The following is a 139,613-nucleotide window of genomic DNA, read 5'->3' on the forward strand; positions in this document are numbered from 1 at the left end:
TTAAAAAATTAATATAAAAAAAGAGGTTATTTTATGGCTTATTTTGAAAGTTAAAAAGGTAGGGCGGTTGAGGGGAGGTGTTAAAAAAAAAATTTTAGGATGGTAGATGTGATTTAAATACACTGATTTATAGTTAGTGGTTAAAAATATACCCAATGTCCGCCGGGACAAAAAGGAGAAAGAAGGAAAAAAAACGGAAGAAGCGGGTCGGGTAAAGTTACACACCAATAAAATTTTTTTTCATATGACCGCGGGAGAGGGCCCGAGCGACATCTCTGGGGAGAGGAAGGAGTCCGAACCAATTATCATTGTTACCGCTATAGTAAAAAGAGAGCATAATAGGACGGTTTTCGTGGAACGAGACGCCCAGGTGGGGGAGGAGGTAGGGGGAGGGCTAAGAGTATATAAGAGGTGGGGGGGGGAGAAGAGAAGGTGGGACAGTAGTTGTCAGAGGTTGGCGCGGAAGCGCGCGAGCGCGAAGTGCGAGGGCGAGGCGCGGCTGCTCGATCAGTTCGATTTCATAAAGCCTTCATCAATTGCTATTAAGTAATGTATGAAACAAATGTTCAATCATTCATCAACAAGTTGTGATCATTTTCTTGACAATAGTAGTTCCCCGGTAAACAGTTGTAGTACTGTCCCATCAAAGTGCAATGGCTGGAAAATACCGAAAAGCACACGACCTTCAGGTGAAACCGCACCTTACAGTATTACCAATACACTGCACTTTGCTAAGTCTTAAAACTTTACATTTTCTAGTCGTCTACTTCAATCGTTTATTTGTATTGTGTGAAATACATTTATAAATTGAAACCATCATGTCATTAAGTAATAATGCAATCTCGACAACGTTCTAGATATTATATTATGCACACTAATACAGCTCATGCAAGCCCTGTGACTTACACAAACACAGTCGGACTGAGTGCTACTTAAGTAACTGCTTCGTGGTTTCTGCTGTACTGAACCCTTCCTTTCAAGGCAAAGCGCCCGATTTTAAGCTTCTCAAGCTTCTCAATGTTCTTGTTTATTATAAACAAAAGCCCAGTTAGGCATTTGCAATGTCAAGTGGTTGATCTTTTCATAAAAGTACTCAAGCAAAATTAATTTTTCAGTAGTAAAAGTAAAACTGCTTTTTTTCCTGAATATGTTAAGATTTCATTAACTCTACGACAAAGAAAAGCACATAATTAAAAAGTGTTCGTGGGGTTTTTAATAAACTAATAATGTTGGATTCTAGAATAAAATGTAGCAGTCATGGTGTTAGAACTTGGTTTAATCAGGCGTGTTAGCGTTGACTCGAGCAGGAGAAGACACCAAGACAGCGACAGTGATTGCACAGCTTAACTGACCAGGATGATGAAGTTTTTGCACTATTTATAGAGAAACAGAAATGACTTCTGCTAAGCACCTATCTTTTGGATGGGTTCTTGTTTGTGTTGGAGTTGTCTTTAAGTTTTTAAACCAAACTTCAGGATCACCGCTCTTGGCAGATTATTATCGAGGTAAGTTCATGAAGAAGCTCGTGTTCTGAAAGCAACTGAATTCTCCTCTTACAACTCGAGGATCAAGTCATGCGGATGGTGAAAGAGAGTTGTCTAAGGCAATTTTTAAGATCAAGTTATCGTTAGATTCTGAAACAAAGTTAAGTGTAGAACGACTTAAAATATACGGAAGCGACTTTTTTCTAGAACCACGCAAATTTTCCATCCTCGTCATTGTCGAAAAGGTGTAATGGACAGCCTAAACGTGATCACGAAAACAGGTTTTCCATATATTTAGGTTACAGTCAGAAAAAGTGCAAATAAAGCAAGTGTGAGTAAACTTTAACATAAATATTTATTTCAAGGGAAATGGTCAAAGAAATCTCCATTTGGAATATTTTATCAAGTAAAACAAGAAATTCATCATAACATCATGCATGAAATTCATTCCTCGGCTTAGGAACTATTTTTTAAAGGGGCTATGTTACCCGCATGAAATAAGTTTCCTTTCTGTATGAAATTGCCTTAAAATCGAGGGAAACCTCAAAATATTAGTTTACAAAGGAAGAAAAACACCTAAGAGGTTATAATAAACTGAGAAGAAACATGGATTTTTACGAATGAGGAAGATTGAGATGGATTGTAACTGACAAACCTAAAAACTTTAGCGGCTAAATTTTGTGTCCTGGCTTCTTTAATGTTTTCTCACTTAATTATGTTTCTTAACGATTTTGTTTCGCTTGTCCCCTTATCTGTCCTGTGCATTTTGATTTTGGGGAAAGTTTTAGCAAAAATTCATTATTCATACCACACCCAACTTTAGCTGACAGGTGCAACTTACACATATTCAAATGGTTGGAAGCTATTCAAAAACATGCTTTAAAGATATAATTCAGTTGCTAATTTTAATTGAAACGGTGATTGATTGATGGTTTGTATTGTAATGCAACGTTATCGGGTTTTCCATCGTTTTTCTTAATAACGTAAACTAACTTGCCAGATATAGTGTACGCTCTGAAAACCACTAGAAACAATTTTAACCGAAATACATCATCCGTTTTCCCATTACACTGCCAATTTAAAGAGAAAATTATATTAAGGCAGGTTACTGGATTAACATAAAATAAAAGAGCCGTACAGATATGGTACAGCTATTCATCCTCAGAATAAGATGTCACAGGAACATCTTAACTAGGTGAAATATTAATTAAGTATCTGATAATCTTCACGAAAATTATAAACACCTTTTTTAGCTTAGGAATAATTTAGCATACATCTTTCATCTGCAACATCAGACGAAAAGCACACTTCTGAACGCAACGGCGCTGACATTATTATAGGTTCGAAAAGGTTGGTGCAAAAATTACAAGGTTAATGTCAATTGAAAATGAAAGCCAGTTGCACAGTTGTACCGAGATAAACTTATCCTTAAAATGATGGATTGGATGTGCTGTTAAACAATACAATTCCCGGAACATGGGCCCAAAATGGTTAATTGGAATCGATCGCACAGCTGAGTGATTCACTGTTAGAAAAAAAAAAAACCCTGGGACATTGGGAGCTTTTGTCCGAGAGCATTTTTTAGATTGGCTGTGAGTAAGTTTTGTTTACATCTCCGCAATCTCAGCAGTTAGTCAAATGGTTTATCTTTGTAATCAAAGTTTGAAGAAAATGTGTCCATAACATTACACACATTACAGAATACGAAACAAAATTCGGGTTTTCATTGGAAGCATTCCAAACACATATGATCGGGCTTAAAATAAATAACCACATACAATAATTTCAAGACCCATAATCTTGGAAAAAGCTAGAAAAGAAATAATAACAATAATAAAACTGTTGTACTAAATCCAAGCTAATTATGAGCTTTATTATGAAAATTAGTGACTGTAAAATAGGTACAAATTCCTTCTTACTAGATCCTTAACCTTGGGATTCGAATCTTTTGTTGTTGGAAGTTTTTGGCCTTTTTTCACGAAACAGAATCAAGTAAACCGGCGATTTATCATTCGCTAATATGCTAAATTTCCTGTTTTTCATAACTTAGGTCTGACTCAGTGAGAGTTATTCACTCCCTGTACAGATATTTTGACGTTTGGCGAATAAGAGCTAACGACTTATCAGTAAGCGGTCTTGTTTAAAGAATGAAATACAGCTTGCCTTTATGCTAAACAACTTCATCCGTGTAAAAAATATCTCTTTCGAAGCTAAACTTGTTAATAACTTGGTGGAAAATTAACGGTGGAAGTCGATCAGCAATCGATGAAAGGGTACAGTTCATCGAAATCCATTTGTGAAATGCGGAAGCTATTGTAGTACACTGAAAACAAAATGATGATGGACCGTGAATATTTCCAATCTATTTTTGTCGCGTATTTAGTTTTTGTGGTGAGCAACTTTTTACAGTTAACAGGTGGGTTGATTTTGAATTGTTTTCTTAATGTAATTTCTTGATTCAATACCTCGTAAAACTGATTTTGCTTCTTTTTAAAGCTAGAAATGCCTGCATCCATTTAGTCTCAGCGATAACTGATTTCAATGTTGTATATTTCTACAACTGTGGTGAATGCACGAGAGTCCGAAGTATTTGAAAGCAGTTCTTCTCAAAACAATCGGCTGACTGCGATTGTACTTCCAGTAATGACAGCCGAATTTCTAATGGCGTTCTTAGTTTTACTGATTTCGCATGACAAAAGTATATGTCAACAAAATTTGAAAGATGTTGTAATAATCACTCCAGTTAATTTTTTTATTTAACCCTTGAAAATAAGTCCATATGATGACTCGCTGCTTATTTGTTATGTTTAGCCGCAGAACTTGTTTACTTTGATTAATGATTACTTTGCTAATAAGTAAACAATTATTGGACAAGGTAGAGCATGATAGCAAGAATTATCATGGTCGAGGTTTTGGTTCTTTATAGTTCCCGGTAGTTAAGTCGCTGTTATGCGGAAAACGAATGCAGTAAATGCTTGGTTATACGAAATACAATGTCTTGATTTCGCTAGAATTTGGCAACAGTTTGTGAATTCGTGGATTGTGAAATCGCGTAATTTCTTTACTTAACTGTTGAATGAGCCACTGTATCAACTTTTTCAACCCTTTTTCTATCAGTTTCAGCATTTTATTCATCAAGAGTTTCCGTTTTCCGTTTTGGCAGCCATTTTGAACCGAATTGGTGTCCGTCAAATGACGTCATATTAGACATATAAAACTTATAGACTACTCTGGTCAACAGGAGGTATTGCACTGCACATCTTTACTGCGTATAAGCGCGGGTATGGTGACCTAATCAATTTTTTTCTTGGGTTGAATTGAGCAATAACTTTCTTTTTGTAATATAAATATATACCGATTACAAGTGTAGAATAAGAAACAATCAACAATCAATTAAGGAAGCAGTCGTGAATATAATCAAGATGATGTTAGTATCTGGACCGGGATTATTGCGTATATACAAGGTGTTGCTTATCCAATAAACGAGTATATAGGGACCCCCCATTTTTATTTTAAAATTTAGGTTCATATAAGATAAACAACTTACAGGAAAAGTTTGAGAAAATTCTCAGTGGAGATTCTATTTCAAGGCCGGAATGCCCCTTAAACTTGTTAATGCTGAAAATATTTCTTCCTTTCTCTACAGCCTTTCCTGAGATTGGCCTTAGCTTGGACCTGCGAGCACGACTGCCTCAATCAACAAGTGGGTGGTCACAAGTGAGTGGGTGGACAGACACTCAGCTTTCGGACACTGGTCGTTTTCTGTTCGGAGCACCACTGGTATCTAAGGCGTCACGATTTGAGATTCCTAAATCTGGAATCTATTTTCTTTCGTTTAGCGTGCATTTATCTCAAGCAGATATTGGAATGTTTCAAGCGGCTTTGATTATAAATGGTCAAATAGACAAGAGCAACAAGGCAATGACTGCAGTCAAACATGGCCGACAGGGAGGCGACTTCAGTTTAGTGGTCAGTGGATTTATGGACTTGAGATCAAGTGATTACATCTCCGTGTATGCCTACTCGGAAAAGGACACAGATTGGGTCATAGAAGACGACAGTCAATTCTCGTTACGATATTCTGGGTCTGTCGGATCTTTCCCGGCGTTTTCTGCCATAAAACATAATGCGGTGACGTTTAGCTCCTTTTCCTCTTCTAATATTATACGTAATTGGAAAACAAGTGGCTCCCTCGGGTTATTTGCAAGCCTGGCTGGATTCTCGTCATCCACCGGTGAATTTGTACCGATTTGTGACGGCATTTATTTCGTGTCAGCAAATATTCGTGTGGAAGCCAGACCTGGTTTGTACCAGTTGTATATATCTGTCAACGGCAAAGTGATAGGTCCTTCTTTCGATGAAAGGGTAGTTAGCTCTGATAACATTTTCACTATGAACCTTCACGGCTCGCTTTACTTCAAAACAGGAGACACTGTAGCGCTTTATGTCAACTCCTCAAGCTTGAATGCAAGGCTTACTATACACGCACACAGCGGTTTTTCTGTAAGTTACATCGATACCTTTAATCAAAGCTCGCTTCAAGGTGTGTCAGCTGTCACTCAAACTACCAATGAAATTCCAGGAATTGGTTGGATGGAAATAACCACCTGGTCCACAACTTCTATTGCGCATGTCCATTTCTACAACCCGGAAGTGTTTCAAAACGGAAGGTTCAAGTGTAGTCAGGGAGGAATATATTATATTTCAGTAAGTTATTCAATTTTCTATGGATCATAATCTTGTGAATGACTACGACTTCATTTAGCTTTCCACGAAAATGAGTTTGTTAACCTTTTTTCTTTAATTTATTCTTTAATTTATTTTAATCCCAACAACTTGTGGCGGAAATAAGCGCCGTAAAAAGGTGTTATAAGATTTTATTAATTTTCTTTGCGAGGATACAGTAGATTTGTTATCTTTGCATGTGCAGGGAAACTTTTCCGAAAATGACTGTTCGAGATTGAAAAAGCAGGATTTCATTTTAAGAAAATCGTTCGCTAAAAAGCATTTTAATTAATATAGCCTTACTTACAAAGCATCAACTATGCGCCAAGCTTAGTTGGAAGTTTTTGTTTTTCTAGGTGTCATTACGAGTACGAGGCAGAAGAGGAAACTTTGACTTGTTAGTCAAATCAAGCGGTACTTCACAACTGAATGGTAACGCGGGCCTGTACACGACACGTTACAATTCTGATCCAGCTGGGTACTTTTCCTTGTCAGTGTCAGGCCTCTTGGAACTCAGCAAGGGTCAACATGTCTCGGTTTTTGTTCATTCAAGTGTTCCTGACAAATGGTTTATAGAGCCAGGCAGCGAACTCTCCGTTATGAAAACACGGCATCACTGGCCAGCGGCAAATAGCTATCTTGACAGCGAAAATAAGCTCTTGGGTGGCAAATGGGAGGAGATTGGAAACTGGAGACAAACAGGCGAAGGTGCTTTCTCGTTTGGAACAAATTTCCGCTCAAGCAGCTCCCGTTTTGTTATCACATCTCCTGGCGTTTATTTCGTTTCTACAAATTTGATCCTGTGCACAAACGGCACTCAAATTTCAGCGGTAATCGCCATTAACGGAGAAGCTAAGGAAGAGAACGGTTTATTCGCAACTCACGCATACTCGCCAACCACCCTGACCCTTAATATTGCAGGCTCACTTAATCTTGAGCAGGGTCAAAACGTATCGGTTTACGTCCGCTCAGAAAGCAATGATACCTGGGAAGTCCTTGAAAAAAGCGGATTTTCTGCAGTTTTTATTGGCAAATCTTTTGCAGTCCCAAGTGTTCTTGCTTTTAAAGGCAGCCAAACTGCAATTAGAACAACAAACTGGGTTGAAATCGATGAGTGGCAAAATCCTGGTGTAAAAGAAAAAATTACATTTCAAAATGGTGGTGGTTTTGATAGCGGCCGCGGTATTTTTGTAGCTCCGGTCAGTGGTATCTACTTTGCTTCATGCATGCTTGTCACCAGAGATGTCGATGTTGACAATTCTGGTTCTTACTTTGAAGCGTATATTGGTGTTAACGGTCAAGCATCTCTTACTAATGGCCTGCAAAATACTCGTTACATTCATGGCACAAACCCACCAAGCGGAAATGACGTCATGACCATTACAATTTCCGGGATGGTGCAACTAAGGCGCGGAGACTACGCTGTGATTCGCGCACGCACGAGTATGGATTTTGATTGGAAAGTGGAGAGTACCAGTAGTTTTTCGATGTTTTTAGTGAGTCCATCTGATATTCCATACGGGAATGTGGGATTTTTGTCCAGGAAAAGTGACACGAGGATAAAAAGTTTAGGTCCAGGAAGTTGGTCCAAGATTGGTGGCTGGGCAACGCAGTCTGATCTAACAAACGGACTTTTCCTTAAAAACGATGGCAGTTTTACATACGAAGCACTCAGTGGAGACTTGAACATTAATCACGCTGGAATTTATTTCTTATCGGCTAACATAATTGTATCGAATACTCCGGAATCTTGTGAAGTGACCATTCGAGTGTCTGATAGCAATGGACAAAATACTCAAGAACTTGTAACTGGCTTCTCGGTCACTGAACAGAAACCAAAGTCAATTGGCAAATACACCTTGTTGTTTACTGGTGCTCTTTTCCTTGACAGGAATCGAAGGATTTATGTGGCTGTGCGGTCTGGCAGTGCTAATCCATTCACTGTATGGGAAGGCAGCGGTTTCTCACTTGCACGGCTTATCTACCCAATCGAAGAACCAGGATTTTATGGCCGAATAAGTGATCTTCAAATAAATACACAACCTTCGACCTGGGAGAAAATAACTGCATGGGAAACATCCGGGGGTAGCGTCCTTCATATTGATGGTCATGGATTCAGGTCACTTGCAGGTAACTTTATTGTTCCTTTATCAGGAATTTATTTGGCTTCAACAAGCGTGGAGATCGAAAATATCCAAACTTCAGCGATTGTCCGTGTGAAGATATCTGTTAACGGGGACACGTCCGCAAACAATGGATTGGAGTCGAGTCATTTCGCTAGAAAAGGCGCAAATGCTGCTGTTGTGGTCAGCGGTAGTATGAAACTGTCGCAAGGTATGATGGTTAATGTGATAGTGAGATCCGAAAACTCTTCTTCTCTCCAAATAACTCAAGGCAGTTATTTTACTATGCGTTACATGTCTGAGAGCGGCAAAACAGAAGGGAATATGGCTGACCGATACAGTGACATTACTTTCACCACAAGTGGATGGAAAGAACTTGTTAGTTGGAAAACCGCTGGAATGAATGGGCAGTTTCAAGTTGGCTCGATTCATCAGACCACAGATCGCTTTGGAGTATCTAAAAGTGGAATTTACTTTGTCACAGCGAAAATCCAGCTGTTGGAGACTAATGGGTTGGTTATAATTGGCATTGTGACTAACAGCGGAAATGATACAGCGGTTGTAGCCAAGAAAACATGCGTTGCTAGTGAAGTTTGCCCGTTAAATCTCGCCTCATCTTTAGAACTCAAGGCGGGAACGTTTGTATCAGTGCACGTGTATTCAGATGACGAAGACCGCTGGACGGTCTCAAGCCAATCCAGCAAGTCAAATTTATACTTAAACCCAGTCCCACCATCCACTGTGGTTCAAGGATTTCTTGCTCGTGTTTCATGGAACGTTTCCGTGAATGGCCGACAACTTTCCGATTGGTTCCGAGTTAGAAACTGGAATATAACCGACCGTCCTGGTTATTTTAAGACAATAAATGGATTTTCCAATAATGGAGCCTTTGTTGTGTCTAGAACAGGTGTCTACATTGTAACTGTGAATTTGATTTTACAATGTACAGATATTATTGCATGGTAAGTGCTTTATAGTTTTACTTTATATTGTGGCATACATTAATCAAGAAACAAGGACAGAAGGGAGGAGGAAAATATCGAAAAGGAGCAAACGTTTTAGCATGAAAACATTTAATACCCATTTATTTTGCAAGGCTCTACTGCCACGAAATACGAATTACATTTTTACTTCGATCTATACAAAGGAAACTCCCGTTTGGATACGCCATAAGAGAACATTCGATACTAAGATGCTAAGATTTTGCGCACTGTCTCTTACTGTCATTTGGTGGTTATCGTATGATCTGCTTTTAACGACGTATTTACTCTCCATTCAACCACTCCTTTTCTCAGAAAGCTGCTTTTATTTTGTTCTCAAACCTTAAGTTATAGCAAACGACACATCAGTTTAGAAAGTATGGTTTTCATGCTTGTCAGTTAACGATTCTTTTTTTTACAGTGACTTTGAACTTCTTGTGGCATTTAACGGCAGACTGTCGTCCAGTTCTGGATTATATGCAAGGCAAACGGTCCGCTCTCTGAGTGTTGATACGCTGAACATAATGACTGTAGTTCAGTTGTTTAAGTGGGATACACTAACAGTAGCTTTGCGCTCAAATACATCCTATGAAATTCTCGAGGACAGCACATTCTCGGTTGTAATGCATGGTAAGTCTATTGTATTACGTGCGGGAACTCCTGAATATATAGCTCGGACTCTGCGTTTGAAACGAGAACAAAAGCAACTTGTTTTTGCTAGACGATGCTCTATTCTTTGCGCGAGACATTTTAGAAAAATGTAAAATATACGACAGTGCTAGTGTGAGAATTTGCTAAGCGATAGATCGTTTTGTGTTGTCATTATTAACTCTGTCGATCTCTTTCTCGTAGCTTCTACAGGTGGTCCATTCTTGTGCTCCAACAGAGGTCCTACTCTTATCCAGGAGCTGTCACCTTCTTATCTCCGTACAAGGGTCGGTAGCTCAGTCACGTGGTCATGTGAGGCAGTTGGGGAAACTTTACCGCAATACCGCTGGTCAAAAGACTTTGAGGTGACTTTAAGATTCATTGCAAACATGGATAACCACTTATTAACGACACTATAATATAAACAATATCGCTGTCTTAGTTCTCTTTTAAAATTGTTTAACCCTTTCTCGGTCGAAAAAAAAAATGGAACAGAAATAGAGCAAATGAGACTGCATTACGTATCAGTTAATATTATTATGCCCAGCTAAAATATGGAAGTCAAGATTTCAAAGAACCATTGATCAAGCAAAATAATCTGCCGTTGATCTCGTCAGGTTTTGCCCAATGTGTCTTCCAACTCCTTAGCAGTCACCAATGGAACAGTGCAGGACAGCGGAGATTATGCATGCGTTGCCGAGGTGTCTCCTGTTTCCGTGAGCTCCAATATGGCGCGACTGATTGTGTATGGTACGTTCAAAGGGATTAAGAAGTTTGATCTCATTATTCCGCAGTCGTAACCAAATTGATTGTAGTGACCTGGCCTGACCACCTCATAAAAACATCTTGTTAAAGACAAATTCTTCCAAAGAAAATTATAGAACATTTTCCAAGCTAGGAGGTGGGGAACTTTAGAGAGCTAAAATAGGTACATAAGCAAAGCCATGCATGTTAGTACAACTGCAATCAACACTAAAATGCACGTGCAATGTTAACTTAAAACGAATTTTATTAAGAGTCTTTTTATGGCACAAATTGCAATATGTACAGAACAGTGGTGTCCCTGTCGGGTTTGTTGCACTATACATCTACCGAAGTTTAAGTTTCCGGCCATACTTTCAGGAGGCTCTTACTTACAGAACTGTACTGAAAGTCAGATAATCAGTAAAACACACTGACTAGTATCTGATATGATGCCTACTTTGTTCAATATAGTTAAAGAAACAGAATTTTAATATATTTGTATTAAGGTTTTTTTAAATTTATTTAAATTTTTTTTTTTTTTTATATTTTTTTTTTTTTTTTTTTTTTGGGGGGTTTTGTGTCCAAATATTGGGGGGGGGTTTCCTCCCCCCCCATCACTTATCTCTCATTTTTTTAATTTTTTTTTTTTTTTTTTTTTTTTTTTTTTTTTTTTTTTTTTTTTTTTTTTTTTTTTTTTTTTTTATTTCAGATCCTCGACCATCTTTTCGATCGTTCAACTACACGGTGTCTGTAAATGAGAACGGGCCGGCACTACAACTGATCCTCAACATACCAGTAAGGGCAGAGAGCAAAGACAAAACTCACGCAGATATGACTTTCAAGATTATTTCAGGTTTGCCTATTGTTATTTTCACTGAGTACCAACTTGGAGCACCCCATATGCCTGGAACAGTTTTGATGCGAATTTCGTTGTTTGTATCTCTACTTTAATTTACTGCGTGTAAAATAAAGAAACTGTAAAACGTGATTGGCAACAGTGTAGGATCTAAATAACTGAAATTTCTTTGAGAAGATTTCGGTTTTGAGCTCACTCTGAAATTTGTTTCACTTCAGGAAATGTAAATGACTCCTTTCTTCTTCTCCCAAATACCTCATCGAGCCATTTTGGAATTTACACTGCCCGTCCGTTAGACCGAGAACAAATATCTAAATATCAGCTGCTAGTTAAAGTTACAAATTTAGATGAGCATGCGCCTGACTCCACTACCGCTGTACGGATCGTCGTAGTTGATCTAAACGACAATGCTCCACGTTTCAACAAGAAAATCTATGACGTCAGCATCCTGGAGAATGCTACTATCGGTCACGTGGTGTTAGTACTTCATGCCCAGGATGTAGACATCGGCCTTAATGCAAATGTGAGCTACACAATACTAGCTGGGTCTGGCATGAATACTTTCAACTTGAACAAGACATCGGGTTAGTGATAGTGTAATTCTATTACTTTATTAGAGCGCTCAAATTAATTATGTGCCTGCGTTGGTTTTGAGTTTCGTATGTTCTCTAATTGGTTAAAAAAAGTCACGTGCTTGCTGTTACCAATCACACAGACATTTTCTTACAACCAGTCGGGAACAAAACCAAAGCCATCATAACAAGCACGTATTCCCGCGTTTAACAGGCACCGGGTTGCATGTTTTTGCCTGGAGTTCTGATTAGTTATTTTGCCAAACGTGATTAGTTTGTTTGGCGACGCAGCGCAACAGTTCGGAAACATTACAAGTAATCAGGCATACAATATCCGAGCGTTAGTTCGGAGTGTCACTGTTTTTGTTTATCTTCCAAGGTTATCACAAATTTCTTTATTTCTTATTTTTAGGTAAAATAACTGTGATGAAGTTACTAGATCGTGAAACTCAACCCACATACTCACTTTTCATAGCAGCCCGAGATCCTCACTTTACAGCGTTCACCGAAGTTGTTATAACAGTACTTGATGTAAATGAGCACAAACCAGTTTTTAACCCATTGAAATACAACGTGACAATTTCTGAGGCGGCTGGAATAGGAAGTTCAGTGCTGAAGCTGAGTGCTACAGATAAAGATACCGGAACTAACAGTCAGCTTGTGTATTCGATTGTGAATGGAGATCCCCGTGGATTGTTTGCTGTTGACAATGGTGGCGTTATAACTGTTGCAAAGGATCTAGACCATGAAAATAACTTAACTCATAACATAACAATAGCTGTTCACGATAAAGGAGAAATACAACTTTTTGCTGATACACCGGCTCGTGTTTTCATTTCCGTTCGAGATCTGAACGACAACTCACCAATTTTCGAAGTCTCGTTATACGAGGAGACCATATCAGAGAGAACTCCCACCGGGACACCTGTTCTGCGCGTGCGTGCTATGGATGCCGATCGATCACGTGATAACAGTAAAATGGTTTTCATGATGGTCACTGAAGAACCGTTAGAACATGACTTTATGGTGAACTCTTCGTCAGGTATTATTTATGTCTATAAATCCCTTGACTTTGAGAGAACGCAGGTTTATCGATTTCAAGTTGCGGTACGAGACTTCAGCATGGATTCTCGTCTGGATGTCACTACCGTTGTCATTAAAATTTCTGATGAAAATGACAACTCGCCGGTGTTCAACCCCACAGACTACAACATATCCATATCAGAGGCAACAGCTGTTGGAAGCGTGCTGCTTAGGATCCATGCTAAGGATCGTGACAGTACATCGAATGGAGCTCTTAACTACTGCATTGAATCGGGAAATGACAACTCCACTTTCTTCTTGGATGAGTCCACGGGGTTTCTTTATTTGTCCAGCGAACTTGACCATGAGAATGTGTCACGCTATCGTCTGATAATCAGCGTGACCGATAAGGGTGTCCCTCCTCGTAAAGCTGAGGTATCTGCTACAGTCGTTATTGCCATCGCCGATGAAAACGACAATCTGCCTCAGTTTGATTCCGAGACTTATACCGTAGCAGTCTACGAGAACATTACAGCCGGGACTTACGTGTGTTCGGTTCATGCCGAAGACAGAGATTCTCATTTAAACCAAGAGTTAATGTATGTTATGGCGGCTTACAGTGACACAAAGGCTCAGGACAAATTTCACGTGAATAGTACCACTGGGGCGATCTTTACGAAAGACGAGCTCGACAGAGAAGAACAGAAGGTACTAAGCCGCAGTTGTATCAAATTTGGAGTTTTTCATTGAAAGTCATTAGAAAAGGATTTATGTTATTTGCCGGCCGGGAGGTCCGTATAGGGAAAAACTGTGCCCGAGGTCTTGAGTACGGCAACAGATAGCGGGCCGGATGGGAGAATACCACCCGCTCCCGGAACCAATCAGATCGCAGGATTTGTAGAATACCGCCCGCTCACGAACAAAGAAAAAATGAGGAGATTTATTTGAATAACCGAACCTTTTAAAATTACTGTTAACTCCAGATCATGTTTCTCCGTTCCTGACTAGTTCAGTGATGTTACATCTACTTTAAACCTTATGCCGAAACTGAAACACAAAGTGTTTTCTCGTTTAAACCTACTCTAGGAATTCGGATTTAACAGGAAATATATTTATTTTTGTTTTCAATAAGCAACCTTTGAAACAAGGACAAACTCGATAAACAATCTCAAATGTAGTGTGCTCTTATAACTTTAAATGGAATAAATTTCGCAAATAACGCCTAATTGTTGGAATATTTATTTTCCCCGCAGTTCTATGAGTTCACGGTCATTGCAAGGGATGGTGGGAAGGTTCCTCATGAAGGCTTCGCAAAAGTGATTGTTACTTTGATTGATGTCAACGACAACCATCCTGTGTTTGAGCCCGCAAAATATCAGGTAACAGTCAGTGAACATACGCCGGTGTTGACAACTCTAACAATCGTGCATGCAATGGACAACGACAAATCAACCAACAGATGACTGACAGTATTACATTATGGTAACGTGAGTGATACTTTTGCTAGATACACAGGACCGGCGGAGAAGTTTATAACACTGAGAAAAGTGACGGATCGTACACAATTACAGTGATGACCGCCGACTTAGGATTGCTGTCGCATAGCGCATTGATGCCTGTGATTTTGAGCATCAGTATTAACGACTCAAGCGACAACGGATCTCTTTTTGAAAAAGGATGCACATAACTGTTTTCTGTGGAAATGCAGGTGTTGGCGAAACGGGCTTTGCGGGCCTTGGCTCGAAACGTGGGCAGTGACTAATTAACAATACTGTCCTAAAAGTCATGCAAACGAATTATCTTTATTTCTTCCTTTCTCGCTGTTTTTGTTTAATATTAAGTTTTATAACTGTAATATACTACAAACTGTTTTTTCCTTCCCAGTCTTCACTCCAGCTTACGGCGGACGCCTCTATCACCTCTGCTGTCATAACTTTAACCGCTGATGACCCAGACACTGGGCTCGGAGGAAAGGTCTCTTACACTGTCCTGAATATCACCGGCTTCATTTCGCCCGAGGATAGTGAAGCATTTCATTGTATTAACGAGTCATACGGGACTTTTAAAATAGATGAGCATACGGGAACCTTAAGAGTTGCAAGGTCGTTGGCAGCACGCTGTGTTTATACGGTGACAATTCGTGCAATGGATCACGGGAGCCCTCCGCAGTTTAGCATCATTTCCGTAGAAATTAAGACCGGAAGTAGAAATGCAACCGTTTTAGGAACACCTACTACCATTGCGATCGTTTCGCAGGAAGGTTTGTCCACATTACTTTTTTATTTATTCGTTTATTAATTTATTTTTTAACTTAAAAGTGTAAGATATATTCGGAAGAATTGTAATGCACTTACAGCTTAAAACTGTTTTTTTGTACCTGAGTGTTCGTGGTAAGGTCAAGTACTGTTATGTTGTGTTCGTGGTAAGGTCAAGAGGGAGTTAACAGCCGTGTTTTCAAAAAAAGAAATAATCAGAATCCAATTCATGACAACTCGTCCACTTCTTGTTTTAAGGATCAGTCTATTTAATTTTTTGAGTTACCAAAAAACTCACCATATGCTTTGTTGACCCCCCCCCCCCCTCCACCATGGCCAATCGGAGAAATACCTTTACCGTCTTGATCTACTGATATTATCTTCCCGAAAATAATTTAAAAAAACAAAAAGTATAAGGTTCAGCTTTTAAAGTCCTTCATGGAGAGTTTCATTCAATATAAACATTGTCAGTTAACATCCGAGTTTACAATAATAATCATTGTTTATTTATTTTTCCACCACGTTTATCATTAACCAAAAGAAACATTCTTGCTCACTTTTGCTTGTTATCTGATTCTCCGACTTTTCTAGATATCACCAAAGTCATCGTGATCATTTGTGTATTCGTTTTGATCATTGCCGTCATTATTGCATTGGTTATATGGAGAGAGGCCAGGTAAAACGCGTCGAGTTTCTTGCATAGGAAGCCGTATGCTATACATAATAGAGCGAGGATCTCAAGGGACTGGGGAAGCGCTTATTGTTTTTTTATTAATCTTTAAAGAGTGGAAATAACGCTTCCTTCCAATGCAAAGACCCTCTTGATACACATGAATGATATCAATGCATAACTGTAGATTTCAATGATAATGAAAATTGTAAGTTGAACGTCCCGCATCATGCTTACACTAACGTTGGTTTGCTGTTCTTTCCTTACAGGCGGTATATGCGCAAGCGAAGAGCTAAGTTAGCTCGGTAAGTCATGGGAAACCCATTCCAAAGTTTGTCATAGCGCTTTGTGGCTCTTTAAGGGACCGGTCATTATTTATGTAGAGGGGGGGGGGAAAAATTTTTTGAAAAGGAAAAATTTTTTGCCCCCCCCCCACTTCTTTTTTTTTTTTTTTTTCCCCCCCCCCCCCCCTCTCTTTTTTTTTTTTTTTTTTCCCCCCCCCCCCCCCCCTCCCCCCCTCCCTCCCCCCCCCCCCCTAAAGTGGCTTAGACAGTGACTTGTGTCTTCAGACATCAGAGTTCAATTGGAGTTTAATCATGAGTAGTTTCGACCCCTTTTTAAAAAAGTCCTAATGTCTAACAGGCAATTTGATTTATCAGCTGGTCACTCCAATCAAGTCTTTTTTACTGTCAGATATTCTATATCTGTCAGGTATTCTGTAAGGAAAGATGACGACATGTTCTCTTCAGACGAGTACGCACGCTTCAGAAGATACTCCATTGAACATCCGGGCACTTATCTTGATCACTGCTCCACGACCACTGAGATGCCGAGCTCGCTCCAGACCCCGCGCTCAGATGTGGAGACAGACATCCTGGAGAGCTTTACACTGCCGTATGATGGGAAAGAAGGTTACACTGTTTTAGACCGAGATACCGAGAGCTTCTGTGTGAGCATTGACTTTGGTACGGAGTCTGAAGAGCCATTTGTGTTTCCTGTTACCATGGCAGCAGCGAATAACATCGATAGAAAAGTAGCCAGGAAAAAGAAGACGCATGCGCGGAGGAAAGAGCCCCGGGTATTTCGTTCTTCGTCAGAATCTAAACGTTCTCAGGTGTCCCTTCCCGCGAAATTTGGATCCCGTAACCACTCGAAAGGAGGCAGTGTCCGTGAAGTGATATCAGATACCCGGCTGTAAAACTTGCTCTGGAAATTTTAATGATTTAAATCTAAAACAACAGCAAGGACGTATTCCGCCATGAAAAAGGGAAGATGTTGTCGGTCTCTGTTCATACTTGTCAATTAGTAAAACACAATGTTAATAGTTAAAATCATGTTTCATTTACCAAACAGTGTGTTTATGCTTTTAGTGAAACTAGTATTCTTGATCATTAGTCAGACAACAATAAAGGACAAAAAGGGATTTTATTAACGTTGCTAAGATTTTAAAGACAAACTGATAAAACTCTCTAACAAAAGTCTTAAAGTTTTTTTTAATTCTTTTTCGCTATACAATGGACTATCAATTACAAGTAAAAGTGAAAACACATTCGTTCCTTCTTTCCCAAAAAGTTCCCCAGAAATTCAGTGAAAAATAATAACAGGAATGGAAACAGTTTTTGTTTACTTTTATGCGTGCGCCGAATTTTATTATCACCAAATAAACTAAAGGACAACAATAACAAAAAAAACCCCCAAGATTTAGGGGGCTAGAGGAAAGCTGTTTTCTCCTTGTAACTAATTATAAATGTTTGCTTAGGGACGGACCATTATTGTTTTGGAGGGAAGGGGTAGGAAAAATATTGAAAAAAAAGTTTGCAGGGCCTAGAAGGACAAGATAAATTGTTTGCTGTCACGACATGTATAACAAAACATAGGTTGAATTTCGAACAAAAATGTTTGCATGAGGTGCATACACTAAAAAGAAGTTTGCAGAGGAACATTTTTCATATCCCCCCTCCAAGAAAATAATGGTCCGTCCCTTACAACACTTTGTTCTTTCATCTAATCACCGCCGGCCACTAATAATAGAGTAAAGATGTATTGTTTGCTTTTTTTCATTAATTGGAATATCAGTGTTTGGCCACCTTGGTTTGCTTGAGCTTTTGAAGCTTATCAATTGACACAGTTCAATAACACATGATGAAAATTTCTCATAAACTTACTTTTTAGTGGTTTATTGCAGTTTATCGCGATTCTAGCGCAAATCATAATGTAAAAACAGCCATCACAAAAGATACATTTTCAAGGTAGCATCAATACAACAGGTATTTAAACCTAACAATCTTGCCCCTTTAAAATGGAATCCCAAACAATGAACTTTTTCAAGTAAAGTCGTAAATTGCTCAGTTATAATCAATTGTATTGTAAATTCACTTTAAAGCTTCCACTTTAAACTCGATACACGGATAGCAAAATGGTCCAACATTCTCTACCGGTACACTGTCATCATCTCCCGTCACTTTTGTCTCCAAGGCAACCGTACAATTTCTCAGCAACACTACCAGTAAAACCTTCATGAAGGTGTCAGCCACGCGGTATCCCATGCACCTTCGCGGGCCAATACCAAAGCGACACAAACTTTTACGCATGCTCGGTGTTTCTTCGTCGAATCGTCGAGGATTGAAAGTTTCGGTATCGCCCCAGACTCCTGTGTTACTGTTCACTGCACTGTTGTCAACTGATACTTCAACCTGAAGGGAAGAAAGTTAGAACATACAACTTGTAAGTCTAATGCAAGGGAAAACACCATAGTTTTATCTTACCAGCAAAAGCAACCGTGTTTACCGTATCTACTGGAATAAGCGCCGCGGCGCTTATTAAATTTTTCGCTCCTCAAGTGCGGCGCTTATTTGAGGGCGGCGCTTATTTAAAATTTGGACGCCACAAAGAATTTAACAGAAGTTAAAAATAGCGTCTTTTGATTGTCAGTATTTGTCTCTTGCTAAAGAGGGAAGTGGCGCTAGCTGTCCTGGCAAAGTTCGCGGCCTTCGCAACATTTACAGAACTACGTATTATAAGAACGTTGGATAGAAAAACTAATGGGCGAGCGGTAAAACTTATCACATTTAACTGCAAGACATCGCTTTTGGTGGAAAAAAATGTCCAATTTTGTTTTAGAGTTGCCCTGTTGTGCTGTTTTTTCGACTATTTTGCTTGTTTACAAGCAAAAGTAGGAGATTAGGAGTGGTGTGGGCAAAATTTGGAACTCTCAAGGGACTTTTTTAATTTCTCAAGGGACTGTTTTAATTTCTCAAGGGATTTCTTTCCGCTCAGTGGGCGATGAAAGGGTCTCTTATTATTACTGCGTCAACACTTGCAAGCTCGTGTTAAAGACGTGACTTGTCACATATTCCGGTGTAGGTGATGAAAGGGTCTCTCATTAGTATTGCGTCAACACTTGCGGGTTCAAATTGCGGCCTCGTGAAAAAGCATTAAAAACGCTAACAAAATTACAGAATTCAGACTACTACAGAGAACCTTGAAAGAAACTTTGTTTAGAATTTATTTTTAGTTTGGATGAAGTCAAGAAATGTGTTGACAAGCGGCAGAGTATCGAAATTTTTCGCACCGTGCTGTACTGCACGGCAGAAATAATTATCCACATGTTCATGTTGAAAGCGAAGTTTTAATTTGAGCAGCCGGCTTTTGAAGTCAATTGTACACTAAATGGATTTACCGATCGTTCAAAAAATTACATCCAAGTTCATAGCAATAACAGTACATTACCATTTCGTTCTCAAAAGACTTGAGAAGCCGCAATTGGTCCTTGTTTAACTCCGTGATTTGAATTCAAAACGCATTTGTAAGCACCATTACACCATATCTTCGCGGCGGTGGAAGGAAAGATAAATCCTTCATCAACAAGGTTTCAGCACTCTGTACTCCATGGTTTTCCGTTTTAAGGCCACTTTAAAATTCTATAGTGTTTCTCCTTTCCGTTTTAAGTCCCAAATATGGTTTTTTTTCTTGTTCAGAATCAAAACAAGGCCTTGGAAGTTTGTAAATACAACCCGCGCGGCTCTACGATTTCCTTGTACGATTTCAATGCACGGAATAATACGAAAAACCTTCTTCTAGGACCCCAAGAGTTCTCTAAAAATATGCGCAGAAAACAGATTTTGATTGGTTTATTTGCCGTTATTATCTATAGAACAATACAAGAACCAAAAAAACTCCAGGGAGGGTGGGAAAGGGCATATTCCGCTGTAGGTGATGAAAGGGTCTCTCATTAGTATTGCGTAAACACTTGCGGGTTCAAATTGCGGCGGCGTGGATTGAAGATTACTGTAATTTTTGCATACGCAAGCCAAATCGGTCATAAACTGTTTAAAAACGTTTTGTTCTTTGTATTAAAAGGAAAGTTCTTGGAGAGTGCGTTTTATCCAGTAGTACCAAGTTATCAGTACAAAGATACGCACGTTAATGCTTTAGTTTGGCAAGAGTGAAGTTAATGAAATAACATAAACGGATACAAATTCCAGTGGTTTTTAACTGTTGCGGAGTGGAGTGGTTTTCAACGGTTTACGAAGTTTAAAGGAGCAATAGAGCTCTATCTACTGCTCAATAAATTTGTTTTCAATAGCACTGAACTTGACAGTTGTCATAAACTTTTCTTCACCGTTGGAAGAATTCACTCTGGAAAAGAGACAGATGTTCAGTGGAGCAAGAGAGTTACCTTGAGTGCTAAGTGAGTACAATCTTGCGTTGATGTTGTTTGTATGAATGTGTCATGTGGTACAGATGTTTTATCGATAAAGTTATCGCTACATGGTTTCGCTTTTAGTCTTGGAATTTGAAGTATTTCCGCACTGCGGATGGTAAGCGAGTGGGGAAACGTCAACGCAGTTGCAGTATCTGGCAATTCTCATTTATGCTCGTGATTTTTGCCATCAGTAACTGGTTAACTCATTTGCCATCGTTTGCCAAAACGTACAATTTTTAAAGTGCTACGCTTTTCGTTCTTTTTTTTCTCTCACTTCTGTTATGTTCAATTTTTTTTAACACGTGTTTTCTTTTGTTCTGCCGTGTTTATTTATAGCCGTTTACGCTATTCCGTTGTCTTAGTTGTTATCAATGCTGACACACCCCTTGACACACCAGTTGAGATAAAATTCTCCCGTTATATGCTAAGCTGCGCTAAAGAAGTTTTTTTTCTTTTTAGAGAGATAAGCTACCACTTCCCTTATTCCATTTCTACGGTATGATACATTCTATGAATTTTTGGTATGGCAGTTTTAGTATTTAATCCTGAATTTCCTACTGTGCGATTAAGTAAGTCGCTAACAGGCTCGTTAGTATGTTTTCGTGAGCGATGCTTTTGAATTTACACAATGGACGCACAGCAAGATAAAACGAATTTCCGGTAATTGTTTGAGTACATAGGTGGTGGAAAACACGGATCCTGCTTCCCAAAATCCGTAACCGGGTTTACATTACGTTTTTGACGTAGGGTATAAGCAAGCCCGACAGTTTATAAATTTCAGTTAGAAACTAAACAGATGAAGTCTTCTTTTTAAGTTATCACCCAAGATTTTATTCTTTCTTATAATTTGAAACAGATTTTTGGTCTAATTAATTAGACCGTAAATCGCCAAAATTATTTTAATTCGCGTTACTTGCGTTCTCCTCCAAATTTGGTATACAGGAAGTGAATTTTATCCGCCAATTACCTAGTGATTCCGGCCAAGAAACTTTAATGTGCCTTACATGACGATTTTTGCAGAAGTTATTCCTTCAGCAATATGGCGGTTTCGGCCCCCCCAAATAATCATTACCTTAAATTGACGTATTTTTAATTGAAATGGTTCTTTGTTTTGGTAGCTGTTGTTGCCACTTTTTAAAATGTTTCACACTTCTGCGTTTTACAAAATTCACACATACTGCGTTTTAAGAAAATACGTCAATGCGCATTTTACAATGTTCCTCCCATCAACCGTACCGTTCCACCGTTCCTACATTCCTCATAATAAACTAACCAGAATATCCAGGACAACACAAATTTACATATTTCAACACTTGCACTCCTAAACAAAGTGAAAAGCCTAATTCACCCTTTAAAAAGAACTACTCCATACCACAATTGACTGCCAACAGATAAACCATAGCAAAATAGTCGTAGTCTCACAGAGACCTTTGATTAGTTGAACGCAATTCCTCGAATAAACGCCGCATCGGGACTGCGGCGCTTATTCGGGGGCGGCGCTTATTAACTTTTTTGTCCCAAATGCGGCGCTTATTTGAGGGCGGCGCTTATTCGAGTAAATACGGTATGTTGGATACTCAAATAAATCAACTGAATTTGGTACAAAGGAAAGGAACTTAAACAAAACTTGAATTATTCTCTAGATTCTTTGAGCACTCATTACCAGTCCTGGTTAGAACTACTAATTTACACAACAAGCCAAAGGTTCTTACCCCTGGGGGACTGTGAAAATTCCCGATTACCATTGGACAAGTAACATATTCCGGGGTACTGATCACCATCACGGGTCGTTTTCTGGCCGATTCCTTTACCACCTTACCCAGGAAATCCATTCTGTTGAGAGCGTCTAAACTCAAAGGTCCTGAAAGCTAAAGGAAAGTGGCATGCATTATTAGATTTTAAACGCAGTTTTATCGTACAGGGATAAAATAAATCAATGCGTCAGCTGGGCTAAAAACGATAATACTTACAGCCTAAATACCGTACTAGATCTAAACAGAGAACGTACTTGATTCAGTTGATTGCCGCGTGCTGAAAGTTGAAACTATTTCTAATAAACTTGCATAATACGGTCACCCTTTTAACTAATGTGGCCACTTTCTGTTACTCTTTTGGCAGCCGTATTGCTTTAAACTAGCATCTGTTGGTTGTTCGTGTGGAATAAAGCAGATACAAAACAATATTGTGTTTTCAGGAACTAGGTTTAGGAAAGCTCAGATTTCAACGACAAACCCTATTTCATAGGCTCGATTTACAGTCGCTTTTCGGGAGGAAAAGGCGGCGGAAATCAGTGATTACATCTAGTCCGCCTTATATGCGGGGGGCCGAGGTTCAATACCTCGCCGGGTAACCTCACATAGTATATCTCGATATTAGACAATTACTCACTTTATACAACAGTTCTTTGTAGTTACCCTATGTCAGATCACCTGGGTTACCAACAATTACAATAATCCCAGTAGAATCTCCTTGGATTTTTAGCTATAATAGCGAACTACTTACTGGTGAAGTCGAGTCCTTGATCTCAGCTGTTAGTTCCTTCTGAACGTCTTGATGAAGAGCCACGTGAAACAGAAGCCAGGCTGTGGCACCGCACGTGATATCTACATTAGCAAGTGACGCTTCTTCCAGGGTTTCTTGAAACTAGAAATGAACAAAATGCCTCTTAGATGCCATTAAACTAAACTAGAAACAGGGTGAGATTCATACTAGCAATACAACAATGTTGGACTTAGCTAGGAAGGTGGGTGGAGTTAGTAAAAAGATTTGGCCTGGCTTGGATTGAAATTGATGAAATGCTGAGATGAAAGTCTCCTACGACCTAAAATAGCTGACATTCACACGTAACTACCTCTTCTTGTGATACAACTCCAGGATTTTTAACAAGAGTTTGTTGGATCTTGTAAAAAGCACAGCTCGTGTCTTGCATCTTCCCCGCTGTAAACCGCTCTTCAAAACTAAGGATAATAAGAGACTGGGTTAGAGCGGTGGAGATCATAACAATATTAGAAACCAAAGCAAATACAAACTTAATCGTTTTATACCAAAATGTTGTATGAGATCGATGATAAGTGAAGGAATAGTGAAGTAGAGGTAGAACAAGGCGGAATATTATTGGTCTTGTATTTCATTCCGTTGGCTGAAAACACGATATCAATACCCTGGGTGATGTTTAGAGGCAAAAACGTATATCCGTCATTACTTATCTTCAAAAATTATATAAAAAACTGCCTTTGAGCCTTTGAGGTTATAGCGAGGTGATCACGGCTGTTTGCTCGTGATCAACTACGTTATTGCATTATTCAACATGCAGCAACAAACTTCAGAATAAAGATAGAAATACAAGAAAAAAGATACAAAGGATTTGCTTACCATTTATTGAACTGCAGCCACCTTCTTTCAAACTCCGCCAATCTCTTGTTTGTGTTGGTAGGTAAGTATTTGTAAAATGGGAATTTAACAAGAGGGTTTGTGAAGGTATCGGCGATAAGAGTTCCTACCAGCGCTCTTAGATCAATCAACTCTTGTAGCTCCTCTTCAGTAACATCTCTGCCGTATGTGAACTTCATTAGCATTCTAAACGTCAGGAGAATCAGATCATCCATGGTAATGACACCCTGAAATGAAAGAGTATTAAAGCAATGTCTAAGCGAACGATCGGTCGCCTTTGGATTACATGAGAGATCAAGTTATTTTGCTAGAGCACTATGTTCCAACATTAAATCAGCCAACCAGCCAACCCTTCTGTCTGCCCGTCCATCAATCATTCATTCAGTCAGTCAGCCCACCGGCCAGGCAGCTAGCCAGCCAGTCAGTCAGCCAGCCAGCTAGTCAGTCAAGTCAGTCAGTCAGTCAGTCAGTCAGTCAGTCAGTCAGTCAGTCAGTCAGTCAGTCAGTCAGTCAGTCAGTCAGTCAGTCAGTCAGTCAGTCAGTCAGTCAACCATAAGACATGAATTATGTTCTCACATTTCTAAGGTTGATGTAAGGTACATATATTTAAGTGAGAACGAGAGGATTAAGTACCTACTTAGAGCTGACAATGAACATACATCAAAAGTAGTAGGTAAATATATACATTCAATGTTTCAAAAAAGGAAAGAGCTTCTTAACTTACAAGCACAATGAACATTATAATTTTTTAATTTTTACATATATTGACATTATGAATTGTATAAGAATCAAATATTTGTTATTTCTTAAATGTATTAGTAAATGCTAAAACCTTTGTTGTAAACAGACCAATACCTCCCTTTGGAGAGTAAGGCGCAATAAAGATATACTATTACTATTACTATTAATCAGTCAGTCAGTCAGTCAGTCAGACAGACAGTCAGTCAGTCAGTCAGTCAGTCAGTCATCGATCAGTCAAAATACTATAAAGCATTTGCATGTAGCTTGTATACAAGTTCCTGATCAGTTACTGATACCTTTTTCTCTTCCACGATTAGTCGTAAGTACTGTTTACATTCCTGTTCCATCATATCCACAGTCCGTGTCACGCTCTCTGTACTGTAACACCCATCAAAGGTACTGCGTATGCGCTTGTGTGCGTCACCGCTGGCCGTGCCAGCTGCCTTACCAAACAGCTGACGAAACACACTGCCGAGTCGGAAGTCCTTCAGTCTCTCATACTTGTGTTGTTTGGACATAAACTTGACAGCGATTTGTGGATCGGAGATTATGCTGTTGAAAACAATAATAATAAAAAAACACACATAAATGCTACTCAATTTCTTTGCTGAATGAACTGTTACTGACACCGATGTCATCTTTCATCGCTCGATTTTCTTCAACCTCAACAACTACAGAAACAACAACAACAACAGCAATAAGACCAATTACAGACTTTCAGCGGGCATGCAAAACATCACAAAGTCACTTTTTTGTCATTAGGTGATACAATATATATTCGCAGCGTTCCCTGACATTACACAAAACACAGTGGCAAATTCCGGCAAAAATTGTCGTAAAACTCATGATGTAGCATTTCGTTTGGCATAACACGTTGTAACTATTTTTTAGCTTCGTCGTAAAAAGAAAGGCTCTTTCCTCCTCTACCTTTTCATATTAGCTGAGGTTGCCGAAGAAGGTCACAGAAAAAATTGGCAAAATTCAAAATGCTCTTAGACTGCGGGGTACGTGGAGAAATTGCAGAATTCGCGAGCACATTCCCTGCGGCTACGTGATTCCCACGCCTCGCGAGCACATTCCCTGCGGCTACGTGATTCCCACGCCTCGCGAGCACATTCCCTGCGGCTACGTGATTCCCACGCCTCGCGAGCACATTCCCTGCGGCTGCGTGATTCCCACGCCTCGCGAGCACATTCCCTGCGGCTACGTGATTCCCACGCCTCGCGAGCACATTCCCTGCGGCTGCGTGATTCCCATGCCTCGCGAGCACATTCCCTGCGGCTACGTGATTCCCACGCCTCGCGAGCACATTCCCTGCGGCTACGTGATTCCCACGCCTCGCGATTTCTCTGCTTGCGATTTTCTGGCACGATTTTTTTCGTGGGAACACAAATCACGCCCGACCAATGGAAAAAAAAAACGAAAAAAAAAAAGCCTTCGTGTACATTACGTATAAATTCTAACTGAAAATAGGAAAATTAACAAAGCAAACATTACCAAGCCAAGTAAACATTACTTTGTACTTACAGTTTTGGAGGACCGGGTAAAAATCGGAGCAAGTACATTCCGAATTTCTTCAAGCTGTCATCTTTCATTGCGATTAATGTTGGTGAAAACGTTTTAAATCCAGTTCCTTTAATTACTTCACCAGAATCATTTTTCCAGAAGTAAACCTGAAAGTAAGAATTACAAAACGTAATATAAAACCATCTTCGTTTCTTTTTCGGTGCATAAATCGGGGAAGTCCTTAGATTTCTTAGACTATAACCGACCCGATTTTTGTAAAATAGATAAATAAATAACCTTTATTTAGACACGGTGAGGATTAGAGCTAAAAGCTTGTGGGGTCGTGTCTACCCGATCGAATTGGAATTTGGAAGTCTAATATTTAATTAAAATATATTTAAATATTTCTCACGAAATATTCAGCACACTTGCCCCGGGGTGGGATAAAAACAGAAGGCAAATGCCCCACTTTCGGGCTCATCGTGCAAAGAAAACTGCTCAAGACTCACAAGGGGGTCAAATGTCCCCGTGGGTAGGCAAATGCCCAGCCCCATAATCTCCTTCGCAGTCGTTGTTTCGGAAGCGTTGCGTGACATCCCCCCAACACACAAAAAGCCTGCGAGCAATACCCCAGGGCAGCAATAAAATGAGACACTCCCCCGGGATTAATCGGAGAGCAAATTCCCGGCTTATGCCAGTGGGGGTGGGGGGGGGGAGTTGATAGGCAGCGCCATAAGTTATAATTTTTAAATATTTCTATGTCGTATCGCTCTTGAAGAGCACGGTACCGAATAATTAATGCGGTATCCAGGTTAGTTCACTCTTTTCTGCCCAGATAACGGAGATCTTTATACTAATTGGGTCGTGAATCAAATTATCCATTCGCACGAATCGAACTTGCACCTGGGTCACTGTTGTCACTAAAGAGATCCAGGGAAGAGATGCAGAACTTTTCGGATAGACAACACTGCCTTTCGACTCGAGCTCGTTATTAACATTATCCATTTGACGAATCGATCGAATTGGCAGGCACTGCTTTCACGGTAGTCGGAAATGAGATGCAATTTTCCGATCGACAACGAATAGAAATTTCTCTTTTCGGGTCGAATCCAGTGGACAGAATGCCATGGTGAATGACGCCAAGTTCAAACTCTCTAAGCGAAATACAGTTACACCTACCTCTGATATTTGTTTGTAAATCCACAATAATGAAACTAACAAGATAGTTAGGACAGCGAGGACAAGGCTAACAATCATCGTGAAGACGGTTGATCAATTGCAACACTGAAGCCTGAGCGCTTATCGAAACTGAAGTTGAGAAATGTCACGCGAAGCCGGGTTTTGTTAGTTACTGCCGGGTTTTCCCCGAAATCACGTGGATACGAGAATGGGTCAACACTATATATATTTTGATATTCACTGGTTTGGTAATTTTCCCTCGATCTAAAATTCTCCTGTTAACGCACTAGGGTGCATTTCATGTGACTTTGTTGACGTCAATACAAGTACAAGGACTCAAGATCAACTGACCTTTGAGAGTATTTCAAACCGGAAGTTCACATCCATATGTCGAAACCTCTGGTCACCCCTACTTTGCGGCGCTCTATTGCGCTAGTACGCCAAACATTATTACACATGGCTTGACAGATTTAGTAGACATTGCAGCTGCGATGAAAATAATAAGCCATATGAGTGTAATCGCTGGATATATAGCTCTGTCTCTTGGTTCATGTATTTGCATGCTTGATAAATTTTCTCAGTTGAAAACCAACTCTCCTCCAGAGGTTTCATGTGACTTGTTGACGTCAAAACATGCAAAATTTCCCGGATTCCCCGAAATCATAGATTGACGTAAATCACAACAGTTTCGTAAAACATTTTTTTTCCTTTTTTATGCGTTGTTGTAAATGCCCCCCCCCCCGGGGGGGTACTCCCCCAAAATACCTATACGGGTATGTGCTGCCCAACGGGGTCGTGATTTTGGGTTCCTGATCCGTTTTAGAGACGATGCCTAGAACGGGGTATGATATTTCGAACGCACGAAAGTTTCAAATTATCAGCAGCAAAATTGACCTATTTCTTGGACGGGGTACATTTCGAATGCAAGTTCTCAAGTTGTTAACTTTGGAGACCCGGGCGGCACATACCTACCCAAAACATACCTGAGTACCCCCCACCGGGGGTGTAAATGCTTACAAAAGATTGATTCAATTGCGGTGGTTCAACCCGGTTTAGCAAAGAACCAAGCGTCGTGTAAAGAGGAACTTTAATTTAAAATTTTAAAAATCGTTTGGCACATAATTTCATTGCAGTTCAATTGGGAATTTCAACTAAGCGGAAAAATGAAAATGAAATTTAAGTTGCAGATAATTGGTTCTACCGGTGGTTCTTGGAATAAACTAATGCATGTGATCGATTTTGTAAAATTGATGCTAAATGTGTCGACACGTCACCTGATAAGATTAGTTCCGGGAGATTGTAACCTACTTCGTTCCGCTTCGTTCCAGCGGAGCCGTAGCTGTTGATTGGCCAATTCTCGCGTGGTAGGCGACATAAAAGCGGTCCCCAGTAGAACATTTGCATTTCAGCTGTACAGCGCTATCTCGAAACCCTTTGCACGCAAGTGTGTTACGCCAGGAGCTGAGCTTTTGCAGTCACAATGGTTCTCAATCTTGCTCAAGTCGAAGACAGCCTCGTTTTCCAAACAGGTCAAGATGTGATGGCAAACAACGGTGTTGTACTGTTTGGAATGAGCCCTGGAAATCCGTACTTTAAATCCCGCGTCATCGAGGACTATGTAGAGTACTTGGGAAAGGAACAGAGAAGAATCATTGTGGTGGTACCTCAGCAGCCTGCAGAACACACATACAGAGCTTTGGGAAGCAAGGATGCTGTCAAACGAGCCAAGAAAAATTCCAGTCAGCTCAAGTCGCATTGCAGGAGAGCAATTGAAAAGGTAACAGACGATAAGTTTAAGCACTGTTTATTATAGAAAATGGGAAAGTATCGGATTTTTCCCCTTCTTTTGCAAAACTATATGAGCAACGTCGCAGTACAGTTATATACCTCCTTGTGCAATTCTCCGTTTGGTTATTTACGTTATATTTTTTAATGAAACATCCAATCGGGTTAATATTTTGCACAGATAAGTTGATAACAACATAATTTTATTAGCTAGCTTTCTTCAGCCCCGAAGAAGGCATTTTGACATTTTATTGGGCCCGGCCCGAAAAAAAAAATAAAAAATAGTTATCATAACTTTGGGTGAAGATGACATCTCATCTGAATTCATCGTCCAAAATGTCCTGACTTACCAGCTTAGTATTACATGAAATTTTATCCGTGGAGTACATTCTGTTTTACGTCACGTCACTATATTTTTGCCTCACTTTACAACAATAGGGCCAACTTGGCTCAATCGTATAGCTGTGCGACTGTATTAGTTAAAATACCCCGGTTTAATAATAACGTTCTTACCCGGGTGATATTTTTTCCCCTGTGTAGGTGGGTAAGTCTGAGGCAATGGCCGGAGATTTTTACATGTTGGACTGGACTCGAGAAGTTGATACACACAAAGCATATATAGAAGCATTGGACTTCGTTATTAAGTTTTATAAGAACAATTCCAACTTCCGTTTAGATGTGGTAAAATCTACTGCTAAGGTTTTGGGAAAAGACGCCACTTCCTCAGATGAGAGTGAATCAGGTAGGCAAGTGGTTTTCCACTAAAAAAAGGCGATTAGTTTCTCAAGAATTGTTGTGTCCTTACAATCGTTCTTTAAACTTAGTTTGTGCTTCTCCCTGCTAACATTAGTAACATATCCGTCCGTTTGATGCCATGTTTTAATTTCCAACTCAGTTGTACAGTAGAATCCTGATTTCTCGAAACCTTTGGGGGAACGTTGCCAAAATCGGCAGTTTCAAGGGTTCGAGCGAAATCGGGATATTACTGTCCGTGACAGCTTTCATCTATTTCTTGTCTTCAGTAAAGCATCTGATAGGTCTATCATAACTGTTGAAACATTTCACAATAACGTTTTTCTTGCTTAGTTGCTGTACGGCTTTCCTCAGCCCACAGGTCAATTCATTTCGATGACGTAGCCGAGACGAAAGCTTCGCAAGCATCACGTGACCAATCCGAAACGACCGCGCGACGAATTTACCGAACGGCGTAATTTTCGAAGCTTAAAAACTAGGCAAAAAGCTGGCGAATACAGCCGCCTCTCATTCGAATGAGAGGCGGCTGTATTCGCAGCCTACTAGGCAAACGTTTCCTCGCAACAAAGGGCAGGAGAGGGAGGGTGTGTATGGCAGGGTGTTTGCATATAATTAGGAGAGACTCTACCTCAGTCTACTGATTCAGCACATTTTGTTGATACTGATGTGGTTTAACTTATTGGTAAATCTTTCTTTTTAAGAAACCTCTGACTCTGAGCTCGAGGTAGACGAAAACATCCAGGAAGGAGTGTACTACTTGCTAAAAGAACTTGCTTTTATAATCTCCAGCAAAGAGATCTTTAGGACAGACAGCGTGGCTGTCATTTACCATCGCAGCTGGCCTGTGTATGAGAAGTTTGTAAACGGAGATTATGACGGGGAGCCCAAGAAAGGACTGGGACTGGCCATTATAAAATACAATTAAATACTTGCCGAAATGTCGCTCTCGGTGAAGAGTTTCGAGTGGTGCGTGAATCGGGACAATAGCTTTACTAGTAAGAGTTTTTTTAAACAGAGGCCTTTTGTAAGGTTTCAGTTACGAGGTAAAGCTCGGAATTTGAAGAAGAGACTTCTTTTTCTACCAGTTTCTAGAAAACTGTTTGATATGACACAACGAGTTTAAACTTATTCGTTTCCAGTTAATTGTACCTTCATATTTATTTATATTTATAACCACTAAAAATATAAGTCAGAAAACTGATCAATAAAACAGATAAGAATCACAAATGCTGTTTAGTTTTAACTGACTCTACTCCCCAAGAATAATGTTTATTTGAAGTAAGCGCAACCACAAACAAGTGCTCTTGTTCTTTTATACAGCTGGGACTTAGTGTCTCTAAATGTAAAAGTTTTAAATTACAAGAAAAGAAATTATGAGTATACATAATGTGATTACGCCGGTTGTATGTGCTGCGCGAGCATATTGTTTGTCCAGAGTTCCTTTAGCTGCTTTCAGAGATCTCCTCTTTTGCTCATAGCCTCGAGTCAGTCATTACATATATTGAACAAGTGGACCACATTTTTCCATGGTATCGTGACGTCATATAATGTTCAAAACTCAAGTGGAACCACGAGCCGCAGGCGGATGGTTTCAATGCAAAGTTTTGGAAATTTTATGTCGTCAATACTGTGATCTATAAGAGTGTAGAACATGGAAAAATATGGTCGATTTATAAGTTTATTTTTTTTACAGCAAAAATTCACCTGTTTATTAGAAGAGAAATCACGCGCACATGACAGCCGTAAGAGCAGTCACTTTTTTGGCTTGAAGCGCACGAGTTCTTTGGAAATTTTGCCCCAAACGCTTCATTTCGTAACTCTTAGGTTTCGAATAATTGGAAAAGTCGCGACAATTTCTCAAGTCGCTAAAAGGTGCCTTGCTTTGCGTTACAGGTTATGTTACTTTCATCAACCATAGCTCTCGATCGCGACCAATGAGCGCGCGGGAATTCTCTCAGTTATTGTAAAAAACAACAAACAAACAAAAAACCTACGAAACTAAATAAAAACGAAAAATAAAGCTCTATAAAAATTACAAGTTTTTCAGATGCAGGACAGATACTTTCAAATATCTAAATAGGATTGAGATTTCTGTCAAACATTTTCACTATGCGCAAAAATAGTTTCGGATCTTGGAACAAAATTTCACTCATATAGATATGAACACACAGAGAGTAAAGACTTCGTTGCTTTATTTAGAAATACAATGTTCATTATTGTTTGGGGCAAATAACAAATTCATCATTCTAAGCGTAGTGTATGTACACTGATAACGATATCATTCTTTGACATCTTAGAGTTCAGTGGCTATCATCACTGAGTACACGGTATTAAAAGAGAACTATATATGAAGTTTATTACCCTCGTTATCTAACAAATGTTCGTGTTAGGCAAGTTAATTTAAGAGAAAGTGTATGAGCGTAAGTGATAGGGCCCCAACTCTTCTTTGAGTTAAGATCCTTGGAGCTAGCGTACTGCAATGAAGCCCTGAAGCTTTTAAAAATTGCCACTTTGGTCACCATGGGTCGAAAATAAGTTAATTACCCAAAGAGATCGTCCTCAAAAATTCCCTTATTTTTCTTATCATTATTTTTTTCAGTTGTAGCCAATTTGTTCCATTTGTAAGTAAATTAATTTAATTTTAATATTACAAATGAATTAATGTTGTATAATCATTTCTATAGACAATACTTTTTTAAATAGAATGACGCTCGTTAAAAGAGTCTTACATCATTATTTTAAATAGCACCCAGGACTGGAAACATATTACCATAGTGCTCATGGCTGAAAATGTACTGTAGGCAAGGGGTGAGCTCCCTTACAGCCGATATTTTAACTATGCTCATCATGATCCTCATGGCTTCTCTGTACATATCCGGAAACATGTTTAAGTCTCTTGTCATGAGGAGTCATTAGCCCTTGTTCTACAGAGCCAGCTAATGTGTCTTCCAGTGAGGATGTCCGTCTATTCTCGGGTAAAAGCGGGATTTCCTCTGGCTCAGGTGGACGGTACAGGTACAAAAACAGGATGATCCCCAGCAGGGTTAGTCCAGCGGAGCCCATGAACAGAAGCTCCCATCCCTGAATTGATAACTCGGCTTTGCTGAGGAGTGGAGCGATCACTTTGCCGGCCGACATTGCAGCAATACAGTAAGGCATTATGACCGGCTGGAGGAGAAAAACAAATGACACAAAATTATAAATACTTTTAAAAACATGCAAAGAGATCAGTCGTTTGATGAGCTACCCCGTTTGTTGCACGTTAAGAGAGGGGTGGTGGTGGTGGGGGGAGTAATGCCTAACATATCCCAATACTTTCGTTTCCTCATCAAAAGCAATGCCTTTTCAAACAAGCAAGTAACAAGAATAGAAAATTTATCACACGTTCCTAAGATGCTTTGTTTTTTGAATATATATGCGCTGCACGCGAAAGGGAGAGATGTCGGAGTCAGGTCGTTAGCAAAGCTACTGAATAGAGAAGATGCCGAGTTTTTCTCATTCTGGGAAGCTGTCACAAGCAAATCAACTAATATGGGTGTGATTGCCTACAGCAGGCTCTTTATGAACGGTTTGTTCTTACCATCATTGACTTGGCCACATATTTAGTCGTCAGTGAAGGTAATATTACTCCAGCAACGGAATACGTTAAAAACACCATGATTGCCCCACCAATGAAAAGAGCTTCCTTAACTGGAACTCGCAATGTATTTAGAACCTGAAAAAATGAATGAAAGGTAGAAATAACATTGATTTTGTGAACGATAACCACAAATCAGAGATCAAGCATGTTGAACCCGGCCACTGTTCTCTTGTCCTAATAGAAGTAGGGGTGGGACTCCGTTTTTGAGAGCAGATGCTGATATAATGGGACATTACATTAAAACAACCAGAAGAGGAAAAGAAGTAACTCCCAAAAAGGTACGAGAAAGAGCGTCATTTAAAACGCTTCAAATTTGAGGTATTACAGACACCCAGGATTACAGAGCTTAGGTATGGGATAAATCATGCTTTCCTCTGAAAATATGATAAAGAGAGCAGTACAATCCCATCAAAACGTTTGAGTAATTTTATCCCTTACTCGGATAGATAACAAGGATAAGTGTTAATGTCCTACATTGTGGAGACAGAACGGTATACATTTTCCATCACGACAGGCAAACATTGAATTAAGGAATTTTGACTCAAGAAATAAAACATTTCGCACTCACTGAAGGTCCACCGAGATATGAAATCCCTATTGCGATGATCATGAACATGTAACAGACTGTAAGGACTCTTCTGTCGCCATGTTTATTGTTAGTCATACACTTGGCTTTAGACATGAACGCCATGGTAAGCGCGGCTACTGTAGCTGTTCCTGAGACGCCCACCATCAACCAACCGTACTGCCAGACTTTAAAGTGGAAATGGTTGTAAGCGACCAATGGCAGCACAAAGCCAACCCATGTGGTTATGAAGCCATTCAAAAGGTACAGCATCAAGCCCAAGAGAACACCACGTGACTTGAGTGAGCGTGCCACTGACACGCCATCGTCAGTGTCCCCTTAAAGAGAGTTCATGGAGTCACCATTTTTAGGGTCATTGTGCCTCTTAGAGAGGGTGAAAAGTTAAAAATTTCATTTAACTGCGAAATAAACCTACAGTAAACACCACAGTGTTCCGACTGACTGCGTTTCAAGGGGAGGGGCTTAACAGGCACGGCCAGGGGAAGAGGGGAGGGGGGAGGGGGAAGGGAGGAGTGGGATACCAATATATCTCATTTCTTTCCCCTGGGATACCAATATACCTTAAAAATGCAACAACGTCGTTAAAAGATACCTCAAATTGTTGAAATATAGAATACCCTATACCTGAAAATTTTTACAAAAAATACTGAATACCTTGGTAAAACACCCTAGATACTGTATACCCCAAACCCCTGGCCGGGCCAGGCTTATGGTGCGTGTTTCTAAGGTAAGACCCTAAATCCGTAGGAGAAGCTAACAGAGGGAATGCGGTATTTCCTAAATCATTTATAGCACCATCTTCTACCTTGCGAAAACGTGGAGTGTTTTTCTTTTATAACAACATATCCTTGTATGAAAATATTACTTAATGTTACTATATTTACACGCAACTGTAATCAGAGTTGCACTATTTCTGGTTCCTCTGCGTTGTAGGATTATTTTTCTCTTTTCTCTTCTTATTACAGAATTTTTCAGTTTTCACAATTCCAATCGTGTGTCCCCTAGCATGACGTTTGTCAATCAAAGTCATGCCATAGTCGTGCAACAAGACCAGCTAAGTCTCTGTCACCGAGCCAATCAACTAACAACTCAATCAACTTACCAATTGGAGAACAGTCCTTTTCATCCAGAACAAACGTGACTAAGATTAAACAGATGCATAAGAACAGGATGGTGAGAGCAGCTGGAGCGGAGAACTCGTCGAGTCCTGTTGCTTTACCGAGAGCATTCTTACTAAAGTTGGGTAAAAACGTCGCTGATGCTGTGAGAAAAAAAAGCCAGGAATAAAGATTAGATTTTACCCAAGCCTTGATGACGATCCGGGGAGGGGGGAGGGGTTGCTAAGGCATTGATGCTGCTGCTAATTGCAATGTCAAAAGAAGACAAAAATACTAAAACTCGCAACGAAGACGTCATTTTAATGATGGTATTAGTAATGTTTTCATCAACAGACAGGTCAATATTTGTTGTGGATGGACTTACCAATCGTAGATGACATCACTCCAACCATGCACGTCACTCTGTAGTAAGACATGAATTTTGTGCGGGATTCTCGACTGGTGTTGGCGCCGATAAAACCATAAGCAACTCCTCCGCTACCTGGAAACAAAACAGGACAATCAGGAAATGAAGGTTTTATGTTGGCCACAAAGCTGGTCACATGGTTTTTAAAAGAGAACAATTCTTTCGGTATTGTTGGATACAGGGGTAATCTTAATTATCCTTGTTATATGCTTATTGCTTTAAAATTACACAAGATCCTTTAACATCAATACTTTCGAGACTCTTAGACTTTAATCTCAACGAATCATTCCCTTTTGCTCATTGGGGGCTGCCAGGAAAAATCTTGTTTCTTTTTTTCGCGGGAAATGACAGTTGACCATCACAAAACAAATAATTAGTCGATTCTCTCACCTGCGCCGAAGCCAGCCAAAGCTCTTCCCAGAATAATCAGCACAACTGAGTTAGCTTTGTGTGCAGCCATGTATGTCACGTTTCCACCAATAGCGATTATAAGAGAAGCTATAAGAACAATCTTGATCTGACACAGTTTCTTAACAAGCAGGCTGGCTACTGGCTGAGAAATTCCCTGTCCCAAGGGAAATAGACTCTGCGCCAAGGAGAGGTAAACTGCGGCAGAAGACGTTGTCTTAGATAGCTGAAGAGAGTCAAGAAAAGCTCGTTAGCCTACTTTCGAACCCCACCCAGGGGCTTTATAGGCTCGATTTCTGCTGCTCTTTCGGGCTCGCTTTTCCCGAACAGGGGCTGATATATGAGCCTAGGGGTTTTACCAATCTAGAGGAGGGATCCCCCTTTGTAGATTCATGCAGTTGACGTTTCGAGCGGGGGTCAGCGAAGGATTTGACAAATGGAGAACGCATGAAACACTGTAAACACCACCATCCTATCGGAAGAAGCGTTTGTAAGATTGTGATGGTTTGTGAGCAGTTTAAAATATCAAGCTTGTCTTGAAATATATGTTTTCTAAAAGACTATGTAACAGCTGTTATGCATTTAAACGTTAACAGTGTTATGTTCAAAACGCGAGCGGAAACAGAGCAAGAAATATTCATGTTTCGGTTCCAAAGACTTCATCGTCAACTGGCTGACATATCGTTTCAAGATCGATTTTGTTTGCCTAGCTAGAGATGCCTGTTTTCAATAAATTTAATTACAGTTTCTAACTCGGAGAACTCATTAAGCAACTGGCCAGCAGATTTTTAAAGGATAGATTATTATTTAAACGTGGAAAATCATTTCCGGTTTCATTATATTTGATTTCACGGTGATTTCGATACTCGTGTTTGTGAAATAAATAAATAATAAAAGAAATAAAATTCATACCTTGAATGAAAGATATACTTACAGAAAGGATGTATGGGTATATTGAAGTCATAACTACGGCCCATTCCAGATAATTAACAAAGCCAACCAGTAGAACCACGGCAATGTTCGTTTTGCTCAATGCCATATCGAAGGCTGCGAATGTTGCTTTCAGTAATGGAATAAATATTTGCTGTCGATAACAAGCTTTGACAAGGAAACTTGTTCAAAGATAAACAGCGAAATGTTCCTTTCACGGCTTGAGCTTGTTTTATGTGCCTCTTGCAAAATGAAGGAACTCTTCAAAATAGATTTTGAAATACATTACTCTTACAAGCGCGTGACGTGACGTCATTGGCGCTGTATCTGAAAGGGAATACCCGCTTCGTCTTGTGACTTTCGGGGAATACTTCCGGTTTCAAGGCCAGTGTGACTTCAACGTTGCACAATCGTTTTTCTCCGAATTTAGGGGTGTGAAATCCATGTCAGTTCTCTTTATAGATTAATTAGTACGGACTTTCCCTTTTCTATGCTTATAGCCCAGTGAAAACGAAACTTTGAAACAATGAAGTTCAAACCCTGCTAGAGATCGGTCAGGCACAATGCACCGATTATCGAGTCCTCGCTCTGTCTTCACAAGAGTGTTTTATTATCGGAACAGTTTCCCTTCCTCGCTGCTATGTGCAGCAACAAAACCCGCAGAGCATCTCATAGAGGAAGAGGCTAACCGCATCACAAAGGATATCAAGGCAAGCCTTTCATTTTTTTGAGCATTGAGACCACAGTGTGGCTGTGGCTTGAGACCATAGTTGATCGAGGATAGAAATCAACATTAATTTCATATTGACCAGGAAAAATAATTTTAATTAATAATTCTTTAAAAAGGTTCAAGGTAAAGCCAACCTACAGTACCTTTGCTTCCGAATGCAAGCAGACTTCCGCTTCGTGTAAATCGGTACTCGAATACGGTACTCGATGACTCTCTTCCGAATGGGGATGATTTTATTGTTTCATAATTGTTGTGCGTGGCAAACACAAATCACCACGTGCAAGTTCTGTAACGCTGTTGAATTGGGTGGTGTTTCTGTTAAAAAGAACTTGGTTTCTGCCTTCAAAATTTATTTGGAAAGTAGTGCTTTAAAAGATTCTCGATTCATCGATAGGAAAAGAAGAAATAGCAAAGAGGGCCTCTCAAGAGGGGGGGGGGGGGGGGAAACCATGTTCCTTTGTTCCCAACAAAATTTTCCTTGTGTTCCCGTGTTCCCTAAGAGTTTTTTTTTTCGATGAAGTCTTTACAAATGAGAATGTGACAATGCGCGTATGAAATAAATCAGCAATTGTGTGAACTGTGGATAATCAACCCAAGTGACGCAGTGGTGACGTCGTAAACTCAACATTAACCCTGTTCTCATAAGCTCTTGACGTCCTGAACAGCTGTTACTGACGCACAAATGATATCAGGTGGCCAAATTCTGCTAAACTGAACTACACACGGAAAACCTATTAATTTCACGGGGCAAAACAGGATTTTCTGGCGTAATAAATTTAAGTATGACCTTCGCGGCACTGAGCTATCTTTCAAAAAATTTAGCCCTAATAAGGCCAATAGCTATAAAAACCCTCTCCCCCCAACCTGCAAAATCAATGTCCGAAAAAGAAAAGTTACGTTGTAATAAAAACTTCAAATATTCTACTAGTCACAGGAAGCGTTGGGAAAACCAGACTTGCAGAAGAGAGTACTGAAGTGGGATGAAAAGTTGCCAATTCCTGACCCTCCCCCACTGAAGAGTCTCTTGGACTTTTTAGTCCGAAGGCGAACACTGTCTTGTTCAAGTGGTTTGCAGCTTGGTTTGAACAAGCTTCTTGTTCGATCTGCTATCCGTGTCTTGGGACTTCAACGTGCACATGAAAGGTGAACGAGAAAAAAACTTGTAATATCTAGACTGGTGACACAGTAAATAGTTCTTTTATATTTAAAACTGGTCCCTTGAGAAACAAATATATTTTTTTCGGGGGATGGAGCTAGGGGAAACGTCGAGATTCGAGGGAAAAAATTGATTGGTTTCCCGACTTTAGAAGAACGGAGCTCGAGGCCGTCGGTCAACATTCGCGGATCGCGGTGTACTGTTACCCTCTGACGTCATAGATTTTGCAATGTAACCCGCTCAGAGACTTTTGGCGGGAAAAAGTTTTGTTGTTGGAGGAAAAAACTCATGCTTTTCTATTCCAATGCCATTTATCTCCTAGATTTTCTTAAAAGGGCGTAGGACAAGTGAGGTTATAGGCCGCAACCTTGAAATGTGCAAGTTTACGCAATTATTATGCATTGTAAATTTATGTGACTGCATGTGTGAAATAAATGTTATCTTTTATAGAAAACAATTATCTTATTATCCCCAAAGTCCTCTCAGGCTTTCAGTCTCACTTCTTTTTCCTCGTTCACCAAAGGTTAAACACATTATTTTCTCTTGGTTTTAACGCATACTAATATATTGTTTTCTTCTGGCCTTAGAATGTGTGAACAGCACTCAAGCGACACTGTACACAACTGTTGGTATGCGCCAGCCAATCACGGCGACACATTTGGTATCCGCCATGATGAAATATACTTCCACGAAGACATTATTCCTTCACAGCCTGTGACGTCATATGCTGTGCTGATCCGGGGGAGCCCAGGTAATCCTGGGACATCAGTTGATGGCGGCATTGGAGAAAACGAGAGTTCACTAAATGTTGCTTCGATAAACAACCCAGATGTCATGGTTGACCGTGCCGCCTCTCTTGTAGATGGACTCATCATGAAAGCCAGGGATTTTTACATGAGCAGTGAATTTAACCAAGATGTGATCAAGAAGACACCACTCTCTATGCAGTGGTATAATTACATCTTTTCGTGCTCTATGCAGTTTCTCCCAGGTTCCATTGAGCGCTACAAGGCCCCTGCAGGTCACTCAAGGCACATCATTGTGATGATGCGTGGTAACATGTACAAAATGGATCTTATATACAGCAATGAAGACGGACAAGAGAAGAGAATCACAGGCAATGAACTAAAAGTAAGTAAAGTAAAACTTAAAGGAGAAGTTCACTCCAGAATGGTCATTTATTTTTTATTTTAAGATATGTTATTCACCAAAATTTTAGCCTCCAACGTTCGCTATAACCCTATGAAATCTTTTGCAAAACGCGACAACTGAACGCCGCCATCTTGGAGCTGGTAATGTATGCGTGACGTCAAAGAGCTCAGCCTGAAGTTCGGAGGGAAAATTTTAATAGTCGAAACTCCTTGTTTTTTGTATTTCATGGAGCTCTGTTTGAGCAAAATGAAGCTGCACAAACAGGCATTTTGTCAAACAAAAGCCACTACGAAGAAACAAATAGTTCCGAGTATTTATATTTTAAAGTAAGCACTTGTAGATACACATACATACATGTATATAGTATGTAGTGAGTCCAGTTCACTAATAAACATAATTATATTTATATTTTCCCGCCAAACTTCAGGCTGAGCTCTTTGACGTCATGCATACATTACCAGCTCCAAGATGGCGGCGTTCAGTTGTCGAGTTTTGGGAAAGATTTCGTATAACCTGCGTAGCAGAGCGTCGAAAGGGGAGGGAGGGGGAGTTGGGAAGAGGGAGAGAAAGAGAAAAAAAAACGGAGGGGGAGTGGGGACGTTCCCTCTTCCCCCCTTCCCCTTCTTCCCCCCTCTCCCTTTCCCTCCCCTTTTTACGCCTGCCACGCAGGCTAGATTTCGTAGGGTTATAGCGCACATTGGAGGCTAAAATTTTGGTGAATAACATATCTTTGTATAAACTTTTTATTGGCGTAAAGAAAATAAATGGCCATTCTGGAGTGAACTTCTCCTTTAAGCCACCAGAAAGATCATTACAGTATCTTTTACAAGGACACGGAGGTTCAGCTTATTTTATCTAGTTTTATCAATTTCAATTTGGAACGTCGGCATTTACACACGCAGTTTGAGTGGTTTTCGCGCGAATACTTTCAGTTTACTGTACTTAAATGACACCTGGTACGCATGGACATGTTGGCCAGTAAGAGTTTGGCAATCACGTGCAATGGACCAGTTATAACTTGCAACTCATCTTTTATGCCCAGAATTGAACATTTTTAAAAAGGTTTTATTATTTGGCAGTGAAATAAACACCGACGCTTTCTCCAAGGAAATATTTTAGTTACATAAACCCTATGGAAGATTCTTTGGGATATTCCACAACCACCACTTATGGTCCACTTCTTTTTCTATGTTTACAGAGTCAAATGAAAGATATTTTACAAATGGACGCCTCGAGAGAACAGTCGACTCCGATAGCTGTTCTAACAAGTATGACTCCAACTGAGAGATGCCAGGAAGAACAACGCCTAAAGTGCCTCAGCGAACGAAACATCACTAATCTCTCGCTTGTCCGCGATGCCCTCTTTGTCGTCGCGCTGGACCCTGACGAATATCCACAAACAGCAAACGAAGCCATGTTCGCGCTTCATTCGGGAAACTTCGTAAACCGCTGGTATGACAAGAGCGTGCAGCTGGTTGTGTTCGGCAACGGTGTGGCGGGATTCGTTAATAACTATTTAGCAGGAATGACAGGAACAGTCGGGACAAACTTTGTGCGGATTGCTGTGAGAAATGAAAGGCTATACCAAGAGAAGACGGTTAGCGGTAAGTAGTTGTGTAGAGAAAACAGAAACGAGACAAAAAAGAAAAAGAAAAATGGATCAGAAACTGTTACTTATGAGTGATCGAAAGAAAGAAAGGAAGAACTGATGAATTAATGAAAAATGAATGAATTTATTAATGAGTGAATGAGTGAATGAACAAGTGGTGGAATAAATGAATAAACAACACTGAGAACATGGCAAAAACTGATATAAAAGAGCGATCGTTGAAAAAAGTTTAAAATTGGTTTAAAACTGATTTTTCTTGTGTAAGTACATCCATCTTAGATCAAATGATCATTTGCGAACTACTTAGTTGTAAAATGTCAAATGTTATTTTCACTTTCAAATATTTGATTAGATGATGAAGACAAGATCTGGCCAGAACCCTTTGCTATCAGCTGGGATGACAGTGCAGACGGATATTTCAAACAGAAGATTAACAGTGTAATCAATACCAGTCGAACATCTGGGCCCTTTAAGCCGCTGTCTCAAGACGTGTTTAAAATCTGGTCTGGCTCCAGTTTTGAGGAGATGTGTAAGGCGCATCAGGTTACCCCAGGTGGTGCCTTCCAAGCTGGACTGCAGCTGGCGCTCGCCAAGATTGCTGGGAGATGTATGAGTGTAAATGAAGTGGTCAGCATAAGGTGAGACTTAATATAAGAAGTGGAAACTATGTTTGGAAAGGTTTTATAATAATGAAAAACGTAGTCCTAGTTTATCAAAGCCCGTTAGCTAAATGACTTAAAGTTTTCTTCCTTGTTTGCTTACAGCGGGCCTTGCTGTAAAATAACTGATTTTCATCAACTCATTTCTTTAGTTACACAAGTTTTCAGAGCTTTATTTTCCAGCCGCGTGCGATGTACGATCATTCTTTTCTAGTTCTTTTTTAAAATATTCCTCGACGTTTTTATTTTAGGATAGGTACTCAGTTTTCTTTATCTACAACATTTGATTCAACGTTTTTCTCTTCCAGGCACCTTCGGTTTGGCGGAATGACATTAATGGATAGCAGCATGGCGGACATGACGAAATTCGTCGAAGAAGCCAGCAAACCAGCACAACACAGCATTCAAGACATAAGTGAGCAGGAACGTTCGGTACTGAAAGCTCTGTTGAAGAAAGCAATTCACAGCTACAAAGACGAGGTCCTGCGTTATAAGAACGGTGAAATCAATCTGTGGCATCTAGACTCTCTTTATAGAAATCTTGGTCTGGCTAATCGTCTTCCGTTCCGAAAAACTCCACAATTTGAACTGAAGAGGAGTTTAAAAGAAGTTGTACTGGGATATCTTAGAGCACCTAAATTCAATATACTGCCGCCCCAGGTCGCCGAAAACGTGACATCCAATCCCTGCTGGTATCCTGAAATCGAAGCTATCGGGAGGCCTGGGGTCAAGTGCATACTGCCACCAACCTCAATGGCGCTGCATTACATGTTTGGGAGAAATGCGATTTCCATCACAGTGAATGCAAATCCTGATCATCCTTGTTATAAAAACGAGGAGGAATTTGTCAAGGTACTCGAGAAGTGTTTGCAGTTCGTCACAGCTTTGCTTGATTCAAAATAATAATAATGGTGACGAAAACAGTGACACTTACAACAGTAAACTGCCACCTATTGCTTTGAAAAAAGTTTGAGCAGTTGTTTAGTTGAGTGTCAAAATTAATTTGCATTTGCTTTGATTTTGCATTACTACGCTTAGTGATCAGTTTGACCCCCGACACTTTCTCATCCAATCAGAAGTACAGCCAATCGTGACGTGTACGCTGCATGTAGTACATGCTGCATGCATGTATCGATTCTGGTATTTACATATTAACATGTAAGGTGTTATTTGAAGCTATTTTTCGCTATTTTTTTTTCTGAGGGAGTAAACTATTGGGAAGTACAGTCTTTCTTTTTAAAATTAATAATGACACTTCCATAATATGTTCATGCGCGCGCAAATAAAATCGTTGCTACTTCGCTTTTTTCGGTATCTACGTCTTTGATAAAAGTCATGGTACGTTCTTTCAAATGTCTAGTGACTTATAGAACCCTCGCCTGCGGCTTAGGTATCCCCCTAACTGGGTTTTCTCTATTTCATCACGAGAAAGAAGTGACCTGAAGATTATGCAGAGGCTGTCAGAGGTAATACAAAGACATGGAAACGCAAGCTCTACTCATGTCTACTTCTTACGTACTTGATCTAGTGAGGACAAATAAAACTGAAAACAGGCTACCGATCAATTTTACTGATTAAATTGGAAAAAGCCAGTACGTAGCTCAAAAATCGAGAGTCGCGATTTTTTGCATTTGATGCCCCAAATGTAAGTGTGATAATGTCAATAAATTTTATTTTGAATACTCGGTGCTTAACATCTGCTGTGATGGCCGAGTGGTTAAGGCGTTGGACTTGAAATCCAATGGGGTTTCCCCGCGCAGGTTCGAATCCTGCTCGCAGCGTCAGCTTTGGTTCGTTTTTGTAACAAACCATGGATTATTGGTATCTATGAACAAACTTATACGTAGCAATATATAAATAAAGAACCATGCACGAGGGGAATTCTGTGTAAAGCCTGGTTGGGACTTCGTCTTCTTATCCGGCCTTCACTTGGCGTAAATATAAGCACTTTTCTAGGAGCCGTATCGGAGATGACAAAACTTTTGTTCCACAGTGGATTAGTTCTTTCAGAAGTACATGATCTAGTTCTTTCCCCAACAACTTTCGTTACACTGTGCGTTGCTTTGAAGCTTTCAAATAGAATAGACTTTCCGGAATACAGAAAAAAAAAAGAAAAAAAAAGATAATTATAATGTTTAACTTAATTAATAAACAAAAAATGTACGAGGCGAAGTTTAATTCGCGCGACACGAAACAGAAAGGTTCAGAACAGGCACTAAATCCACGAAAAACAATTATTAAGTTCCTGTTCCTTTTATTTTTTAAGCAAAACAAGAGATTCCAAAGGTATAAAACAAAAAAACGGAAATTCCGAAGGAGACAGGGCAGTGCCTTTGTAGACCGGTCCTCTGTTCCCCTTTCCGGTCTCGTTTCCCGATTCCTCCTCTTCCTTGTCAGCAGCTGTGTCTGTCACGCAACGTGACGCTGGGGGAACAGTGGAGACGACCCGCTTGGACCGTATTTTAAAATCCAAGTTTGGACAATGAAGATCATTTGTAATGGCGTTGGAAAAACTGGTAGCAAATCAATCACCAAAGCTCTTCGCAATCTTGGATTTACGGTGTTTGACTGGGAAGAACAAACCTTTGACTTTCTGGATCACTGGGTCGATGTTTTCCAAAATGGCGTCAAGCCAGATGTCAAGCGAGTTTATCAGAATGCTGATGCAGCCGTGGGTCACCCTGCAAACTTCTTTTTCGAGGAAATTCTTGAAGCTTTTCCTGACTGTAAAGTTATTCTGAGTGTAAGAGAAGAAGATTCGTGGGTAAAAAGTGCTGCGAATCAAATAGAAACGACATATGCTCAACGATATCATAAGATGTCCTTGTTATCTCCAACAGCAAGAAAGATGTATTATGTCTTGGATAGTTGTATTGACGCTGTTTTTGGTTCTCGTAATCCCAAATCCACTTATGTTTTCAGAAAGAGATATCGTATCCACAATCACCACGTAAAGTCCACCGTTCCTGCTGACAAACTGTTAGTGTATAACGTAAAACAAGGATGGAAACCATTGTGTGATTTCTTGGGCTGTGAGGTTCCGACAATACCCTTCCCACATGAAAATATCAAAGCCGAACTAACTTACAAAGCTTTGGAATTAAGTAGAACAGGCCGGCAGGTTAAACGGGAAATGCAGAGAGGGGTATTGGTGATCATCATGATCATTGCAGCTACATTTATGGCCATTTATTGTCATCATTAATTAATTATACTTGGTACAATCTCAGGGTGCAATATGTATTTTCGTTTGTTTTATATTCACTGTCATATACACCAGAAAAAAAGAGAAGTAGCTGCTTTTTTTGCGCTAACAGCTTAAAAAATAATAATATACCGGTAGTATATTTTTCAATCCCATAATCACCTTTCTAGTTTTGATGCATTTCCATTTAGTTTTGGGAGAATCTGGCTCCGTCATTCTCATCACATGTTAACATGTAGAAAACAGGGGCGGATCCAGGGGGGGGGGGTGGATTGGGTGGCTAGCCACCCCCCTTGATCCACCAGAAAAATGAAAATAAACATATTAAAATAGAAAATAAGGACAATGCCTATCCACTTTTCATAGTCAGGCGGCCGTTCAAAGTTAAGGACGGCCATTTTCCAAAATACACTGAGGGGATTTTCGACAGCCTGTTTTACGAACGAAAAAAATTAGATTCCTTTTAGCTTTCAAGAGTTGTTTTAGCCTTGCTGGAATGATTTTCCTCCGCCATTTACTCATTTACATCTTTTTTAGTGAGTTTTCCTGCCGTTTTTTTGGATGGAAGCGATTTCACAAGCAAGCAATGTCGCCAAAGTTGTCCCCAGGCCACTTTGCCAAGGGTTAAAAATTTCCACGAACGTGGGTGAACAAAAAAAAAACGTATATCTGTTCTTTCCTGTAAAATCGTGGCCTGTCAACTTTAAATTTCAATCACTGTTCATTTCATAATTGAGAACTAGACTTTTTCTATGAAATATAACTCAAGGTAAGTTGGGGAAAGAATATTTGGCCAAATTATCAAGGAAGAACAGTGGTTTATAAAACTTAATTGACAGCTGTATAGAGCTGCTCAGAATCGCGGAAATCACGTCTAAGAGGCTTCCACTTTTCAAATTTTCTGAGGGGGCATGCCCCCAGACCCCCCTAGGGGGATGGAGCCTATGGCTCCATGAAATATGGGCCTCAGACCCAAAATAATTTGCACTTCCACTTTCAAAAAACTACCTTTAAAGCCTGAAACCCCCTCCCCCCATAAAAACAACTGGGGCTTGAAAAATATAGTAAACAAAAATATTGGTAAACAGCCACCCCCCTTTGAAAAATCCTGGATCCGCCCCTGGAAAATGTGACAGAAATCAATCAATCAATCGATAGATCGATCGATCAATCAAATCAATCAGTCAGTCAGTCATTCACTCAGTCAATCAATCCAGTTTACAACCTCTCCTTATGGACATTTTTGGGAGATTTTCATAATGCAGACACCTCTACGTCACAGTTACAAGTCCCAGAGAAACGAGATTTCATAGACACGTAAACAAAACTAGAAATTAATAATCAAATGGCAAATTGTAGCCTGCGTCGCAGACGTAACCTAACCCCGGCCAGTAACTAAATCAGGATTTAGTTTCGTCTACGGCGCAGGCTAGGCAAATTGCTGTGTGTGAACTGTGAAGTTTGTAAACTGTGACCAATCCACCTTCAAGACCAGTGGCGGATCTAGGGGAGGGGCCCTGGAGGCGGGGGGGGGGACCTTATTTTCAGGGCAATCCAAATTGAACTATTGCTTTGATGAGTTCTATTAGATTCAGGAACAGACATCTTTACTTTGTAAATAATTATGAGACAGTGTTTGACCATGCATGCTTGCTCCCGAGAAGTATTGTATATTGGATGTTGCGCTACTAGATAATGCAACTTTTGCTGAACATTCATTCAACACAGAAATTGTCAGCTACTTTTATTTGTGTTAATTTTTTGACAAATTTCCTGAAAATTTTTAAGACACTCTTGGGAAACGTCATCGCTTCTGCATGCATTTATTTAAAAGCATGTAGATGACAAGAGAAAAGATGGCTTTATCTGGAAGAACAACTGGTGCTGTTCCAGAATGGAAATTTTATTGATTGAGCTCAACCTTTAGTCAAGGGGCAAGTATTAAAGTTATTACTTTTGTAACTTTTATATTGCTTAACCTTTTCACTATCCCTGAAAACACTTTCACTCACAAATGAAGTATGCACAGAGGCCAAGTGGCCTGAACCACTTAGTCCTTAAGTTCCCCTCCCTTCTGCCTCCAGCATTTATCAGGTTTTCCATAACAACTTTTCTGATACCCATTTATACTCCTGGGTGGAATGAGGCACTGTGAAAGTTAAGTGTCTTGCTGAATAAAACAATGGCATTGATCAACACATTAACCACAAGGCCACCATACCTCTCAAGGAACATTAACCAGTGGATTTTTTTTTTAAGTGCAAGACAGAAGTGGCATTTTGTCAGATGTGACAGCCTGTGGCTAGTGTTACTGTCAGCATCAAGAGAAATGTGTGTGTGGCAGCCATAGAGGGTGGCATGATCACAATTCTTTCTGTTCACAGTTTCTAATGTTCCATGGTACTGTTAGACATACTGTACATGTATTTATGCCAGTGCTTTCAAAAATTATTATAAGAACATGTTCGACAGAAAATAAAAACAATGCAGACAACTACCTGAAAAATTATTCATGATACATACTTTAGAATCTCTCGCACTACCTGCCCTTTTCTTTATAGCATAATATTATTTATTCTGCGTCATGAAGAATACAGCCAATCATGTACCGTATTTGATTTTGGTTTCCTGGTAATTGTTGCAAGTTTTCATAGATTAGTTTGGTAAATCAAATTATATAATCTAAACTCTGTATCTGTGCCCCCCCCCCCAAAAAAAAAAAAAAAAAAAGAAAATTCCACAACTTTGGAAATGTTCAGAAAATGATAGTAAAAGATATCCTGATTTCTAACTTCAGAAAGCAGTTGGAAACCTTCAGCCAATTTCCATAAAGTACACTATAGCAAAGTTATTTCAAAATGAAGCATGGAATAAAAATAGGTACTGGGCTTCAATCAGAGCTGGCACCTGACAGAGCTCTGGCAGGAATTTCGTCATGATTTGCCAGTTAAAATTCATGCAGCTTTCTATATAGGATAAAGTCACCTGCTTGAAAATCTCATCAAAAGCGCTGAGGTACATAATGCTTTTACCTGTCACTAGCTTAATTGTTTTTTTGTAATGCCCAATGGCTCATGAAAATAATTGAAAAAATCAAGTCAGTCCTGGCATATTTCATGCTTTACCAAATGAAAGCATTGCACAATCACAATAAGAATAATATTCATTTTACCAAAAATATACCGGTAGTAAAATAAGTACAACAGCAACAAGTCAAGTATCTCTGCACTACCTAGGTACCACATTAAATAATGAAAGAAAACTAAACTAGTAAAATTATAACAGAAACTATGTTTTCAATAGTTCTTAGATACGTGGCAGCTTTCTAAAGTACTCTAAGGCATCAGCTGCATGTTTGACGCCGATGTTTAGTACTGGATGTACAGGACATAGTTTATTCTTCTGTCCACCAACTAATGTTAGCTTGGTTTGATGCTTGTTGACAAAGTGCTGAGCCACAGATAACCCACTAAGACAATAACAGGTGTGATAAAAGTCGCGGGATTTCCCAGGTTTGTCTACGAGTCCTCCGTGATGAAGTTGACAATTTATTAACAGATAATCTTGAAGGGCTACTTGATCAAACATCCATTTCTCATTACTCAGTAGATTTCCATCACCATTGGCGTCAAAGACAGTATGAAGCAAAGGGAACACTCCTCCTTGCCAAAACGAGTAGCAGCCATCAACCAGTTTGTTTGTTCTTCCTTGGAATCCTCCCTCCAAACGCATCTGGCGACTAGCCACCCACCTAAGAAGACGCTTGTTGTCAATCATGTTGTGTTTCCCTAGCAACACCAGTGCAGCATAGCCACAGAATGTATAACCCCCATGGGCTTCCAATCCAGGTTCACCTGAAAATCCACCCTCATAGGTCTGGCATTTAGCAATCCACTCTGCTGTACCCTCAAACAACTCTGGCGTCATGACATTTGTCAGATGCGCTGCAACAACTGCACAATAAGCACCTCGGATGTCCACCTCGCCATCACGATGCATTGTGAATGCACCTTCTGAAGTGCGACAACTTGCTAAGAATGACTTGAGCTTGGCCCTGTCGATGACGTCATATGCTTCATTAGTTCCCAGGATGCACAGCGCGCAAACTGCAGCATAAGTGGGGGCAAGGTGTGGAATTTGTTGGGGACCCCCTGCAAAGCCGCCTAAAGGATCTTGACAGCGTTTCAAAAAGTCAGCAGTTTGCGAGTATTCTTCTGGAGCTATTTGTGCATTTAGTATTTCTAGTCCATGCAAAATCCAGTAACACAGCCAAGGCCTACTAGCGTCCAGACATTCGTACGCTTCTGACAAGTGATGCAAGCCTCGCTTGAGGTACTGTACATGCATCTGGCGGAACAAAGGCACTTCTGGATCTAGACTGGAGACCCGCAAGTACGCAGAATAATTTCTCGCCACTGAATTCTCAACTTTTTCTTGCTCTTCAGAAGTCAATGTTGAAAGACCGTCATCTTTAAAGCGTAGATCGTCCATCTGCTTCACGGAATGGTACGCCATTTTTCTGTAAGGCGAGCGCGAGCCAGGTGCTAGATACCAGACTTCTCACGGTAGGAATGAGTCGTCTTTGTGACATCATATGCATAGCCATATTTGGACTGTAAGACAACACTCACTTCCAGACGCGCGCAGTTTGCATCACCTGAAAAAATCGACTGTCCTTCTTCGACCGACCTTGTATTTCAGGCTAGGTGTATTTAACTCACAGAGAATGGCAGCCTTAAAGACATCTTTCCGGCAAAGGAGTTTTGAGTCTCTTAGCTCTCCTTTTACCGCCGTTTTTACTTCGGTTGGTGTACAGCAAAACGAAAAGGCCTTGAAACTTGCATTCTACAACACAGCAGCTCTCGTTTTCGTGGCGTTGAGCGGTTGTACTGCAGTCGCGGTTTACTATGTTTTGGAACCTTTTCTTCGTCCTCTTTTGTGGGCCACCTTGTGTGGAGCTTTCCTATATCCTTTCAAGTGGAAACTAACTAAAGTTGTCCGAGGATTTCTTCGTTCTTTGCGAGAATCTAAAACTCCTTTGGTGCTAGGAGCGATGGTGATGCCATTTCAGTTGGCCAATAAATCTTCAGACTTTGTCGGGTCTTTTGTCGTACGGAAGATCCGTATTTTTATCATATTTGGCCTCATTGCGGCTGGGGTTTACGTTCTGTACATTATTCAGCCATTTCATGAGATTGTCTGGCTTTTAAAAGGATCAGGACTGATTGTACACTTGCTGTTGGATTTCTTCTACAATCCCTATTTGGTGAGGTGTTGGTATTTATTTCTTCTAGTACTTAACTTCTTTCAGTTGCAATTTCTGTTGACTGGATAAAAGTGGGTGCAGCGAGAGAATTATTGGTGGAGGGTGAATATGAAGGGATTAAAGATGATTGTGTCTGGTTGGTGTTTTTTTTTTTTTTAAAAATCAAACATAATATTTCTTGTGGGGCATTCCATGAATGGTGGGGGGGGGGGTGGGAGGGTCACTCCCCTATAAAGATGACGGGGATGCTTGTTGGAAAGTTTCAAAAACATCCCTTAAAGGTACCAGTATCTTATATTGTGGGTGTGGCCCAAATTAGTTTTCACCCCAATAAGGTACCAATAATTATTATAAAAGAACAATTTCTGGCACTGGTAATTAGATGACTGGATGGCTGTTTTCCAGTAAATAATTCAGAAACAAAAGTTTAGTGCATAACAAATCCAGTTACCATTCCCATTTCACATTCATTTGATAAGCCCCTGAAAGATACTGTGACAACTCTAGTGGCGATTATTTTAGATTTTATCACCCTAAGCAGTGCTAATCCACTAATAAATTCTACCACCCTAAAAGGTATGGCAAGCACTCCCGTCATTTTTATATGGTCGTCCTTCCCCCCAGGGGATGAACCAAATGCAACCCTGTGATTGCCTACCCAAGGGGGCAAGATGGGGTCGGGATTGTCAGCTGTCTCAGGACTACAAGGAAAAAAAATTGCTCTTGGACACTGATCTGAACCTCAACTGTGTCTCCAAACCTAAACGTAACGAAATTGGTGACCTTTAGATCGGAGTATGAGTATGAGATTGAGTACCAGTATGAAATTCCAAAGTCGTACTTGATCTCGTACTCGTACTGCTATCTAAAGGTTGCTAATAACTTGGCCAATATCCAGCCATCATGACCTAACACTTGGTCAATAACCCACATACATTTTGTATCTTTTCAAAGGCATCCAAATGGCTGTGTGTAAGTTGAAGGTTGCTTGCTATTGTTTTTGCTTGTAGTATAATAGGATTAAAATTAATAGTGTTTCATTACAAAAAAGAATGACTGGTGTACCATGTGATGCAACAAGGAGCTTGATTGCACATAATAGACTACAAGTATTGACAGTTGAGAAAATTAGAATAATAACATCAAACACAACTTGTGTGTCAGATTATGAGTAAAATCTTTTAATGTTTGCAATTAACGACTTGCATACTTTTGGGTAACAATATTATGAACTATTTTTTTAATTTTATTTTAGGTATGGACAATTATAATTGGGTACATTTTAATTCTGGTATTCTTCTGGACGCCAAGCTCCTCATACGTCATCTCTGTGTTTTCTCTCCCTGTGTGGGTTATGTTTCTTCTTCATCTTGTATCTCTTACTGGATCTTACAGAATTCTGTTTTTCCTACTGCTTGTCGTATGCTCAGTTGTTGGATGTATTACAGGAGTATCAGAAGGACAAGATCAAGGTGAGAATTTAAATTTTAGACTGCCTGGGAAGCAAGGTTTGGTCCTTCAATATGTTGACAGCTGCAAATTGTAACATTTTTACATTGGTCAGAAGACTGTGTAGAAATGGTGATCCTGTGTCTTATCTGGGAATGTACACTCTACAAGATGCAGGGATCCATATTCCCAGTCGTCCGGTCGTCCGAGACGACTAAAAAATTGTATGGACGACCAAACGATTACATAAACTCGTCCGCTGGACGACTTAAGTTTGACTTAATGAAAAAAAAAAAACAATTATTAAGTTTTCTTATGAGTTACTTGCGTTCTGACCACTTGTCATCCATTCATAACTTTTCGAAAACAGAAAATAATTTGCAACTTTCTGTTGCGATAAAATCATAATTTTGGCCGCCATCTTGGCTGATGCGGTATATTCCATCAATGAAATCATTGCAGGCTCAATTTTCAAACTGTCAACCGCTGATATTTTGTACTGCAGCTGCATCGGCCGAAAACACGAGGCGATCGCATCAGCTGATGTTTTGATCAAAATTTGCCGATATCTTGGTGTGGCACCGCCAGCAAAGAAGAAAAAGCAATGTTAACACTTCAGAAAAACAAACCAAATATGAATAAGAAGAGAAAAGCGTTCTTTTCTTCCGTTGTGGCAGTCGAAGAGGCCCTGGCTCATTTGTGCCCCCATCATACGCTTCCGTCAACATCACAAGCCGCTTGGGGGCGGATGATTTGTGCCGGCAGCAGGTAGACAAGTAAGTCCAACTTGTGAATCACTTAATTATAACAGATTGTTTTTAAATTATGTTCAGTTTTTTGATCTTAGTTTTATTTACTAGTTAGTTCTACTAGTTTTTTTATTCTTGGTTAATAAGTAGAAAAAGTAGAACACCTCCCCCCTTGATATCTCATACCCTCCCCCCCATCCTTACTAACCCTCCCCACTATCGCTACTATCCCTCTCCCCTAAGTACTATCATTTATTTTTTTTCTTACTACCTGCACTGGATTGAACCCTCAACCCTGGATGCTGTCCAACTCCTTCCACTGTGCACGTAGGAAACGTTGGGTGATCCACTATTTTTTTTTAAATATATGATACCCTAACCCTAACCCCATTATTTAACTAGTTAAAAAAAACAACAGAACTAACTAGAAAAAAAATGAGACAAAACAAACACAGTTTACACGTGAAAAAAAAGTCAACTTTTCTTCTTTGTCGTCGCCCCGAGGGCGGAGGTCCTGATCTGCCCGGCTGACGACTTGGAGAAAAAACGAATATGGATCCCTTAAGATGTAGTTAACAAAACAATCAAACACATTATTTTTTTGTGGTCCACACTCTTATATACCATAAAATGACTTCATAAAATGTTCAAAACTCAAGTGGTTTTCACTGCAAAGTTTTGGACATTTTAATGGCATCAATTTTATGGTTGATTTGTTTTCGGGGGGATCAGTGTGAAATTAATTGTTTGTATAAAAGCTTAAAATGTACTTTATTCTACTTGAAACCTGGCGTTTTTGTCAGAAATCTGGCACAAAATGTCCAATATTAGACTTTTCACAAAGTCTCTTTGACTTCAGTCTTTTGGAAAAGTCTGACAGTTTCCCAAGTTTTAGGAAGGTTGGCTTGAGTGCTTTACAGGTTACAATATCCAGAGAATGAGGCCTTTTTCTTAGAATCCTAGAATCTTTTGTAATATAGGTACTGTACGTTGCAAACATTTTGTCTTTTCATTTTACAGTTGATAGCAAGGAGGAGTGGGAGAATAAAAGGCGCAGTATAATAAGGGGCTTATCAGTGGCTGCTGTTGCCCTGGTAACCTCATTGCCAACCTCCGAGTCAAATGACTCATGTGATGAGAGTCATAAAGAGTCATCACCAGTTAGTTCTTCACCTCTTCCTGCTGCATCTTCTAAAGATAGTAAGGATGGACAGGACGTTGTTGATGGAAAAGCTTTGTCAAAGCTTCGCAGAAGTAAAATTCGAGGACCAAAGCAGAAACTAAAGATCACGAAAGAAGGAAAATATGAGAGCAAAAGCAACATGTATTTTGTGGCTCTTTTCTGGGCAATTCTGCTGTCAAGACTCTGGCTTCACTGGGACTTTATAGTGATTGTTTTGATACCAATTACATTTTATGCATTGAAGCAACTTCTAGTGTATTGGAGTTCCTCAATTTGTTCGAGTACTCCCTCAGTATTTCTTGTCTCTAGATGGGAAAACCTTAAAAATTGGGCTGACGAGAGAAAACAGGCATTGATTCCAACCCCACTCAGTGGATTGTTTAAAGGAGGAATAAAAGTTGACCGCACAGTAAGATTGTCACAGTCAAGCCTTTGTCTGTGTTATGGTTTAAATTTATCTTTGGTTTAAATTTTTTCAAACCAGTTTGATTTTTGTTTTTCACTGTTTCAAATTCATTATCATAATCTGAAAGAAAGGGAAATAAAAATCAAACTGGTTTGAAAAAAATTAAACCAAAGTTAAATTTGAACCATAACATCTACATGAAAGTAAATGCATAAGCCACTGATAAGTCTACTGTAGATTCAAAGTCTATTTAAGTGTTAGCAGAAATTAGATTTTGATTATTCAATCATTTAATGTATTTTTTTATGTGCATGTAGGGCTGAGTTAAATTGTTGGTAACTGGTATATCAATATCATTTGTTTTGTGTCTCTTTTTAGATTAACAGCATCATGGATAAATCTATGGAAAACATAATAAGTATCTTCATGGTGCTCTTCCTTATTGTGGCTTTCTCCCTTATTACAGTTTTCTTTGCAGTGCAGGTTTGTAATTAACTTATTTATATAAGTACGCAGGTTATTTTCCAATGAAACTGCATTGGCAGGCAAATTAAAACAAGTCTTAAAAATGGCAGAAATCTGTTCCTTTATTTTCATGTTGCGCAAATGTTTTATATGCAGAGTTGAAGCTGGAATCCAAGAATCCAATGTCAAGAGGTGGGAAGAAGTAGGGGGTGGGGGAAGGTGGTCATCCTGCAATTTTGATTATTGATTATTTATAAAGTAGACTGGTAAATTATTCAGAAAGTGCATGGCCACATTTAAGTTACATGTATTTCCTTTACTAGGTTCATCATGAGAGTGCACAACTGGTGTCTGTCAGTGCTAACCTGGTGAATAAAGTGATGGCTAACAATCCTCAGCTTGTAAAGTAAGTGTCCTAAAATAATTATTCCAAGAATGATCAATATATCAATCCATATCATTTGATGCATTTTTTCCTTTCTTATCATTGGTGGAGAGCCCACCACATGATCTGCAAATAACTGCCTATAAATAATGGTCTGCTCATGCGCATTAACGTCTGACAGTGATTTTGCTTGATTTTGCTGCAAATAATATTCTGCTCATGCAGCTCATATTCTAGAGATGAAGAAGAGCGGTTGGATTAATATTTGTCTACCAGGCCCGAAAAACAGGGAAATTACAAAGAAGGCAATGGAAATTCCTCTTATTGTATTTCGGCAATATCTGACAGAAAGGGAATTGGTTGAAGCCAGCTTGTATTATGGAAGGTGAAGTTACGCTTTCATCTGCATTAATTCATCAAGAAAAAGTGCGGTTTCCATGTAGTTCCCGAAGGTACTTGTGCGAAACAAATTTAGTGATCGAATGATAAAACAATTATTGAACTCGGTTCTCGAAAAATATCGTGATTTGTCAATGTCCAGCAGATCAATTATTTGCCTAAGCCTTTCGGCTTCGGCAAATAATTGATCTACTCGCCACTGACAAATCACGATATTTTGCTCAACCTCATCCAATAATTGTTAATTAATGATAGTTTCTGTATATGATGTGGTTTAAATTTATTTTTGGTTCAAATTTTTTTTCAAACCAGTTTGATAATTATTTCCCTTTATTTCAGATTATGTTAATGAGTATAAGACAAAAGAAAAAAAATCAAACTGGTGTGAAAGATAATTTTAAACCACAACATATACATACATGTACATCCACGTGTTCAGTGTGGTCCAACTGGTACATGCTACTTGTGCTGAACGATTCACTTGTCGCTGAGTGCATTATAACTTTTCTTGTTAGTAAAGATATTTCATTTTCTCTAATATTAAGTTTGATTACCTAGTTGGATCCAAGAGAACAAAGAATTGAAGAACACCATGGAATCAACTGTAGAAAGGGCATACATGCATGGAAGAAAATTCATAGCAGTTAAGGTGAAGTAAATTTGTTACGTCTTATGTAACAGTAATGTTTTTTGTTAAATTATAGATTTACCCGTCCTTGAGAATTTGTTTAGTAAAGCACTTTGTGAAATTACCGGTAGTTTAAGTTGCTTTGGTTTTGAACATCCTGAGCTCTATTTATAATTTAAATGTAATTTACAGTCCATGTGATTTATTGCAGGTTAATGGCAGTGTCCACATAGTCAAGTAAAAATATACTAAAATACATCAATCTACAGAAAGCATTCTGTTTCTAAGAGAGGGTTGCAATTAGCAAAATTGCGACATGAAAAAATAGAGTTTTTGCAGATAACCAAAAAATATATGAGCCTTTCATGGGGACAAACAAAACTGTACCTAAAAAGTGCGTGTCCATATCGAGCATGCGACCATAAAGTGGGTTCCACTGTTATTCAGCCTGTTGCATTTGGCCCCTCACTTTTCTAAGCAAGATGCAGCTAGCATGATGAATACTTCCTTTATGCAAGGGAACCATTTTTCATCAGAATCAGGGCTATTATTTTGGTGTTTAAGTTTGTTTTTTATTGTGTGTTCATCATGAATGGTCCTGTCTTTTCTGTGTAGGTTCAATCCATGTTTGGTGACAGCAATTCCAGTGAACTCCAAGAACAAGTGCTTGATCTGACTGATCGTATTTACAACTCATGGGTTAACTGGGTAAGGACAAGCACTGGCAACAATTTTAAGCATAATAAATTTCAACACATGAAGCTCTGAGTCATAAAAGTTAATATTCCTTGACAAACTCTACAGAACTACTGTACAGCTATACTGTGCATGTAAATCAAAAGTGCATGTAGCACTCAGTCTGTAATGTTTGGAAAAAGTTTGTCTTGTTCAGGTTATTTGGCTGCAAACCAAGGTTCTTATAATAACATTAAAGTTTGGAGGATTAAATGGCTTTACATTCACTGTTTAGACTGACTGAACAGTCCCTCTACGTTTTGCACTGAAACCATTAGGCTGTCATGTTTGATTGTGGGGCCATCCTCTTGGAGATAAATCTGGGAAGAGGACAAAATACTCTGGGTATGTAGATGGGGGATGGTTGGGGGGGGGGGGGTGTACCCAGAGTAGTTTTGAGCTCTCTTTAAATCTCTCTTGCCAATTAATTTAAGTTAGTGATCCCAGAATCAAACATGACAGCCATACTATTTCAGAGCCAAAATAGGGGGACCGTTCCCATTTACTGTTAGGCAAACTATATTGGACGATGATTTATATGCTTACTGATATTCTAATATTGTGTCAATATCTGTCTTTAGGGTAATTCTACAGCAAAGGAAGTATCAAAGAATGGAACAGTCACAACAGTTAAACCTGACAACAAAAACATGACTGCTGCTCTCTCTTGGAAAAGTGTGATGAATGTATTCAACGTGTTTGATTTTAGGGTGTCTTTCGCTTTGATAAGAGAAAATCTGGGCACTCTTCTCTCTGTAAGTAAAGCACTTGCATGTGTGACACAGATCCAAACTTTTTAAGTGTGGTTGACTTGTTTTAGTTTTTTGCCATGTTCATTATACCTTGTCAAAAAGTGAACTTCTATTTAATTAGTTTGTGATAAATGACTTAAAATTAGTGATACTTGTTTTATTTACTTTCCCAATTAGCATAGGTAATGATTGTTCTGTGTTGTCAAACTAAAGAATATGGAATGCAAGTACTATATGCATAAAATGTACTTTGCAGTAAATTGCTGCACCACACAGAGAGGCCCCAGAAGCCCGCCACAGAACACACCTGAGCCAAAGCCCGCCACCAAGACAGAAGACCACGCTGACAAGGCCGCCCAAGCCAGGAGCAACAGGGGAATGACCCCCCACCTGCCCCCGGCCAGGGCACGGGGCCCGACCAGATGTGGCAAATTAAGCTTTTGTTTTAATTAGTGAAGTCATTAGATAAATGCTTTTAATTAATAATCAGACTAATCCAGGTTTTGTATAAAAACCTCTCCAATTCCTATTCAGTTGATTTCTGCATTCTTAAGATTTATTTATTAATTAAAAGTTCACATGCAAAAATATTTTATGATTAATTTATATAATTAATAAACTGTGCAGAAGTTTGGCTAAGTATGATTAACAATGCACAATATTATCTGTTGTTGATTTCAGCTGCTTGAGTCTGTATGGAATTTTCTGAAGGGAAATATCAGTTTTGCTTTTAACCTTGTTACCACTGTTCTGTCCATTGTGTTCTTCAGTGGGGCTTACCTTCTGAACACTGGCTTGTCAATGGTTAGTGATTGAAGTGATAACTTTTAATGGTCTGTTTCTAACTAAAGTAAGATAGATAGGTACCGTCACTCGAAAGCGCCGGCAATTCGCGCCTCAAGTGGGCGCACGAGGGCGGCGCATTTGAGGGGGCGCAAAAATGGACGCACAAGAATAATCACAGGGAAAGCGTCGAGCAGTATTAATCCCTCGTTTGTCCTGGCAAAAGATCGTGGCCAAACTACAGAACACGAGTAAGAAGTGGAAGAAAGACAATGAGAAGCGGTAAACACGAGCTGCAACACATCGGAGGAAAAAAATGTCCAAGGGAGTGAAGGCGTCAACGGCCAAAAAGCGCCGAACGGGCTGCGGCGCACGGGGCGGCACTAAACTGTCCCAAATGCGGGCCGAGGGGGGCGGGGGCGGCGTTCGAGTAAATACGGTATTTCAATTCCTTGCCTTTGTCAATTTTGGGTGTTATCAACTTCAGGGAAAATAATTTTGCCTGAACTGTTACTGTTAGTAAGTATGTGAGTCCACTATTTAAATCACTCATCACAAGTGACACTCTGCATTTATAGCTAATATATTTCAAAAGTATAAGAGAATATGCAATCCCACATGAGTTACTGTCTTTCTTGCAGCAGCATAAATTTCTTGTAAATGATGACCTGGAATAATCATTGTACATACATGTAGATTCATCATTCATAAGACAAGAAGCCATATATATTGCAAGAAAGTAATGATCACAAAAAGAAATGAAACTTGTAAGCCAGGCAGTTAGGAGGGGCTCCTGGGGGGGGGGGGCAATGTTCCCTTGCCCCCAACAAAATGTTCCTTTACTTCCTGTGTTTCTATAAAGTATTTCTTCGATTTTGGTGTTCCCTGTTCCCTAAAATATGTTCGTGTTTGTTGACAGTTTTATTTTCCGTTTGTTCCCATGTTTCCAAAAGGTTTGGTTTTCCCTTTTTCCTTACCCTTTTTTTTTTTTTTTTTAATTTTATTTTTTTTTTTTTTTTTTTTTCCACTTGTTTCAGATTATTTTTGTGACAGCCTTGTTTTACTTGTTGAGCACCTCTGGGGAACAGTACAAACCTGTAGAGTGGTTTGGCAAACTAACAGCCACTGGCACGTCTGGTTTTGGAGATTCTGCATATGGAGCTATTAGGTTTGTTGGGTTTCTTATAATTTAACAACTTACCAGGCATTTTTTATGAATTGAAATTTATGCATCACAACAAAACTCACCAATCAGTTGGACCAGAGACTATAACACTATGGGCCAACAAACAACTTTTTTACTCTGCCCTGAAGATAACTTCTGCTCAGCTTGTTCAAATGTCAGTCACCACACAGTGGCCCTTTTCTTGATTACCCTTACTTGGAGGACCACACTAGATGAAAGACAGAATATGTAAATATGTCATTTTAAAATATTCTTATGAATTGGGCAGAAATTAAGAACTTTGACCAGTTTAAGTGAGAGACGGTATTCACTTAAATTTTCAACTATTTTCATCATCGTCGTCGTTGTTGTCCTTGTCATCATCATTATCATCATCATCAATGATTTCCACCACTCATCATGTTCTAATCATCTAATTTTTATTTTGAAATTTCCCACAAAATGGTACTTTAATTGTCAGGTTTCAGGGCTTCTTAAAGCTTAAAATAGTTCTTTGTAGCATGTATTAGGTAAGGAAAGGATGTGCTTTTTATATACAGTTGTATATGTATTATATAATATATTTTTTTGCCAGGGGTGTTTTTGGAGCGGCAGTTAAGATGGCAACTTTCTATGGTATCTACACGTGGTTGACTCATACAACATTTGGAGTAAACATTGTATACATACCCTCAGGTTGGTTTCCTGCTACTTGTCATTACCTTGACAGTGGAGTCAATATCATGTGATTGTCTTATTAACCATTTGCAGAATATTATAACTAAACTCTTTTCATGTATTCCATATGGCCAACAGGTGTTGAACAACTTGTACATTTGGAGGCATTGGATCTTAAAGGTCGGGACACACTATGCGACAAATGCGCGACAGGTCGGTGCGATGAGTCGCTCCGGTGTAACAAGTCGCTGCGACAAGGTGTTTGTTCAGTGCACAAACAGCGAATTTGGAAGAGTGGGAATGTGAACTAGTTTTCCAAAATACAGACGCTCTCTCATTGGTTAATTTATAATTTGTCGCAGCAACTTGTTGCAGCGATTTGTCGCAGACGTGTACACACGCTGCGACAACGCTGCTATCACTCATTTTGTGGCTGCGATGTGTCGGACGAATTCAAACCAGTTTAATTTGAATTTGTGCGACACATCGCAGCGACAAAATTTTGTCGCAGCGACTGGTTTGTCACAAGAATGAACCATGTCACACTAGGCGACATGTCGCAGCAACATGTCGCCGCGACATGTTGCAGCGACGTGTCGCCTAGTGTGTCCCGACCTTAATGGCCTAGATCTAAGCTTTGGCCATGTGTTGTTTTCTTGAACAAGACACTTAATGGGGAATTAAACAAATTTCAATCTATTGTTTATTACCTCCAAAGTACTTATAACATTATTGTATTTTCACTAGCATTTGCTGCCATAACTGCTGTTGTTCCTTTTATTGGCACATACTGGGCGGCAGCACCTGCTGTGCTCGAACTGTGGTTAGTCCAGGGTCAAGGAATAATGGCTGCTGTGTTAGCAGTCTGTCATTTCCTACCCACATACTTTGTAGATGTTGCTATTTACAGTGAGATCAGTGGGTATGTACTTTTCAATTTCAATAATCATTTTAAATATTGGTATGCAGTGCCATGTATCTTTAGTGTTTTTATGATAGCTGGAATAGGTAGCATTATCGTATCTGGGGTTTGCAGTCTAGGGTGATGGAGTTGTTGTTACTATTTGTTACAGAATACGACACCTTTCACAATTTTCGTAAGAACCAGACATAATTACAATCATATAGATAGTTATTGCATGTGAAGTTCTGCTGGCACATTTTGTGAAGTTGATCAGGTTTTTACCAGCTCCCAGTGGGATCTCATCACAGCTCGGCCCGGGTTGGGCATCATCACTTAAGCCCAATTTTTTGTCAGGATTCTTTGCAGCTACATAAAGGAGTTATGTTATGCATGGTGCATATTAAAAATTGGTCAAGTTTGTCATTCATAATCTGTCCTAATCTTTCTCAGTTCTAACCATTAAGATTATCAGTTTATTACAATTACTTCTTTAGTGTTTACCTGCATTAGAAAACTATTTATTAGGTTATCAGGTTTTGTTCAACTTGAAAGGAAATTTGTATATCAGAAAGATGTCGTAAAATATTGTAAAATATTCCTTTAATGAAAAAAAACTTCCAGAGCTACAATGATCTTTTTGTGTTTCATATTAACAGTGGTGGCCACCCTTACCTGACTGGTTTAGCTGTGGCTGGTGGCATCTACTGTGTGGGACTTGAGGGAGCCATTATTGGTCCAATAGTGCTATGCTGCTTGATAGTGGCATGTAATGTGTACAGTACCATGCTTGGTGACAGCAGTCCTGTACCACCTGATGTCACAATACAGGCAAATGACATGCCAGGAAGCATGGGGGAAACCCCACAGAAAGGTGATCAAGAAAGAAGGGCCAAGGCACTAACAGTGTCTTAAGATCAGCCTGATAATTTTTTTGTCACCACGGGCACCCTTGTGAACATTGTTGAAACTTTTAAGGACAGGGTAATGCAAGTAGTACAACAATGTTGTCAGCCTTAGCTTGTTGATGATGTTCTGTTCCAACAAGTGTGACTACTATTTTTGGCAGGTATATAAAAGGACTATACAATATTATATTATTAAATAGTAAATAAAATATGATTCTATATGAATGATAAAATTAATGTTGCATGTATTGATTTGCAAATGTTTTCCATGTGTCCAGTTATTAAACTACTCAGGAGAACCCTTTGCACTCAATCTAGCAAATAAAAAAAAAAACGTTGGGATTAACTATTAGTTGATGTTGCTTTTCTTATGTTTTGTTCAGATTTTAGTATTAATTTTGAACATGAAGTGCTTCGTGATACTAAAATTAATGCAAAACAGGAAATAAAGAGTTAGGAAATAAATATTTTAAGGCATACATGCCCTCATTGGTTTTGTATAGTAATTTATATCTTACAGTATATTATTGAATTGCTACAACAAATTAATTAATTTCACATCAGTTCAAAATTTATGTAAATTAAACAAATAAGAAATTAATATATCATTTTTTTATTAATTTTAAGGCCACAAAATTCTGAAATAATAATTAGATTATCTTGACTATAAGAAGAGTTAAACTGTCAAGACAGTGAGACTACATGTAACAGTTTGACAGTGGTTACAAAAAGGTAAATACAGTCCACTGATACTGTTTAAGTCAATTGTGTTAACTTGTCCTGGACAAGAATTTAACCAACAATAATTTTTCAACTTGATTGCATGCATTTTTTGCACGAAATTTTAATGTCTTTGCAAGGTACAGGCACAGTTTATTTTTTCTTAGTTTTATTGTTGTAATATTCACTAAATGGAAAACTGTTTTAATATCTTTCTCTGGCAATTGAGTGCAAGGTCTGTGCTTGGAGAAAAACAGTCCTGGGTCTTGACGGTATGGATGTAGCGCAGCAAGTTTTCTACAGAAAAGACCAAGGGCCAATATTTTCTCAGTAAGGTTCTAAGTAAGCTTGGTTAGTAAGAGGGTTATTACAGGATTTTTTTTTAAAAAAGAGTTCTAGAAACTTGACCCAGTCCAATACTTAGAGAATATTGGCTGCTTGGTAGTAATTCTTAGGGTACTGTATTTACTCGAATAAATGCCACGGCGCCTATTAAATTTTTTCGCACCTTAAGTGTGACGCTTACTTAAAATTTGGACGCCACAAAGAATCTAATCTTTGACAGTAATTGAAAATAACGTCTTTTGCAGGGCTGCATTGGGCCGTAAACCGTAACACCTGTTACGGCTGAGCTCACTCAATGTTACGGGTGAAGATGTTGATTGGGTTACATTACACTTACATACAGAACGAAATGCTATGGGCGATAACTTCAATGTTACGGCTGCATAAAAACTTAATGACAGCCCTGTTTTGATTGTCAGTATTCATCTCTTGCTGAAGAGAGAGGTGGTGCTAGCTGTCCTGGCAAAGATTAAGGCCTTCACAACATTTACAAAACTACGTATTGTAAGAATGTTGGATAGAAATACTAATGGGCGAGCTGTAAAACAATCGCTTTGAACTGCAAAACATCGCTTTTGATGGAAAGAAATGTCCAAGTTTGTTTAAGAGTTGCTTTGTAGTGTTGTTTTTAGTAAAACGAAATTCCTTGAATAGGCACAGCATCGGTACTGCAGCCCTAATTCGTGGGTGGTGCTTATTAACTTTTTTGTCCCAAATGCAGCACTTATTCGAGGGCAGGGGTTATTCAAGTAATTGCGGTTTTCATTGATATGCGAACTTTGAAATTCAATCCTCAACCAACGGTTTACGTTTTTGCTGCCGTCAATCATCTCAGCGGACCTCTTGGGAAACAGCAGTTTACTTCAACCAGGTCAAAAGGTCACTTCCATCATTAAGTTTTGATTGATTAGTTGGACTTTGAATTTCAGAGTTTGCATTTCTCTGAAAACCGCAATAATACGGTATGCATATTCTATTCCAGAGTTTTTTAGGAATGAATAGTCAATGAGGTGCAGCCAAGTTGACTGTCACTCACAGAAAGTGAGCACAACTTGTCTTAGTAGATACTCTAAAACCTTCAATTTTATGTATTTTTTAAGTGAAAATGAAGAATAATTTCCCCTTTTAATCAATCAATCCACCTATCAGTGAAAAGACAACAATGATATAACCAATTACATTCATGTAACGTGCAAAGCGTCCACTATATAGCTTAAGGTCCAGTTAGTACCTGCAGATGGTAGGAAAATCTACAGGGAAAGATTTCATGATGTGGAGAAAATGTAGCCTGCGTCGCAGACAGTCTTAACAAGGATTCTGTGACATGTCTGGCTGCAGGCTAAGAAAATAATGCAAAGAAAATTAAAGTTTCCCTTCCCGTCACAAATACTTTATTAATTAACAATGAAGTTGAACGTTTAACAACAAAGCACACCTCCGGTAAGTAAAAACGAAAATGTTAGAAAAGTCATACAATTTTCTGCATGAACAGACTTAAATTTTGAAACCTGTGTGATCCAAGTTTACAAAATATGTTGACTTTTTGACTCAAGTCTGAAGTTGTAATTTCCTTAAAGTCCTTTATTAATACAAAGCAGTGCTTGCTTGGTTTCTTGAGAAAATACTTTTGTGTTGGAAAATTTTAGAAAATATTATTTAGCAAATAAAATGAAAAAAAATATATAATGAGCAGTTGTACATGTTTATTAGGATGGCATCTTCTCTGTCCTGCTTGGAACTTGAATAAAAATTTAAAATAAAGTGAACTCTCTATTTGTTAGTGTCATCTCATCAACAAACCTGAAAACAGATTGAAACAAGGAAATGGTGAATTATTAACCCTATATCGAGACTTCACAAGCATCCCACCCAAATTTAGACTAACACAGTCTTGTTACCATTTACAGAAACATTAGAGACTGAGAGTGAGAAATTATTTCTGGATTATTGAATGTTTTGCTGCTACCAATCAAGGGCAAGCTATCAGTAAAAGTTAGCCTGCTTGGCAAGTTTTCAAAGGCGAGAGAGAAGGGAAAATGAGAAGCATGATAAAAGCCTGTGATTTGAGGGATGTGTGTCCTCTTCCTTGTAAAATGGCACTGCCAGAACATTTGGCAAATCCATTTCAATCTCAATACTTTCTTCCTCCACTTTATTAAGAAGAAAAATAATTTTGATGCAATAATGGCTGCAATGGCAGCCTCTTCATCTGCCCCCATATTTGTTTTGCAATGTTACTCGTGCCAGGACTGCGCATATCATCTTGACTACCGTTATGATTCGATTTAGCGCCCTCCTTCCATAAGCGCCCCTCCGAAAAGCGCCCCCTTCGAATGTGTTTTTGTAAATAAGCGCCCCTATTCCAATAAGCGACACCATTCTAATAAGCGTCCCATTCTTATAGCACCCCACTTGTGCCCCTAGTGGAAGATAAACTCCTGACCGTCACCGTACGTCATGATTTACTGCTAAAATGAACATTTTTAAAAATACTGAACTTTAACAATTTCTAACTGTTACAGTTTCTGTTATGTTAGATACATTGGGTTTCAAAAATTTAAATAAGCGCCCTGTCCCGAATAAGCGCCCTGTCTCGAATAAGCGCCCTCCCTCGAGGTGTCGAGCGCCCCGGGCGCAAAATCGAATCATTACGGTACATGGATTGGGCATTTTTTAATGCAGGCAAACTGAATTATTCATAGCATTCTGTACCAATCCATACTTTCTCCAGAATTGTGGGTAAAAAAATGTGCCCTAAATGTTGTCTCTGGTAGCAGGGAAAAGAGGACATTCGAAAAAAAAATACCGGTAGAACAAAACAAATTAACAGAGCTGTTTGAAGTGTGTTCTGTACCTTGTCATTTCACTATTAACTCTAGGGTGGTGGTCATTCTGTGTCCATGTTTCACGCTGTACTCCATCTTTCATCCAGTAACTGTAGTTTATATTTGTTGTTACTTGAGTGTGGTAAATTTCATTTGGTCCTGCACAGAAAAAAAAAACAGACTGAAATGGAAGCTAGTTCTTTTATATTGTTCCTACGCGAGGCCAAAAATCTTCTTCCTATGTGAGGCCAAAATAATAATAAAAAACACACACACCCTGAAAGTTTCTACCCTTCTAGTCCCAGAGGTTCAGTACAATGTATGTTCTGTCAGCAACTTTTGGCTAAAATTTGTTTAAAGAAAAAAAAAAAGAACAAAAGCTGTGGGATCAGGCCGGGGACTATGGCACTGATTCTTTGAGTCACACTGATTTTATAGTGCCCTGTAACTTGATTGAATATGTCTCTTTTTCTAAGGCTCAAGGCTAAACGCAGTTAATGAGTTTATATCATTTTTCTCACTTTTAAAGCCACGCGCAAAGTGCGAACATATGCTAGTTGGAACGAAGTACTTTTTTGGAACGATCTGACCAAAAGTTGGAACGATGTGACTTGGAACGAAGTAACCTTGGAACGATGTGACCGCAATTCCTTGAAATAAGGAATCGCAGGTTGCGATGGCTTGGTCATGCCCTTGGTATCCAGTCACCTTGCCACCAGGGAATCTGCACCATCCAACTCGCCACCAAAACTGGTGTATTCCTCGTTCCTTAATCCATGAGCCAAGGTGACTTCGCTTGGTGGCGAGGTGACCGGCATTCATGCCCTTAGGATGCATAATGAGGGGGGTGAATAGGAAGCGGAGACGGATTTGGAAATTTTTGCCTGGATTCGGATCCAGAGCAAATTTTTAACGGATTTGCGGATCCTGCAATTGCAGCGGATCGCGGATTCATCCAATTTTTGGGCCCGGATTTTGGATTTTGCTTGAAATAAAGTCGGACGCGGATCTCAACGATCCTCAGAAATGCTTTGCATTTTTTTTTCTGTTTCTTTGGTCACGTGCAAGACTGAAATGCTGATTGCATCTTAGCTAACACAAAATAACTCCAGTTGCGTTTTCCATCCAGCGCCAAAAGATTTGGCTCAGTTAGTCCTGTCAAAAGATGTGAAATTGTCAGTGGGAAGGAAGAACGTTATTCGTTTGTCTAGCGATAGAAGAGAAGCATCCAATAAGACTTCATCAATAACATCACTAGAGACAGCGGAAGATATCCCTGAAGCATGGAACAACGAAAAAAACAATAACGAATAAACGTTCATTCCTAAAGTTAGACCAACGGATCAACGGATTTGGGGGGATCGACGGATTTGGTCATTATTATGACGGATCGACGGATTTGCATACCCCTATTCACCCCCCTCCATAATGACAGGATGCCCACAGTTGCAATGAAATGGACTCCAACCGGAAGAAGGAAAAGGGGCAGGCCAAAAGCCACTAGTTGAAGGACTGTAATAAAAGAGCTGAAAGAGATGGGTCAATTATGGGGCGAAGCGCAAGCCAAAGCTCAGGACAGGGTTGGGTGGCGAAGTATTATTGCGGCTTTATGACTCCAATGGGATGAAGTGGTTAAGTGAGTGAGTAACTTGATTTATATTGCTCTGTCAAGAAATGCCTTCAATCTCTGTCAACCAAATCATCGTTAACAACGTGAAACTATATTGCTTTTAAAACTAAATTCAATGCCGGCTATTGAGGTTTGCTTGGCTTGTGTAAATACACTCGATAAGCTTGGCAATGATAAGAATATTGTTTACATCGCTGTATGATAATCAAAACCACCAACGCGGAGGAAAACAAAAGAATTGAAAGCCAACGATGATAAGCATAAACAGCACAAAGCTGTTTAGCTGTTTAGACATGAACTAATTAAAACGACTACTAAACAACTGTTAAAAAATATCTTGAGTAATCTTAACAGAGATCTTACCTTGTTTTGGCCGGATGTGTTTGTGTAAACGTTCAGTGTACTTCACGTAAGATCCATTCGCTTCCGAGTTCGGATACACCGGCTCGCTAAACGTAGTTCTTTGCGGTGCACTTGTAGATTTCCCCGATTCTGGGTGGTGGCCAGGTGCTGGCGTCGTTCCTGGTCTAGTAACAGCAGCTTTTATTGGGTCTTGTAAACCCAAACGCGTCAAATTAAAAAAAGCCATCGCTAACTACAACAAGAGAGCGTCAAAAATTTGCAACAGCTGAGAGATTATGTTCCATTTCACTTGTTGCCATGGTGAGCGATGTAAGCAGCCTCGTTTTCGTGTAAGAAGTCTGGGCTCTAGCGTGAACGACCTGCGAACAAAATGGCGGACGAGCACGCGGAGTTTTTGCAAAAGATTTTATCGAAATTTCCGTCTGGGATGTCGTTTGCTCTTGCTTATGGCTCTGGAATATTCCATCAAAAAGGAAATATTTCCTCCCAGAACATGCTAGACTTTGTATTTGTGCTGGATAACGCTCGAAAGTGGCACGAAGACAACATGTACAGTAAACATCATCAACATCACTACTCGGCAATGCGATGGTTTGGTTCAAAGGCTCTGGTGTCACTACAAGACAAACTCGGTGCGGGTGTGTACTACAATACTCTGGTGCCACTGGAAGGAAAAATGATCAAGTATGGAACTGTCAGTCGTGAAAATTTTCTGCTAGACTTGAACGAATGGCAGTGGTTATATTTGGCTGGACGTCTGCACAAACCAGTTCAAGTGTTAACACAACGACCGAATGACGAAGATATAAAATTAGCTTTGAAAGCGAATTTGAATAGCGCTGTCACTGCAGCGCTTCTGTGCCTTCCTGAGTTCTTCACAGAGGAAGAGCTTTTTCTTAGCATTGCTGGATTGTCATATGCTGGAGACTTTAGAATGGTTGTTGGTGAAAACAAGAATAAAGTACAGAATATTGTTAGTTCAAGTTTTGAATCTTTTCAGGAGCTTTATAGGCCAATTCTTTTGAATATGCATCAACTTCATTTTAATACTTCATCTGGTAAATGTCAGCAGAATCAGGAGATCGATGTGATATTATCCCGATTGATGTCATTACCCAGAAATCTACAGCAAAAAGTTGCTAAATCTGTTGAAGGTAGAAAAACAGAACCTTCATTAATTGAAAGTGCATTGGTCAAGGCTTCAAAAGATAGAGTCTACTGCTCACAGTTAGTTAAAAAAGGCGTGACATCTATTGTGAAAAGATCAAGTATTACACAGAGTGTCAAAGGAGTCATTACTGCAGGAGGTCGCAAGACATTAATCTATAGTGCACAAAAACTTACAAAAATGTTGAGAGGAATTTTTATAAAATAAATCTCAAGAATTTATTTTGTTGGTATCAAGAATATTTTTGAGTGATTTTTAGACACATAAATAAAAAATCTCGAGATATCGAGAAAGATGTAATTTCTGTTGTCACCAGTCTGGAAAAAAGAAAAACTGAGAGTCCTCAGACTAGAAGAATGCTAAAGGATGTTAGTTAGACAAACTCAAGAGGATGTTGGTTAAGCTACCTTTTAAAAGTTCATTTTAAATGGCATTTTGTTATGAAATAAACTGACTTTAAGCTTTACTTTTTCCTGCAAAGCTAGTGGAATAAAAGAGAAGGTAGAAAGCAGAAAGAAAAGCAAAACTTCATAATATTAATTTTAACTAAATCACATGAGCTAATAAAGGGTACAGGAAGCAGGAAAAGTTGTATCAAAATTCCTACTTCTCATCAATGGCCAAAGAAACCTTGATTCTTAATACTAAATCGAAATATAAAACAGTTCAACTACTTAACTATCGACTCTGGTCCTTGTTAGATTTTCAAAATTTAACCGTTAATTCCAGGACAGGTCAATAAGCACTTAATGACTGGCCCCAAGGGAAACAGTGAAATTTGTTTCCCCAAGATCCTCACTGTTCCGACTGCGCGCAGGCTAGTGTTGTAAATGAAAGAATTCTCTTTAGTTATAAGGATATAACTTTATAAAGAAACTGTTGCGCTGCTTTAACGGGCAAGTGAAACACTTAGTTGAAGTTGAAAAAGGTAAAATGACCACCGTAGCGAATTTGTAAAAGCTAATGTTCGCTTTTCCAAACGTTTCGAACGTTATTCCTTCGTCGGAGGACGAAAAAAGGAAAAATGCTTCGAGTTCTGTCTGTAAAGAGTCAAACGGTTGACCCTATTCGGCGGAATGACGAAATGTCACTATGCTTGGGTTGTGTTTGCTTGCGGTTAGCTTTTATTTGTTGGTTTAGCGGGCAATATACTATCGCCGTTCTGTCATTCCGCCATTCCTCCGAATGGGGTCACCCAGTGAAACCATGTTTCCTGCATGGAAGATGTTTTGAAGTCCACCTGATATTAAAGATGACATTGTAAAGCTAACGGTTAGCTCCCGCTCAACGTTTGAAATCTCCTCAAAAGTTCCTGGCCGGATATCCAAGAGGATCAATCTATTGTAGGGTCGATATTCATTAGTTTCTGTGACAAGTATTCTCTATTCCTGGCTTAGAAAATTAAAAATTTTCAATATGATATCAAGCCAGTACAATACGATTTCAAGCGGTTATTGTTTGTTTTTTTTTGGTTTTTAACTGTAGAAGAACACTGAAGGGACACTGAAAAATTCTTGACGGCTGTCTTGGGTGGAGTACGGATAGACAAAACAGGAAAACATTCAAACGGGTTGCGAAAATTAAACTAAAGCATAACTTGTTTTTTTGTATAACCGATGGAAACCGTGAGATTTGCAAAAAAGAAAAAACAAACAATAACAACAACAAAAAAACTTGCTCTTTAAACTCGGGGTTTCTATCGGCTTAAAGTAGGAGCCTGCATGAGTAGCCAACTGAATCAGACTGCGAGTTTTGAACTAGTCGATCAAGAGTGACTGGGGTTAGGTTATGCTAAGTGTATTAATCATTCAATATTTTTGAAGTTGGAGCACGAAAATAAACTAGTGGTAACCACAGGTTAGAAAGTGCGGGACTTGACGCACTTAGAAAAGGTACTGGTACGAGAGTGCGTAATTTTAGATGGCAGTGTCAATAAATAAATGATAAAATGGACACACATGAGGGTTACCGGTTGTGGCACTACTTGCAAAAAAAACCGCTCGGGCTCGCCTGGCTCGCTGGCTCGCCAGTCTCGCCTCGCTATTTTTTTGCAAGTAGTGTCCACAACCGGTAACCCTCATGTGTGTGGGGGTCGCAAGGCCAAAACTCTCATGTGTGCGGGGCTCGCAAGGCCAACCGTGTGCCAGGAATAAATATCAATTGAACAAATATTTTTTAAGAGTATATACACTAAAAAAATGGCTGCAGCAAGAATCTCGTCAGAAGCTTTGCAAGCAATGATGGAAGAAAACATTCGTGAATTTCAAACAAACCCCCAAAGAAATTTAACTTTTTTACTGGCCCACACAGATTTTAACGAATGGCTTCGTGTATGGAAAATGAACATACCGGAAGCTAACGAAAACAACAAAGATCTTTACACTTTTGCAAGAAAAAACAAAAAAAAGTTTTATGAACTTTTAGTAAGCGAAATTGATGACTTACAAAATTTAAAAGCAAGCTTTGGACTTGAAGTCAAATTTTCGAAACAAAGAGACGGTGAGACGCAATACATGGAACACTATTTTAGAGAAAGTGAACCACACCTTTTTTTAAAAAACGACAAAGACCAAATAAAAAAAGAGTTTGACAAATTTATTGACAAAGCAAAGGGAGAAATTGAGGGTTGGTCAGAGAACGGCTCTGGGTGGGCCATTGAAAGAATAACAAATGCGTACATCAACGTTGCGCGCTACCAGCCATTGAGAGGAGGAACTTATTTGCCTTTGCCCCCAAAGTTGGCAAACAAGAAAGCAATTATTAACGTGCAAAACAGAGATAACCAATGCCTAAAATGGGCTTTGAGAGCTGCATTATTTCCTCCAAGAGATGGGAAAAATCCACAAAGAACAAGCAGATACCCAGTTGACGACGGCATTAACTACAATGGAATCAATTTTCCAACTCCACTAAAGCAGATTGACAGGCTTGAGGCGCAAAATAAAAACCTTGCAATAAATGTGCTTGGGTGGGACTCAGAAGACGAATGTGTGATACCTTTAAGATTAAGCGAAAAAGAAAATAGCATTCCCCGTATATTTCTTATGTTGATTGAGTCAGGATTAACACAGCACTACTGTTTTATAAAAAGAGTAAGTGCTTTGTTACATGACCAAACCGGAGATCAGCATAAAAAACACTTTTGCATGATGTGCTTGACAGGTTTTACAAGAGAAGACTTGCTCGAAAAGCACAAAAAATATTGCAATGGCGCTAAAGGCAGACCAACAAGAATCGAAATGCCCGAAAAGGGGAAAAACACTCTTTCTTTTAAAAACTATCACAAACAAATGAAAGTGCCTTACCAAATTTACGCCGACTTTGAGGCACTGCTAAGGCCGATAGAAGGGTGTAAACGCGAAACGGAAGAGGACCGCCAAAAGGAAAAAGAAAAGGCAAAAGAAAAAGGGGAAGAACTGGAAGACTTGAAGAAAAAAAGCTACACAGACAAAACAGAACAGCACGAGGCATGCGGATTTGCTTACACAGTTGTAAGGAGTGATGGTGAACACGAAAAAACATTTGTGTACAGAGGACAAAACGCCGTTGAAGTATTTTTGAACTGTCTTTTAAGTGAAGAAAGAAAAATAAGATATGAATTGTCAAAGCCAAAACCTCTTCAATGTGATGACGGCAAAAGACTGGGTAAACTTCAAAAATGCAACCAATTGCCACATTTGCGAAGAAACGCTAATGAAACAAAACTTTTTGGACTCTTTGCCAGTTTGGATTGGAAACAAAAAGGAGCTTAATTACTTTGGGCAGATGCACAAAAAATGTTATTACAGAAAGGAAAAAGAGGTAAAAAACCTGGATACCGAAACCCACTATAAGCTAAAAAAGCTTGAAAAAGAAACACACAAATTAGCCGCGAAAAACCAAAAAAACTGCTTAGCGTGCCACAAGCCGCTTATCCAGCCGAACTACAAGGATGTGGTAAAAGACCATTGCCACATAACAGGAAAGTTTCGAGGAGCCGCACACAACATTTGTAACTTTATGATGCGAATAGATCCGAAAAAGGTTCAAATACCAGTTGCATTTCACAACCTGAGGGGTTATGATGCGCACCATTTAATGCAGTCAATTTCAAAGATTTCAAAAGAGGCACAGAAAGAAGTAAAATGTGTTGCAAACAACATGGAAAAATACATCACATTTTCACTTGGCAAACTGCGTTTTATTGACAGCTTAAACTTTCTTAAAGGAAGTCTTGATTCACTTGTAAAAGCGACACCGAAGGAGTCATTAAATATAACAAAAAAGGTTTTCTTTGAAAAAAGTAAACTGTTGTTAGACAACGGAAAATATCCAAGCGAATACGCCGAAGTGTGGGACGCATTTAATTATAACAACTTGAGTAAAAGTTTTTTTGAAAATAAAAACGAAACTGAAGAAAAATGGCGATTTGCGAATAACACCCAAATAACAGATGAAGGTTACAAAGAAGCAAAAAACATTTTTATAGAAAACTTTGGCTTGTTAACACAAAAGGGAATTTATCCCTATGAATACATAGACTCATGGAAAAGATTTAGCGAAACAAGTTTGCCTAAAAAAGAAAAGTTTTACAGCAAACTTAATGATGAGAACATAACGGATAAAGAGTATGCACACGCGCAAAACGTGTGGGAAACCTTTGGCTGCCAGACCCTGGGCGACTACCACGATTTGTACGTTAAGACTGACGTGACCCTGTTAGCCGACGTCTTTGAAAACTTCCGAAAACTCTGTCTTGAGAAGTACGGGTTGGATCCCGCGAATTATTACACGACGCCAGGCCTTTCTTGGGACGCACTCTTGAAAAAGACAGGCGTAAAGCTTGAGTTACTTACAGACTATGAAATGCATCTTTTTGTCGAAAGGGGAATAAGAGGCGGGATTTCGATGGTAAGCAAGAGATATGCAAAGGCGAACAACCCTTATGTTGAGGGATTTGACCCGAGCCAGCCAAAAAAATACATAACGTACCTCGATGCGAATAACCTTTACGGGTGGGCAATGAGCAAGCCGCTTCCAAAAAGTGGTTTTAGATGGAAAAGGGTTATGCCAACAGAAAAAGAAATAACGACAAAAAAAGAGTATGCAAAAGCTGGATGGATTTTAGAGGTGGACTTGGAATACCCGAAAGAGCTGCATGACGCCCAAAACAGCTATCCATTAGCGCCAGAGAAAAAGAAAATAAACAAAGAAATGTTTTCACCTTACCAAAATAAATTAACAAAAAATCTTAAGTTAAACCCCCCAAAAACTGAAAAGCTAGTTTTAACGCTGGAAGACAAAACCAATTACGTCGTGCATTACCGAAACTTGCAGTTTTATTTAAAACAGGGAATGAAGCTCAAAAAAGTGCACAGGGTCTTAGAGTTTGAACAAGAGGCGTGGATGGAGCCGTACATCCGGATGAACACAGAATTCCGAAAAGAAGCAAAAAGTGTCTTTGAAAAGAACTTTTACAAGCTAATGAATAACTCAGTTTTTGGAAAAACAATGGAAAACTTGAGAAACCGTGTAGACATAAGAATAGTGCGCAGCGACGAAACAAGGAAAATAAGAAAATTGGTTGCAAACCCATTGTATTCAAGGCATGTAATGTTTTCAAACGATCTGGTTGGAATAGACATGCGAAAAAGTAAGCTGTTTCTCAATAAACCGGTTTACACAGGCATGACTATCCTTGACGTAAGCAAGCTATGCATGTATGACTTCTTTTACAACCATCTGAAAAATGAGTACGGGGATCGTTGCGAGCTTTTGTATACAGACACAGACAGCCTTTTGCTTGAGATAGAAACAGAAGACTTTTACGCAGACATGGCCAAAAACATTGACAAGTACGACACAAGTAACTACCCAAAAGAACATCCGCTGTTTTCAGCAAAAAACAAAAAAGTTTTGGGCAAAATGAAAGACGAGTGCGCAGTCGAAGAATGGTGCGAGATTAAAGAAAAATTTATTCCTGTGCTTCACGTTATTTCAGAGTGTGTTTGTTTAAGGCCAAAAATGTATTCAATAATGACAGAAGACAAAAAAAATATAAAAAAGGCAAAGGGGGTAAAAGAGTGTGTGACAAAGAAAAAGATAAATCATGAAAACTTCAAAGATACACTTTTTAAAATCAAGGAAAGCTTTCACGAAATGCACATGCTAAGGAGCTATGCCCACGAGATGCATTCTATAGTGGTAAACAAAAAATCGCTTTCGCCATTTGACTCAAAGCGATGGATAGAGGAAGATGGGATAAACACTTTGGCATATGGGCACTATCGGATGGGTGCGGAGCACGCGCCAAGGGCGGCAGAGAAGGGGCAAAAAAAAGAGCCCACCGCCCCATAAAAGGGGTGAAAAAACTAACTAGCCGCCAAACAAAGGTCTCTCTAGAGTGCTTTAATAAATAAAAAGCCACTCAGGAGTGCCCAAGGGGCACCGGCACGCACCCGTGTGAGAAAAGAAGGAAGTGACAGCAACGACGCAAAAAACAAGAAGACAAAACATTTTTTTTGCTGTACCGAAAAGGGGCAAGTGTTTAAATGACTCGCTGAACAATAAAAGAAGTAGCAACGCCGGCTGCAACGCCAGAAATTCCCATAAAAAAGGTTCGTATTTTTGTTGCAGGGGGCTGGGGCCCCGACATAAACAGAACGTTTATAGCTTTTCTGAGCCCAAGGGGCTCAAGCACTAAGTGCTTGGTGGTAACTGTGTATTTGGAGGAATAATAAGCAATTCTTCACGCACAAAGCCGCGCTTTGGACCATCGTGCAAGTAATAAAGCACTGGCTGATCAGGTTTAGTAACAGACCTTTCAATGCTGTAGACTTTTAATGACCAAATCGGATCTGTAGCCCTTTTTACGCCGCCTTCCAGCTCGCCAGGTTGGTAGAGAAAGCGCACATTAACGAGAGAGGGGAGTTTTTTTCTTTCTTGCCAACAGGTCTTGTATATTTTGAGGACGGTTTTGACGAAACAGCCTTTTCTTTGATTGCAGCAGCAGGTTTCTTACCAGTAAGACTGGTTACTTCGTTGTTCAGAGCGGCAACAACTTCGGGTAGCCTTTTTACCCACGCTGTCGACCGCTGGCCAGATGGCAGGGTCAACTCGACACCGTACTGATAACCAAACAGGCGCTTTGCCAGTGTTTGATTAAAACGTTCAACAATGGCTTGATCTCTGTGAATGTTAACACGCCCGCGTCTAATATAGGTTTTGTGATTTTCCATTTCTTTAGTAACAGCTCCCATGAATTCGCGACCAGGGTCAACTTGCAGCATCTGTGGCCATTTTAGTGCACTTCGCCTGTAAATTGTCTCAAAACCTTTTGCAACCTCAGTTGAATCTTTGGAGGTCAAAGGCTCGGCCTCTTTGAAACGGCTGGCAACGTCAACAACAGTCAGCGCGTATTTGTAAACTTTTCGCCCTCGCGGCAGTTTGTCGTGTGGCAGAAAAAGAAGGTCCGCCTGGTGGACCGCGTTAGGAGAAGAAACATCGAATTTTGGGCGAGGAACGTATCGTGGTGCCGGTAGGTAGATCTGCCAAAGGGCCTGCTTAACTAGCCACTTTTTTGCGGCATCTTCGGAAACCTTAGCAGCCTCGGCTAATTTTTTTATCGCAGCAATTCCCTTCCAGTAGCCCTGGGGGCTATAGTAGACTTTCGAGATTTTCTTCGAAAAGTTTTGCTCCGCAAAAATCTTTGCATCCATGCGTATACAAGAAAAAAAAGAAACGTTTAAAGAAACCGAAAGGCAGCGTACCCAAGTGCAAGCGCGCCAGCGCCAACGAACATAAGTTCACCTTGTTTCTGCTGCTCGCTTGGCTGATAAAAATCAGAGAACTTGGGCTCTTTCGGAGGAATCATTTGTTTGTCAGGATGTGCCTGGTTGTAGAGTTTGAAAGCGTAGTCTGTGTTCGTAAAGTTTTGTTTCGCTTGCTGTTTGATCTCATTGTTGGTTTCGATCCAGTCGAGAAGCTTCGTGCGGTCGCGAGAGTACTTCGCGTAAGCTGCCTGGTAAGCCTCGAGAGCTTTGTCGTGTCTTTCTTTTTCTTTCAAAGCGGCGTCATCTCCGCCACCCAAAGCTCGAGCAAGATAGTTGCCGCCAATGAAAGCAGCAGCGTTCAAGATAGCTCCGCCAGCCATAATCGCTACGCTTGCCATAGTAGAACTTTGTTCTTATATTATGATATTTTTTTTTAATTGGTGGGGAGAATTTTCTGGTCCTCGAGATACTGTTTAAGTGCAACGCTGCCAGCCATGACGGCTGTGAACTTTACATAGTTCATAAAACTGCTGCTTGGGTCGGATGTGAAGTTTTCTTTTACAACTTTTTTGGCAGCCCAGCCGATTCCGGCGGCGAGACCTGTAATGGTGGCGGCATCCATGAGCGTTTTCACGAGCTTGTTGTCGGACATGGCGGTTCAGTATAAAATAATAAAAAATATTCAATTGAAAAATTTTTTTGTTTATTCTTCACCGTTTTGCGAAGCAAAGTTTGCAACTTCTTCACCAGATTCAACTTCTTTTGTTTTTTTTATACCTCTTTTAAAAATTGTATCCTCATCCTTATGCATCCGAACAGCGGTTTTAACGCAAGTTTTGGTAAATTCAAACCAAAGTAATGCAATACCACCCATAGCTGCACCTTTAACAAGGCTGTCAAGAATAAAATCAATGAACATTGTCGGTATAATAAATGAAAAATAAATATTCAAAAGAAATTTTTTAATCCATCGGACGGATTCCTCTTTTCGGTTGCGGAATTCTAGAGCCCGTTTGGCGCGTGTCTAAAGAACGCGTTGCAACCCTTCCAATACTTTCTGCTGTAACTGGTGTGTCATCAGTTATAAGAGTTGGCGGAGCTTTAAATGTTGGACTTCTTTTTTCGTTTATAAAGGCTTTTATGTCTTCGCGTTTCACATAAGTTGTAACGATTGCAACGCCGATACCAAGCAAAGATATCCATTGATTTGTGGTGAGACCGCTTGATTGCGGCTGAGCCTCGGGAGGAGCTGGTTCCGTTACGGCCGGTGGTGTTACACTTCGCTTAGCAGATGCAGATTTCTTTTCCTTTTCTTTTGCAATTATTGCAGCAGCCTCGACAGCAGCTTTTTTCTGTGCTTCACGAGCCTGTTTTGTTTTTTCAGCTGCAAGCTTGCCAGCAGCAACTCGCTTTGGATTTTTGGCAGGCTTTGTTGCTGGAGTTGTTGAAGTAACTTGTTTCTGTTCTTCTTGAGCGATCGGAGTTTGTTCGAGCTCGGCCATTTATAATAAAAAAAAATAATATTTAAATAGAAAATTGCTCAGCAAGATTTTTTGCTGAGCAATTGCTAAGCATTGTTCAGTAATTACTTAGCATTTTCTTAGCATTGCTCAGAAAAATCTTCAGTAGTGTTTGTGTCCGCATCTTTGGAAGCACCTTTGGTTTCGCACAGCGAAGTGTGCGACTTTGTAGCTTCGTTTAAATCAATGTGCTTTGTTGTGATGAGCGCAGCATTTGCAACGGCAAGAAAGCGACCACATTTCAAAGCCAGACCGCCAGCCAAAGTTGACAGCTCTTTACTGATGATGTAGTCGTTTTTTAGTTCCTTTTGATAATCATTGACGTCCTTGATATTTACGGCCATACCAACGACTTTAGTTACAAGAAAAATAAAGCTGTCGATCAAGCTGTCGGTTGTTTTGGATCCAACGTATGCCTCATATCTCTTTAAGTACTTTTCGACTTCTTTATCTGTCAAGCGCTTCACCTGCTCGTGTGTCAGTTGCACACCGATTGCTTCTTTGGCTTTTCCTGTTGAAACAAGGATTGCAAGCTGTTCACGCAAAGCAGGAATGTCAGGGCCCTGAATGAGTGCCATAGCGCTTTCTGTACTTTCTGGTTCAGCTCCTAGCAGTTCCATTACGGAAGCTAATTCTTGTTCACTTGCAGCGCCCTTGACGCTCTCGGGAGGAGAAGTTGCGAACGGGTCAGCCATTTATTACTCTAAAAAATATGTTCAATAAGAAAAAATTGTGCCGTAAGGGTGGCGATGAGAAATGACAAGATGCGAAAACTTATTTTTTTTTAGCTTTAAAATGATTTCTTTGTAATCCTCATTGGCAAGTTCGCCAGCGTAATCCTCAAAGATTGCCTTCGTGGTCTTGGCAGAGGGGGTGTAAAAGAAAACGATTGCCGCCACATTTTCGCGGAATGAGGCTGTTATGCTTGTCATTTTTTGAGTTAACACCCATATGCTCAAGCCTGCGTGGCGAGCAGAGAAAGCAAGATTGACCAACTCCCCTGTTCTTCCCTTTACATCTTTCGAAGCAGCGCAGTCGTCGAGGATGATAAGCGTGTTCGTACCCTCAAAAAGAAATCTTGAAAGCCTTAACCAAGATTCCACCTCGTGCTGCTCGCAAATGAAAACAAAAAATCGAATATCTTCCTCAGCAAAGCGATAATAAGTCTTGTTGTGCTCGAAAGTCGGGCAGATGAGCACGATGTAGTCAAACTTGCCTCGGAAAGGGCCACAAAGCTGATTGACCACGTATCTTGTTTTTCCTGAGTTCGTTGGTCCCACAATGAGGGCGTTGAAGGGTATATTGGCAGAATCCATGCTTCGTTCGTATATTATAAAAGCACAGATTCTAACTGCCTGCCAATTATATTCATTTGGGCGTCGCTGATTACGTAAATGTGGCAGTTCAAATTACCTGAGCCGCTTGCTTTCCTCTCTAGCTCAAGCTGGACACCGTCCTTTGTGTTCACAAGGCGCGTGCCGCTTCCGTGCATCGAGTGGTCAGCCATGGAACGCAGATCAATAAGAAGGCCAAACTTGTCTTCTGTGTAAAACTTTTGCAGAGTCATGTGCTGCGTTTTATTTTTTTCTTTCATGTAGAATCTTTTAACTTCTCCCCAAATGTCCATTCCTTCGATGCCGTTGTTGTACAGCATGTTTGGCGAGCCGTTGACAGTGATGCTTACTTTTGTAAGGTCCGGGTTAATGTACTTTTCCGAGCTCCTTGCACCTTTGTTATATTGCTCAATAAATAGGAGCAAGATACCTTTCATGGACCTCCTCTGCGGGTTGACCCTTAGATTCAGACGTGTGTCGGAGCCTTTTGCAAAAGTCGTCACTTTATCACGCTGGATGTGGTCGTAAGCGAACTCTTTGCCGCCCGAATAAGCGCTGAACGCTTCATCTGCAATTTCCTTGCTTCTTATCATCTCGTACTCCAGCTGGATGTTTGTCAACTTGTATTTTAGTTTTGTTGTATCTGAGCCTCTGACCACATGTTCGGCTGCCGCGAGCTTCAGTTCGAACACAAGATCGTTGTATAGTGCCTGAGGATAAAATGCCCCATGGTCAGTTAAAATCTGGTGATCCAGTCGGATTCGGTATTTATTACCATAGAGCTCATTTAGCTTTTTTTCTGCTTCGACTCCTGAAGTTTTCTTATCGCCAGCATTTGAGCGAATTTTGTTGAGGTCCTCGCTCTGAATGCCCTCTGGCACCCTGTCGTCGCGCTCCCCCTGCGAAAGGAAAAAATCCTCAAATATTTTGTAGATGTCATAGCCCACCGTGTCCTGCACAACGGTGCCTTCGTACTTTACAACAAACTTGTCGACCAGAGCTCGGCTGACGTTGTCAACCAGAAAGTTGTTGGCATGGCCTCCGCTCAAGTCGATGTTGAAGCGCAGCGCCAGCGAGCCAGGCACAATGACCTCGTTTTCGTTCAGCTTGGGCACTGAAACATACAACGTTTCCTCTGGACTGGCTTCTGTGCGGTCAAAAGTGATTCGTTTTACCGCGCGCTCGGCTTTCAGTGCGCCGAGTATTTTCTCTGTGCGTCCCGGTCGAAGGTTTTCTTGAACAGCAGCCATCTCTCGATTGGTTTTATTGTTAAATTGAAAAGTTTAATTTGAAAATATATATAAATTACGTGATGGCGGAAGGTGGTGGTGAGTTTGGATACAAGGACACTGATTTGGACCGAGATCTTGACCACAACAGTGATAACGATGATGAAGAGGAACAAGAGGTCGACACAACCCGACCATTTCAGCCCGGGGAGGCATCCACACCCTACCATGGGGGTGAACAACATGAAATGCAAACGATGCAGCACGAACAGAGCGGGCTGCCAGACACATCCTACGTTGAAACACCTTTGTTGGGAAGCTTTATTCATCAAGATGACAAACCGGCAATGATTGACAGAGCTAAAGATTTTATCAAAAGAAAATTCCCCAAAGTGAACTTCGCAAAAATAGGCCCAATCGGTTTCAGCAAAAAGCCTGGCAATGATACAACAATCGTTTCATTTGGTGCAAAAGGTGGTGAGACAGAAATTTTAAAAAAAGATGGTAGTGGTCTTCTCAAAAAATTCACAGACAAGTTTAAAGCCTCCCTTGGGCCAGAAGCAGAATCTCTGATTGCTCAAAACAATGAAGAAATAAGAGAAAGGAGACAAATATTAAGAGAAGCTGAAAGTAAACTACAACAGGCAGAAACAATTGCCATGCAGAAAGAAAAAGTCACCCAAGAAGTAGAAGATCTCAGAATAGGAATCGAGCGAACTCAAGCCAAGATTGATCAACTTGGGTCAAATGTTGAAAATGAATCAGAATTGCGCAGACTTAAGCAACTGAAAAAAAATCTTGAAAAGGATTTTGAAAACGCAAAAAAAGAAGTTGCTGCTCTTGAAAAACAAGCTAAGCAAAAGGCAAAAGAAAAAACACGAGTCGACCAACTAAGGGCAGGCCTCGCTGCCAAAGAGAGCGAAAGAAACACTTTGCAAGAAAGGCTCAACGACACAAGAGCGTTGGATGATCTAAAAGAAAAAGAAGCCGAGCTGAAGCAACAAAACGAGGAAGATCAAGCTGTTATAGAGGATGAGAATGCATCCCCCACTAACAAACAAGCTGCGGAAGAAAGAGTTGCAGAAAGAACCGAGGAGCTCGGGCGTTTGCAAACGCAGATTGCAGAAAGAGAAAGGGCGCTTCCACTTCGTGAGAGGATCAAAGAGATCTTCAAAAAATATGGCGTGACAGTAACAGCAATAGTTCTTGCTGCTGGTGTCACGATTGGTTCTGTTATTGGAGCCATTACAAACTCTTTGAAGGCCACCGGCAAAGCGTTGGGAAAAGGCCTAAGTGATATTGGCTCAAAGGTAGCATCAGCTCTGCCTGGTCTCATTGGCTCGATTGCGAAATTTCTTTTCAAAACCGCTGGTCAAGTAATTGGATTTCTTGCAGAGCACACCTGGCTGCTTATCCTTGCTGTGGTTGCTTTTCTTGTTGAAAAATACATCAAAAAGAGACGTTAGCGCATAAGGGTGTAGAGCAAAGCTGCTGCTCCAACCGCGCCAACAGCGACAGTTGCTTTGTTTATTTCGTGTGAATCATTGGCTACGGCCTTCGTAGGTTTAGCGCTTTGCGCGTTGCTAGCTTGTGTTTCAGCAGCGCTTGCTGCAGGTGCCTGATTTTTTTTTGCTGTGGCGCTCTTGTGTATAAGATTTGAAGGGTGGCTGTTTGGTGGGTTGATTTTTGATTTTCCTCCCGCCATCAGTTTAAGAGCTGCTTTTTTTGTAGCTTTATTAACCTCATCATTCACTCCTAATTTCATCCCAACAACAGCCTGCTTAAGCTGGTTATTGTAGCCAACAACGCTTTCTGTGTTTATCACCATACGAGCGGGCATCAGCCAGGCACCTGGGCAGACTGCAAGGTTAAGCCGAACCTTAGCTTCGTCGATGGCTAGTTGGTATCTTTGGACCGACTTTGCCAGATCAGGTTGCCTTATAGCGTCTTCAACCAACACGAGGAACTCACTTTGCGCTTCCTTTGCACGGCCGCCTGTTCCAAGTATGCTACTTCGAACGTTCACCTGCGAACCGAGAATACAGTAGACAAAAGCCTCTATCGACTGGTTTACTCTCGACAAACCTGCCTGAGTAAGCCCTTCAGTGCCGTTAGGACAAAACCAGTCTGCCTGTGCATATGCAGCGTCGTCTGGCTCGATGTATTGAATCAAGTTACCTTTGCTTGCAGTTCCACCTTCATCCGAAAATTTATCGTAATCGGGGTATTTTGCTCCAGTTTTGTTTGGTCCAATGTTAGTAAACCAGATATAAACGTTACCAAGTCCGTGGTTTGCGCCTGTTGTGAAACGGAAATCGCTTGACGGGTCGACACCGAACTCAGCGCATATTCTTTTGTAAGAAGCCACGTCGTACTTGTTGTCAAACTGGCTAAACGTTGGGTCGCCAGGCAAGGCGCTTACGCTCTGAATCCCCCCCATCTGAAACAATATTCGCCTTATCGTGAAATAAACGTGAAAAAGGTAAAAATTTCGCACAATCGGTGGCAAGCTAAGAGATGAGTGTTCTTCATCGAAAATTTCTCGGCTTACCCCACTGCCTGTTGTCGCACACCAAACAGCAAAGTTAAGTTGCTGAGGCCAGTAGCCCATATTTTGGCTAGCAAGCCACCTTTTTGACTCTTTTCCTGATGTATGCTTCAGTTTTGTTTTTTGAAAAATCTCTCTTAATTTCGTTGTGAAATATTGGTCTGGTGTGACGTAGATGTTTATTTGGCTGTTAAATATTTTTTTCAAACTCGGTGCGGCTTCGTGAAATCCAACCGCGGGAATTGGCAAAGATGAGCCTTTTGCGCCGCTTGGTGACAGCTGTTGTGGAAAACCGCCTGAAATTTGTTTCACCCCCAGTGCTTTTTTCATCTCTGGGCTCCAATATTTGCTGTCAGAGCCAAAAACATTTATCAAATGGCCTTGCCCTGCCTTGTAATAAATGTCTGCCGTTGCTGTGTGGTTGTACGCGAACTCAACCTGTGCAACAAATTTTGTTCGGTCAGCGTTTGGATATTTTGCAAGAAAAGGTTTCCATGCACTGTCTTTTGCCGCTTCAGAAATTTTAGTTGCTTCTGGGGTTTTCATCCACTTCATAAAATCTCTTTCTTTGGAATCAAGAAAAGTTAATTGAGAAATGTCATCAGCTCTCGGAATAGGCGGCGCCATTTTATATTAAAGATTTATTTTTCAAAAGATAATTATAAAGATGGTTGTGCTCACAATCGACGCGAGTTCCAACGGGGAAGCTGTTTACTTTGACCAGCCAATTGAAAAACCAAGGTTTATCAGCCTGCTGTCATGCTCGTTACAAAACAGCTGGCATAATCTGGAAGGAATTGGCTCCATAAGCATTAAACAAAACAATGTGAGCAACAATGTTGCTGATTTTTTTCCAGGCAACTACAATTTTGATGAAATTACAACTTACCTGACTAATAAGTTCAAAGATCAACAAAAGCTAACAGTAAAAAGGGATGATTTGAAAAGAGGCTTTTCAATAACAAAAACAAAAAATATTGAAAGCTTTTCTTTTGATAAAAATCTTTCTAAACTTTTTAAGAACACAATTGTTGATGCTGCTAACGCAAGAATTGAAGATTTTACTAAGCCAGACTTTTATTACATTCACTGCGATTTACTTTCCAAAGAAAATAACTTGTATAATGGAAAGCCAAGTGACATTCTCGCTTGTGTACCAATAACCGGGAAACCTTATGATTTGGTTCATTACCCTCAAAATTTTATCAATAATTCACGTCGAACCAACGCTGTTCAGAGTGTGAACAGTGTCACATTGACCGTCAAAGACAAAACTGGCAGTAAGTTTGACTTTGTTGGAGCTCCGCTGCATTTTGAATTAGAATTAAATTAATATTTTTTTATTGTATACGACCATGTCATCTGCTAATGTTCTCCCGAGTGCCCCTGCTTATGGTGATCGCGAAGAAACACAACTTTATCCAAGCCTCCCAACAAATGCCGAGAATTTTCGGCTGACTGAAATAAGTAAAATTGAAAAAGAAATATCCGCTGAAGCTGAGCATTACAGGCTTGTGTTAAAAAAATATAAAAAAGTCCGGAAAGTTATTCACTATTCCGTGGTCTGTCTTGGCGCCGTGACGGCAGCTCTGTCTTCTGGAGCTGTTGCGACTTCACTTACTGGTGTTGGAATTGTTATCGGCGTGCCTGTTGCAGCAGTAGCAGGTATATCTGGCGCAGCTTCCACTGGCCTGTCAGTTATCAACAAAAAGCTTGAACGTAAAGTTAATAAGCACTCAAGAATCCTCGCTCTGGCTGTTGCAAAACATGACTCGATAAACAGCTCTGTCTCACAAGCTCTGAATGATAATCGTGTTTCTGACAAAGAGTTTCAACTGATCTTACGAGAAATGCAGAAATATCGTCAACTTAAAGAGACTTTACGTTCAAGCTTTGCACACAAACAAACAAATTCACAGCCAGACATCGAAAAAATACGACAAGAGATCATGTAAGCAGAAAGACAAAAAATGAAAAAAAAACTTCTCGAAAGCACCACCGACATTTCGAAATAAAATTTCAGTCCAATAGAACATTTTTTCATTTAATGAAAGAATGATTGTCTGCGCTCATCTTGTTGTTTACTTTGTGATGGAAGCATTGTCGTTCGAGTTGCAAAAAAATGTTCGAGACATAACCCGCGATGTTGTTAATTGCCTGAACGAGGCAAAATAAAAGGTTACAGCGCACTTAAAGTGACTTTCGCCGAGTCGAAAGGATTAAATCTGAGTGTGCAAAAAATACCAATTAAGTTGAAGCGAACAGCGAGAAATTGCGTGACCCACAGCGGCATGCAAATTTTTTTTGTGTTTGCGTGCGTGGGCGTACAAAGTCGGGGTATTACCCGAATGATATTTTTAGACTTTTGTAAGTTGTTTTCATTCCTGTGTGCTTAAAATCTATTGTTTTACACGTGCACAACTATTGTTCTTTTGATTTAATGCACGTGACGGCCAATTGTGAGTCATTGTCACTAAAAATAGCTTAATGATGTTATTTTCTTTACTCTGTATATAAATCAAGCTAACACCTGGATATCATAAAGAATGACGAGCCAAACGCCAACAGAACGTGTTTTACTTCACAATCCTCGAGTTTATCAATTTTTGGAAGAAGTGGCAACACAAACAGTTACTCCACAAGAGAAAAGACAGATAGAATACCAAAGAATCTATATTGCAAGAAAAAAAAAAGCCTGAAAAAGATCAACAACATCGAGGCAGCAATACGCGGAAAACTTAATTTATGCACTCACCGGAGCGTGCAAGTTTTGTTTAGCTTGTTAAAACGTTTGCGACAACACTGCTGTCTAATTTTTTTAATTTTTCAATCAGCTCGTCTGTTAAAAAGATTGTTATTTGTTTTTCATTTTCTTTAGTTTTTTTGTATGTTGTAAACGCTTTTCCATGAGATCTTTTCAAGTTTTTCTTTACATTCAAGTTAATTTCTCCAGTTCTCCCTCTTCCCATCTTCGTTTACTCAATAAGAGCATTTGTTCAATTGAAAAATAATTCTGGCACAGGGTTGGCCTTGCGAGCCCCGCGCACATGAGAGTTTTGGCCTTGCGACCCCCACACACATGAGGGTTACCGGTTGTGGACACTACTTGCAAAAAAATAGCGAGGCGAGACTGGCGAGCCAGCGAGCCAGGCGAGCCCGAGCGGTTTTTTTTGCAAGTAGTGCCACAACCGGTAACCCTCATGTGTGTAATGGACAAAAGACAATTATCCCGAGTAACGCGTCACGCAAGGAATGCATGTTTTTATCGTTTTGGGAAGTGTAATCGAGCACGCGGTGTGAATTGAGATGTGATTTTTCTCAGTCGGTAAACTCGCTATGTTGTGCTCGCCTTTTATTAACGTGGCGCGATTAATGATAAATCACGCTTAATTGCCGCTAACTGTAACCGGCCGCGAACCAGTCAGAGTTGTTTTTTGTCGGATTGACAGTTTAGTGAACTGTAGTCGAGCACGCGGTGTGAATTGAGATGTGATTTTCCTCGGTCGATAAACTCGCTATGTTGTCAGTGTTATAACGAATTTCTCGAGAATAACCGTTGTTGGAATCATTCGCTTTGCCGTGGTTTTTGCGTGATACAATCAGAGCAAATTTTCGCAAAAGCAACACCCGTAAAACACGTCTGCAAATTGTAATGTTTGCAATCTTCCATGTGACAGAAGCCTAGATCTTATGTGACAATCGTTCTTGGAGAACAGATTTTCTCTTCCGGTGTTACGACAAACTGTCGTGATTGACACATTTTTCGCATTCCGATCGTTCTTAGTGGAAGAACAAAATTTTCAACTTCCGTTTTCGGTTCGCTTTCTATTAACGTGGCGCGCACGCGTAAAACGCAATCCGCTGGTCACTGTCAAGATTAGGGTTGCGGGCCTCTCTTGGGCCCGCAATGAAGAACTGATATTCAGGAGTTTGCCGACTGTTGTGGACGTTTTTATCACAGCTTGTTATCCACTGAAGAGCATTTTATTTTGCTGTCCTAACTTAGGCTCGATTTACAGCTGTTTTATGAATCATTAGTGTTCCTAGCCCCGCAAGAAGGAGGATGACAACCGGACTCCAAAAACGGCTGGAAATCGAACCTTTATATAAGCTCTCAATAGGAAGTTACAAGACTTAAGTAGTTACGAAGGGCGTTGCAGAGGATTTTACAGCAACAATATCTGTAAAAAAAAGTATGGTAACGAATACGTCAATGCTTATATCAGCTTTTAATCGTGTTTGATTAGCTTTTGTACATTTTTATTATAAATATACATTTAGTGATGACCCTCATCGTGCATATTTCTCACATACCCTCCCTCACTTATTAACTATTCTTTCGTTTAGGCTATTACTTTTACTTCAGTATTCTATAAATGAAGACAACGTTTCCGTGGGGAAAATTACTTATACATTCTTTTAAAGCGAGATTATAGCTCTAGTTCTGGGTCATCATCGCACATAGTTCCCACGAGATATTTGACAAAAAATGAATAGAAAGTTTGGCATTGGCCGATTATGGTATGCCCAGTCGACTTTAGTACCGTGATAAGCTTTAATATTTGATGTGGGATTTCTTGATTAACTGTGGTTTTGTTCCGGACTGATTAAAAAAAGAACGCGTTCCTTGGTTGATCATAGCATGTAAAAAAAAGCAAACCAATAGTTGAAAATTGCGCTTTAACTAGTCATGTGACTAGTTGCAATAATCTGGATACTTTCTACCCTATGTCTTTCTACATCACAGGGGTCTTTCTATTTCATCTCTTTTAACGTCTTTAGGGGATGCCGCAGACACGTACAAAGCAACTATTTTGGTCTTGTCTAAAGGACACCTGAACATAAAAATATTATCCATGTCACCATGTGCTTTTCCTCCAAATATGGTCAGCTTATTCCATTTCTGCGACAACACCCCACTGATACCATCTTCTTTGCTCACTTGCTTGCCATCCACCCATAGTGACGCAGTCCTGGACATGGAGTCATAGCTGCCCACGATGTTGTGCCACTTTCCAGCGGTGACATCTGATGAGCTGGACTGGACACGAAAGAGCTCTCTCCCAGAATCCCCTCTGTGCACCCATTCTCCTCTGCCATTGCGCAGCAGCAAGTCGTAACGAACAAAATTTGTTGCATCGGTAGCTGTGATAAGGGGAATCACTCCCTTAACGTTGTTTAACTTGACCCACATTGAAATCGCAATAGACTTCTTTGGTTTTCCCTTAAAGCCGGGTTTTAGAACAATTTTTCCATTGTTCCCAAAATCAACGGATCGTCCCTGGTCAGCTTCGTCTTTCAAAATGCGAGCCTCGCCTTGGAGCTGTCCGTTGTTCTTCTGTGGCGAGTCATCAAATACCAAACCGTCCTCCGATTTCTCGAACGTCAATTTTAGCACCGCGCACTTCTGGTCAAACTCTTCAGGATTTCCCAGGCCTGAAAGAAAAGATTTCAGATGTGTGATAGTTCAGTTGAATGAAAAGTTGGAAATGCAGTGTTAAGATAGAAAGCATTCACTCAATAGCTTTATGAAAAGTCGCCCAGCCACACTCCGATTCCCTGTGATGGGAAAAAAGAGCGATTTTGGCAACTTATGTTTGCCTAACGCGGCGATTTTGTAAAACAAAAAAAATAAAATATCAGTTAACACGGACTTTCCGAAGCAACGAGCTCAAGTTGTTTCTTTCCTGGATTTGTTTCTCTCTGTAAAACCCAAGCATTTTCAGTTTAGGTTTGTCTTGAGCGAAAAAAGCCAGACTAAGGAATAGATTATGTTACCAAATTCGGCACATATTATCATATTATTCTGAAATTTGGCAAATTTACGCAGAAACGTTTCTCCCCTTTGCTCGAGTGAAACTCCAAGGGCACGTATAGCTTCCATGGTTTGCAGTTTTGATTCAAGACATGAGATATCAAACTAATTACTTCGAACAGAATTTGAATTCCGTCATTGTGCATCCTTAATTTCGACGTGTTGTAAGCTTTATTTTCGCACAACCAGCTAGATACAAGTACATGACCGCTTATTGTTACTGTCCTACAGCGAAATGTTAAACAAAGGCTGACATTCATATTTGCAATTTGACAACTATGAGTGCTGTGCCCACCCATGGGTCCCCACCCTTGCCTGAATCACACTAAGATCATCATTAATTGGCTATTTTTATGTTTTCTAGACAAATAGATTTTTTACTTACTAGCTATTTCATCTGACGGATCTGGCGTTGATTGAGTCGCTGTTGGCGTGAATGTTCGAGGAAACTGTTTATTGGGGACAATTTGTGTTCCTTGCAACATTCTTGCTAAACCCGTCTGATCTGATGTCCGTGAGGCCTGGGCTCTACGGCCTGCATGGCCCGCCAGCATGCGGCTTCCCTCAACACCCGCGCCTGAAGGACCTGGGAACCAGGCCCCTCCTTGGGCGCCAATAGCAGCTGACAAAGGGTTGGTAGGTACGGGATTAAAGAATGGAAGGTTATTTGGATCGTAATCGTTGGCATCAAAGTTTCTACGATAAAGTTGATCCTGCAAAACGTGCTCGATTTCCGCGTCGATATCCTTTGCTATTTTTATCGCTTGTTTCTTTGCCGCATACAGTCGGGATAGTTCCGGGTTTGCTATGGCTGATCGCGGGACGGTTTTCGGGATGCTGGAGCGTAGAACATAAGGCGAGTAGTATTGAGGAACGATCTGGCCGAGATAAAATGAGAGAGATGGCACAAAGCAGAGGAGAAGAGCGAGGATGTGCAGGCTTGCCATGGAGTGTGATTTGCCTGTGGAAAATAAACAACTAAATTAAATGTCTCTCTTTTCCACCACTGACGAAATAAGGTGATCTGAACAGTGTAAATAGCAGAATTCATATATTTGACAAAGTGCATGCAGTGGAAAGTGTTCTTTAAAGCACTGTGAACAGAAACAGACATTTTAAGAAAAAAATTTTTTTTTATTTTTTTTTTTTTTTTTTTTTTTAAAGTTTTCCCCCTTTTTTTTTTGGGAATTCTCGGTTCATGTCAAATCCATAGCTGCAGTTGAGTCTAAGAGTTATCAGTTCATATTTCGCCCTATCGGTTGTCAGTACTGACCCTCGTGACATGTGTTGTCAGTTACGAGTTCACACACCATGGTTGTTTTCACTGCAGTGCTCATGCGCAGAATTCTGGGGTTTTCAGGAGACAATGCGCATAAATAGGTGTTAACCCGGGTCTATTAATAGCCTTTTTGTAGTATTTTAATACAAAAGAAAGATTAGCTACCGATCCTGTAATAAAAACAGAACAAGTTGGCGTTTGCTTATTTTTGTTTGGACTTGAATAAAAAAGACAAAATTGAAGGCAAACAAAATACTATGTTATGGCTAACAAATACATTAAATAATCAATTACTCAATTAGATCGATTTGCTTTAAAACAAAACAATTAAACATAACTTGCAATCAAATGCAACCTTAATAGTGAAGTTCGCTGTCTGTTCAACGAAATCCCTCCATGCCCTCCAGCCTGGTTTGCAATTGTAATAAGGTGTCGATGGATTAAGGATTCGCAGGGGTGTCACCTACCTTTAAACACTGAACTGCAGGTTATTAAAACGTTAACAAACTCTTCTGGTAATTGTCCAGGCTCCTGAGCTGACCGCTTTCTTTTAAAAGCCGAAAATAACAAATGTTCACTGCTGAAGGCAGCGAACATGGAGAAATTTGTGTAAATTTAGTTTTTTAGGCACCCTTAGATGCTCTATCACTACTTAAACCATAACTTAACCATAACAGGTACACGTTTTCTGGGTCGCCTGGTGATCCTCTAAATTATTCAAAATGTTTTTCTGTGTTTAACAGAAATAGAGCTACTCTTAAGACAAAATAAGGTCACGAGTATCAAATCAAACACTAAAATTATCGCATGATCACCTAAATCATAGTTATTCTAGAGAGAATGACTGACCGAATGACTGATCAGGTGACTGATGGAGAATGACTGAGCGATCTCCGGTTTTTCTGCCAGGAGACACCACAGTTGAAGCAATCAAGCCATTACTTTGAATGATCTCGGTAAATAGCTTGACTGATGAATCGTTCAAGTCCAGTCGATGGTTAAGATTCGCAGCTTTAGTTTTTCCTGACAAATTAAAATGCAAACGAAATAAGACTGAGAAATGTGCTAGGTCAGGTAGGACTAACGAGATCAGATTTAGAAACTTTTTGAGCTGGTAATGCTTATTGGTTTCAGGTTCTTCCAATGTCAACTTTGCATGGAACAAATGGTGCGAGAAGTTTGCGTTCAGACCAGATTGGAAAGAGTTTGGCACTTAGTTGTCCAGTGTTGTTCATGATTACAAGGGAGGAATAATTTTCTTTCCAAGATTATAGCAGCAATCTCTATTTATTACCAGTGACTTCATCGTTTAGGCGATTTTAAGCGGATAACTTCAGAGAAAATCCAGGGGTTGAAATCTTAATCAAGGACTATACCAAAAAGAACTACGATATTATTTAGTGATTTTAGCTTTTGACATGTTAGATTCGGTTCAGTTTTAATTTCTTGAACATGTCCAATCGACTGAGCACACCGGTAAGGAAATTCTAGGGTAAATGACCCAACTCTACCACTACGTATCACGGTTTATATTTCTAGGCAAATTATAAAACAAAGAATATCACAGTAGCTCTCCTGTGTTTATTTTTCTAACTTCTAGTGAATTGTTATTCAAGATAACATCGTAAGCCTTTTCTCTCTCGGTGGGCAAAATGTTGTTGGATTGCCAATCCGGGCTGATGTACAGTGCAAACAAACACCTCTCTCTCTTTGCCTGCCTCGGCTGCCTGCCGTGATGAGTCCAATTCAGTTTCTGTTGCATCCCAATCACGTGATGTATTCCGGCGTAGTTGGCGATGGCGATTGTGCGCGATTTCTTTCTGAGGCGCAGAGGGAGTGGGGTGAAGGCTGGTCGGCTCCCCGTGAGGATTGTGGGAGTAATTGAAGAGTGAGTTTAATGAAAAGCCATGTCAGCGATACCAATTATTACTATATGCGTCCTCCGTTTGTGTGAAAAGCGAAGATAGAAGCCCCTTTATTCGCTCTCCTTAGTCCTCTCTCCTTTTTTTTCACGCCTGGAACCTACTGCTGTGTCCCTCGCCCTTCTTGCCAAAGACAAGAGAACAGTAACGATTTCTTGGTTTTAATTAATTACTATTGGAAATGAAGAAAAAAGTCCTGGAAAACTTGAAAACTTTTGGTTGGCATTGTCCTGAAGTGTACTTAACTAATAACCGATAATTTTAATAATGACCAGTCACAGCAATTGTAATTGCACTCATTTTCAAACCGTTTTGTGATGATAAAATTTCTCCTCGATTTGCGCTGGCTTTAGATATTTTCACCAACAAAAACACGAATTTCGGCAACTCAACGTCACTGAATTTTCTTCCACTCGCCGTATCACACCTTTATTGACTTGTGCATGTTAACTACTGTTTATAGCTTTTTCTGTACCAACTTTGATACATCGTGTCGCGTCGGTGCACAAGTAGAAACAGTTGATTTTTTTACAACAAGAAACTCATGCATGTTAGCCGAGCAAACTGGAAGTTTCGGTGTCAGCCTTTCGTCAGAGCTCAACGGCAATCTATTCTTGCTTTATGCTGCTCCTTTGTTACAGTCACTGCTGTGACGTCACACTAACCGCAAAAAACGAAACGTAGTCTTGCAAGAAAAAAAAGTTTTATTGTGCAAGAATTCGGACGGGGTTTTCTCCACAGAGTCACTTGCCACAAATAATTCAAGTACGGTATGAACCTAAAGAACAGGGAGTTGTGCGGCGCTCTTGGTAGAGCTTGTCACAGGCACGAAGATTATTTTTCTGCCCCTCTTACCACGTGGCATGCACTTCACGGTCGCTTTAAGTAAATATTTTATAAACTACTTCCCAAATCGTTTGCCATGGAATAAAAAAGACAAAAGTTTATTTCCAAAACAAACGACGTCATGTAGTAGGTTTTTGCAGGCGGTTGTACACAGGCTGTTATTTTATAGTCGTAATGTTTATATACAAGGCATTTTTGCAGTGACTTCAGACTACGCAGGACAGCACTGCAGTCACTCTAGGCATGAAGACTGATATTAATTTCTATATTTTTATCGTCTCCTTGCAAAAGTCTGACAGCCAACTTAGATACCAAGTAGGCGTGTCACAAAATGTCATTCACACGTCACTGAGATGACAGCTTGACAGGACACTCCATGTTTGTCAGTTCTCAGAGTGAAGTTGAACTATTGTTTTTGATGGTTGTTTACACAGTATTCACTCTGCTTCATAGTTCTGTTCCGAGGCTGCTGCATTGACTGCTGCAGCTAAATCTTCTCCTTGTTGTAACTGTTCTCCTGGAAAGAGAGAGAACATAACTTAAACCTATCAGCCTGAAGCTTAAAAAGTGACAGTTCCTCCTTGTAGCCTGGAATGTGGTAATATCCACAGATAACTTACTTATTAGTTCCACTATTGCCCTCTGTGTTCTTTTCTCTAACTTTTCTAGTTTCTTTGCAACATCACGCTTTAAGTCCCTGAAAACAATTAAAATATAATATTGTTCTTTAAGTACGTATAGTGCAGCCATTTAAACGAAATTGCTAACTCAATTGAGTTTTTTTCATATTCCAACAGAACTGTAGTTATTTAAATGTACAGTGGAATTGCAGTTTCTCAAACCTCCAAGGGAAAAAAAACTGATTAACAAAACTGGAGTGTTCAACTTAGTAAAGGAAATCCTAGGGAAACGACTTTTGGTTCAAGTTATTGGGAGGTTTAAGAAATCAAGACTTTGACAAATATTGCCTGAATGTTTTTTTTCTTTGGGGAAAATGAATTAATGATTCTGTTTCATACTGAGGCCTGTCCAGTACCTATCTAGTGGATAGGTAGGTGTTTCTTTGTGCAAGTGAAAATACTCACCAGTCAGGCTTTCTTGGTGCTAAGTTAGCCAGGTCCTACAATAAAAATTTCAAGGATGAGCAATATATACAAGCAATATTAACAAAGTTAGATAAATTTAATTAAAGCTATTTTTAAAATTATCTTTACAGTGTAAGTAAACTGAGTCCAAGGTAGCATATGTATCATGTTGATTATGTAATGTCACAAAGGCCCATAATCATCAAATATAACGTGGCTTTGTTCTTACCACTTCTTCAATAACCTTCTCAGCTTTGGCTTTCTCAAGGTGCTCTTGCACTTCATCTTCAACTGTATAAGGAATAAAAAATGTGGATTTAGTCAAGGGAAACCATACAATTTTCACAGATTTGTTAAATACCCCCAGTAAGGTAGTTTTTCCTCTTGGCAGAGAATCTGATGGTGAGAGGTTGTAGATGAGATGCACTACTTAATTCTTGGATTAACATTATAATAGAATTAATAATCCTTAAGTAAGGGAAATAATCTTTTTTCCTTGGTACTGAAAGAATTCAAGAGGGAAACTATACAATGTACCATGCACCATTATGACTGATGGCAGGAAAAAGGGGCACAAACAGTGATAAGGGTTTAAAAAAGGACACAGTTAACTAGTATTCATTTCCACCCATTTCCCCACCCAATCCCAATTTTCAGCACATTTTTTAATCCTACCACTTCACAGTGAAGACAACCTCACTTAAATTCCAAATCATAACCAATCAAACTGCAACAATGTATTTTTCATTTACAGTAGCAAACCTGAGAGAGGTTTAGCATTTGGTATCTTCTTTTCCTTTAATGTTTCATCTTTAGGTAGATAGTTTCTAAACTTTATTAGCCTGGGTGGAGGTCTGTAAATAAAGCATTCACAAAGTGAAAATAAGCTATTGACTGCACTAGCATTGATCATATAACTGCAGAATGTGCAAGAATTAAGAGATTGTGCAGTCACTTATAGCATTAAGTACTACATTACCAATCCTCAAAGGGGTGGAAACTATTATTAAGTTATTGGGCCAATATGTGTACTGTGCAAACATCTCCTGGACTAGGATGCTACTATACACAAGTCCATCACAGGTTACTCCTCAGCAGTTTGCCGGGTAGCTCTTGAATAGTAGTACCTGAAATTCTCCTGGTTATGCAAAAGTAGAGAAAGTGACTTGCCCAGAAACAACACAAGGAACTACCCAAGTTCAAGCCCAGACTCGATTAAATATAGAGTTTTGCTGAAAACTTGGTAACGTGACATCAGTGTTATTGTTATTTGAAGAAAGAAGGAAAGCCAAGTGGTGACTGCGAGGGTACAAAGGGTAATGAACTTGAAATCTGGTGGTGTAACATGGCAGTCGAGTATGTTTTGAGTTTAACCCCTCGGCCATAATAATGAAAATAGCCAAATGGTCAGCCTTCCACTAGCTGGGATTCTTAACAACTTTGTGTTCTATTTTATATTGTTATCATAATTGTTGATCTGAGATTACTTCCAAAAGAAAGATTTCCATATAGCCCTTTATACCATGCCAAGAAAAACGCCAATCAGAATACAGGAAAGCCGTGAATCGACGGATCCCCCCCCCAAGTGCGCGCGACTGCCGACGAATTAGGGCGAACGGAGACACCCGTGAACATGGACCGTCACTGCTGCCACACTCGCCAAAGGCCGTGTGAACCGAGAAAACAAGTGACCGTGGGAATCAGAACCCAAAGCGTTGCATAACTAGTATATACTTCATTATGCAAAACAAATTACTTCATACAATCCTTCACATTTACAGTCAATTTCACATAACTTTTACATTTCGCGTTACTGAAGTTCGTTGGGAAATTGGGAACTACATAACAAAGTAGCCAATTAAGTTGCGAGTTTGACAATCAAATTGCAAACTTTGTAACAAACTTCCCAACTTTGGCGCAACTGAACTTTACAAGTTTGCAAGTTGAGAAGGAACAAGACACGTTGCTCGAAAGTCATGATGATGTCTGAAATTCAGGCCAAGAAAACAAGGTGGCACTGAGAATGTTCCAGCGATTCTAGCGGCTAGAGTTACAAAATATTTTGTTTGAAGTTGAAGTGTCTGACAATGTTTTGCATGAGCGATCTGCCGATAAATAAATTTTATGCCCGACGGAAATTTGGTCAAATTTTACTTTTTTACGGCAAATACATTTTTAAACATTTTTGTGAGGCTTTAACTTCAATGACAAGCCTTCTGCATTTGTAAACAAATGAAACTGGATGGTTTACTGATCTTCACGGGAGACTTATCGTGTACGAAGCTGAATTTAGAGCCAGACAAATTTTAATTACAAGTTGCGACATGTTTGCATTCATGATTGGACTGTTAATAAATAGATTTTACAAGTATTCTGCCCCCGAATCTCTGTAATAGCTTTAAAACAGCAACTCTTTTAAAAACACTTCTGTAGAATGGATTTGCTTCGCTAAACCATCAGAAGAAAACAAATACCTTAAAAGTAAAAGGTTCAATAACTTTAACGTTGAGCAAGCCGCTTTGGTTAACTTCCGATGATCGCTCGCACGAAACGTTGTCTTCAAACTTGAAAGCTTGATTGCGAATCATGCAATGTTTGATGCCCAATTTGAACATGTTTTCTTTCAGGACAGGATGCAACAGACGGTACATGTAATCCTTATACTTGCTGTATGTGGGTCAGAACGTTGATACCGACGTTTTTTATTGACGCCGTGCTTGTTCAAATTAATATTTTGCAACTCAAGTGGTTAGAATCGCTGAAATATTCCCGCCACCAACTTGTTTACGAGTTCAGACGTAATCGTGACTTTCGAGCAACGTGTCTTGTTCCTTCTCAACTTGCAAACTTGAGAAGTTCAGTCGCGCCAAAGTTGGGAAGTTTGTTCCGAAGTTTGCAATTTGATTGTCTAACTCGCAACGTAATTGGCTACTTCGTATCGTAGTTCCCAATTCCCAACGAACTTCGCAACGCGGCACGGTAAAGTTATGTGAAATTGACTGTAAATGGCAGTCATGAATGTATCGAGAGTTACAAAATTATTGCATGCATAATTAAGCATGGGGTTATACAGAAATCTTGTACTTCTCAAAGGTGGAAATTTTCTGGCGACCTCTACATGTGCAAAAAATCTCCACTTACGCAGGTTGTGAAGCATCATCTAGCAGTCTTTTTTCTCCTCTTGAGGAATCACTGTCATTAGAGGTCTGAAAATCAGTAGCAAAGAATACTGTGAATTTAGGTCGGGATAGGATATTTATCGATACACTTTTAATGGATTGTTTACGGTGTAAACATGATTATATATTTATAAGAGGTTCTTTACGGGGTAAATGTCATAAAGGATAAAGGATCGTAAGGCGCTTTTAGCAACACTTCATTGACATTTGAATTTCGTATGACTAAAATATCTTTTATATAAAGAACAAAATAAAAACATACATAATACACCTCAGATACCTGTTCATCTGGTAATCCACTTTTCTTTCGCATTGCTTTTAAGCGGTCTCTTCGTTTGAGAGCTTCTTCTTCTAAACTGCCTTCGACGGCCGCCATATTGAATCTTACAAGCGCCCAAAGACTTGTGGGAATTACGTGAAGGCTCACGGGAAATATTTGGAAAATCAAAATGGCGGACGTTTGGTTACTAAAAACATTACATGTAAATTAGCAGAATATTTTCAGCCGAACAGTTTTAATATTTTTCACAAATTTTAAAAGTAAGCTAAAGGAAATAACTAAAATGGCATCAAGTGATACTGTTACACTGGTAAGTAGTAAAATAGTTCAAAAGAAAATTTTAAAAATCCCATACATGATGAACATTTTTCGGCGTCCCTGTTGCTATATTCAATTCGTTGCCATCTTTATAAACAGCGAGCGAGAATTGCTACCACTATGGCTGCTTCTACTATTTTTCATCTGTTTATAGGCTTATATCAACTACTACTGTCGCGAAAAGTACTACAGACATCTGCAGAATGCCTGTCTGGAGAGCCTGAAGAAGTATGGCAACGACCCAGTGTTGATATTTTGGAAGGCATTTGGAGTTTTAATGGAAGGTCTGTGATCGCATTACAGACATAATATATATTGCTGGAAATCCATCTGTGAAATGGCCTGATATGGTTGCCTGTGCACTACTTGATTTTCACTTGTAACTTAATAAAAATGTTACTCCAGCTTATTAATATATTATTATTTTTCAGAAATCGTGTTTTGACATTTTTATATTCATTTAAAGATTCATCCTCTAAATAGGTTATTTCTGATATTTGACTTACTTCTACACAGTGCAAATCTATGATCTCCAGCTTACATGGGTCACCCTGGCGGGGTCAACTTTTTTAAATGCAAAGATGGCAATGTATCAAGCAGACACTAGAGCATTCAATGAGAGTGTCTGCTTAAATGAAAATAATACAAGTTTGAATGTACATGTACAAACTCATTTTTTTTTTTCAACTTACGGTTTGGCAGCAAATATTCATTTTTAAGTTAGGATTACAATGTAGGAGCATACAACAAGAATATTAGACAGCTGTACATTGTTTGATTTATGTTAAAATTTGTTTAACAGACAGAGCCTCTGAGGCAATTAGAGAATTGGAGGTGATCAAAGAGAAGCCAGATGTGTTGCTGTGTGCCACTATGGCACTGATCCATGCACACAAGAAAGCTAAACTTGTTGACAGGGAAGCAGTTCAAGAGCTGGAGACAAAGCTCAGGCAAGATCGGCAGTCCTGTGGTGAGATGGCACTGTATTTTGGTGGTATGTTCCTCTGGCATACAGGACGTCATGATAAGGCTCGAGAATATATTGACAGGATGATCAAAATGGCCAGTGGTAATAAAGAGGTAACAAAGAAATTAAAAAATACAGTCAACTCCCACCTTGTGGCCCGCTCGTTATTACGGACAGGAGTTGAAGTCCTGGGGTATATGGAATTACTGAAAATAACTCCCGTTATTACAGACTTTCTCTATTAAGGACACCGAGTTGTGGTCCTGAAGGTGTCCATTATAGTGAGAGTTGACTGTATGAAAAAAAGTAGCACTGCAACGATACACGGGTGCACTGATGAACTGCAAATTTTTTTTGTCACATAATTATGAATAACAATTTTTGAACAACACTTTGTGATATCATGATACAATTCAATATTCTTCCTTGAGATACAGAAATAACTGTCTTTAATGACTCCCTACCCAAGTCCAATCCCTTTCATAGGCATTTATTAAACAGAGGGATAAGAAAGTTGCATCCTTCTTCCGATCCTGTATTTTTTGAAATGGCAGCACAAATGCGTACATGTAGGTAGTTCCAATTAGTTGTCAGCTGACAACGTTTTCTGTGACCACAAGCAAAAACATCCCCTTCTTGGTAACTTCACTTTAAAAAATGTGGAAAAACTGAGTTAGAACTGCAGTTTAGTAAGGCAGCTGACGGCTGTAAGCTTATAATCAGGGATGATAATGATCCTGGAATGACCTTCTTTCTCAGGGCCTTCTTTTGCGTGGTTGGATTGATATAACCAGTGGAAAGGAATCTTATGCTAAAAAGAGTATTAAAATGTTTGATGAAATACTGAGTGGGTGAGTATATGGTACCTTGTACTATCAATGCCAGAATATTATTACGAGACATGAACAGAGGCTGATTCACATGAGATGATTTATAATTCAACTTGAATGGTTACTGCATGCTCATGTGATTTATTTAATATGTTTTCATTTTAGTTCTGAAGTTGTAAAAAATCTGGATGCTTTATTTGGAAAGGTCAGTTATTAAGTTTAACTTATTAATCCTTTTGGTCCAAACCTTAAAATATAAATTAGCCCGGCTTGGTCGCCATGAGTCTCTGTAGCTCAGTGGATAAAGTGCCCGACTTGGGAGGTCAGGGCTTTAAATTCTGTTTGGGAATCAGATTTTTTTTACCTATGCTCGATCACGACATGATGACCACTACATGATTACATCTGTGACTCCAGGAGAGAAGTCATGAATACATATCCACTCCAAGGAAAGTCATTGGAAATTCGAAGACGGAGCTGGGGGGTTTCATGTGTCAAAGTTGAACAGACTCCTTCAGTCCACCCTACATGCTGCTGCATTAGCTAAACTGTGCATACTCTCTTAACACATCCATGCATGAGAACAATATTGACCACGCAATTTAAATAATTCATTTGGCCTGTTTTTATTACCAGTACACATAGAAAGTGTTGAAGAAATGTTACTCTTGAACTCATAAATAATTCATCAAGTTAAAAGAAGGAAAATCATAACCATGAAGGAGGTTTGGATACCCGGTCTAAATTAGCATAGATTGTTACAATTTTATTTCTCCATTTACCCTGTAGTTTTTGTTTCAATTGAGAAGATATATCAAACACTCAAGAAAGTGTTTCATCGGCTATCCAAACACCTTATTTCATCAAAAATACTCCGCTGCACATTGTATTTTCAACTCTCTTCTTGGTGTTTGGATATCCGGATGAAACACTGTAGGTCAGTTCATATTGAAAGTATTTGTCTGGGCCTTAAAATGTTTCCGTGTCTTTTGTATACGTAATAACTAATTGGTAGTTAACTGAACATTGTTTGCAGGCCAAGTACCTGGAGACAAAAAACAACTTCAGTGCTGCACTAGAACTCATCAATCAGGTCTGTAAAATTTATACTCCTTGTTAACGAGTCAGTCAGTCAGTCAGTCAGTCAGACTCTTGTACCAATCATTAAATAATCAAATTACAGGTATACATACAAACTGTGTGATCAGAAACCATAAATTTAATAAATTATTAAGTCTGGCATAAAATGAAGCCCAACATACTTATTTTTGACTGATTTTCCAGGCTGTAGTGGGATATCCAGACTTTATACCTGCTTTGATTGAAAAGATGAGACTTCAGCTGGCCCTGCAGGATTGGGATCAAACATTGGAGACGGCACACAGGTAAATATTATTAAATTCCGGGGACTTCCCTGTTATCAAATGAGCTGATCTTAAGAGAAAAGCTGTCCACCATGATTGAAGATCTCAGTGTGCATAATAGTGAAAACTGTTAGAATATAGATTAAATGTACAAGTTTCATTTATTACTTTTATATTATTTTGTATTGTTAGGGCTCTGAACACCAACAGAAACTGCATTGAAGCACAGAGGATGATTGTAATGTACACCCTTTGTCGAGATGGAAAGTACAGTGAGGTGAATATAAACATACAAGCAAAATGATGTAAAATGCCCTTACATTCCTAATGCCTGCATACCTACTATATAAAATGGTCAATTTTTCTCAACTTTTTTTTTTCAACGTGAGTGCCAGTCATGTCAGGCAGAGGTACATGCCGTAACCACAAATCTCTAAAGTTTAATTTGAATTTTATTTATGATTGCCTGTTCCATAGTACTGTTAATAGTTTTTTTAAAATATCCTATTATTTCAGGCCTCTGATAGGCTGGGAGAGTTGATTCAGATGGTGGACAGGTGCGAGCCAAGGAATTCCTTTTTGTATCATGATTTGTCACAGGCATTCAGCAGACTGGTATGTAACATTCTTCAATTAATTAGCAGCAATTTAAGCATCAGCTATTTGAGCTGTACTAGGCTTTGGAGCTAAAGTAACAGTCCTAATACTTTTACTTTGATGTTGTTTTTAGTGTGGCAGAAATGATTTGGTTTTACAACAGACACTCACACTGGTGGAAAGAGCTCAGTCTCTTGCTTCTAATAATGCAGAGTATCAGACAGAGGTAAGTCAACTTTCCCGAACACATAGTTACCACCATTTGCAAAATAGTTTAGACCTCTCCCATCTCTGTCGCATTTTTCCTCAAAAAGACCTTGTTGGAAAAATAAACTTGTAAATAATTGTCATTCTGATGGCACCCCCTTGCTTATAGATTTTAATTTAATCCTGAAATTGAAAAAACAGTGATTAGGGGGAGAAGAAGAAAAAGTCAAGGTGTCATTGTTACACCTGGCACGTTTTTTGGATGTCACTTTTGGTGTAGAAGTTTTCGCAGAGCTCTACACTCCACACATCCTCGGAGACCCAGGGGCAGTTAGTCGGGGCGACGGGCAGCTCATCGGGAAGACGGGATTTTTGGGCGAAAGTTTAAAACAAGCTCGGGAGAGCCCCTGGGCACTTTCTTTTACCGAACCAGTTCCAGAAGTTTTTGAACTCCATCCTTCTGATTGGCCAGAAAAACAGTTTTTCTGGCCAATCAGCGAGGATGACCAGCAGAGCGGCTCTGACGGCTTCTTACACGAAGTTGTTTTCCTCATAGAATCGTCGTGGTTGTTTAGAATTAGCCCGTCCATCGGATAATTTTACGTGGAGAGCCTCAGATAAAAAAAAAAAACAACAACAACAACAAAACAATGAGGCCTGGGAATTTGCAAACTGTGGCACAGCGCAAGTAAACAAATAAGTTTTTATAGCTATATAAGCGATGCACCACTTTCTACACTGTTTATAAGTTTTGTTTTTGTTATTTAAATATCCAACAAATCAAACAAAAATCCCTTTGTTTTAAAAGTCAAGCTGGCAACAAAATAACAATAGGTGTCGTCAGCGATTTGTTCGCTATTGCGTGGCCCGTGCAACGAAGACACCCAAAGTTTCAGAAGTCGTTAAACGATCAAGGGAAAATAATAAGAATTGTTGTTTACTCGCAACTTACAGTGTAAAACTGGAAGTCGTGTAAGGCTTATTCTTTTCTGACATTCTCCACGTAAAATCATCCGATGCACGGATGCAACCACGACGAGTCTATGTGGAAAACAACTTTGTGTAAGAAGGCGTCAGAGCCGCTCTGCTGGTCATTCTTGCTGGTTGGCCAGAAAAACTGTTTTTCTGGCCAATCAGAAGGAAGGAGTTCAAACGCTTCTGGAACTGGTTCGGTAAAAGAAAGTGCCCAGGGGCTCTCCTGAGCTCGTTTTATACTTTCGCCCGAAAATCCCGTCTTCCCGATGAGCTGCCCGTCTTCCCGACTAACTGCCCCTGGGTCTCCGAGGATGCACTCCACATTGGAACAACAAAATGCTTATATCTGTCTTGATTTGAAAAAATGTGCCTTAAGAAATTCAGCCACGGTCACACCTGTTTTCATTCTAAACTGTACGTTTCTACGGCTCTACGTTTCCATTCTATACTGTACGCTTCTACGGCTCTACGTTTTCATTCTATACTGTACGCTCCTACGGCTCTACATTTTCATTCTAAACTGTACGCTTCTACGGCTCTACGTTTTCATTCTAAACTGTACGTTTCTACGGCTCTACGTTTTCATTCTAAACTGTACGCTTCTACGGCTCTACGTTTTCATTCTATAATGTACGTTTCTACGGCTCTACGTTTTCCTTCTAAACTGTACGCTTCTATGGCTCTACGTTTTCATTCTAAACTGTACGTTTCTACGGCTCTACGTTTCCATTCTATACTGTACGCTTCTACGGCTCTACGTTTTCTTCTCTTTTCTACGGCTCTACGTTTTCATTCTAAACTGTACTCTTCTACGGCTCTACGTTTTCATTCTATACTGTACGTTTCTACGGCTCTACGTTTTCATTCTAAACTGTACGCTTCTATGGCTCTACGTTTTCATTTTAAACTGTACGTTTCTACGGCTCTACGTTTTCATTCTATACTGTACGCTTCTACGGCTCTACGTTTTCATTCTATACTGTACGCTTCTACGGCTCTACGTTTTCATTCTATACTGTACGCTTCTACGGCTCTACGTTTTCATTCTATACTGTACGCTTCTGAATTTATGGCTCTGTCTTCATTCTATACTGTACGTTTCTACGGCTCTACGTTTTCATTCTATACTGTACGCTCTTCTACGGCTCTACGTTTTCATTATATACTGTACGTTTCTACGGCTCTACGTTTCCATTCTATACTGTACGTTTCTACGGCTCTACGTTTTCATTCTATACTGTACGTTTCTACGGCTCTACGTTTCCATTCTATACTGTACGCTTCTACGGCTCTACGTTTTCATTCTATACTGTACGTTTCTATACGACTTGACGTTTTCATTCTATACTGTACGCTTCTATGGGTCTGCGTTTTCATTCTAAACTGTACGCTTCTAAGGCTCTTCGTTTTCATTCTAAACTGTACATGTACGTTTCTACGGCTCTAGGTTTTCATTTTTAACTGTATGCTTCTACAACTCTGTAATCATTTTAGTTTTCATTCTAAGCTTTACGCTTCTTAAGCTCTACGTTTTCGTTCTAAGCTGTACCTTTCTACGACTCTACGTTATCATTCTAAACTGTACGCTTCTACGGCTCTTTGTTTTCATTCTATACTGTACGCTTGTAAGGCCCTGCGGTTTTTTAATTGTGACATATGGAAAATTAATATGATATTCTGTTTGGTAATTAGGTGACCACAATCAGGCAATTTTCTGGGGGTTCTATAAAACACAACCACATTTGTAGGACACAAGCAAATTATCCAGTTTTTGAAAAATTGTTTTTCTCAACTTTAAAGATAATAATTGCTTTTCATAAGGTTGGAAATCAGCTCATATTGCATCACCGAATCCGAGAAGCAATGAAAGCATTCCGTACCGCCATGAAACTTGACGAGACAAGTGTGCCAGCATTGACAGGTCTGTAAAACTTTAGTTGATTAAATCTGAGCTGTTTATAAGGTGTAAATGTTTTAGCCTGGCAGACATATAGGGACAAATACTGGAACAAATTGTTTAAGAAGCAAAAACATCTTTCATGCAAGTGTACCAGCTAAACTGCGCTTTAATAATACTTTATTGCCTTTTTATTATAATAATAACGATTGACTTGAGAAGTTATATGTGAAGAATCATGCAGCACCTAAACAAATACTGAAGATTACAATGTCTTCCGACAAAAAAATAGTATTTTCTTTGTTGATGTCAGTGTGCAGGTTAATAATGACGATTCCACTGTACCCATTGTGGATAGTTCTAGCTAGCAAACCAGGAGGATCGAGCCATAAATGTTTTATGTTTTGTTAAACTATTCTGTATTAGGCATAATCAAGTGTCAGCTGATAGATGGACAGCTGGAAGATGCAGAACAGCAACTAGAGTTCCTTAATGAAATACAACAGTCTATTGGAAAATCATCTGTAAGTTGCATGCCTTTTTGCTAGTTTCTCTTTCATGTTGGAAGGTCACATTGGAAAACAAGTTACACAACAAATTGTGTTGTTGTTGTTGTTTTTTTTTTTTACAGGAGCTATCATACCTAAGCTCTGTATTGAACAGAAAGAAGAACAAGCCAGCTGAGGAAGTGATAAACCTGCTAAATGAAGCAGTTGATGCACATTTTACTTCTCTTAAGGTTAGATATGAAATTATTATAAATATACTGTGCCATAGTTTCAAAGCATTGTAAGAAAACAAATTATAACAAAAGGTTTATTCATATTCCAAAGAAATCCTAGCTTCTACAAGTACATTCACAAAATCAGATTAGCATTCTCTAGACTCAAAAGTACTGTGATAACTTTTTCGCTTCCATGCATGTTATCCTTATCGAAATCCAAATTCTTTTTTTGTAAACCTCAGTCTTTAATCTTCTGGCACAAGTGTGATAATAATATAACTGTTTCAGATTCAAGTGTGCTCACTGGGAGTTGTATTATTATTGCAGTTGTACAGTAGATGAGCCACTGGGGTAAATACAGTAAAGGGAAGGAAATGGTGGGCAGCACTCAATATGCACAACGTATACAAATATTTAGAAATTAGGCTTGAAATTGAGTGCCTCAACGCCTCTGTTACTTGTGTAGTATGTTTCTGCAATGGACAACCACATGTTCAAGAAACCTTGGAGTAATCATAAAATTGCTGGGTTTAATAACTTAAAAGGTATTCAGGTCAGGGGAAAAAGTTGCATTTAGTGATGTGCATGAGTAAAAACAAATTAAATGGAACTTAAGAAAATCATATATTAAAGAAAGTGTTTATTTTTCATGTTTTTTTAGGGTCTTGCCCTTGGGGTGAAGTATTTTTACTGCTTAAACCCAGATTTTCTTCTCCAAATAATTAATGATTACCTTGTCTATGCACCCACTGAGGTAAGTACATTTCATACATTTCCTATGTCAACTTTCACAAGTTTGATTATGTACAGTAAAACACAAATGACAGTATCCATATAGCATTTGCCTTTTTAGCTTGAAGACGTTTTTATATGTATACATTGAGCTTCAAAAAAGGAAGAAAAATTTATGTAACATGCATTTATTGTTGCAATTTCCATTAAGTACTGCAGTTTACTGCAACTGGAAGACTAAATCAACTGTCACAGGACAGGGTCTTTTATTGTTGTTGATATCATTTTGCCTTTAGGCACAGAGTCCAGGTCAGCCTCCACCTCCTCTTCTTAAACGCTGTGCTGCTGTGTTAGATCCATTGACTAAAAGTGTGCCTGGATTGCTGGAGGGACTCTATCTCATGGCTAAAGTCAAGTACCTGTCAGGTAAGAAGGTGATAGCAAAAACGCGGTAGTAGTATATGTGGTGTGAAATTGTTCACATTTTTAGTGAGTAGGAGGTGGTTTCTATGAGTGGCTTTCCAAAAACTTGAATGTCATATGCACTGTATGTATTCTGTCAATACCGTTTGTACTTTATATTAGGAGAAACAGACGCTGCTAAAGCCATGCTGACTCACTGCTTGGACCAAGACCCAACGTTTTCTGATGCACATCTTCTCATGGCTCAGGTAAGTTAGCATCGTTCGTTCACATTTATGTCCGTGCGTGTAAAATGAAATATTTCCCTTATAACTTGGGTGTTGTAGTTACCAAGTATACGCCCTAATATCGTTCGAATATTACATGTGTGGATTTAGAAGTGATTAAGATATTTTTAGGGAGTCGGACTTAGATGATGGAATCTGAAAGGGTGTACCTTCACTCACCCTTTTTGCATCACAGCCTGAATTTCATATTTCAACCAGGCGAAAAATGTAACTCTTAAGGGATACACCTCAAGCCAAACTTTTCGGCAAGAAAGGTTTGTTAAAATGCCGCTGGCACCACGAACGTAAATTTAGAAGTTTGGCAAAAATAGACAAAAATTGTTTTGTCAGTCTTATTAGAGTATGTAATGTAATATTTTCAACACGTCGTAACGTTTTATCCGCAATCAACAGATTCATCTCCAGCAAGGTAACTTCAAACTTTCCGAGCAATCGCTTGAAGTTGGTCTCAGTTATAACTTTGAGGTGAGGTACTGCTTTACGTATATTCCTAGCTATGATAACTTATCTTTCCCTTTTCGTTTCAAAGACACCGATCTCTGAAGTTAAGTTATAGAAACATACATCGAGGTTTACTTAGGAAGAGGGAGTACTGCCATATTGAAGACGTGTTACGTGCTGCTTGCTGGGGTCGTAGTTTTTCCCTCCATGTCTAAGATGGCAACGTTTTCTGTTAGAGTTTTAAATTTGATTGTGTGGGCAATTTTATATCTTTGTTTCTGCACTGGGAAAGTGAACGTTTCCGTCACATGATTTAGTGGTCATATTGTCCGAATTTGCACCAGTAAAGCAGACTGATTTTTCTGAGATAAAAAAAGGAAAAGAGAAAATCTTTCAGGCCTGGAAGAGGTTTTGGCCCATCGTTCGCGGCAGAACATCTCACCTACGACATTGTACATTTACACTTCCTCCACAACCCAGAGTAATCAAAGCATGGTATAACTGATAAATATGTATTAACAAGCTGGTGATTTGTGTTTGTGTCAGGTGAGGAACCATCCTTTGTATCATCTGATAAAAGCTCGAGTGCAGAGGAAGATGGGTCATCCAGAAGAAAGTGTTAACACCATGCATGCTGCAATGAACCTGTCAGGAGTAAAGAAAGCAGGTAACATGTCACACTTGTCAACTTCTCTTCAAACAGAATGTCATTGACATGAGTATTACCCTTCATCTGACGTTGGCCTGCAGAATTCTACAAAATATTAAGCGGCAAACATTTTTTGTGCGAAGGAAGTACACTACACTACATACCATAACATTCACCAACAGCACATGGACCCAGCGATTGCAGAAGAGTGCTCAAAACAGTGCCAATGTCAGAAACCTTTCTGCTAGGGTTTGAAAACGTGTTTTAATGAAATGTCAATGAATGTAACATTTTTGTTTTTTATTGTCACGACATAAACGATAGCTAAGTTTGTAACGAATCCCACTTACCTGTTTAACACAGGACGATTCATTAAAGAATATGTATCGTAAATGGGTTAGTAAAAAGTTTCGCTAACTAGGATTAAAAATACCAATTGTAAAGATAGCTCATCGTTTTTATTTTTCTTTAGTTCCTAAAGCACAAGGCAAGAAAACAACAATAACATCCAGTGATCGAGCGGCTGTGTTCCTTGAACTGGCTGAGGCTCACATGGAAGCTGGACAGCTGGTAATAAATAATGAATACAGTTTATCAAAGCCATGCACATCACCACTGCAACTGGTCACTTAGCTTACCAAGCTAATGACTCAGTCCTCTCTCTGACTCGTGGCACATACGGCTTTTACAAGAATTTGCTTTCTTGCTTCGCCATAAAATATTCATTAATTGTTTGTTCGTTTTGCAGCACGAGGCTACTAAAGTAATGCAGGATGCCTTGCATGAGTTCAGTGGCACTCCTGAAGAAGTTAGGTAAGCTGATCGTGTTTTATTCATTTTCGTTATCACCAACAGAAGCACACCACTCACATTTTACAGTAACTATGGAGGTCACTCAAAGTTTGCTTTTCTGAGCAGTCATTTGTTTATAATAGAATATCATTTAATTGTTTATTATCATTTTGGGCTTTTTGGAAACTATTGTTGTAAAATGCCCTTTAAAATAAGATTCCATTCTGGACAACACTTGAATGACCCATCCACTTTGAGTTATTTCCTTAAATATCAACTCAAACTTGTTGTTCTGTTACTTTCTTATCAGGGTTCAGATATCCAATGCTGACTTGGCGTTAAAGAACGGTGACACTGAACAAGCCTTGACTTTATTGAGACAAATAACCCCAGAACAAAGGTGTGTGTGGTGTAGTGTAAATTTTTTGGGGGGTTTGAAATATTTCAAACTGTCAGTTTAACTGTGTTTTTCAAATTCGTTAAATATTTCATGAAATTTCAAATCAGCAACAAACATTTAAATGACTGAGCGATTGATTGATTTAACAGTTACTACATCAAGGCAAAAGAGAAGATGGCAGAGATATATTTACATCATCGTAAGGACAAGCGCTTGTATGCCAGCGTCTACAGGTGAGTGCAGTCTGACTAAAAAAGTGGACGATATTATCCTTAACTAAATATTCCATCGTGATTTCATCGATTTGGAAGTGTCAAAAATGTTATTTCCAACCAAATAATGTTAACGCTATTTTTTACTGACATTAACATAGCCAGTCATACTCTCTTACCTTTTATTGTGCCTATCACTTTTTGACTTTACCTGCCGTTTTGTTTAAGATAACTTGCCAGTGACGGTTGTTTGGGATATGAATACTTCTACCCTTGCTTTTGTTGTTGTCTCTTTTCCTTTAAAATACAACTTCCCTTTTTCTGTCTTATCACACAACTTCTGGCCTTGATGTATTACCATGGACAAAAAAATCTGCCAAGCTGTTCACAATTTCATCACTATGGAGCAATACAAACATACTAAAGCACACAGCTTGTTACAGGAGAGAGATGTTGACTTCTCGTGTACTTCAGATGCACTATAAAGTGCCAAACATAAATCACATAATAAATTGAAGTTAAGTAGTAAGGGAGTATTGTTGTCGAATTGAATCTGTTGTCCTGCAGAGAACTAGTTGACAAGAATCCCAGCCCTCACACTTGTCTGCTGTTGGGAGATGCATACATGAGTATACAGGAGGTGAGTGTTTGCTCTTTACCAAAACAAACTTGTGCTTCGTTCAGTCTGGTAAAGGAGAGTGTCGCTTTTCGGGCAAGTCTTCATTCGTATTGTTTTGTCCAAAAGGAAAAGCTCTAGGAATCCGAATGTTTACGCACCTGCTTTGTTTCCGTAAAGATACGTCATCTTTAATTGTTTGTTTGTTTGTCAAATTAAGCCTGAGAAAGCAATTGAAGTGTACGAGACAGCTCTAAAGCGAAATCCAAGAGATGGAGCACTGGCAAGCAAAATAGGACAAGCACTGGTCAAGACACACCATTACGGAAAGGTATGTTCGTTTTGTTGTTGTTCTTCTTGCTGTTGTGACTTATTTTGTGACGTTAATTAGTCAAGAAGTGGTTTCCTAGTTGTCAGAGATACTCTTTCATTGCCTAATACCACAGACCTTCATTTTGATTCTTAGGCCATCAACTACTATGAAGCTGCCTTGAAAACAGGACAACAAAACTTTTTAAGGTTTGTTGAAACTTTTGAACACAATGCTAACGTATGCTGCAACATAGTTAAGTGATCTTTCCAATGAGTGTTTCCTTGATTTGCCAGGTACGACTTGGCTGAGCTGTATCTTAAGCTGAAAAACTACGAAAAGTCTGACAAGGTTATCAAGTTAGCGCTGGAACAAGAAAAAGGTACAGTACGTTTTTTTATTTGGACCGTAAAAAGTGGTTTGAGTAACATTTAGGTATTTTACTTATTTTTACTTCATTTTTTGTGTCTTTGTCGTAAGAAAGCAAATGCACCAAATATTAGCTAAAAAAGGTTTTCAGTTATAGAATTGAAGTCAAGGTTTGTTTGCAGTTTGTTCATCGTGCGTGTGTTAATGTGCTTAAAACAGTCAAGTTTGCAATTAAATGAAATCAAGTTTTTGTCGTCAAGACGAGACTTTTTTGAGGTTATAAAATGTCCATTTTAAAACGACGTTTTACTGTCCTTCGGGCAGTTTCAAGATGGCGGACTGTTTTTGCTTCTCAGACAAACTACTAAACACTGAAGATGTTCAGTCGTGATTATGAAAGTTCGTTCTATCAAGGATTTGTTCACAATAAGCAAAGGATCACAAATCAAATTACTTAACAGTCAATTTGTACACTTATTATACAATAGTTTGCTGGTATTGAAAGCGATCAAATCATTTGCCTTGTGTTATTTCCTCCACCTTTTGACCTTCACTTTCTTCTTTGTATTCAGCTAATGATCTTCCATCGTTGATGGAAGAAGCGCGGCTCCTGGAGCTTCAAGCTCGAGTTTATCAAAAGTCTGGCAACGCTGAAGAAACTCTGAAGACCCTAACTCGAGCTAAGGAGGTTCAAACAAGGTGAGATAAGCTTAAGTGCCATGTGTGATCAATCTTATAAATAATTTCTTACTAGATAAGATGGTCTCTTGTCTAATCAGAAAGAGCGCTCCTATAAAACATCATGTAAGTTGTGGACTCACATTTTTTGTTTGCAGTTTGTGTAAGTCAACCAGTGGCATGTGTGTTCTGTAGAATGAAGTTGAGGAATTCCTTTTAACCAACTGTTGTGGAAACTAACCAATCTTGCTCAATGAATTAGAAGTAAATGTATCGACTGATATTTCCATTTTGTAGGGTTTTGAGAAGAGTTGGCGTGGAGCAGCCAGATGCTGTGAAAGCACAAAAATTACAAGCTGCAAAGTAAGTTTGTTTAAATGGAAATAATTGATTGAAAGTAACTTTCGATGCACAACTTCTTTTCTGTTTCTCCAACCAGAACAAAAGGCACGCGAGATATATGCATTCATGTCTGTGTCTGTCTGTCTGTCTGTCTGTTTGTTTGTTTGCACTTTCCGTATTTAACAATGGCTTGTTTTTTTTCCCACAGGATCTGTGCAGAAATGGCAGAGCTGTCTACCAATGCTAGAGAATACGAGAAAGCCATTAATTTCTACAAGGAAGGGCTGACATACGATGAAACACACATACCGGTAAGTGTTAATATGCTACAACTAGATTCACTGGTGTCAAAAACAGCTCGAGGTGAAACACAAGTGGAGAAAAGAACATGGCCTTGTTATGTCACTTTACTTTAGAAAGGTATTTTATAACATTCCTACTCACCAGGGAACACTGAATAGGTTCGGATTGTTGTCGGATCATCCAAATCCGATTGCTCATTGAAGCGAAAGGTTTTTTGTTTAAAAGTCAGTAACGGAAACAAGTTTGAAAGTTTGGCAAATTGTCGCGTTTCTGCTCGACTTTTATTCAACTTTTGTCAATTTGCCGAAACAAGTGTACGTCATGCTTAACGAAATCTCGGACTGGAACGAGATATAGAGCATGATTTTTGGTTTCCGTTTACCGGAGTCATTGGCTAATAACTCGAAAAGTTGTACTGTTTTTTTGCATTTCCTTTATGTCTTGATTAGTAGTCAAATCTCATGCGTTTCTTGCTCGATTCCGTTTTAGTCCATGTTAGCGCTGGCCAGACTGTATTTAACAGTGGATGATCTGGATTCCTCTCAGCAGCAATGTGTCCAACTGCTTAAAATGGACTCAGAAAATGACGCCGCTACTGTCGTAAGTGTATTCATTGACTTGCCTGTTGCCTCTTAACTGGCAACCTCAGTGGCATTTTAACCCAATAGTTAAATCAGGTTGCGAGTACCCTTCCTTATTTTCAAGTTGAATTAAATGTAAATACTGTAGGTATTAAAAAGAGTAAATAAAAGTGTGTTGTTGTTGTCTGAGGTCTTGTGCACGGCATTTAAATCAATACAACAACAACTTTGACGTCAGTAGCCGCTATTTAAAGTCAGTTTGTCTTTGGTGATACCAGTCTTGGCAAAGTCGAGTCAAATGGCCACTTTTTACATTCCGCCTTACAATTAGCGCGGTCGTCCACTTTGCGTAGGTGTTGTTCCAAATACGGCAAGTAACCACATACCAAGTTTAAAATGAGTTTGATAACCTGCAAGATATACAGTACACCATCTGAGAGCTGAGTGAGACCAGAGGAAAGAAAACGGATGAAATTCGTATTGTAACTGACGTACCCCTCTTCAGTTATTGTTAAAAAACAATGATTCTTTTGTTTGTTTTCAGATGATGGCCGATTTAATGTTCAGGAAAAATGAATACGATTCTGCCACGTTTCACTTTCAGCAACTGCTGGAGAGAAAGCCAGGTATATTGTCTCCGTTAAGAAACTACCTTTTTCACTTTTACAATGTAATGCAAAGAATCACCCGATAATGCTACAGCATATAGACAAAATAATGTTTGTTTGATTTGATCATCTCTGATTTACAAGAAAAATGCTGAACGTCTTCTCTCAGCTTACCGTTCAGTTCCCCTTCAAGAATGATCTAGGTCCTTACAACATCAGTGCAGTTTTAAACAGAAAGGTGTTAGGAATTATTAAAATCGTCAGTTAGGGATTATTGTTTTGATCTACCACTAATTTCTCATATCTAACATTGAAAGGACAGTATGGCAATCAGTAGGGAGAATAACTACATTTAGTGCGTGGAACTTTCTCTCAGGTAACCTGGTGTCAGGACACCACGAGTCTGTCCCATCATTTCCATTTTAGGCTCTTCCTTCACGCCTGCCATTTTAGTATCCCTCACAGTGGTGCCTTTCCACGTAATACAGCACCTTCCTCTTTGACGTTTCTCACCAAACATTTTAAGGTGTTCACTCGTGAAAAGCTGAATTGGAAAATTGAAGATTAGAAAGTAGTTGTTATTACAGGGCTACATATTTCGAATTGTTTATAAATGTGCTTTCCTTATTTCAGATCATTACAGCGCTCTCGCTCGTCTTATAAATCTTCTTAGGAGAGCGGGAAAATTGGAGGAGTGTTCTAAATATCTCGAACAGGTTTGTGTTGAACTTTCCGTCAGGTAATTCTTGTTTCACCAAGTTAAAGTCTTTCCACTGTAGCAACACATGCAGCCATTGACACTATCCCCATCGTGCCCATTTTAGCAGTTGGAGAAAAGAAACCTGAAAAAAAATCATGCCTTCATTGGGATTCGAACCTGTGACCTCCGCGATACCGGTGTTATGCTCTAACAACTAAGATTTGAAGGAACACATTAGGAGCAAGGTCGTTTTCGTGGGGTCTAATTTTTTCCCTGAACGAATAGATGACAGAATAAATGAAATTATTTTCACGGCCGAGCTAAAAAAACAAAACAAGCAGTGTCACGATCCTGACCGTGCCGTGAACCCACCAATTTAAACAACTGGGGAAAAGAAGCCTGAAACATTTTTAATTTTCAAAATCGTTTATTTTTCGTTTAGGCTGAAAGTGCTATCCCGCGTGCGGCCATGGATTGTGGATTAAATTACTGCAAAGGACTCTTTAACTGGTAAGGTTATTAACTGTTAGGCTCCATGTTTGGTCAGTATCCCTGAGCCCGTGGTTTGAATCGGCAAGGATGTTGCCTAGCAACATGACGTACTTGGATGACGTCAGCTGACGTGTCAACTTTTGGGACGCTCGTTTTTATTGATTGATTGGACAGAAGCAATCAGAAAGTATATCGATTTTTTACTGAAACGGTTCTTGTTCTCTCGCTACATTTCTTGTGTCTACCTTATGAGTATAGTGCGACAGAGAGTCAAAACATGAACTTCGGTTTAATGTTAATGAATTTAAGAAAAGTTTGTGAGTCCCTGTAACTTCTTCAAAGCACGTGGGATAATCGGGCGGTTTGCCGGTTTGTGCCATCTGTAGAACAAATCAGATAACTTTGTTTATCTGTTGGTTGTTTTCTTTGAATAGTGTCAGTTAGGTTCGGATCTATTTTTGATGTGATGTTTACAGATTTTGTTTCTGATTAAGGTACACAGTAAATCCTACGGCAGCCCTGAAACATTTCAATCTAGCAAGGAAAGACTCTGCATGGTAAGAAGCAATTGTTCGCTTTATTTCTTTTTCCTGATAGAGAGTTATCAAGGTCGTTCCACCTGCCAACTGTCCATCGGACTGACCGACCAACCGTCTGTTGAACTAACCCGACAAACTTACCCTCCGACCAACGGGCTAACCGGCCGAGGGATTATTTGATTACCTGCCGTTGCTCACTAAATAACAGATAAAATAAATGACTGACTGACTGATTGATTAACTGATTCATCGCTGAAGGATGGAATGAACTGAATGAAAGTCTTTCGATTGATCTTTTCATGCAAGGAGTAGCGCCCTGTAACAATTCATGAATACTACTACTATTGCGGTTTCCTTATTTTTATATTTGTCTTATGTACGACATGATCTATTTGTTAGAAAATATATATTTTTCTTTCCACCAGGGGCGAGTATGCCGTGTACAACATGATCGAAATATGCCTCAACCCAGATAATGAGACTTTAGGAGGAGAAACATTTGAGGCGGTGGATGGCGATGTTAGGTATTAATATTTCTTCTGTTCAGTAAACATAGGAAAGTTTTCAGACTTGGGGAAGGTCAGTGGTGAATGTTAATGTTAATGTATTGATTTTGTGACTGTATTCGGTCTAAAGCTCTCCAATAAAAAGCAATTGTTAACTCTCAAATTGAAGAAAGGGTCTTCATTCCTTCCGCGACCATGTTGAACAATAGGAACGCGGCATTGTAAGGGGGAAGGGATTTGGTTCTGTAGAGTATTCCATTGACGTTTGTCTCGAGAATTCTGTCGAGGATTGGTTATGACTGTATATCACTAGTAGTATCTATAAACTTTATAACAATGGTTACTCTTTGTTTTCGAGCCTTTTCACCTGACCTGCCATTATATTTCCCTCGCATAGTTCAAACGAGAAACAGGATTCAGAAATGATGGCTGTTCGCACTGCTGAGAAGCTTCTGAAGGTAAAGTTAGCCATCATAGTTTTTGTTTCTGTCTCCTTTTAAATTGCTGTCACTTGTTTTTTTTTACGTCGTGTTCATTTGAACAGTAAAGTTATTTAACAATTAGACGGTGAGTTCGAGGTTTCTATTGGCTGATAGTTGGCGAGGGGCAACGCCCCGAGTCAACTATTAAAAGTTGATAGAAACCGAGAGCGAGTCTAATCGTGTTAGCATAACCCACTGACCGATCTATTTACAACATAGTTTATTGAAAGTAGTTTATTTATAGTTGTGGTTTGTGATTTCGGCAATTTTACTTGCGCGCGATCCCAAGGCAGTCTATCGAAAATTTGACCGCGCTCGCGTAGCCAATCAGGTTGCGAGTTTTCCTAACGGGCGGTCACTGCGTTGTGTAAAACGAGTTATGGCTACATGTTCTGATTAAAGCACGTGTTATTTCATAGAAAACTCGAGAATTTGAGCTTCTTTTGTACCACAAAGAACTTGGTAGCTGAAGAAGCTCTGTAGTCATGTGCTTGTCATAGTTTCGAGTTTGACCATTCCGTTACGTTCTCACAGGATTTCAAGCCAAAAGGGAATCCCCTTAAATACCGCATACTGGAAAACAGTGTTTTAATGGCGTTCAAGACAAAGCCAAATGTAGAGAAAGCCTTGTCACAGTTCATGGAAATTGCTACAACAGAGGTATTTCAAATGGGTCTTCATTGGTGGTTAGGCATACAATCTTATTAAAAAAATACAGATGAAATAGAAATGCGCAGCTCCGAACAAGGCCCAGAAACAACCTGAGGCTTCAACGGGATTCGAATTCGTGACATTTTATGATGTAAAGTTTGCACACATCATTTAATAATTCTAATTTAATCTGGATAAGAGGGCCTCCTCATAAACTTTGTTTTATTTAGGATGTCGTCCTTTTTTAATATCGTGGATTAAAGAAATAAACGCTCCATGAAATTAACGCGAATTTTGTGAATTCGCGTTAATTTTTTTGAGCGTCAATTTCCGCGACAACATTTAAGTTGAGCGATTATTTTCGAGACTTTAATTTCACCTCAAATGCATCAACTGAGTGCAGCATTCTTTCTTCAGCACGACTGTGTTCCAGCTCTTCTGGGCATGGCAACTGCGTACATGTACTTGAAACAAACACCACGGGCTCGTAACCAGCTGAAAAGGATTGCCAAGATGAACTGGAACTCAGAGGTAAAATAAACTTATTGTTTACTTCACATTCCTTGACGTTTGTCTGGTTTTCATTAGCGACAGAAGCATGGGAGAGAAACCATATAAACACTAAGAAATGTCTTTGTCTTTATTTTATTTTTTTCAGGAAGCAGAAGAATTCGAGAGGAGCTGGCTTTTACTAGCCGATATCTATATCCAGGTATGTTAAAAACACGCAATAATGAAATTAACTCTAATAAAGGTTTTTTGGAATAAGTATACATCACGTGGAGAAGCTTAGTACTTTTGCTTTTAGTTCCATTTTTTGGTCAATGCTTTACCAGGACCTAGGTAATTTGTAATATTAACATCTTACTTGGTCATGTTTCACCGGAAGAATTAGAACCTGCCTGAGGTCTCTGTTTCTCACATTGAAAAATAATGTTTGCATCGTTGTTGCATTTGTGTAACTGTCCTCAAATCAAAACCGTTTTGAAATGTTCCGTTTGATAATGCACGCATCTTTCTTCAATGTAGTAAAATGCAGGAAAGTAAGGAATTAAATGTCTTCATTGGGTTCAGTTGGTCATTGACGTTGTTTTTCATTTGCAGTCTGGCAAGTTTGACATGGCGGGAGATTTGTTAAAGAAATGCCTTCAATATAACAAGGTCAGGAAGACATATGGTTAAATAAACCTTATATATTGAAATCGTGGTTAATAATTTCCTTTTCAAGCATTCTGTTCATTTGCTAAAAATGATGTACAGCTGTTAAGATATCATTTTCTACCGTTGGTTCCCCTTAACGCGTTTATCTGCAAGCAGGACCAGGACGGTATGAAAACGTGCATCTTTAAATTTGTTGTTGTTTAGATTTGTTTGTATTTTGTTTGCAGTCTTGTTGTAAGGCTTGGGAGTACATGGGTTATATCATGGAAAAGGAACAAGCTTACAAAGATGCTGCCAAGAACTATGAGAATGCCTGGATTTTTGGCAATCAGAACAACCCAACTATTGGTATAATAACCTTATAAAACGTAGCGCTTTCTTAGTTATTCTGTCACTGAAAAAAAGACAATATTACAAACCCATAATTTTACATAAATGTAGATGGCGTCAGATTTGCTTATGTGTTTTAGCCTTATTTTTTTGTTCATAAAACGTGTGTTGTTGTTGTAATTAAGAACTGAAATGCGGTAGTTTGTAATAGAAACGATAGAAGTTCTTCTTAGTATTCTAAGGAATTTTTCAGCAATCTTTCAAAAACGATCAGAAATATTTCTATGACGTTGTCTTGAGAAATGTTATGGATTTTCAGTGAATGTTGGAAAATTTTGAGTGGACGCAAATTCGATTTTCGTGTTTAGTGCATTGCTGAGAGCCAAGTTACTTGAGATTCTGTTAGGTTCTTGTGGGAATATTTATAAGGAAAAGAACTTCAGTTTGTATTCAAACAAGCCACCGACAATATAGGGGAAAAATGGCAGTTATCCAAAGAATGCTCCTAAGCCTATTTCGTTTTACTACACAGGTTTCAGACTCGCGTTCAACTATCTCAAGGCAAAACGTCTTGTAGACGCCATTGACGTCTGCCACAAGGTACTGATGTAAATCTGACTTGAAAAATATTGCTAATGGCTGATACATAAATACGACTGACTACAAGGCAACTCTCGTACACTTGAACGTGAGTTCATCCATTGGTACCCTAGAATGTGGGTCAACACTCACTCCTACGGTGTAGGGTAGTTCTTATACTCCTTGGAACGTGGGAAGCTCTTGTACCCCTAGGGTGTACAGACAACTCCCGTACCCCTTCGGAATGAGAACAATCTCATATCCCTTGGGTTTGGAGGCAAGCCATGAGAGTAACTCTCATACTATGACAGTTATGTGAAATACAGGCACTGAATCGGGGTAACTCAGCTAATTTTCGCTTGACAGCCTGTTTGAATACTCACAATATCGCTGACTGCCATCAGTTGAGGTTGTGCTTTTTCAAGCAAAAAAGTAATAACGTTTGTGTGTTTGTTTTAGGTTTTAAACCATCATCCAAACTATCCAAAGATTAGAAAAGAAATATTGGACAAGGCAAGAGCAGCGTTACGGGCATAACTTTAACAATCTATGTGCTGTACACTTTATTCACTTGTACATGTTAATTTTTTTCTTGATAACCGTATATTTAAGCTTGTGCACCGGAAAAACTAAGGCCAAACAGTTTTAACATCGGTCAATAAGAAAAGGAATATTTTCTTGCAAATTTTCTCTGAAGTACCAAAGAATGCGTCTTTACTGGCCAAACGTGACACGATTCCGTGCGAAAACCATTAAAAACAGAGAAATCAATAGGAGTAGCATAGAGAAAATCACTTTTTCAGGGTTTGTAAATATGCGAGTTTACTTCTACAGCTTAAGGTAAATTACACGTCATTTAAACACTTGAAGTAAACGGCTAGCGTTTGTAAATAACCATTAAATTATTGAAATGACAACTTGGTGGTCGTCTCATTTTATGTACAAGGTATTAAAGAGGTATATAAACCCAGGTTCTCTAGCAGAACAGTGGTGCCAATCTGTGTCAAATTCAATCAAGGCAGCTGTTGCCTGACAAGTTCCTTGTCATCCTATTTCTCACTTAGAAATTCATTCTTTGAGAAGCGATCACTCGGTTTTAGCAGAAGAGAGTGTACAACCGACAGTTAGCAAACATCGACAACTGGGACACTTGTCCTCTAAGGAAATTCAAAACACTGTAAGATTTCCAGGTAAACTTGTGTAAGGTTTCCAAAGGTATTGCCCCTTTTTACTTTGACAGGATGGTGCAAGTAAGTCGTGTAGCCAAACACTTATCTGGTAAGTCGCGAATATTATTGACGTCATAATACTGCTGAAAAGTGAACAGCGACAAGCTTTGAAGGCGGGAAAGGTAAAGATGAGGTTGGAACTTAATTACCATTCAATTCAACCAACAAATAAAAATTATTCCAAGCTTATTAAAACGACACATGTTGTAATCTGCAGAGACGGAATGGAAAAAAGTGTCATTTTAATAGGATGATTTTTGTCTAATAAATGAAAAACCAATTTTACGCATACCAAAATATTCCACAAGAGAAATTCGAATGACTGGTGGACAAATCCTTATTAATTTAAGTAAGACTGTGACACTGGTCGTGAAACCAAACTTTTTGCATACCAAGAAATGACGGAAGACAATTTGTTCCCTGCTTCCCTTTTATAACGTACTGTTTATTTCAATATTCCAACCGTATTACATTTATTTAGTACCCTTATTGAAAATCGTTTTGAAACCTTCGATTTTCTATTTAGAACCCTTATACAACCAGGACAACGTTGCTGTGTTTCGTCGTTCCTCTTCTGTTTACCTGAAGAAACAACATAGAATGTTGGCTTTGATAGGACGTCTTGATACGTACTGCATTCACAAAGACTAACCCTTGATGCAATCCGTTTACTTTGCAAAAAAACTTACATACATTGTCTGATAAAATTTTGTCCTTGCAATTCTTTATAACTGGTTATGATTGTCTATAACGAATTCATAAAAAAACATGGTCTGACACAATAAACACTACGGGAAAAGGTTATTAGTAGTATAGGAGGGTCCAGGGTCCGGGGGAATATTATTAACTTGCGGGGAATAAATGAACGCCGATGACGTCATAAACTCATGAATAAAATGCGGTGGATTTAATTAAATTGTGGGTGTTCTATTTTTATCCTGGTTGGTATAACCGGTTTGACAGGATTCAAAGCAGCGGTTTAACGTATTGCGCAATTTATTTTTCATTTTATTCAAAATCACTAAACCATACTGATTTATTATACAAGCCTCTTTTCGAATAAATTAAATACAGCCGACATTATTGTTTTCGAAAAATGGTTTTATACTCGATACGCTTGAGTGAACTCAATGATAAAAAGCGCTTAAAATTTAGTCCTAGGCAAAAACGTTTTTAAAATTCTATCTTCTCCACCACCACAATTCTATTTTTTGAGTCCACCACCTGCACCGTCAACGCCACCACAATCTATTTTTATTTCCACCACCACCACAATTCTATTGTTTAACTCCACAACCACCACCGCCACCATTATCTATTGTTTAACTCTACCACCACCACAACCCCCACCGCCACCACAATTCTATTGTTTAACTCCTCCTCCATTCTATTGCTTAACTCTTTCACCACCACTACCTCCTCCTCAATTCTATTGTTTTTTCTTCTCCTCCTCCTCAACTCTATTGTTTTTCTCCTCCTTCTCCTCCTCCTCCTCCTCCTCCTCCTCCTCCTCCTTCTCCTCCTCCTCCTCCACAAATCTATTGTTTTCTCCTGCTCCTCCTCCTCCACCTCCTCCTCCTTCTCTTCCTCCTCAATGATATTGTTTTCCTCCTCCTCCTCCACAATTCTATTGTTTGCTTCTCCTCCTTCTCCTGCTCCACCACCACCACAATGCTATCGTTTAAGGTACAAGAAAAGATTCTCAGTTCCTTTCTTTTGCTTGGTAGCCTCGCTAACATTGTGGTGGTGGTGGAGGAGGAGGAGCAGGAGAAAACAATAAAATTAAACAAACAATAAAACAATAGAATTGTGGAGAAAAAGGAAAACAATACAATTAAGGAGAAGCCGGGTGAGGAGGAGGAGAGAAGCAATAGAATTGAGGAGGAGGAGGAGGTAAACAATAGATTGTGTTGGCGGTGGTGGTGGTGGAGTTTAACAATAGCATTGTGGTGGTGGTGGTGGTGACGGAGTATACAATCATTGTTCGAAAACAATAAGGTCGGCAGTATTTAATTTATGCGAAACAAGGCTTGCATAAAAAGTCTGTATGTTTAAGTGATTTTGAATAACATGAAAAAAATGCGCAATACGTTAAACCGCTGCTGTGAATCCTGTCAAACCGGTTATATCAAGCAGGATAAAAATAGAACACCCACAATTTAATTAAATCCACCGCATTTTATTTAAGAGTCTATATCGTCATCGGCGTCAATTTACTCCCCCGCAAAAAACAGGAGCGACCGGTCCCTCTTATACTAGTATTATTTTCCGCCAATCGGATAGAAAAGACAAAGGCGACGACGCTCTCTGCTGAACTTGTTAATCTTGGATCTATTTTGGGTTGCTTGCTTTGCCTCTAACAAATGTGAAATTAAAGGATGGCCGGGTGTTTTTTTTAGGGTTGTTACCACAGACTCAAACCGGAGGCCAACCACTTGCTGATTATTAACAAACAATTTCAACATGAGACTTGCTAAGAGCCAAAAAGTTGCCAGTACGCAAAGGAAAGCATTTCCAACCAGCAAAAAGTCTGAAATTTATATTTTGTAGGTTTTGCAAAGTATTGGAAAAAATGCGTCTGTTAGCACAGCAAGGAATAAAAGTTATTTTTTTCAGTTTTTCAGTATTGAACACTGTTGACTCTGAAGCCTTGTGTGTCAATCCATTACCTGGTGTAAACAAAGTTGGTGCCTTCTTCTCCCACACCATGACCCTGATAATTAGTCTTGCAGTTTGATGATGCACCATATAGCTTGAAATCAACTGGCTTTCCATCACTTGATGTGATACATCTGTTCACGCCCTATACAACAAAAAATTAGAGATTAATACACGAAACGGTTAATCGATCGGCCCTCTGTCGATGAGGAGTAGGTGTACGCGGGCTACTTCGGTCTGAGCGATAATTGGTGCTTTTAAAAAATGTTTATGTAAAATGTTTATTTGATTATATCGGGATGGGCACTATCAAGGCATTTTTGCTTGGAGTTGATGGGAATTAAAGGAAGAAATAATGTGATAATAGGATCAAAGAAGATACTGTGTTCAACATAATAACCGACATTGACAAAGTAACCATTTTAATAACCAGAAGCATGTAGTTTTTTCTCCCAACTTAAGCGTATTCCTCACATGTGACAAAACGTTTTGCTTGAAGTTCAATTTCAATTTCCAAACACACTTGCTATGTGATTTGCTACACCAAACACACTTGCTACGTGATTTGCTACACCAAACACGCTTGCTACGTTATTTGCTACACCAAACACACTTGCTGCGTTATTTGCTACACCAAACACACTTGCTACGTAATTTGCTACACCAAACACACTTGCTACGTAATGTGCTACACCAAACACACTTGCTACGTAATGTGCTACACCAAACACACTTGCTACGTTATTAACCGTGCGAAGCCGGTTCATAATCTGGCTGGCATTTTTTTGTCGTTTTTTTTGTTGTTGTCGGTAAATCGTTCCAGACCAACGCGGCCCAGCCGGCTCCTTTGTCACGGTCACGCAAGATTTGATGACCGCTTGGACATGTCCAAGCTATTTAAAAACTACCAATATGTCAGACCCATGCCACGCGATCGCTCGCCTGTAGCTATAAATAATCATTCACCTATTTTAAAAATATTTACGAACACTCTACGCTCTGTGTGAAATAGTTATTTTTGTGTTATTTAGGCGTTTGGCTAGGAGCGAGTACAAGTCGAACAATTTTCCCGGAATGTGTTAAATATTGCAAAACAACGACTTGTTTTCTGGATATTCCAATTTTTGTTTTGAGTTTATTCAGGGAATCGAAACGTACATTGCAAGCTCAGCAAGAATGTGTCAAGGCACGGAATACACGTCATCGCGCCAGGGGAATTACCTTCGCAGTCATGCTCTATTTACAGCTAATTCGAGAAAGCTTGTCGGAAAGACTACTCTTTATTTTGGTGTGAAATGGACTTCTTTTAATGCCATTCATGAACTTGTTTGGGTTTATTTAACATTCTGAAAAAAAAAATAAATATTTGCATGCGTAAGCAGGCATTTATCCGGCCAGGCGTGCTGAAGGAAATTTATGTCACGCACACTCCGTGACTGACCCAAACACGACTTGTGTGTTTCTCATCAAGTGACTGCTTTTCTAAAGATTTTTTACTGTGTGGCGCTTTGCCTTTCTAGCCAAAGAACTGAAAGAGGTGGTCAAACACTAACCGCACGGTTATAAACTGCTTGCAGATTCTTGTTTTCTTCACCAAACACACTTGCTACATAATTTGCTACACCAAATTGATTGCACATGAAAGTAGTGCAACACGAGCTGTCCTTTCACTTGTAACTGTACGAGCATCTTGGCACTTTCACAACAAGTCACGGTCGCCAACCACCTACTCTACTGTTAAGTCTGCGTCGAGCCACTGCTGGGGCTTATTCCAGGATTCTGTAGCATTAAGTGACTAGGAGTATATCTACTCCCCCTGGATAGGATACTGGTCCATTGCGGGATTGCTATTGAGTAAACCTCCAGTCTTAAATTCGCCGGTTCCTTTTTATACGCCTGGCTGAGAGGGGCAGTGTGAGAGTAAAGTGCCGAAGAAAACAACGCAGTGCCCCAGCCAGGGCTCGAACCCGCTCGATCTGGAGTCCAGTGCGCTTACCATTAGGCCACCGCGTCTCCCAAAACCACCTATTCTACCATTAAATGTCACCATTAATAAGCGAATATTGATCAAAAGAGTGGAATATCTGGCTCTAAGCTCTGAAGGAAGAGAACGTACTTTGGACTGCCGACATAATTTTGATTCCCTTTATTTTGACAGACTACTCTTTTTGTGGCTTCCATAATGATTGAACTAATAGAGTCATGAACAGATAATATTCTAACAGATATCATGCATGGGAGATTTCGTCTCATGAAACACTGGTATTTGACCAACGCTGTTGAATGGATATCCTCCACCATGCAAACCTTGCCAATCTTCCATCATGATTTCGATGTTGAGAAAGGAATCACAGCAATTTAGTGTTGTGAATTTAAACGCTTAAACCCGGAATTCAGACTCCAAGTTAGCGCACATTATACAAATAATCTCATATAAAAAATTGTGGAAGAGTAATCAGGTTTTCCTCACCCGGATGGCAAAGATCTTGTAGCCGTCTTGCTCCGCTGCAACTTTGCACATGCGATAAACCTTCTCAATATCAGGATTTTCAGTGTTGATGCCCTTGATTGTTGCAAACCTAAATCCGAGAGCCTTTTTCGTTTGCTTTTTGTGTTCATTGAAACATCCCTCGGAATTCCATTTCACTGTAAGAAAGATAATAATATAGCAGACACTGATAAGACAGATCGCTTTTTAAGATTGTTTTGTTGTGGCACAAGGGCCCTGTGAAAACTAGTTACTTATTCCAGGGAACTCAAGTGTTGATTGATAAAAGAAAAGGCCGCGATGAGTTTAAAAAAGAAACCAAAAAAATTAAGATTGTTCTCTCATAGTTTGCGGGTTACAGTGTAAGATGTAATATTTTACCTTCTTGGCAATTGTCTCCTTTGTAACCCTCAGCACAGTTGCACGTGTAGCTTCCAGGAGGAGAATTAACACAAGTACCGCCATTGGCACAAGGATTGTTCTTGCACTCATCAATATCTGGGTAAATAAGGATCAGTATAAAATTATTGTACAGCCTGTTTTCGTCCATAACGTATGTATATGTTGTAAAGAAAGTCCAACAGCACGTACAGTTTACTTAGTATCATTTAAGATGAACGAATGTCCTTACTGACGGTCATTCCCCGGCATTGCATTCTGCGCATAATTTCAGGCGTGATTGGCGCGCGCACATTAAAAAATGGCGGCTTTTTTCTTCACGTAATTTTCTCGAAAACAACTATGGCGACCTATCATGTTTTCTGTTGTTTTGAATTGAGTATTTAGTTTCTTTCTGTAGAATTAATGTGGACCAATTCTCAGTGATAAAATAAGGAATAATCGTCGAAACCGTGAATTTAGCAAGCAATCATGACTATAATTATGGTGATATTATTAGGATTTATTGGGTATAAACAAGGTGTTGTTGCTACTAAACGAGCATGGGCACCCCCATTTTTATTTCAAAATTTAAGTTCCTATAACATTAAAAATCAATAACTAAAATTTGACAATAATCTCAGTGCAGGTTCTATTTCAGTGGAATAATCTTAAACATCGAGGATTGGACAGCAAAAGTTGAACCAACAATTTTTCTACTGTTTTCGCATAAATAGATTTACTTTATATTCCACTCTCGATGCAATCTACGATTTCCTTACCAGTTTCACAGTTTGTTCCTTCAAAGCCAGCAGGACATTCACAAGTGTATCGTCCAACTTCATTGTGGCAGGTAGCACCATTGGCACAAGGGTTGCCAGTGCATTCGTTGACGTCTGCGGGAAACAAGTTCCTCATTAGCAATACTTTGGGTCTATTCAGGTATTGCAGCTGTCCAGCCATCAATTTTTCGTGATATCCAGTTTCATGCGGTTACTCATACTTACATAAAAATGATATATTTGTCTCCACGTCCCAACACACAGTATAATGGACTAAATATTTCCAACATAAATTTTTCCCTGTTTACGAAGGCAGATGCAATATTTGTTGTTCGTCTTCAAATACTGTCGGACTCACGGCAATTAAAAGCTTATTGATTTTTTAAGCTTTGTCTAGAACAAAAGGCTCAAAGTTCGTTTAAAGCTTTTCGAAACAATATTTATCTTAGTTTCCGTAAACAATATAGTAGCCTTGAATGCAATGTTTTTTACCATTGCACTTAAAATTCTTTAAATACCAAAAATAGGCTGTAGCCATTAGCACTTGGAATTGCTAACCTCAGAGAAGAATAAAAATCTCAGCAGAAGTAAAGTCCCATCTTTTGAACTGATTTTAACATAAATCATGTGTATTTGGTAGTTTTCCATGTATTTCTCACCTTCTTCACATTGTTTTCCTGTGTAACCGTCCTTGCACTTGCATGAATATCCTCTCGCTTGGTTCACACATTCTCCTCCATTTTTACAAGGGCTTGATTCACATTCGTTGATGTCTGGAATCAACAATTGAGAACGATGAACCTGGCCAATCCACACCATTATTCCTTAGGACACTCGTTTTTTTTTTAACAACTGTAACGTAACATTCCGTTACGACTTCCTCAGAAACTGATAGCCCCCTACCCCCCAAAGCAATGTTGCTCAATAGACGGCAACGGGAGGCACTGTTTTTCCAAGGTACACAACATTGTAATGAGGAAGGGGAGAATTTCGAATTTTCCCCCCTGTTTCAAGTGTGAAAACGGCAATTGTCCCAAGAAATGTGGCGTGTATTGTAGCTACATACCGACATGGACAGAACGTTGTGTTCTTTCTTTCTTTGTTGTTGTGCTTTGTAGCTCACACTGTCTGGTTACAAATACGGTACTCAAGTGTTTGTGTTGGGTAATCTTGCTGTTTTGTCAGTTGTGTAAACCAGGCTTTAATTAATTGTTTATATTTTCCAACTAGCATTTTGCAAGCGAATTTACTTAAAATTTATCTAGTTTAAAAGGAAATATAAATTCTAGAATTGAAAACACGTCTTAGGAAATATTCGACCGGCGTACAACAAAAACACTATATAGCTAGAAATTTTGTTCGAGAGCGCGCCCTCTTATTGGCTAATTCGAGGCCACATAAATTCTAACAATGAAAACTGTTTCCCGCCAAGTCTTTGAGCAGGCAACATTGCAAAAGCTCTGACGTCATAGGTACATATTTTCGCAATGTTGCTCGCGAACGTTAAACGACGAGCACCATTTTTCTTAGTCTTCGTCGTGCTTTATAACAAAACACTCATGACTGATCGCTCGGGAAACAAGTAAATTTTTCCCCTTGAGTTTCAATGAGATTCTCGGGAAACAAAATTAACTGTTTCCCTCGGGAACAGTCATTAAGTGTATAATAGAACATAGAGCTACACCACACCTTCATTGCAGTTTATTCCGTTCCATCCTGCAGGACATGGCTGACAGCTGTAACCATCCGCAGTCGTCTTACAACTGGCTCCATTCTTACACGGCGATGACGCACATTCATCAACTAAAAGATGAAAACATTCCCATATGTAACGTGCTATAAAAATTCTAATCCTGCAGGTCTGAAGCACTTTATTGGCACTGTGTTCAAGATGACAGAGAGTAGTTTTTTTTTCGTGTACATCTTTTGCAAGAAACAAAAACAAAAGAAAAACACGTCTAATTGAAGCTAAATCTCTACCCCTAAACAATGTAGCCATCTTACTTCAAGCAAATAGTGAACAACAAGAATATATAGTATACACGCTAACGTTGATAGCGGAGCTCCCGCGCGCGCCTTCGGCGCACGCGAGCGGAGCAACCATACCCATAGAAAATTTACAGAACCATGCTTTTGGTTTTTTTAGTGTCATCATGGCTAGCGGCATGGTTCGCCGGCGCGTACGACATACGTAACGTCGTGCAACATGTCGGCCATAGTTTGATGGTAGAAAGAGTGAAGCAAGACGGCCGTATAAAGGCGGCCTTTAAAATTGAAAGGGGTTTGACAAGAAAAACAAGAAGCAAAGAAACAAAATGTGGCTGAAAATTACGTGTTGAAAGTAATTGACCGCCAAAAAAGTGGACATTGAGAGCTATAATCGGTCGATGACTTTCGTGTCTATCTGTAGAGCTAGCGTCGTACATGAAGGAGCATTCGAAAGCTAAATCGGGTTTTACATAAGCTTCATCAGCAATGGATCTATCTAGAAACCAGAGCGCTGGCTAAAATCGAGTGCGTGGCTGCTTGTTCGCAAGAAAATGAAAAGCTTTTCAGATGTAACAGCACAAGTACATTTTTACCTGGATCAGTCTATATGTTCTGATATGTTATTTCTTTACTTCTTACATATAACTGCTTTTATTCTGCAATGCATGATTACGGAGCGATATAATAAACACATTTTAGTACTACGGGGTCAAAAAAAAAAAACCCTGACCCCTCTGGGATTTAAACTCACGGCATCCTGCGCCGCATACTGGCACCTTCTCGATTGAGCTAATCCGACAGGCTCAGTCATGTAGGACGAATATATCCTATATCAATGTAATAGATCTACTAAACTGCTGCAAAACTATAACAGGATCGTGAAACTATATTGAATTGCTAGAAATCAGATAATTAACTGTACTCTTAAGTAATTTTTCGTGCCATGAGTAATGACATTTGCCCTGCTTTAAAATTATTATTTTTGTCGTACCGCAGACATTCAGTTTAAGCGTGAGCGATTTAAATTTATCTTGCACCTATAAACCACCGTAAACATTAGTACTTTGGCCGCTTATTCGCCAGAATGAAAACATTGTAAGCTCTAGTGAAAATTAAATAAATGGGGAGCTCCGCTTTTAGGATGGCCTAAATCTATATATTACTTTCAACAATTATGTTGCCAAAAACATCTTCCCTTGTCTATCCACAAAATAAAAACAGATTTCTTACAGGGCGTTTTCAAAGACTCGTTCCCAGTCCCTACTTATTTGTTCCTAAAGGCAATAAAGGCTGGGGCGGAATTAGGCGAGGATTGCGGGGCAGGTTGGGAAGGGCCTTCCCTTGATGCAATGCGTTCTAATCAAAACCACCTCGGGAGCGACTGGGAACGAGTCTGGTGTTCTCACAGAATCACCACAAATCCACTTACTCAACTCATTTTAAGCAACTGAAAAATATTTACATATGAATGGAACATAGCTCACCGCAGTTAGCCCATTGTCCAGAGTATTTGGCAGTCAATGAACACCACAATCTGCTATGAGCAACCTTGGTACAGGAATTGTACGTCACCCCTCCATACACGAAAGGAAAAGCACAACAGCGGCCTTGAGCATTATCTGTCTTTTTTCCAGGTGGACATGGAATCTCTGTAGAATAATCAGCAGATCCGTTTTATGTTCTTCCGATTTATTTTCTCCGATTTATGTTAAGTGAAAACAACATAACAGCCACATTTAATTTGGAAATCTTACTTGTTTCGCAGTTTTGTCCATTAAACTCATCAGGACACTGGCACGAGTATGTGTCATCTCCAGTTACTGTACAGGTCGCTCCATTCTTGCATGGGTTGTTTGTACACGGATTCACTGTCAGAGGAAAAGCGAACTATGAATCAGGGAACACTGGAAAGATTCATATATTTTTTTAATTAATTAAGTCTATAAGATCCAATTTTACGTACCTTTTTGTAAGCCAAACTGATATTTTTAATTTAAATGGAAGTATCGCCTCTGTCTGTATTATATTAGTATTATGCTAAGTTAAAAACAGTACTTTACGTTATTAAAATCGAATTAAATTTATAAGTTCAATTAAGTTAAAAGTAAGATTTAAGAGAATTGTTTTTTTTAGAGTAGTTAGGTCTGCTATCGTGTCTTTGCAAACTACAAACAATCTGATGAAAAAAAAAACAAAGAAGAGAATTCTTAAACTGTTTACAACCAGCACGAGTTTACTCTTCGGTTTTTTTCTTATACGCGCATTTTTGGCTCTATCGCTAATCTTGTAGCTTACAAAAGTTATGAAATACAGGTTTTGTAACATTGGCCATTTTCTTTACCGCAGTTAGCCCATTGTCCAGAGTATTTGGCAGTCAGTGAACACCACAATCTGCTATGAGCAACCTTGGTACAGGAATTGTACGTCACCCCTCCATACACGAAAGGAAAAGCACAACAGCGGCCTTGAGCATTATCTGTCTTTTTTCCAGGTGGACATGGAATCCCTGTAGAATAATCAGCACATCCGATCTAGGTTCTACGTTTTACGGTCAAGATACTAAGAGTGGAAAACGACATGACAGCTATTGTTAATTTGGAAATTTTACTTGTTTCGCAGTTTTCTCCCATTATCCCATCAGGACACTGGCACGAGTATGTGTCATCTCCAGTTACTGTACAGGTCGCTCCATTCTTGCATGGGTTGTTGGTGCATGGATTCACTGTCAGAGGAAAAGCGAACTATGAATCAACACTGGAAAGGTTCATATCTTTTTTAATTAATAAAGTCTACAAGATCCAATTCTACGTACCTTTTTGTAAGAGAAACAGATATATTCGGTTTAAATCGGACTATAAACTTTGTCTGTATTATATTAGTATTACCAAGTTAAAAATAGTACTTTACATATATTAAAACTGAATAAGTTCAACCAAATAAAAACTAAGAGTTTGCAGAAGCTACGTATTTACAAGAAGCTGTAGACAAAGAAGAAACAAGTCTGCTTTCGCGTCTTTCCAAGCCATAAATAATCCTGATGAGGTTAAGATAAAATAAAAATGCTAAAACTGTTTACAAAAAGCCGTCAACTTTTGATCAGATAACAGTTCTCTCACTTTGTTGTTTTCTTTTTCGTTTCTTTTTTGTTTTCATTCGGAGACACTAGCATGGTTTTGCTACACTATTTATCCGAATGTTTAAAAAAAGTTTATTGAATGACTGTTTGATTCTCTCATTGTGTTTTTTATTTCTCTTATATACGTAGCTTACAAAAGTTATCAAATACAGGTTTTGTAACATTGGACATTTTCCTTACCGCAGTTAGCCCATTGTCCAGAGTATTTGGCAGTCAGTGAACACCACAATCTGCTATGAGCAACCTTGGTACAGGAATTGTACGTCACCCCTCCATACACGAAAGGAAAAGCACAACAGCGACCTTGAGCGTTATCTGTCTTTTTTCCAGGTGGACATGGAATCTCTGTGGAATAATAAGAACATCCAATTTCAGTTCTGCGTTCAACGGTCAAGACGCTAAAAGTGAAAAAACGAAATGACAGCCACATTTAATTTGGAAATCTTACTTGTTTCGCAGTTTTGTCCATTAAACCCATCAGGACACTGGCACGAGTATGTGTCATCTCCAGTCACTTTACAGGTCGCTCCATTCTTGCATGGGTTGTTGGTGCATGGATTCACTGTCAGAGGAAACGCAAACTCTAAATCAACACTAGAAAGGTTCATATCGATTTTTTTCATTTAATTAAGTCTATAAGATCCAATTCTACCTTCCTTTTTTTAGCGAAACTGATATATTTAGTTTAAATCGAGCTATAACCACTGTATTTTATTGCTTAGTTGAAACTACTACTTTACAGATATTAAAACTGAATAAGTTTAAATAAGTTAAAACTAAGAATTTGCAGAAGCTACGTATTTACAAAAAGCTGTAGAGAAAAAGGACCACATCCCGCTATCAAACCTTTGCAAGCTATAAATAATCCTGATGAAGTATAGATAAAATAAAAATCCTAAAACTGATCAACTTTTAATTAAGATAAAAGTATTCTTACTCTGATGTTTTTTTTCTTATACATGCTTTTTGTCGCTCTTTCGCCAATCCTGTAGTTTATTAAAGTCATCAAATACAGGTTTTGTAACATTGGACATTTTCCTTACCGCAGTTAGCCCATTGTCCAGAGTATTTGGCAGTCAATGAACACCACAATCTGCTATGAGCAACCTTGGTACAGGAATTGTACGTCACCCCTCCATACACGAAAGGAAAAGCACAACAGCGGCCTTGAGCGTTATCTGTCTTTTTTCCAGGTGGACATGGAATCTCTGTAGAATAATCAGCACATCCAATTCAGGTTCTACGTTTTCCTCTTAAGATACTATAGGGATTAAGCATGACGTTATACGGCAAACGCGAGCTTGCCTTTCATTTTACCCTTTTTATCGAATTCTAAATTAATCCCTCATAAAAATAGGGAAAAATAATTCACGTTTACGACAAACACAAAACAACTCATTTCCGCGTACGAATGCCAAGCGGCGACGGCAGAAGTTGAATTTTTGTCGTATCTGTCATGTTTAATCTCTCTAATAAGAGTGAAAACGAGAGGACGGCCATATTTAATTTTGAAATTTTACTTGTGTCACAATTGTTTCCTTCAAACCCATCAGGACACTGGCAATAGTATATGTCATCTCCAGTTACGGTACAGGTTCCTCCATTCTTGCATGGGTTGTTTGTACACGGATTCACTGTTAGAAGAAAATGAGTAACTTTGAATCAGGAAACAAAGGAAAGGTTCACATTGAATACAGTCTATAAGGTCCAATTCTACGTATCTTTTTTTAAACACAACTCAGATATGAAACTTAAATCAAACCAAAGCCTCTGGCTATATTAGTATTATAACCGCAGTAAGTAACAGTTTGAACAAGAAAGAGAATGAATGAACAAACACGAACGAGCAAACGAACGAATAAATGAATAAGCAATGAAGTGTCAAAGCCATTAAGCTTTGGTTAAACTTACTGGGGACACTAAGACTAAAATAAAAATAATGCTCTGAGTTAAAACTACTCAAATACTTCATCGCTTTTATTAAAACTAACTAAAAACTGAATAAAATTTACAAGTTGAAGTTAACTGAAATTCTTAGAATTTAAGTATTACAAGAAGCGGTAGAGAAAGAGGACCCCAGTCTGCAATCGTGTCTTTGCAAACAACAAATAACCTAATGATCATGAAGTAAAGACAAAGTCAAGAATCCTAAAACTGTTTACAGCAGGCTTATCAACTTTAAATTAAGATAAAGGTTCTATCATTGTGTTTTTTATTTCTCTTATATACGTAGCTTACAAAAGTTATCAAATACAGGTTTTGTAACATTGGACATTTTCCTTACCGCAGTTAGCCCATTGTCCAGAGTATTTGGCAGTCAATGAACACCACAATCTGCTATGAGCAACCTTGGTACAGGAATCGTACGTCACCCCTCCATACACAAAAGGAAAAGCACAACAGCGGCCTTGAGCATTATCTGTCTTTTTTCCAGGTGGACATGGAATCTCTGTGGAATAACAAGAACATCCAATTTCAGTTCTGCGTTCAACGGTCAAGACGCTAAAAGTGAAAAACGACATGACAGCCACATTTAATTTGGAAATCTTACTTGTTTCGCAGTTTTGTCCATTAAACCCATCAGGACACTGGCACGAGTATGTGTCATCTCCAGTTACTGTACAGGTCGCTCCATTCTTGCATGGGTTGTTGGTGCATGGATTTACTGTTCTAAAGAGGAAACGAGAAACATTGAATCAGTGAACACTGGGAAGGTTCATGTTTTTTTTTTCACTTATTCGTACATTTTCTACTCAAAATGATATATTCAGACTTTAAATCGGACTTTAACCTCCGTATTTTTATATTGCTAAGTTAAAAATACTACTAAACAGATATTTTGAATGTGTTCAACCAAGTAAACACTAAGAATTTGCAAAAGCTACGTATTTACAAAAAGCTGCAGAGAAAGAAGACCCCAGTCTGTTATCGTGTCTTTGCAAGCTATAAATAATTCTGATGATGTAAAGATAACATAAAAATCCTAAAACTGTTGACAACAGGCCGTCAACTTTTATCAGAAAAAAGTTCTCCACTCTGATGTTTTCTTTTTCTCTTCTTTTCGTTTTTGTTTTGGTTTGCATTTTTTGCTACTCTATTTATCCGAACGTTTAAATAAAGTTTATTGAATGACTGATTGATTTTCTTATACGTGCTTTTTGTCGCTCAATCACCAATCCTGTAGTTTATTAAAGTTATGAAATACAGGTTTTGTAACATTGGACACTTTCCTTACCGCAGTTAGCCCATTGTCCAGAGTATTTGGCAGTCAATGAACACCACAATCTGCTATGAGCAACCTTGGTACAGGAATTGTACGTCACCCCTCCATACACGAAAGGAAAAGCACAACAGCGGCCTTGAGCGTTATCTGTCTTTTTTCCAGGTGGACAGTCACTAATGACTTTAAGAAAGCAACAGCGTTTGATATTTATTTTGATCGTGTTATTTTGATGACAATGAGAGAGAAAGTAACCGCCGACTGATACAGCAGTTCCCTGGCACTTTTAAGGAAGCACAACTCGACACACGTTTTTAAGATCATCTCATACTAATGCTAACCATCCTGTTTCTGTTTGGTAAATGACGACTTTGAATTTTAAAGAAATAATTCTCAAATGGGACAAGAATGGGTCTGACTATTCAGCTTGTTATGCAACCTGGTGAGTTGCGCCGCTATCAACTGGGGCAACTCCACGAATGAGTCACAAATGGAATGAAAACATCTTTTTTCATAGAAGAGTTATTTATGCTTACCAGAAACCACAATCACGCTCCAAATGAGTAGCGTGTGGATACAACTAGAGGATCTCATAATCTTTTTTAGCTAAAACATTGAAAAAAAAGGACTGATTAGTTTAGAAAAGTTGACATATATTCACCTCTGCTTTGCTGGTTTATTTCCATCACGTTTTTTAAGTTACCTTTGTACTTTACTAGCGAAAGCGAAAAAATAGGAATATGTCTTTCTGGCAATGCCATTAATAATTCATCAAGTTAAAATGAAGAAAATCATAACCGTGAAGGAGGTTTGGATACCTGGTATTAATTAGCATAGATATTAATGATTTTATTTATCCGTTTACTTCGTTGTTTTTGTTTCAATTGAGAAAATATATATCAAACACTCAAGACACTGTCTCATCGGCTATCCAAACACTCCCTAGAATTTCGTCAAAACTACTCCGCTGCGCGTCGTATTTTAACTCTCTTCTCGGTGTTTGAATGTCCCGATGAAACACTGTCTCTTGTGTTTGATATATTACATAAGCCTATGTAGGTGAATGCCTGTGAAAAATAGTATTTGAAATTATGTCCACGTTGTTTTGTATTGTCTTGGATATTACTGTTTCTGTAAGGCTTTGAATGCCAATTTGAAAATAATTTCATCAGTATATCCTATTGGTTGCCTCGGTAAACTTTAATTCTAAACTTTGTTGTATCCACCACTTTGATGTGATCAAACTTAGGGCCCAGCTCCGTAAGAACAAAAAGAGTTACCGTTGATAGCACTGATGGTTGCGTGGTGTGTAATAATGGGCCAGAGACCCATTCCCTACGGCAGTCCGGGGTCATCCTCTCTGGAAAATTCTGAAAACCTAGACAAGGTCTTATGCTATTTGGTGCATTTCAGAACACCTTTGAAGGCGCAGTTTGTTTTCACTTTCCAACCATCGTGGAGCCATGTTTTGAATTTGCATTGTCGTAGAACGTTTTGAGGTATTTTAGGGTCTTTTAGCATTTTGTACGGGGGAGACATTCATTCATTTATTTAGTTTCTGAAGGCAGGGGTGCTTGATGCACAATCGTGGTAATATTTTATATTAATGCTGTTAAACTTAAATTCTTTTTGTACGGGAATGGTATTCGAAATATGATAAATTTGTTAAACGTGTTTTTGTTTTGCTGTATGGATTTAACGCTGTTTTGTTTCTGTTTTTTTTTTTTCACTGAAAGCGTATCTTTAATTTTCCGACACATCTCTCAAAGGCCAGTAGTTTCTGCGTTTCGGGCCAAAACCCGACCTACGTATTCCCCTTTTATAAATGCCATTGAACTTCCAGTGTACTGTGACTGAATGAAGCTCATTTTCCTTTCATTTTGGCATGCAAAAGTAATTTCATTCATGGTTTTGGTATTTTCCTAAAAGAAGCGCCCAAAAGGGTTTTCCTGAGAAAATCAAGTGATTATTAATGGGGCCGAACCGTTTAAAGAGTCTCACGACTTAACCGTAGTGATAAATAGTTGTTTTTTACAGGCTTTTGCAAAATATTTCTCCCCATTCATTTTATCCATATTTATTGTCCAATCAAACAATGCTCTTTGAGTCAAATACCCGAGCTGCAATCATTCGTTCGACAGATAAGTATTATAAGTTACAATTTCAATTTAATTGGACTGAGTTTAAGTTTACTTTTATTAAATATGACAACCTTGCTTATTCAGAGTCTTACCTCCCCAGACGCTTGATTGAACTAAAAGTGTTTTAGTCTCATAGGTCCAACTAATTACAACTCTAGCGGCATTTGTTTGATTTACGAAACACCGACATTTTTCAGAGAGCTTTTCGTTACCACGGTTTCAACGACGATTAAAGATTGAAGACCAAGTAAGAAAAAAAGGGACTGAGAAAGCTCCTCATCTTGCATTTTGCGACTGGTTTCTATAAATAAGGGTGTGTTTATGATTCCTTATGTATCATTGCGTAAGTGTGCATAGGGTTAGACAATAGAAAATGGCCCACTTGTCTCGACTGTTTATTACAAGCAATTTAATTGATAAAAGTAGTATTTAAACTAATTTATCTGCCCATAGAGTATGTTATTTTTATGGTAAGTGTAAGAACAAATTATTGATAAAACTTTGTTCATCAATGTTCCGCCGGTAGCTGCTGGTCAATGTGAGTTTAGTAATCTAGAATTCCTGATCCGCCAATTTGTTTTGCAGACTGAATAACCACATTCTGCCTAATCTTGATGATTATTCCGAACATACTGATAAAATGCTTGCTTCATGTATGGACAAACTAATCATTACAAATACACAACAAACAGCAGGCTACTCCATGTATGCCGGGGGAAACTAATTACGACAATACAAAACCAACACAGCAGGTTTTACTTCCCGACTGTTATGATAAAGGAAACTGTTTTTCTTAACACCTGTTGAGATGGTTTTGTTTAAGCAGTTGCCATAATACGCTCTTCGTTCTGACCTAAAGGGAAATGGTCAATAAATGATTGCGTACTCTTGAACGCATTACATGATTATTTAATGCAATGATTTTTACGACTGAGGCAAATAAAAGTATCTTTGTGGGTATCAACACAGATCTATACTTAAAAATACGATATTTATTTTACGGTATAAAACAATGATAGAAGTTGACTTTCTAAATTAACGCGAATTGGAGGAAAAATTCTTTTGAAAAAAGGAAATTAACGCACGAGAGAGGGCAAATTTTCAAAATGAAAAAAATTAACGCGATTAGTGAAGTACAAAAAATAACTGATGCCCAACCGTTCCTGTGAAAGCAAGAATGAATTAGAAATATTGAAGATGACATGTCTTTTAGGCTTTTACAATGTTCAAAGTGAATATTAAAAAAGTGTGCAGAAAAGAAATTGTCTCCTAGTTGTTATATGTGTTCGGACAGTATCCAGAATTTCGGGTGAAATTTAGGTCTCGTATAAATTAACGCTCCACTTACATAATGTCGCTCTGATATTAACGCTTACAAAAATTAACGCGAGTTTTGAGAATTCTTGTTAGTTTCATTGAGCGTTAATTTCCTACAATAAGGTACCTTAGCACCCCGTGCAAATTGTCATATTGTTGAATGTTAAAATGGGTTAATAGCGAAGCACGGTGGGGCAGCAAGAAAGGTCGAAGAAGGGGAAAGGAAGGTCGCTCTAGGCATAGAAAAAAAAAAAAACCGGAACCTCAGTATAATGCCAACTACAGCGGCATATGTTTGATCAGTACGAAACTACAGCGTCAAAGATCATTAGATATTGAGGGCCAAGGAGCGAAAAATAAGACAGTGGTAAAAAATCTGTATGCAAACTATGCCTCTTCCTCTGGCAGAAGAATTTTGCTATCTTTGAATGAATTGATAGAGTACGAGAATTTATACCGTAGAATCACAACATTTCGGCTGACGATTCTTTGACGCCTCCTCTTTAAACAGGTGTCGGGATTTAGCCGATATGCTTCAGTTTCGGTTTCAAAATATAATCCCTAACGCTATTTGATCCGGGAGAACTGGGTCGCTGAATTTCTATTGAACGCTGATCAAAAAATTCCGCAACACCTCTCAGGGCCATCATTTCCTGAGTTTCTTGCAGCCATTTACTTTGCAGACCAAACCCCTGACTCACGCGCAATTCCTTTTTATAAATGCCACGCCACTACCATTGAACTGAATAGAGCTTATTTTCGTTTGGTTTTTGGCATACAAAAA

The 139,613-nt window shown here is 39.2% G+C and overlaps 14 protein-coding genes and 1 non-coding gene across 17 annotated transcripts in view; 8 read left to right on the forward strand and 7 right to left on the reverse strand.

The window, feature by feature from the left end:
• Window positions 1-3,837: 3,837 nt before the first annotated feature.
• On the forward strand, window positions 3,838-17,765 carry LOC144659523 (uncharacterized). Its single transcript, XM_078519980.1, has 14 exons — window positions 3,838-3,900; window positions 5,131-6,191; window positions 6,566-9,294; window positions 9,734-9,942; window positions 10,165-10,325; window positions 10,578-10,710; window positions 11,414-11,557; window positions 11,779-12,144; window positions 12,545-13,863; window positions 14,409-14,534; window positions 15,040-15,415; window positions 16,002-16,086; window positions 16,350-16,385; window positions 16,792-17,765. Exons 2-14 carry the CDS (start codon window positions 5,352-5,354, stop codon window positions 17,276-17,278), a joined length of 7,011 nt encoding a protein of 2,336 aa, XP_078376106.1. The 5' UTR covers window positions 3,838-3,900; window positions 5,131-5,351; the 3' UTR covers window positions 17,279-17,765.
• LOC144659524 (uncharacterized) lies at window positions 17,739-27,747 on the reverse strand. Its single transcript, XM_078519981.1, has 8 exons — window positions 27,602-27,747; window positions 26,444-26,589; window positions 25,213-25,468; window positions 24,158-24,402; window positions 23,637-23,742; window positions 23,288-23,428; window positions 22,498-22,653; window positions 17,739-18,773 (listed from the first exon to the last, which is right to left on the reverse strand). Exons 1-8 carry the CDS (start codon window positions 27,677-27,679, stop codon window positions 18,453-18,455), a joined length of 1,449 nt encoding a protein of 482 aa, XP_078376107.1. The 5' UTR covers window positions 27,680-27,747; the 3' UTR covers window positions 17,739-18,452.
• Window positions 27,748-28,963: 1,216 nt separating this feature from the next.
• Window positions 28,964-31,353, forward strand: LOC144660057 (uncharacterized). Its single transcript, XM_078520617.1, has 3 exons — window positions 28,964-29,378; window positions 29,927-30,128; window positions 30,841-31,353. The coding sequence occupies exons 1-3, from the start codon at window positions 29,082-29,084 to the stop codon at window positions 31,062-31,064; spliced, it is 723 nt and encodes a 240-aa protein (XP_078376743.1). The 5' UTR covers window positions 28,964-29,081; the 3' UTR covers window positions 31,065-31,353.
• Window positions 31,354-32,315: 962 nt separating this feature from the next.
• LOC144659947 (uncharacterized) lies at window positions 32,316-37,609 on the reverse strand. Its single transcript, XM_078520479.1, has 7 exons — window positions 37,232-37,609; window positions 36,280-36,523; window positions 35,848-35,964; window positions 35,468-35,626; window positions 34,348-34,682; window positions 33,720-33,854; window positions 32,316-33,307 (listed from the first exon to the last, which is right to left on the reverse strand). Exons 1-7 carry the CDS (start codon window positions 37,334-37,336, stop codon window positions 32,972-32,974), a joined length of 1,431 nt encoding a protein of 476 aa, XP_078376605.1. The 5' UTR covers window positions 37,337-37,609; the 3' UTR covers window positions 32,316-32,971.
• A 15-nt stretch (window positions 37,610-37,624) lies between these two features.
• Window positions 37,625-44,408, forward strand: LOC144659946 (carnitine O-acetyltransferase-like). The gene is made up of 6 exons (XM_078520477.1): window positions 37,625-37,937; window positions 38,886-39,100; window positions 39,701-40,244; window positions 41,464-41,869; window positions 42,227-42,512; window positions 42,842-44,408. Exons 1-6 carry the CDS (start codon window positions 37,791-37,793, stop codon window positions 43,434-43,436), a joined length of 2,193 nt encoding a protein of 730 aa, XP_078376603.1. The 5' UTR covers window positions 37,625-37,790; the 3' UTR covers window positions 43,437-44,408.
• Trnas-uga (transfer RNA serine (anticodon UGA)) lies at window positions 44,233-44,314 on the forward strand. The gene has a single exon. It is a non-coding gene; the product is annotated as a tRNA-Ser (tRNA).
• Window positions 44,409-44,965: 557 nt separating the features above from the next.
• LOC144660352 (uncharacterized) lies at window positions 44,966-45,760 on the forward strand. Its single transcript, XM_078520957.1, has one exon. It carries the CDS (start codon window positions 45,016-45,018, stop codon window positions 45,736-45,738), a length of 723 nt encoding a protein of 240 aa, XP_078377083.1. The 5' UTR covers window positions 44,966-45,015; the 3' UTR covers window positions 45,739-45,760.
• Window positions 45,761-47,595: 1,835 nt separating this feature from the next.
• Window positions 47,596-50,276, reverse strand: LOC144660349 (protein farnesyltransferase subunit beta-like). Its single transcript, XM_078520955.1, has one exon. The coding sequence runs from the start codon at window positions 50,251-50,253 to the stop codon at window positions 49,045-49,047; it is 1,209 nt and encodes a 402-aa protein (XP_078377081.1). The 5' UTR covers window positions 50,254-50,276; the 3' UTR covers window positions 47,596-49,044.
• LOC144660348 (transmembrane protein 245-like) lies at window positions 50,249-65,421 on the forward strand. Of its 2 annotated transcripts, none has more exons than XM_078520954.1 (13): window positions 50,249-51,004; window positions 52,260-52,476; window positions 54,223-54,794; window positions 55,170-55,274; window positions 55,580-55,662; window positions 56,599-56,689; window positions 57,284-57,376; window positions 57,985-58,158; window positions 58,837-58,959; window positions 59,976-60,106; window positions 60,699-60,799; window positions 61,529-61,742; window positions 61,781-62,149. In XM_078520954.1, the coding sequence occupies exons 1-13, from the start codon at window positions 50,333-50,335 to the stop codon at window positions 61,791-61,793; spliced, it is 2,589 nt and encodes an 862-aa protein (XP_078377080.1). In that variant the 5' UTR covers window positions 50,249-50,332; the 3' UTR covers window positions 61,794-62,149. The 2 variants fall into 2 exon arrangements, with proteins under 2 accessions (XP_078377080.1, XP_078377079.1); XM_078520953.1 differs by lacking the exon at window positions 61,781-62,149 and adding an exon at window positions 62,342-65,421 and having other exon boundaries at window positions 50,267-51,004; window positions 61,529-61,703.
• On the reverse strand, window positions 65,339-68,699 carry LOC144660353 (sperm microtubule inner protein 11-like). The gene is made up of 3 exons (XM_078520958.1): window positions 68,474-68,699; window positions 66,510-66,639; window positions 65,339-65,455 (listed from the first exon to the last, which is right to left on the reverse strand). The coding sequence occupies exons 1-3, from the start codon at window positions 68,697-68,699 to the stop codon at window positions 65,407-65,409; spliced, it is 405 nt and encodes a 134-aa protein (XP_078377084.1). The 3' UTR covers window positions 65,339-65,406.
• A 37-nt stretch (window positions 68,700-68,736) lies between these two features.
• LOC144660351 (phosphatidate cytidylyltransferase, mitochondrial-like) lies at window positions 68,737-69,873 on the forward strand. Its single transcript, XM_078520956.1, has one exon. The coding sequence runs from the start codon at window positions 68,844-68,846 to the stop codon at window positions 69,846-69,848; it is 1,005 nt and encodes a 334-aa protein (XP_078377082.1). The 5' UTR covers window positions 68,737-68,843; the 3' UTR covers window positions 69,849-69,873.
• An 18,360-nt stretch (window positions 69,874-88,233) lies between these two features.
• On the reverse strand, window positions 88,234-91,811 carry LOC144659802 (uncharacterized). The gene is made up of 3 exons (XM_078520319.1): window positions 91,585-91,811; window positions 90,224-90,799; window positions 88,234-89,459 (listed from the first exon to the last, which is right to left on the reverse strand). The coding sequence occupies exons 1-3, from the start codon at window positions 91,712-91,714 to the stop codon at window positions 88,765-88,767; spliced, it is 1,401 nt and encodes a 466-aa protein (XP_078376445.1). The 5' UTR covers window positions 91,715-91,811; the 3' UTR covers window positions 88,234-88,764.
• Window positions 91,812-93,955: 2,144 nt separating this feature from the next.
• On the reverse strand, window positions 93,956-98,560 carry LOC144661127 (coiled-coil domain-containing protein 12-like). Its single transcript, XM_078521841.1, has 7 exons — window positions 98,430-98,560; window positions 98,112-98,176; window positions 95,733-95,824; window positions 95,200-95,261; window positions 94,971-95,005; window positions 94,506-94,582; window positions 93,956-94,402 (listed from the first exon to the last, which is right to left on the reverse strand). The coding sequence occupies exons 1-7, from the start codon at window positions 98,523-98,525 to the stop codon at window positions 94,323-94,325; spliced, it is 507 nt and encodes a 168-aa protein (XP_078377967.1). The 5' UTR covers window positions 98,526-98,560; the 3' UTR covers window positions 93,956-94,322.
• Window positions 98,515-120,408, forward strand: LOC144661083 (tetratricopeptide repeat protein 21B-like). The gene is made up of 43 exons (XM_078521790.1): window positions 98,515-98,739; window positions 98,902-99,031; window positions 99,550-99,827; window positions 100,474-100,565; window positions 100,710-100,749; window positions 101,581-101,637; window positions 101,829-101,929; window positions 102,101-102,185; window positions 102,425-102,523; window positions 102,639-102,731; window positions 105,509-105,608; window positions 106,011-106,108; window positions 106,216-106,323; window positions 106,970-107,062; window positions 107,337-107,466; window positions 107,626-107,711; window positions 108,144-108,215; window positions 108,738-108,858; window positions 109,313-109,410; window positions 109,589-109,653; window positions 109,943-110,032; window positions 110,182-110,265; window positions 110,812-110,884; window positions 111,081-111,191; window positions 111,327-111,379; window positions 111,467-111,552; window positions 112,112-112,238; window positions 112,515-112,580; window positions 112,768-112,870; window positions 113,352-113,462; window positions 113,988-114,069; window positions 114,685-114,767; window positions 115,194-115,261; window positions 115,738-115,800; window positions 116,208-116,306; window positions 116,686-116,746; window positions 117,305-117,430; window positions 117,839-117,952; window positions 118,080-118,133; window positions 118,526-118,582; window positions 118,810-118,930; window positions 119,445-119,512; window positions 119,951-120,408. The coding sequence occupies exons 1-43, from the start codon at window positions 98,713-98,715 to the stop codon at window positions 120,026-120,028; spliced, it is 3,951 nt and encodes a 1,316-aa protein (XP_078377916.1). The 5' UTR covers window positions 98,515-98,712; the 3' UTR covers window positions 120,029-120,408.
• A 635-nt stretch (window positions 120,409-121,043) lies between these two features.
• The window catches only part of LOC144661094 (uncharacterized), an 18,947-nt gene continuing 377 nt past the window's right edge, over window positions 121,044-139,613 (reverse strand). Inside the window, exons 2-20 of one of the 2 annotated variants that reach the window (XM_078521800.1) lie at window positions 135,908-135,977; window positions 135,387-135,554; window positions 134,703-134,816; window positions 134,436-134,600; window positions 133,672-133,785; window positions 133,195-133,359; window positions 132,600-132,713; window positions 132,332-132,496; window positions 131,624-131,737; window positions 131,357-131,521; window positions 130,770-130,883; window positions 130,500-130,664; window positions 128,716-128,829; window positions 127,686-127,799; window positions 127,027-127,140; window positions 126,248-126,364; window positions 125,849-126,024; window positions 123,390-123,523; window positions 121,044-121,302 (exon numbers count right to left, since the gene is read on the reverse strand). In XM_078521800.1, the coding sequence (XP_078377926.1) occupies window positions 121,299-121,302; window positions 123,390-123,523; window positions 125,849-126,024; window positions 126,248-126,364; window positions 127,027-127,140; window positions 127,686-127,799; window positions 128,716-128,829; window positions 130,500-130,664; window positions 130,770-130,883; window positions 131,357-131,521; window positions 131,624-131,737; window positions 132,332-132,496; window positions 132,600-132,713; window positions 133,195-133,359; window positions 133,672-133,785; window positions 134,436-134,600; window positions 134,703-134,816; window positions 135,387-135,554; window positions 135,908-135,965 (2,394 nt within the window). In that variant the 5' untranslated portion in view covers window positions 135,966-135,977 and the 3' untranslated portion in view covers window positions 121,044-121,298. The remainder of the gene's footprint in view (window positions 121,303-123,389; window positions 123,524-125,848; window positions 126,025-126,247; window positions 126,365-127,026; window positions 127,141-127,685; window positions 127,800-128,715; window positions 128,830-130,499; window positions 130,665-130,769; window positions 130,884-131,356; window positions 131,522-131,623; window positions 131,738-132,331; window positions 132,497-132,599; window positions 132,714-133,194; window positions 133,360-133,671; window positions 133,786-134,435; window positions 134,601-134,702; window positions 134,817-135,386; window positions 135,555-135,907; window positions 135,978-139,613) is intronic. The other variant, XM_078521801.1, reaches the window with a different exon arrangement.

The sequence above is a fragment of the Oculina patagonica genome, chromosome 7, assembly GCF_052425735.1.
Source record: "Oculina patagonica isolate OP01 chromosome 7, crgOcupat, whole genome shotgun sequence".
NCBI classification, from domain to species: domain Eukaryota; kingdom Metazoa; phylum Cnidaria; class Anthozoa; order Scleractinia; family Oculinidae; genus Oculina; species Oculina patagonica.

Coding starts and splice junctions, on each gene's coding strand:
- LOC144659947 (XM_078520479.1), bottom strand. CDS start 37,336: ATGGCATTGAGCAAAACGAACATTGCCGTGGTTCTACTGGTTGGCTTT. Junction 36,524..37,231: donor TATACCCATACATCCTTTCT/GTAAGTATATCT, acceptor GACTCTCTTCAG/CTATCTAAGACAACGTCTTC. Junction 33,308..33,719: donor ATGTGGCCAAGTCAATGATG/GTAAGAACAAAC, acceptor TTTCTCCTCCAG/CCGGTCATAATGCCTTACTG.
- LOC144659802 (XM_078520319.1), bottom strand. CDS start 91,714: ATGTTCGCTGCCTTCAGCAGTGAACATTTGTTATTTTCGGCTTTTAAA. Junction 90,800..91,584: donor CTGCAGTTCAGTGTTTAAAG/GTAGGTGACACC, acceptor TATTTTCCACAG/GCAAATCACACTCCATGGCA. Junction 89,460..90,223: donor TCCGTCAGATGAAATAGCTA/GTAAGTAAAAAA, acceptor CTTTTCTTTCAG/GCCTGGGAAATCCTGAAGAG.
- LOC144660351 (XM_078520956.1), top strand. CDS start 68,844: ATGGCGGACGAGCACGCGGAGTTTTTGCAAAAGATTTTATCGAAATTT.
- LOC144660352 (XM_078520957.1), top strand. CDS start 45,016: ATGAAGATCATTTGTAATGGCGTTGGAAAAACTGGTAGCAAATCAATC.
- LOC144659524 (XM_078519981.1), bottom strand. CDS start 27,679: ATGATTGTTAGCCTTGTCCTCGCTGTCCTAACTATCTTGTTAGTTTCA. Junction 24,403..25,212: donor TAATCGTGGAAGAGAAAAAG/GTATCAGTAACT, acceptor CTTTCATTTCAG/GGTGTCATTACCATGGATGA. Junction 23,429..23,636: donor GAGTTGTATCACAAGAAGAG/GTAGTTACGTGT, acceptor GTTCATTTCTAG/TTTCAAGAAACCCTGGAAGA.
- LOC144660353 (XM_078520958.1), bottom strand. CDS start 68,699: ATGGCTTTTTTTAATTTGACGCGTTTGGGTTTACAAGACCCAATAAAA. Junction 66,640..68,473: donor ACACATCCGGCCAAAACAAG/GTAAGATCTCTG, acceptor TTTTCTGTGCAG/GACCAAATGAAATTTACCAC. Junction 65,456..66,509: donor GTTAATAGTGAAATGACAAG/GTACAGAACACA, acceptor ATCTGTTTTCAG/GTTTGTTGATGAGATGACAC.
- LOC144659523 (XM_078519980.1), top strand. CDS start 5,352: ATGTTTCAAGCGGCTTTGATTATAAATGGTCAAATAGACAAGAGCAAC. Junction 9,943..10,164: donor ATTCTCGGTTGTAATGCATG/GTAAGTCTATTG, acceptor TCTTTCTCGTAG/CTTCTACAGGTGGTCCATTC. Junction 15,416..16,001: donor TGCGATCGTTTCGCAGGAAG/GTTTGTCCACAT, acceptor CGACTTTTCTAG/ATATCACCAAAGTCATCGTG.
- LOC144659946 (XM_078520477.1), top strand. CDS start 37,791: ATGCACCGATTATCGAGTCCTCGCTCTGTCTTCACAAGAGTGTTTTAT. Junction 40,245..41,463: donor TCACAGGCAATGAACTAAAA/GTAAGTAAAGTA, acceptor CTATGTTTACAG/AGTCAAATGAAAGATATTTT. Junction 41,870..42,226: donor CCAAGAGAAGACGGTTAGCG/GTAAGTAGTTGT, acceptor ATATTTGATTAG/ATGATGAAGACAAGATCTGG.
- LOC144661127 (XM_078521841.1), bottom strand. CDS start 98,525: ATGGCGGCCGTCGAAGGCAGTTTAGAAGAAGAAGCTCTCAAACGAAGA. Junction 95,006..95,199: donor AGAAGGTTATTGAAGAAGTG/GTAAGAACAAAG, acceptor TTTTTATTGTAG/GACCTGGCTAACTTAGCACC. Junction 94,583..94,970: donor GCACCAAGAAAGCCTGACTG/GTGAGTATTTTC, acceptor AATTGTTTTCAG/GGACTTAAAGCGTGATGTTG.
- LOC144660057 (XM_078520617.1), top strand. CDS start 29,082: ATGGTTCTCAATCTTGCTCAAGTCGAAGACAGCCTCGTTTTCCAAACA. Junction 29,379..29,926: donor GCAGGAGAGCAATTGAAAAG/GTAACAGACGAT, acceptor TCCCCTGTGTAG/GTGGGTAAGTCTGAGGCAAT. Junction 30,129..30,840: donor CTCAGATGAGAGTGAATCAG/GTAGGCAAGTGG, acceptor TTTCTTTTTAAG/AAACCTCTGACTCTGAGCTC.
- LOC144661083 (XM_078521790.1), top strand. CDS start 98,713: ATGGCATCAAGTGATACTGTTACACTG. Junction 115,801..116,207: donor GCAAGGAAAGACTCTGCATG/GTAAGAAGCAAT, acceptor TCTTTCCACCAG/GGGCGAGTATGCCGTGTACA. Junction 118,134..118,525: donor TAGCCGATATCTATATCCAG/GTATGTTAAAAA, acceptor TTTCATTTGCAG/TCTGGCAAGTTTGACATGGC.
- LOC144660349 (XM_078520955.1), bottom strand. CDS start 50,253: ATGGCGTACCATTCCGTGAAGCAGATGGACGATCTACGCTTTAAAGAT.
- LOC144660348 (XM_078520953.1), top strand. CDS start 50,333: ATGCATAGCCATATTTGGACTGTAAGACAACACTCACTTCCAGACGCG. Junction 52,477..54,222: donor ATCAGAAGGACAAGATCAAG/GTGAGAATTTAA, acceptor TTCATTTTACAG/TTGATAGCAAGGAGGAGTGG. Junction 56,690..57,283: donor GAAAATTCATAGCAGTTAAG/GTGAAGTAAATT, acceptor TTTTCTGTGTAG/GTTCAATCCATGTTTGGTGA.